Consider the following 120895-nt stretch of genomic DNA (forward strand, 5'->3'; position numbering starts at 1 on the left):
ACCTGTGCTGGTTAGATACTTAACTGGGACACCCAGGCACCACCCCCGCAACAGTTGTGACTACTCTTTAGTTGGCATTTCACTGTTTCAGTTTTATGGTTTGCCTTTGTGGAGTTTTTTTTTTTTTGTTTTTTTTTTAAAGATGTTCACTTGTTTAAATTATTTTCCCTGATTTATAAATGAGGCAAAAACCAAACACTAAATAAAAACCACTTTTGTGACTTATGTCATATTTTATCTAATTTAAATTTAACTTTTTAATCAACAGATAATTTATATAATTTAGGTTAAAACTCTGATCCTTTGACTAAAATCTAACCATTTGATTGGACACCAAGTAAATATCAGAAAACATGACTTTTTGAATGCAAGATGAATGAGACTGCAAACAGGTTACACTAATCTCAATGAAGCACATACACAATTACATTTAATAGACTAGGTGAAGAACCTTCCCCAGTCTACATTAAAATACCTGAAGATGTTGGGGCGCCTGGGTGGCTCAGTCCGTTAAGCGTCTGACTTCGGCTCAGGTCATGTTCTTATAGCCTGTGAGTTTGAGCCCCACGTCAGGCTCTGTGCTGACCGTTCAGAGCCTGGAGCCTGCTTCAGATGCTGTGTCCCCCCGTCTCTCTGCCCCTGCTTGGCTCGTGCTTTCTCTCAAAAATAAACATTAAAAAAAATTAAATACCTGAAGATGTTAACCTTCCTTATCCTAGTGCCCATAGTATTGAATCTAGCAACAAAGTGTAACCATCTTCTACATGGATACATTTTTCCTAACTTTTTTTGTGTATAAATACTCTACCCCCATCAGATCATACAGTAAACCAGGAATGATTTAGATTTTTCTTTATAGTATGCATTTGATGGAAGTAGAAATTGATACAAGTGTTGCTGCAACATATTAATATAGACAAATATTTCTATATTGTCTATATAGAAAAATATAGACAAATCTGGGCCTTAAGTCCTGAGCCCTATTTAGCTGGCTGTGTGACCTTGAGTAAGTCACAAGTTTCAATTTACTCATAGCTCTTGCCTCATAAAGGCAGTATGTGGCTGATATGAAAGCTTTGAGGGGCACCTGGGTGACTCAGCTGGTTAAGCATCCAGCTTTTGATTTCAGCTCAGGTTGTGATCTCACCATTGTGAGATCAAGCCCCACATGGGGCTCTGCACTGGGCATGGAGCGTGCTTGTGATTCTCCCTCCCTTTCTCTGTCTTCTCCCCTACATGCTCTTGCTCTGTCAAAATAAATAAGTAAAAGCTTGAAAAGTAAATAAAACAAGGCTTGTGAGATGGGTCTGGTTTGGCCACCATTTTGCTTCTACGTTTCAGTATTCAGCTAGTGCCTCAATGTTCGTTCAGGTTAACTTTTATGACTATACTTGCATATATCTAGCCAGTCACAAGCAGCTCAACTAAGTTTGAGTCACCCATTAAAGATGGAAAAGTGAAACCAAGCCACTTTGGAAGTACCCACAATCTCAAGTAGGGCCTCACCTGAGGTTAAGTCAGGATTCTAGAAGTAAATTATGAACCATACTACAGGGTATAGAGACCCCAACCTGGCTGGTCCAGAAGTCCTTAATTCTATGACAGAAATGGAGTCCCAACGCTCAGATCTTCTTAAAATGCAGAATATGAGGATATCGTGTTAGGTCTGGAGTGGGTACTGAGACTCTGCATTTGTAGAATGTGTTTAGTGCAGTATTTTGATGCTTTTACTCTAAGGACCAATGGTAAACACATGGACACTGTTTAAAAGTTCAGGATGTATACAAAACAGCCATGTTTGCAAAATTATTTATTTACATCTTAAGCTCACATTAAAACCTTCCTAAGATAGAATGGCTAAGATGAAATGTACAAAGTTGATATCAACACATACACAATTTTATTTCAAAAAGTTATCCTGTGGATGGCTTTTGATGAACTCGTTTTTTTTTTTTCCTCCACAAAACCAGTGTTCCCTTAAATCATGGTGTGAAAGTGTCTTCTCATAATGTTAAATCATTCAAAAAAGCTGAGAAATAAAGAGCTAACTTTTATTATTAAACAGCTATCCATATGCCATGCAGTGTTTTCTGTTTTAGTCTATGAGATGTTCAAATAGGCCCTAACATGATATAGTAAGTTTTAAATATGGAATACTTTGGTTATTAGGTTTTGACTTGGCTTTTGGCCGAACTTGTCTCTCATTCCACTGAGTCATTATAGGTAATCCGTTCAAAACAAGACTTGCTCAATACTCTTACAAACCACTTAGTCGTGCCTGGATTGGGAATACCTTTTAAGATGCTGACAAAAACAACACATTTTTTTTTTTTCTTCACTCAAGAAAAAAACCCACAAAAAATCATTCCTACATGTCAAAGTTGACCATAAAGTAGACTTTTTATTCATTCTTCCAGAAAAAAAAAAAAGTTCATCATAACAATACCTGACCTGGGTATTTGTACATTTTTGAAACACTAGACCTGTAAGACCTCCTTTGATACCCTAAAAACTCATGATTTTGTGATCTATTTATGTAAAATATGCTTGAGATTAAATACATAAGCAATGCATTTGAAGCTCCTGGGAAGGATTCACATTTAAAATAGTTTTTAAAATCTGGGTTTTAAAAGAGTTTTAGAAAAATAAAATACTGTGATCAGTTCTACCCCTCCCTCTCTACTTTTCTCTCCTCACAACTTGAGCTTAAGAGTTCAGGCTCTAAAAAGCATAAGAAAGCAAAAATAGAACAATGTAGGCTTTGTTACACACATTTTCGTCTCAGTTAACATATCACAAAGGCAAACCTGATTTTCTTTCCTTGAAATGAAGATCCCATCTTCTAAAACTAACATAAATAACTGTTCAGAAATACAAAGAAAGTTTAACCACTGCTTTTAATAAACAAGTGGCTAAATGCCTATAAAATAACGTGCTATTATAAATTGCCAGCTAAATTCCCACTCTAGTCTACAAAAATAAACTGCACAAATATGTAAATTTAAGGTAACTATTTCTCATGTTGGTCTTGCAATTTTATAAGTGCAGTAAAGCAAGAAATGAATAAGCACCTAGATATTGACTGAGTCAACTTTCATTTGAGCAGCATTCTGATTTTTGGATAAAGGGGATTCTGAATGTTTTCTAAAACTTTCCAGAAAGTCCTATTTACATTCATTGTACAGCATTTTATATACATGTAAATACACATTAATGAGAAATTAACCTATGCTTTTCATAATGTAAAAAATACAACACGTGATCATATGCTAAAGCCAGTAATTTGAGTAATCTGCTTGTTCAGTTTTGATAGCAATAACCTTGAGTAACTTGAATCATATTACATAAATATACCACAGATGCATAGTTTATTTATGACCTTAGTAGCCTAGGTCTAAACACAGTTTTAAGTGAAAAAGATTCTCTGTTAAAGCCTATGCCATACAAGTAGTTGGGCTTACTAGTAATGTTTGTACTGGGGAAGAAAGATTAAGGAAGGCGTGACAGCAGACATCAAATGTTTTGAAGGATAACTAAAGGGAAGAATTAAAATTAGTTATTTTTCCAGGGGGGTATTCATGACTTTCTGATAAGAGCTGTCCAAACATGAAAAGGTCTGTCTCATGAATGTGAATTCCAGTCCCACAAACGGCCATGCCTTGTCAGAGCTCTGGTAGTGAGGACTCCGGTGCTGGCAGTAGGTTGTCAGGTGGGACTAATAGATGGTTAGGCCACAAAGAGCTCTAAAGTTGCTTGATGCAAATTTTGTTAAAAAATTTTTTTTGTTTATTAGAGCGCGAGTGCTTGCGCGCACAAGTCGGGGAGGGGCAGAGAGAGAGAGGAAGAATCCCAAGCAGGCCCATGCTGTCAGGGCAGAGCCCCACGAGGGGCTCCATCCCATGAACCGTGAGATCATGACCTGAGCCAAAATCAAGAGTTGGATGCTTAACCCACTAGCCACCCAGGTGCCCAAAGATTTTTTTTGTTAACTCTGTATGACCTCTTAGGCGGTTTGCTTCATCTTTTGTTGCTGCCCATAAAGCAGTATGTGATTTTGCTGTTATTTGTCTTGTAAATTGATGGGCTTGGCCTTCCAGGAATGTATCAGAGTGAATTTTTCTCATCTAATTGCTGTCCCACAAAAACAAATAGCTAGTTAAGATGAGCTTTGTTAGTGTCTTACACATAGTAAGTCCTCCACCAATGCCTGACTAGCTGAAGTGGGCTAGAAGCAAAGATTTTACTTGGGGAAAATAAAAGTTACCTATTCTAAAATGTTGGCTGTTCTAGAAAGTTCTGGTCTTGCGACTGAATGGAAAATCCTATTTGGCACTCCTTTACCTCAGAATGCATGCCAGTGCTTATCAGAGTTAAGAAATTCTTATGATCAGATTTGAGGTGTTAGGTTAAAATTTCCATACTTCCTATTCCTCTGTTAAACAAATAATAACTTCAAGTTAGGTTTTTAACGCTAAAATCAATGCTTTTTTTTCCAAAAGAGTAAATTCAGTAAAAATGTAAAACTAAAAATCCTATGGCTCTAAATCTAAGACAAATAAGGTCACATGGCTTATGCATTTCAGATTCTTAAAGAGGCCCTACTGTTTCAGGAAGACCATTTAAAATATTGTTCCCTGAGTTCTTGAAGCAACCCTAAAAGTAAGTTGATGAACTCCAAGACTTTAGAGAGAGAGAAACCCACATGGTTTGCTTAACTCTCTTCTAAGAGTAACTGTTGAAAGTGGTTTGTGTTCAGTGCTTTCCTCATAGCTCAAATGCTATTGTGGCTTTATCCATTTCTTAGAAGATAAGCTCCCCAAATGAAACTTGTCAGAAGGAAAAAAAATGCTTAAAGAAAGTTGGGTTTTTTAAAGCAAGTACAGTTTTAACCTTAGTTAACAGTGTAGTTGAGTAAATCAGTTTTTAGTATCCATAATCCATCAGGAGTGGTAATACTGCCATAGGTGTTAGAAGGTCAAGTACATGGGCTTTGGCTCTTCTGTCCTCCGTGGTTATTGAGCTCAGGGTCTCGCACTAAAGAGCCAAAATTATTGGAAACAGAATGACTTCTCCATATTTAAATGTGTAAGAAGACAGACATTTGGTTTTCAAATAAAGATCAAAACAAACTCATCAGATCTAAAACTTAAAATACCTGGAATTTACACAAACATTTGTACATAATATTGTTTTGTTTTTAAACTTATTCACAACTGGGGGTTTTAAGATTCTTGCATTGTGTTCACATACCCACCTTTTTGGTGGCTATCAGGGTATGTTTTTAAAATTCAAAACTGGGGAATAATTTAAACAGTGAAATATGTGACTATTTGCAGCTCCCATTAGAGTCTCTTTAGAAAAACTAATTACAGTGAATGGAGAGTACAGTTCTGTTGCTGGCAGTTTTAGGTTGAGCTGAACTTTAAACCAGTAAAGGTTTAAAAAAAAAAAAAAAAGGGTTGAGAGAACCTACTGAAATGTTCCATCCATTTCAGTAAAGTGCACAAATGAGTGTATCCTTTGGCTTGGCTATGACCTCAAGGGAGGTGTAGAAGTCAGTGGTGCTGGTGCCAGATTCCTGACTATATTACTGAGGCTGGCAATCTTCTCTTCTAGGAGGTAATTTTTCTTTTCTGCTGTTTTTTGTCGCTGTTCAGTCATTTCCAGAGCTTTCAACAACTGGGCATTTTCAACATACAAATCCTTCACCATCGCATCTGCTTTAGTATTCTTGCACAGCTAGAAACAGAAACCAGAAACATTTTGACTCCATTTCTGTAACTGTCTTAAGTTTAAGGTCTGACATTAGAACAGTTGTTCATAAAGGCAAATGACTTATATTCTTTTATTTAACAATACAGGTTTAACATCAGATGTGGCATCAGGGATACAGGCAGAGCACATCCACTTTTTCCAAGCTGTTTCTTTGCATAAAGTTTGTAGAAGCCACTAATAAAAGAACAGATTGATATTTGAAAGCTCAAAAAATGAAAGCTTTTTTTTTCCCATCTAAGTAAATTAGGTGTTACTGCTTTTTCTTTCTCTAAAAATAGCAAAATACTTTCATAACTTCTGAGGTTTAGGGTGTGAACTTTAACTCTGTTCTTAACAGATGCTTGAGTTTCCTTCCCATTCATAGCTATAACCTACTGATTATTTTAAAATTTGGTTCATGTATTATAATACAGAGGTAAGATCTGGGCAGCTCCTTTTCCTTAACTCTTCCTCTTTTACATAGAACTTGTCAGAAGATAGACTTTAATTTTTATAGTTAAAATATATAGTCAAGGGATGGGAAAACTTGTCAGTGGCCTTGCGATAATTTTATTTTGGTTCCTATTATATATATTCCAACCCTCCCTTCCCTCATTACACCTCATTTTACAGGCAGTTTTAACCAGAGCATCTAAAAGTATAGAGGTTTCAGGGGAAAAAAGAACAACTGAGAGTGGCTAATTTATTAGCATTGCAAAGGGCAATGATAAAGACGATAACACCTGAAGCCTGGAATCTAGATGACGGGCAAGTGTAACATACTAACCTACCCTATTGAGCTGTTCTAAGGAAACATTTCATCCCTTCTTCTCTCCCTTCCTTCCTGCCGTTTACAAAACACTCCTGGCTCTTCATCCTAAGACCCTCTACTGCCCACTCCTCCCTATTTCTCCCGTTTCTTCTCCTGCTCCTCTCAGGACACTATGATCTGTTAATGCCAAAATATTTGTAGATGTCCACACACCATATGTTGTCGTAACTGCATGATGTTCCCGTAGCCTAGAATGCCCTTCTCACACTTCTTCACCTGTTCAAATCTTACTCAGCTGTCAATACTTGAAGAGGCCTTCAGGAAACTTTCTTTAAAGCATGGAGTTAGATCAAGTATTCTTCCCTGTGTTCCCCTCTGCTGAAAATAGAGTGGATCGGATTTTCTTTGTTTAAAATTACCACCTTGCCAAATGCTTAATACCTTGTATGTGAACTACGCTCCCCATTGGCAGGATTTTGTTCACTGTCATATCTCTAGCACTTAGAAAAGGACTTGGCATGTAGTAACTATGTTTTGAATAAGTGAATGATCACAGGGTTGAATAAATGCTTATTGTGGAAGACTTTCTTTTCTTTCCATTTTGTGATTAAGATATTGGGCAAAGAAAAGTTCCTAATTCTCCATTAAGACCTTCTCTTGGTATTATTATTCTTAAGTTTTATGTGTCTAGAAAACCAGGTGGGACAATTTCTGCCCCCACCTCCCCAGGTCTTAATTTCAGTTTCCAAAGTAGCTATAAATCTTTACTATAGAGTGGTCCTTTTTTGCATGTCTCTTCAGTGGTTACACAAATACTTTCTAAACCCAGGCCACACCTGCCACCAGCAGGTCAGGGTCCCTATTCTAATTCAGAGCACAGCCTTTTGGGGTCTGGATATAGCCAGAAGACTTTTTGAAGTCGTCATAGCCATCGCAAACAGCAAAGCTAAAATTCCATTTATTATCTCCCCATTTTTTACCAACATAAATTTTCTAGTTATTTAAATAGAATGTTTACTGTCTTGGGCAAATAAAAAAAAACTACAAAAATTAAATTTGAGCCATGGAACTTCATTAGGAATGCATTATGTCCAGATGAGTCTCTTAGCAAATGTACATTTTCAAAATTGTGGACAAACAGGCCTTAGGAGAGCTCTGGAAAAATAATGTAGAATACAGAATTCATATTTTTGGAGTGGTATGGGGGACAGTGAATCCTAAGTCCTGCTATACGTTTGTAGTAGAATTTGCCTTTATTTGACAACAAAAATTAACACGTTAATGGCAATAAAGGAATGTAAAACTGGAGTTAAAAGTGGAATGTGGGGTGGGTAGGTGGAGAGGACCCGGGAGGCTCACTTGTTCTTTGAGCTGATTCACTTTATCCTGAAGAAGCCTTTTCACCAGTTTCAATTTCTGTTCAACTTCCATCATCCGTTCTTCCATGACAGTTACCAGTTGTTCCTGGTTTCCCTGAAGGGAAGAAAAAAATGTGTTGTCATTTGAAAAATATGCCATACCGAAAAGAAAGCCCTAGTAATTTATTTTTCCCACAAGATGCCTAGAGAAAGGACAGTAAATATGTGCCTTTGTAACGGGAGGGGTGGATTTCTGATGAAATGGGGGCTCTGAACACTGCATGGGTTGCACATGAGAAAAGTAATCCTATCAGAGAATCAAAGATTAAAAAAAAAAATCTTACCTGTGTTACTATCTTCCCCTGAGATAAAGCAAAATTCTTAAAACCCGCATTTTAGTACCTGTGTGCACTTCTTCTAGTAAAATAGTTTTCAATGGTAAATTAAAAATAAGGTTATCAACCTTCCATCTGTGACTTGGGCCTTGGCAACACTGTGGGTCTCTCAAGACCAAAACAAAACTGAGTTTATTCAGGATCACTTAGCATTTCCAGTCAGCTTGCAATTTGTGTGTCCATTTTTCCTGTGTAAAATGGCTGATTACTGTGAGGGTGTTACTGTTCCTTTCTTTATAATAACCGGCTTCTTCCTGCCAGTTATTGTCATCTGTTTCCCAATTTGACTTGCCATTGTGAAGCAAACATCTGGATTGGAGGCTGGGTTTATCATAAAAAAACTTAAGAATCTCCCCACAAACAACTCATAGATAAAACGAGAGGGCAGAAACAGAGCCAGGGCTTCTCCTCTTCTCACACAACAGTGATAGGTTAAGGAGTTATGCGGGTTTTGAAGAGAGTGTGAGTGCAGCCAGCTGCCCTCCCCGCAGGTCACGAAAATGTCCATGTAAGGAATTTCAGGTTTTTAAAGGTTCTTCAAGCATTAAGCAAAACTCAGGTGTTAATGGCTGATGGTATAACCCCTTTTAAAAGCATGGAGAATGACCAAACGTGGACTGGAAGCCAATGTTTGGATAAAGCAACAGCATTTATTCAGATATAAACAACTGAACCATGTGATTAGTTTGAAGACAACTGTAGTAGGTCAAAGTCCAATGCAGGAAGTAAATTTCAAGAAAGAAGCTTTGAGAACATTTAGCTTTAAAAAAAAAAGATAGAATGGCTTTTTAAAGGTCAAACGTAAATGGAAGATGCCTGATTTCTACTTGCTTTAAAAAACAAAACAAAACAAAACATATAACTCAAAGAACATGGAGCATGGCCAAAGAGGAAAGAGGAAAAACAAAGGCAGTCATATATTTAAAATTTATTTTATTGTTTTCATCAAAATTTTTCTTTTTCCTGTCAAAAAAGCATGATACATCTTATACAAAACAGTATAAATAACCCAAATTTTCTTCCAATTCCATATATAAAAGTAGTACCTCTTATTAAAAATAGTTACAGCATATGGAATGAGAAAATATATAGAATACATCCTTTCAAGAATCTCAAGTCCACATTCTTTAAATGGTATAAATAAAATGATTTGTAACAAGCTGAAATTTGTGAATTTGATTCACAAACTGTCATTTCTACGTTAATAAATAAGAGACCTAATACTGCAAAGGCTTAATAATAATAATATAATTTAAAAGAGCACTTGATTCCAAAATGTTTTCCAGCTTATGTCTCTGTGTGTGTGTGTGTGTGTGTGTGTGTGGGAGGGGGGGGAGCGTGTGCATCTGAGTAGCTGCCATGGTAAGAAATGTCATCAATAGCAGCCCAGTTTTCACAGGTGCCCAATCCTTCTGTAGGAATCTGCATGCACTGCTCGCTGCTCCGGTAGCAAGGCCTAGAGAAAGAAGGCAAGTGGTATACTTCACCCCATGTCAAGATCATGTTTGGGGAGGAGTCTAAATTCACACATCTATAATGCAAACAATCTTTAAAAGCACACACATTAACACTACAATGCAAGCAAAGCAACACAGAGGCAGAAGAAATCACATCACTCCACACACAGAGGCGACGTGCAGATTCTAATAATGTTCTGTAATCTTAAAATTAGTGTCAGCTCAGGGGCCAGAAACAGAAGAGCCTGCAGTGGTATTCTAGAGACAACAATAAGCAGTCCACTCTGCCATCTGGCTGGAGAAAAAAGTTTTTTTGTTTTTTTTTTTTTAGTACAAAAACCTCAACAGTCTTTGCAGTGCCTAGGTGGCTCAATTGGTTGGGCGTCTGACTTTGGCTCAGATCATGATCTTGCAATCTGTGAGTTCAAGCCCCACGTCAGGCTCTGTGCTGACAGCTCAGAGCCTGGAGCTTGCTTCAGAGTCTATGTCTCCCTCTGTCTCTGTACCTCCCCTGCTCATACTCTGTCTCTCTCTCTCAAAAATAAACATTAGAAAAAAATTAGGCAAAAACTGTACTAAGGTTTTTTTAATCTTATCCTGAAGTAATTGGAGTAAAAGGATATTTTTTTATTTTTAAACATTGGCAGGTGGGTTGGAAGAACATGTTTTGAAAATAGCGTGAATGAGAAAGCAATGGATACAATGTCTGTTAAAAACTGAGGTCAAGGTTTTATAACTCAATTCTGTAATGAATTACTGAAGTATCTTCGACAGCCCATCTACACAATTTTAATATTTGGAAACTGAAGTGGAATAGAGGAAGCTTCCAAAAACGTGCATTTTTAAAGCACAAAAGACAAAACTAATTGTAACCTTTTGTTTGAAAGGGCAGATGACAGGATATAATGACAAACCATAGATATATACTACGAGAAGAGGAAGACAGAACTGCTCCACTGTGTAATTGTAGTGCTAATTTGACTTTGCAAAGCCACTTTGAGACAATTAGGGAAAAGGAGTTGGGGAAATTCCTTATTAAATGTCCACTGAGAGACAGAAGATGAGCATCCAAACCAGAAAGGATTCATTTAAAATTATACAAACAAAGGAGTAATTTTAATTTTATTGGTTCTGAATAAACAAAATCGACAAGCAAAGCTGGACTATGAATGAAGCACTTAAGAGAACTATTTGAAAATCCAGCTTGTATCAGATTATGTCTGTAAGAAGCTAGGATGATTCTAACTCAAAGGGAAGGGGAAAAAGATGTTGATTTTCTGAAAGAGTTTTTGAAACTAGATGATTTTAAACATAGTTGACATTTTTCCCTTATGTCACTGACTCCACAAAGTCCCCACTTGTGAATTCTATGGAATTCAGCAGGTTGTACCCCTCTGGTACAGGAAAACCTAGGGGCCTGTGTTAGTACTGCGTATCTTAGAGGTGAACTTGAATTCTGTAATATTTCTGGCATCGCACAAATGTCAAGTCAAAAACTGTTAGGTCAGCTGTACACTGTGCTTAAGTGATCCTGATCCTTCGTCATGGATTACGAATGTGCAAAGGAGACCCAGAACACTTCATCACCCAGCTTAGAAGCTGAGAGCTCAAAAGCATCACTGCAAAAAACCAAACCCAAACAACACTGCAGTTCTGTGGGTGTGTAAACACAGGTAAGGTGAGACTCTTCAACAGACACGTTAAGTTCTTAATCTCCACCTCTGAACGGGTAGAACTTCCCAATAAACAGGTCAAATTAGGTGATCTGAGTTTACTATGAGGGAAAACAGAGCCTCGTACCTGCGGCGTGTTGGTTTCGGAGGTCCTGTTTTCAAGTTCCTCCTGCAGGCACTGGTTTATCCTTTCTGCCTGCAGCAGCTGCTGTTGTAGCTGCAGAAACTGCTCCCTGGGCACCGTCGGACAGGCTTGCTGCTGGCGCAGCTGGAGATCCCACGTGGGAGGGGATGGGCTAAGCATCACAGTGGACCTCAGGTGCTGCATCTGGAGGACAGAGGGAGGCGGAGCCCGGTCAGCTGCAGTGCCTTCAAGCACAGAGCTGCCCTTGCAAATGTCAAGCAGAGGGAATGAAGCTGATGAATTCATTAACGGCCTCTCAGACCCACTGATCACTTGAACACAGGACAGTACGTGACTTGAGTAAGAAGTGAGTAACGGGAAGGGTCATTTTCCTTAGGAGATAATATAGTTAAGAAGTAGGATTTCTTAAAAGTTTTTAGACTTAAAAGATGTACTTCCTCACTCATGATGGACCTACATGATATAAGTCATGTGTCTGAATTCTACTTCATTGTTTCTGGCACTAGAACTTTTAATTATGCCTGTTTAAAAAATAGCGGGGCACCTGGGTGGCTCAGTCGGTTAAGCAACTGACTTCAGCTCAGGTCATGATCTCACGGTCCATGAGTTCGAGCCCCACGTCAGGCTCTGTGCTGACAGCTCAGAGCCTGGAGCCTGCTTTGGATTCTGTGTCTCCCTCTCTCTCTGCCCTGCTCATGTTCTCTGTCTCAAAAATAAAAGCATTAAAAAATAAAAATAAAGACACAAGTTGGGGTAAGCAAAGGGGAGAAAGTGGTTCAGCTTTAGGGTTTTGCCACTTTACTTACCATTCATAAAGACTCTTAAAAGCAAATGTTCAATGACTATGTATTTTCCAGGTTAGCAACTGAGTCAAAGAATCTCCTATCCAAAATTATTTTAACCTATTTTATTTTGTCAATGTTCAACTCTTAAATGGCACTGTAAGATAAGCAATTCGGGGACAGAGGGTGATATAGAAATACTTGTTCAAGACCATAAGACAATGATGTGTGTATCACATGCTGAAGTTGGGGAGAGGAAAAGGAAGGAGAATGCACACTGCATGTGGCCAGTGAAGCATGGCACTCTACATCTGTCGATACATTCAGCAGACTGAGGACTCAACAGAAGGCATGCAATGAAGACGACCAAGTACCAAACTCAAGAAGAAGCACCTCAAGGCTTCTGAGAGGAGAAATAGGCCCTCTAAGAGACGACTATAACTAAACATTTACCATGAAACTTCAGAGCCACTATCCATTTCCTTCAAGCTAAAGTTCTGAGGTGGGAGATTACCCGTTTTGAAATATTTCTAGTTACAGATTTAGAAAACCCACCATTTTATTTTCAGGAATAAAGAATAGGGAGAGTTATGATCCCATGATTTTCTATCAGCAGGATGAGTTTCTTCACATATATCTTTACATACTGAGGAAAATCCTGGCCTAAATGTAAACAGACATATGCCACAGTTAAAGCAAACTGAAAATGAATACTGGCTCTTACCTTAAGTATGTATTAACTGTTACAGTCAGTAGAAATGATTACATGAACAGGGAGTCTAATGAGAGGTCTCCATGCTATGAAATTGATTGAAAGAGAATGTTCTACCTTCACACACTATCTCAGGCAGAGAACTGCACCCTTCTCTGCTAGTTCCAACCACAGAGTTCTAGGTACAGGTTAGCCACAGACAAAACAAAAACAAAAGAAAATTACAGGAGTCATAAAGAGAGGAAGAAAAGTATGAGTTACAAAAAGAGAACAGTTAAAACTGGGTATATTATATACCTGAATAGGTGTGCTCAAGTCAGAAAGAACTTACAAAAACACCAACATTTACATTTCTCTGTGTATAAACTTTAAAATATCTTATTTCTCTGATCCTGCAACTGCAATGTGAGTTTGGGAACTTACCACCTTTTCCTCCACCTACCCCACTACAATTATTTAGAAGATTCCAGGTCCAGCATGGGTGGATCTGATGTTAAATACTTGGTTTTACAGTTTATATTCTGCATCTCCAAATGGCAATTTTCTCGTTTGAGTGTTTGAAAACTGTTGGCTACCGGAGGTACCCAGTGGACTTGAGAAGTGCTAATATGGACTGGAACCCCTTTGTTGAATGTTCAAAATGAACTGTTTATAGAACACCGCCTCATGTAGTTCAAAGAGCCCCAGAGTGTGACTCAAATTCTTCTATTTCCTAGTCTAGTGATGTGGGAGCATGCCCTGGAGCATGGATATGTATTGTATTACATCAGCGACTTTTAAACTGGCATAGAAAGATGAGGAGAGATGCCTTCCGTCAAGGGAGTGCCTACATCAGATGAGAAAGCTTTCCTGAAATTCCTTGATCCTAAAAATTCTGAAAAATAATGAAGGGAAATTGCTTATGATGGCTAATCATGTCAAGGGGGGTTAGGAAGAGATGGAGGTTTCTGAGGACGGCTCGAGCAGGTGGGAGAAGAATTGGCCTGTTAGCAGAACATTCGGAGAGGATCTGCCACTGCCTAAGTATATACCCTGTTACTTATCAATTTGGTACTAGAGAGGTGGGGCTTAGCTTCAGATATCTTACTCCTCACAATATATAATTATTTCATCAGAAAGCATGTCTGTATCTAAACATAGCCTGCAGCTTGGGCTTTTGAACACACTTATTATATGCTATTTATAGTTTAATCTCCCTATTAGTGGATAAATCAGAGAACATAAGATTGGCAGAAACCTCAGTGGTCATTTAAATGTCAGTGTGACAAATTTGCCAGTATTTCGCCAGATTTCGTAAAAATCATCCATTTAAAATTACCTTGGCATGTCCAATTTCTTAAAATATTTAAATCTCTCTCATCCTATAATTCTGTTTTTAAGATATTTGTATTCGTAGTAGTTTTTAAGAGCACAAAGACATTTTCTACCCATGCCTCTCTACCTGCGATAAATTTTATAGTACACTACGTGATATTTTCATCTACCCAAAGCAAAATATCTCTGTGAAGTTTTTACTTATTATAGGAGGATTTGTACGGATGTTGTTTTACATCCTGTAATTGTACTTAGTAATCAGAAAGCAATCTGGTAGACTGGATACTCAATGTCCGAGCTGACAAGTTTTACAACTCCATTTTTATATTTAACAGATGTACCTCTCCCGAGGCAGTGCTGAATTACAAATCTGTAATAAACCATGACAGCACCTGAACATTAAACTTCTACATGCTGATATTCGCAAATTCCTAACCCAAGAGGCTGTTAGCAATCCATCTATAAAACACTACGTATGATATGGGAGGTATCGGGAAACCGTTACAATCACAGCAGTGGTGGGGAGCTCTGGGCCAATATCAGAGTCCCCGCCCCCTGAATTTGTTGAGGTATGGGTCCTTGCATTTTAGGATTACCCACATTATTCCTTCCTCTGTGAAGCAGTGTAAATTCCCGTGACTATGTAATGAGCAAAAATGTCTATCAAACTTGGTAAGACAGACCAAAGAATTCAGCTTGGCAGCATACTTTTCCAGTTTTTCTCATAATAGGAATTCATGCTATGCTGCTCTCTCTCAACAAACGGCACATTCGTGGATTAAAATATTCTTCAGACTGAGGCCCTTTGCTTAAAAACTCACCTCCATTAGCTGCTCATCCAGTTTTACTTGTTTCTTTTTCAGGCCTTCATTTTCCAAATGAATTGTTTCTAACTCTCTTTCAAGGGAATTCATCTGACTGACCTGCTAAAAAAAAAGAAAACAAAACAAAAAAACCCAAAAATTTCCTTTACAAACAAACACTTGAGTTGCTCTTTTTTATTTTGACAAATCCATGCTAGTCAGAAATCTCACCCCTTGGAAGAAAGCAAAGATCATTCAGCAAAGGAAAACAGCACTATGATTCAGTGCATCAATTATATTTAGTTTTTGATCATCACTGCTTACATAGAACAGATTCCGTAAGGCACCTGGCTTGCAAACTTTAGTGTCACTCACTGTAAGAAACACACGCAGGACATAAACTCATACCCATAAGTACATATATACGCATCATCAGTTATAAGTGCATATCACTGAAAGAAAATTTCATGAAATATTTATCCTTACCATGAACCATGTACTCTGATATTTTCCAGTATGTTTTATTAATAAAAAAGGTAGAAGTTTTCACTACATCACTTTCATGATCCTCTACGATGGATCGGTGGGGAAAACAGTCTTAAGGCAAAGTTTAAGTCGGGTTTAAAACAGAGTACAAAAAACCTGCTTTATTTAACTCCTTTCTCAATTTTAAAGACTAAATTTGAAGATTTTATGAGTATCCATTTTTGGAATTCTCTATTGCAGGAAGAATCTAATGAGCTACCTGACCCAGGAATTCGGAATATTGCTAAGTAGAAATACAGGACACTTCTATAGAAGGCTGATTTTGGTTTCTATCAAAAAGAGCTGAGGAGAGTAGCAAGAATTTTTAAACAGAAGAGTAATCTTTTCAAGTTAAAACCTATCATTAGACTTTTCTCTCAGTGAGCAGCTGGATGAAACCCTTTATCTTTCTGAAAAATGTACTTGAATGTACCTAAAATTAAATGGCATTTTGGCTTTAGAGCACAAACCAGTCTTCTTACCGCCTATGGTCATAACTTTCACAAACTTAAAATTTTCATAAAATTTTTGTGACAGAAACAAATGATTGTTCATCATTCTTCCCAGATTTTTACACAAACCATAATTTTCAGAAGAGGAAGGTAACAGTGACCACTCTGAGTTTTGGTTGAGAAGAAGGAAGAAAGAAAAACAAGGGACAAGAACTCCCAGGGTAGCACTGGGCTTAGATCTCTTACTTCAGGGAACCAAGTACAGAAAGCAAAAGTTGCTCTAGAGACTTAACCACATGGTAGCCCCCCTCCAACACGGTCCCTACTGATGTCCACCCATGGTGTTCACACCCTTGGTCTGTGTGACCAACCGAAGACAGCAGAAATGATGGTGTGTCCCTTCCAAGGATTAGCTTATAAAAGGCACTACAGCTTTCTATAGTGATCTTTTGGAATTTCTCTCTCTCTCTCTCTCTCTCTCCTCTCACTCACTGCCATGTCCTGAGAAAAGGCCCCGGTGGTGAGGACCTGAGGCCTCTGGTAATCAGCCAGCCAGAAACAGAGCCTCTTCCTGTAATATTACTGAACTTGGACGTGGATCTTCTAGTACCAGTGAAGCCTTCAGATAAATGTAGTCCCAGCTGATAGCTGGACCACAACCTCATGAGAGACCCTGAGCCAGAACCACTCAGCTAAGCTGCTTCTGAATTCCTGGCCCACAGAAAAGGAGACAACAAATGTTTGTTCTTTTAATTTGTTGCACAGCAATAGATAACTAACACAGACCATATGAAGATGTTCCTGATATTCAGGATATATATATTTTACAGTATATCTATTTTGCTAACTTAAAAGGGCTGTGAGGCACTCAGTTGGTTGAGCATCTGACTATGGTTCAGGTTATGATCTCGCGGTTCATGGGTTCTGTGCTGACACACATCGGGCTCTGTGCTGACAGCTCAGAGCCTGGAGCCTGCTTCGGATTCTATGTCTCTCCCTCTGCCCCTTCCCCATGTGTGCTTGGTCTCTGTCTCTCAAAGGTAAATAAATACTAGAAAAAAATTAAAAGGGCTGTAATACTGCTAAAGATGATTAACCATCTTCATTATGAATGCTTAAAGTTAACTGCTCCTTTGCAACCACCATTCAATCATAAAGAACTATAATACTATTTGACCAGATTACAAAAACATACATGTAAGGAAGAACCAAAATATACCATTGTGATCACTTCCTTGGAAGCATGCAGGGAAAGAAACATACACTTAGGGACACATCACAGTAAGGACGTTGACACATATAAACTCTCAAAACTCACCTTCCTATTAGTAGGTGATCGTTCCTTTTGAAACTGTTCACACTCTCTCTTTAAGCTCAACTTCTCTTGCTCTGTAGGCCTCACCGTACCTGATGAGTTTAGATGTTTTTGGTGCTTAGGGGGAAGAAGGTTTGATTCCAGTTGACGGACCTAATAACAACATATGTAAGAGGAAGAAATGTGAAGATAATCATCCAGTGAGGAAGAAAAACAAAAAAAGAACATAAGGAAAGTTTTTATTCAGTACTTGGGTTCTGTTGTATTAAAAACACTTTTTTTCCCAGTCAAGTCTGCCAATTTTTTTTAAATTTTGTTAATGTTTCTTTATATTTGAGAGAGTGAGGGGCGGGGGGCAGAGAGAGGGAGACACAGAATCTCAAGCAGGCTCCAGACTCCGAGCTGTCAGCACAGAGCCCGACATGGGGCTCAAACTCACAAACTGCGAGATCATGACCTGAGCCAAAGTTGGACACTTAACCGACTGAGCCACTCAGGCGCCCCAAGTCTGCCAATTCTTGAAGTCTGCTTTTTTTGGATTGCAAACGATCCTTCTAGGTAAATCTGTTTTTAGTCTGGTTGGGTCTAAAAACCCAACACTGTAAGCACCAGAGAATAGAGGACGTCTGGATCTACCAAATCGCTGGGCGTCCACAGGGTGACATGGCTGTCAGGAAAACATAGTCCTAGGCACTTGCTCTCTGACATAAGCATGGCTTTTAGGAGTCAGTGATGTGACAGTCCCATCAATTTTATATTGGACTGTCCACACCTGAAACCATGTATCCACACCAACAAGTTCCATGAGGACAGCGACCATGTCTGTCTTGTTCAACGCTATAACTTCAGCAATAGCAGAGTTTCTGGCACAGAGTAGGTGTTCTAAATCGCTATCTGTGGCTCTTCAGAGAGTTCTTTCTTAAGAGAAATGTTTAAGCATAGGTTAAGCATAGTTGGTCAACTACTTAGCAAAAGTAAAGACTATATATAAACATCAGTTTAGTGGTTGGAAAAGATCATCTTCAGAGACCATTCTAACCTTAAAAGGCTGAATCTTTAAAAAGGGGTACTTTTTCTCTTACAAGGAGTTAGCCCAATAAGATGGAGTCCAATTTTGCCACTTTTGTACTATCAGTCTTGACAGCTAGTCTCTTTAAATGAAGAATACATAGTTACCATAATTCTCATGAGTCTGTATTGAAAGTCAGGATTAAAATCATTGATTTTAGTATAGAACTGATTACACAAAATGAAACAAAATATTTTATAAACATATCAGGATAAAATTATTTGCAAGTAAATGATAAATTATGCATTCTTAAAGTAAGTCTGCCATAGCAGAATACTCAAATCCATACCCTAGACCCATTTCAGTCCTATTAAACATTCATTTTTATACCACACTATTTTCAAACGTATGTCACCATGTGCCGCTTTTCGTTACCTTGTCCCGTGAGTGCGTGAGTTCCGCTTTGGTGTTCCGCACCACAGTTTGGAGTCTCTCGTTCTCTTGCCAAAGCAGCTGTTGTTCCTCCTTCATCAGATGATCCATCTGGTCCCAAGAAGGCCTTTGCTGCTGGTTATGGAAGGTGGCTATTTCTGGGGCCCAGTTCTTAAGAGCAAATTGAAGAGTTAAGCCTTAAAAACAAGCTGATTTCTGTTTTGAGTATATTTACTCAATGACAATAATTCTTAGGAAGCACCTTTCATTCTTCGTATCTTCTAATGGGGGTGAGTGTATGTTGTGTGTGTGTGTGTATGTGTCTATATACACACATACATACCGTATTTGGGGGGTGTGACTTAAAAAAGGTTTGGAAACTTCTTTGTTTAAAATGATCTTCGGCAAAATAGTCCCATGAAGTCTAACAGCAAAGATGACTGTAGGGCAAGTCAATTCTATATAGAACCCAAGTGTGTAGAGATTGGTGGCCTTAAAAATTGCTTCATACTTATCAAGTTAATGCTTTGAACCCAGATCACTATTCTTTTGGTTAACAGAACACAGAGGGAACTTCAAGATGCACTGCTAACTTGAAAGCTTTCACAAGCTAAACTCTTTCGTTTTTCCCATATGCAGTCATACCCTTTTTTAGAATCCAAAGCACATACTGTCCATGTAATTGAGCCCTGAACTCAGGAATATGCTTTAAGCTACCAAAGTGATTTTTTGGATTCTGGAAAATGCTTTAAAAAAGGTAACAAGTAGGTAAGCCTTTTGTGTTTTAAGCTAAACCATGAAAAAGAAAAAGTTACAATCTCATTTTGAGAAAAATGTCAGCCCAGAAATAATTTTTTAAAATGGAAAGAACTATTGTTCTTTTTAAAAAAAATAAAGAGGAGGATCCTGGCTGGCTCAGTAGGTAGAGTGTGAGACTCTTGGTCTTAGGGTCATGAGTTGAGCCCCATGTTGGGTGTGGAGCCTGCTTAAAAATATATATACGTGTGTGTGTGTGTGTGTGTGTGTGTGTGTGTGTAAAATGTATCACCAAGATATAACTGGATTAAAATAACTGTCCTACTTTTATGGTAGGACAAAATGTTAATATCTCCACAAGGCTGACATCTATAATACCATTTCTAATTTATATAAGCACACAAAATAGCATTTTGATATATTAAAATGAGATACACTTTATATAACATCAAGAGTGTTTTTGTTACCGCAAAATAACTCAGCGTGGTCTCCTGACCTGCGCAACACAAAACGTAACCTTGTCACTATGCTTCCATTTATATGAAGTTCAGAAAAAGGCATCCCTAACCTATGGTGGCAGTGGGTCAAAAAGTGGTTCCCTTGTGGTTATCGACTGGAGGGGAGACATGAGAGCCTGCTGGGTGCTGGCAATGTTCTATATTTTGAAATAGGAGTTGTTTACACAAATATATGCACATACATAGTTATGGAAAATATACACGTGAACAACATAGGTTTGAACTGCACGAATCCACTTACGTGGAGATTTTTTTTTTTGAGACAGTATTGTATTTTCTCTAGCTTTATTATAAGGATACAGTACATAATATGTATAATACCTAAAATATGTGTTAATTGTTTATATTATTGGTAAGGCCTCCAGTAAACAGTAGGCCTAACTATTAGTAATTAAGTTTTGGAGGAGTCAGAAGTTTTAGGTGGATGTCTGACTATACAGGGGGCCGGGGCTCCTAACCCGTTGTCGTTCAGGGATCAACCATATATTTATGTAAATACACACATCCATAAAAATATTCAAGTTACAGACTTAAAATCTGTGCACTTAACTGTATAAAGTTATACCTCAATAAAAAAGAAATTACCTTGTCACCAGCATTCTGAAGTTGTTTATATAAAGACATCACTTCTTGTTTCAAAGCCTCCTTTTCCTGCTGAGTCATTCGTAGGTCAGATTTAATCAGGGACATTTGCAGGTTCACATTCTGTAGGGTGTCTTCTAAACTCTGAACCTGCATCATGAGAAAAATCTTACATTGTGATGCAGATCCTCACGGTCTCACCTACAGCATGTCCAGGAATGAATGAGCTAAGATAAGAGAATTCCAAGGTCCCTTATATTTACTATATCCAGCTCTTTTTAGTAGCCTCGTGGAGACCCCAGTTATTATGTATTATTTACAGGATGTTATATTTAGAGCAATGATGAGCTATGTCCTGGAGCAAGGTGTCGCTAACACAGTCATCTGGTATATGACCAAGTGATATCTTACAGAACCAGTGAGTACCAGCTGGCATGACAAAAGCTAGCTCAATCCCATGAACCATGAGGTCACAACTTGAGCTAAAATCAAGAGTTGGATGCTTAACCGAATGAGCCATCCAGGTGCCCCAGTATCTATTTAGTTAAAAATAATCTAAATTTGTAAAAGCAATGTTGATAGATATCAAAACAGGGCATGAACCTGCCTTAGAAATCCTTTTTCTAAATCAGAAACAAGCAGTCATTTCCACACAGTATTCTTAAGCTTTTATAAGTAATCTCATAATGATGAGGTAATCTCATAATAATGAACTCTGAGGGAACTGTTGTTCAAGTTTCATCACACTATAAGCATATGACAAATATTAATCAAATTGAATCATTATGAACCCTCTTAGGCCCATTCTATCTGGAATATTCTTTCTACTAGGAATTCTGTTGGAATACATAGGAAAATAATTAACTGTACAGGTGAAACAACAGTTGGCCACATACCTTTTCCTGTGAAGCCTCTAGTTGGGACTTTAAGGTTTCACTCTGGTGTTCCCAAGATTTCTGTTCTTGCTTCATAGTAGCAATTCTATGCTCTAAAAGACTTGATTTTGCCAGCTGTTTCAGGAAAAGAAAAGAGATAGCAGGCATGTTTGCAAACATATCTAGCCTCGATTTGTGCATCTCCACAGAGGCTGAAAAGATAAGTGCCATGTGGGAGCAGGGCAAGGTAAAACACAGACATTTTCCTGACTCCCTTTTCTACCTTTAATTTTGAAGAGTCTCTTTTCTTTGGTGGTTTCCATTTTTCTCTCTCATTGCCTCATTGTGGGTGAGAAGTGGTAGGCCGGGAGGCAATTAAAACTCTCAAGAGCGTACCATAATAGGAAAACATGGAATGCCTACTAAGGCAGGTGGGGCGAAAGCAGTGTTGTGGGATTTGCTAGGGAAAATATGATAGAAAAAAAAGCGTGTGTCTATGTAATAGATCTCAGAGTATTATATGCGACAATACTTATTTATATATTAAGTAGCATGGCTATATATTAAAATGAGGCAAACTGTATATTACTATATTTAATAATATCATCACTAAACAAATTTAGCCTCCTGTTAAAATCCTGACCTCAGAAATTCAGAGGGCGCGTAAGGCCTGCTGAAATGCTGGAACGATCAGGCTAAAACGGGACTGCTGAGTGCCACTGGACATAGAGAAATGCTCACTATGGTATACACTGTATGGTGATGGTAAAAAGTCTTCTGTTTCCTACCTTATCCACACAGCTCTTTAGTTCTTCACTGAGAGCCTCCTTTTCTTCCAGCAGTTTTTCATTGTAGCTGAGAACACTAGCAAGTTTTTGCTGGAAGTCACCAAGATCAGGACATCTGTGCAGCTGTAAGAGATCAACAATCCCATCATGTCTCATGGCTGTATTTATAAAGAGGTATTTATAAACAGGGCATTTTCATGGCTGCTGCTACTTCCCTATCTACATAGATATTTCAGAGGACATATAAACTCTAAGGAACTATAATTAAATTTAACAAAATGTTCCCTACTCGATTCTCTCCATTCTCCAACTGACTGCCAAAATGTCTGCTCAGATAGATTCAAGCAGACAGACACTGTTACGTAACGGTCCTAGCTTCCGTTGTACCTCAAGGGAAAATAAGTGACATACTGCCATTCTGTCATCAATTTAACATGTGTACATACATAGCACCATACATTTTCCTCATGCTTTTTTAACTAGAAAAAAATCTTTTTCAGCAATCTCAGTCAAGAGTATAGAATTGGCATGAACCAAGGACTGTGTATCAATACAAAGACAAGTTTAAAGCTAAAACAATCAGCGTTTTTCAGTTTGTTTCATGGGTCCTTCCCTTTGGAAGAGGCCAAAATTGCCTGGCTCAGTAAAATGTTAATGCGGACACATTGGCTTCCTCCTCTCCACTGGAATCAAGGCAAACCAAAGGCTGTTTCCGTTCCATTTCAGTATCAGCCTTACTAGGACTGACATTTTGGGGGGCCTTTCTGTGTACTAGAGGATGGTTAGCAGCATCTCTGGCTTTTAGATGCCCATAGCACCCCTCTCTCCACACACCAGTTGTGAAAAACAAAAATGGCCCTAGATACTGCTAAATGTCCCAGGGTATGGGAGTGATTCCTACCTCCCCAGAGACCGATTGTTTCTTACACGTCTTTACCCTTTCCCATAGTCCATATATTTTTAATTTCCCTCTGTTTCATTTGACTTCCATATGTTCAGTTCTTCATTAAGATTTTATGGCCATCTTTCTACTTTATACCTTAAGTTCTTTGACACATTTAGCTTTAGAATAATATGACAAAATAGACTTTAAGGGTTGAATCTTGTCTTCAACTGAGAACAAATACAGCACACCTTACAAATCTAAAGTCAGAAGGACATAGGACAATGTATTTTAAAGTACCGAAACACTGGTTTACTAAAGGATCTTTCTCCTTGGCTCTCTGCCTTGCTTCCTCATCCCCAGAACCTCACAAAGCCTGGTACCATTTTGGGTGTGCAGGTTGGCATGTGGCTTCTGCTGATGCTACTTGTGTTTCTTTGCTGTGCAACAGATAATTTCTCACTCACAAAGTAATTTTACTTGTATTATGTCCTACAGAGCAGCACATACTTCCTAGGTCCATGCCGTATGGCAGCAACAATGGGCTGATACTATCCTACTGTCGTGATCCAAAAGAGCCCAGATGCCGTGAAACAACTTTCTACCCAAGGCAGACAAAGCTCACCATTTTTCCACTTCACTGTTTATCCCACCACCTCTGTAAAACCTTCACAATAAAAACATGCCAAATGATGTCTTCACCATGCTATCTTACTCCCAGATCCACTCCTTTTCTTCTGATCTCTAGCTTAGCGAAGTCACAAAACATGCATTTCCCATGCTATGGATTTGGAGCCCATCATTATCATCTTAAAGACCGAACAACAGATTTTCAAAAGGTAAAGGAGAAAAGTATGCCCACGGTAATTAGGATGAACTTGGTAATAACAGCATTGGAAAACTTAGGCTCTGTGAGCTTCAACTTTTGAAATGTTTATAAAGGCAGACAGCTTCTGTTATGGCAGAACAGATCTGCTCTGCAGAACAGCATCTGACTTACAGAACTCCTCTCAGGTACCAGTACTAGGCATTAGGAGAGGCACAAACTCCCCGGAAGGCTTATAATCCTGTTAGGAAGTCAAGACTTCTAGGAGTCAACTAGAGATCAACACAAACATAAACTCAGTGCTAGAGACTCAGTATTTCAGCATTCAGAGGACACCTTTGTGCTCACAGGCTGAACAGATACAAAAGAGAGAATCTGATAATCTAAGGATGTCCTAATATCGAAGTAAACCTTAAGTGAAGCAATTTTAAAAAACAGAACTAAATTCTCCTATTTATAAATTAGGATTGCTCAAATCCTGTACTCACTGAAAAGTACAGAATTAAGAATAAAATAGGACAATGCTCAGGATATACCTTTAAGGTGAACCCTCTTTTATACTTAAAATTAAGTCTTTGTTTGAAACTTTGACATAGGCTTCTTAAAACCAAATTCATAAGTGAGACTGCATCCCTGCTAATGTTCTAGAATTTGCTCCTTAGCCCAAGATAGATGCCACATACTTGCCATAAGAAAAAAGAGAAAGAGGTACCTTTTTGTGTGTGTCACACCAGTCTGGATGAGTAGTTATTAAAGTTATGAGCAAGAAAGTCACTTTCATTTTAGACAAACTTATTATTACTTTGTCACCCGGCTAGAGGAAAGCAGAGGGACAAATTTCTTAAACTGAAGCGGCTGTGACTGATTTATAGAATTTTAGTCTACAACATGTCAGTTACACACCTCAAACAGCATGTAGAGGTTTAGGAATAGGAGCCCTTATACGTGGACTTGTACTGCAAACCCTCAGCTTTTACGAAGCAATGAGCTAGTTGACAGGACAGTGTATTAAGGACGTCCGGTGGCTGGCAACGCCAGACCATCAGGTTCACCATGTACTGTGAGCCTCTCCACTGCACCCACTCCCAGCAGCATACAGTCTTACTTGTTTCATTTTCTCCAGTTCATCTTTGAGAAGGAGGTTCTCCTGTTCCACAATATGAGTCTGTATTTTCACTTCAGACAGTTCTGCCTCCAGAGAAGACACTAAAGTGGAGGACTAAGAAGAAAAATTAAAAAATCAAAGAGCGGACATACTCATTTAGCCTAGGGAAACTTACTGGGTTCACAGAAGGCAGCATTAAAAAAACTCTAGCCCCCGATTCAATGACATACTCTTTTATGACCATTATATTCAGTGGAATGAACCAAAACTATTTTTTTTTAAGTTTATTTTTACTTACTTTGAGAGAGAGAGAGAAAGAGAGACAGAGAGACAGAGAGACAGAGAGACAGCATGAGTGGGGTAGGGGCAGAGAGAGAGGGAGAGAGAGAGAATCCCAGGCTGGCTCTGCAGTGTCAGTGCAGAGCCCGACCCAGGGCTCAAACCCATGAACCTTGAGATCACGACCTGAGCTGAAACCAAGAGTTGGGCGCTACCCAGGTGCCCCCCGAAATTATCTCTTGAAAGACTGTCCACCTCAACGTCATGAACATGATTTCTCAGGTAGTTTTTTCAAGTCTCTCCACTGCAAAGTTATTTCTCTTGGGGGAGACAGGTTGAGACGATGATAACTGTGTTTCTCCTTAACCTTGTTTATTAATTTTAGTTTCTATCGGATTTTGTCTACAACAGTTACTACTCTCATGTTTGCCTAATGATAACTTTCTATTTTCTTCTTTCTTTATCAGAATTTATTTATCAGAATTCTGCTTTAAGGGAGAGGTGTTAATTCTCCCCCATTTAGTCAATTTTTAATATCGGTTTGTATCCATACCTATTTATTTTATTCTGTATTTATTTTATCCTTTACTATGATTATTTTGTTGGTCAAACTCTTCCAGCTTTGGCCATGAGGAGCTCTTCAAGTGGGGTTCTGTGTCCTCTCGATATGCGCCCCATCTATTTTATTTTATTTATTTTTAGCACTTTTTTCTTTCATCTTGTATTTTCCCTGCCCTAGCCCTAGAATCAATCATTTTTCCAAGGAGCCCTGGCTTCTTTTAAAAGAAAATGGTATTTAGAAACAAGATCTGGGCACTCCATCCATATACACACATCTATATCTCTGTATCAATCTATCTATCTATCTATCTATCTATCTATCTATCTATCTATATATTAAGAAACCTGAGTTTATACTAATGCCTCAAATTCCAGTCCAACACCAGAGGGTTCAGTTTAGCCTTCCCCCATTTCCTCCTTGCAGCTTCCTTCTCCAACAATGAGAACCTCAGTTCTGTTGCCTATAATCTATTTACTTATTTGCTCAATTCTAATATACACAAAGTGGTTTCAGAATTACTGACTTATCCCCCATGAGAAACACATTCACTGGCTGGAGTATTTTAGTGTTTGTGTACCCTTCTTTTTTTCTTTAGCCCTACAGTATGGAGTCAAAATAATCATTTCCAGTTTACTTAATTCTTTTCTTCCCCATCGTAATTATGTTATCCATTTACAATATAGTTAGGTTCATTTCTTAGTGTTTGTGTTCCAGGTTGGTATTCCTCACCATCTGATTGGTTTCGATTGGATGTTTATCTGGGGGTATGTGAAGAGTATGTAAAACACTGCTATGCTTCTAAGAGTCAGAGCCATGGGAAAAGATCTACTCAGGGAAGTGGCACTCCCTTCCCTCATCTCTTCTACAACCTTCCCATTCTTCTCTTCCATCCCTTTCCCACCCACCTTCTATGGCAATCATCTCTTTAGTTTCTGGTTTATCACTTTTGTATATTTTTCACACAAATGAGTGAGGATATGAGCATGTGTATTTTAGAACATCCCTTTATTTCTTACATGGACAGAGTCATCCTATACTCTTTTGTGCTTCTCTTTTTCACGTAACAGTGTGTCCTGGAAATAATTGCACATTGGTAGACAACTTTCCTTCCTCCCCTTTCTTTTTTCCCTCTCTCTTTCTCTTTTTTTATGGTTACACAGTACTACCCCAAGGTGTGACTGTGCCCACCACGTTTATCCAGGCATTCTCCTATATATGAACGTCTAGATGGTCTCTAATATTTTGCAATTACAAACAATGCTACATTGAGTATATGTGCATATGAGTATTCATGTTGCTGGAGGTGTACCTTTAGGGTAAATCCCTAGAAATGGGCTTGGTGGGACAAATGGTAAGCTCATATGTAATTTTGTTAAGTATTAGCATATTTCCTTCCAGAAGGCTAATATCAGTTTACACTCCTTGCAACATATAAAAGTGCCTGCTTTCCCCAAAGTCTTGCCAACAAAAAGTCATGGGTGAGAAAAGATGCTGTCGGTATTGTTTTTACTTCCATTTTTCTGATTATGATTTTGAGTTTTTTCACGGACTTGAGGGACATTTTTATCTCTTTTTTTATGATTTATTCATTAGCCCTACTTTCTGTGGTATAGGATATATAAATATTTTTCCCCAGTTTGTGAAATGTCTTTTGACTTTGTCTGTAGCATTTTTTTTTTCTTTTTTGGCCACAAATTTTTTGATTTAATCATTTCTTTTTTGGTTTAATCATTTCTTTTTTGGTCTCTGGTTTATGGGTCATAGATAGCTTTTCTCTACACTAACGTTAAAGACAAATTGGCCCATGTTTTCTTCTGGTACAGACGTAGTTTTGTTTGTTATATTTAGGCTCCTAATCCAATTAGAGTTTTTATCTTTATGCACTATATAAGATATAGATATCTAATTTTTTTTTTTTTTTTTTTTTTAGAGAGCACATGGGAGAGGGGCAGAGAGAGAGAGAGAGAGAGAGAGAGAGAGAGAGAGAGAGAATGAATGAATCTTAAGCAGGCTCCACACCCAGCACAGAGCCCAAGGCAGGGCTCGATCTCATGATCCTGAGATCATGATCTGAGCCAAAATCAAGAGTCAGATACTCAACCGACTGAGTCACCCAGGCACCCATAGGGATCTAATTTTATCTGTTCCCAACCATCTACTGAGTTGTCCAGGCACCACTTATTTATGAAATCCATCTTTACCCCAGTGATTTGTTATATAGTAAGTTTCCACTTGTATTTGAGTCTAATTCTAGACTTTCTGTTCCACTTCTCTATTCATTTGCTGATACTCTACTGTTTTAAGACTTTACATCTAAGAAATTGAATGTAAGCATTGCTTTATGCTTTGAGATTTTCTCCCAGAAGTTTGGAGGGTGGCCACATTCCATACCTGCACTTTACATTGTTCCAGTTCTTCCTTCAGATTAGACTTTTCTTGTTTCCATTCCTCCAATGTACTGCGCCCTGGCTCTTGATCCTTCTGGCGTAGCATTTCTGCCAGACGTTGATTAAGTTCTTGCAGTTCTTTCTCATTTTGAGAGTTCTTTTGGCTAAGTTCGGTATTTTCCAAATCCAATTGTTGGTTTTGGGTTTTTAATTCGGAAATCTAAATAAAATGGAAGTAAGTTTTAAAGACTAGTTGCCCTAATTCTACTAAAAAACAGATTTAGAGACTATCTACCCAGGGGAAAAAAACCAAAGTTTTATACATACGTACGTACACAAACACATCCTTAATAATAGAATTTAATATGTTATTCATTATTACAAATTCCACCACTTGGGAAGTGTATGAAGAAGTGATAGACCCTCCATTTGGTCTAGCTCCACAGGGGTTGCCATTGTTCACAGCTGGGTACCTATCCCTCCAGATTGTTTTCTATGTACATACAAAACTCGCATGTATGTGGAGGTTTTCTCCTTTTTATAACAAAAGGAAATTTGAATCATTTCAGATATTTGGGCAGCCTGCTTTTTCCACTTGTAATAGTTCACAGACTTTTATCTTTCCAAGTCAGTGCATTCAGAAACCACCACAAGCTATATTTTTTAGTGGCTCTAGCATATTGTGTCGAGACATTCCATAATGTATTTATCCATTCCCACACTGACATACAAGTTTGTTATCATTCTTTTAATTATGAAGAAACAAACCAATCTTTTGAAAAACTCATTTACACAGGGTACCATTTTGAATTTTGGGTCATTTTCTTAAAAGTGGGGCTACTGGGTTAGGTAGGAGGTATGCACCTACATTACTGGTCTGAATATCCCCAAAATGTCTTCCTCATGGTGCTACCAACTTATAGTCCTATCGAAAATGTATAAGTACCTTCATATCCTTACCCCTTTTTAAAGACTAGATGGTATCTTTCATTTTTGCTAACCTGAAAGATGAAAAAAGAATTTATTTGCACTTCCCTAATAAGGTTAACTATCTTTTTATATGTTGTATTTTCCCCCTTTACTTGACCACTCCTACCAATTATCTGTTTTTTCAACAGGGTTTTGCCCTTTATTTGTGAGAGCACAGAATATATTTTGGATGTTAAGACCCTGTCTGTTTCTAGTACTGAAAATTCTCTTTTCCCAGGATGTCCTTGTCTTTTGGCTGTTTCAGGCAGATTCTTAAATGGCCTTGTCCTGCACAACCCCATGTCATGAGACCACAAATTGGGCACTTGAATGGCACAAGCTATCTGAATCAATTCTAATCCTACGAAAAGATACACTGATACTCTATATCTGTGAAATTCTGTCCTTCCCTTTTTGGTTTCAGTCATGGTGATGAAGGAAGGAGCTAACATCAATTGAAAAGAATGTGAGGGACAGAGTTAGTATTTCATAGATTTGGATTTAGAGCTAGTATTGTCTCCCCATTGCCACTGATTATAAAATTTATATTAAACACTCAGAATCTAGAAATAATATATAATTATATTCACAAAAAAATATAAACCTAGCTTAGAGTCCGCATGGGGTGAGTTTCCATTCTGAAACCCGGGATTCACAACTTTATCATCACTAGCTACATGTGATTCCAGTAGTATGTCCTATAATTTTATAAATTGCAAATTAAAAAAGAAAATTTCAGAATCAAGAACACTGGGAAATACCAAGTATCTCCTCACCTGTTTCTTTAAATTTTCAACCATCTTCTGAACTGCAGCTTTTTCCTGTTTTACAGTTTCTATTTTTTGCCTAAAGGGACAGTGAAAATATAAGAGTTAGGCTTTAAAAGTTGAAGTCAAAACAGTCTTAGTCCTTGCAAAAATGCCCTAAGAAAATTTAAGTATATGTCTTACCACATTTCTTCCTGAGATCCATTTAATTTCCCTAATTTCAGGTTAGAAATGCTATCTTCTTCATTTAAAGTAGTAATTTCACTTCTCAAAATAGAATTTTCTTCTTGAAGCTTCTCAGATTCACATCTGAATCACAGAGATTTAAAAATATCATTATAACAAGGCAGTCATGTGGCATCTTTGGAAAATGCTTTCTAGGAACTTCCAATAAAACAAGTATTCCATGCCAGTTAAAATGAGAAGTCTAAATTAGTAGACTTTTAGTACTGGAAATCAAGCTCTGACATATTGACCCCTTTCTTTTGGGGAGATAAGAATTTCACTAAAAGACATTAGGGAAGTGTGGCTGAAACACTGGAGTGCAGACAGAGACAGGAACCGAGACTACGCCCGCTATGTTTGCTGGTCTTCTCAGTGGCAACCATACTGCTTTGGGCAAAAAACTTCCATTTATCTCGGGCTCAGGTCCTACCTGCTCTATATAGGCATGGGCCATATTGCTAAGCTGTATTAGCTTTAGTTACAGACCTCAGGGCACCTAGGAAAAGGAAATTCACTACATAAATAAAAGAAATATGTACACTCATGTTCACTTTGTGATGTTTTTCAACTCATTATGTTCTGATTTTTAGAACCAAAAATGGTCTGAAGAAGGGGAAAAACTACATCTGGAATTCAATTATTTTGTTTCAGATCATTCAGATAACGTGATGTGATATTTTCCAAGTCTTTGAAAACCAAACTTGCTGGAAGACTATTGCAATCATGTTATATAAAGTCAAGTGAGCAGTGTTTCGCATGAGTTTCGTTTCTGTCTTAAGTACAAGCACATTTATTAGAATCTGATAGCTCTTCAACCAAATGATATGTTCTAAGATAAATTTCCATTGTTTACACAATATCAGCATGTACTTCAAGTGATAGGAGTGAAGAACTGTAAGTCATAAAGCACAGAATTTTTCCTATATTAGTATAAGAGTTCTCATCTACCAAGTGAGTTAATCATAAACAAAAGGCATTCTCACAGAACGTGTTCCATCAAATGCGGGAAACAATTAACATTTAGCAAAACCAAAACTACCAATCCAAATGAAATGCTAGAAAACAGTTAAAGACTTGACACACACTGAGGATGCACATGGTTAAACAGCAAACACACTCCATTAGGACACCCTGAACGAATGACATTTATTTCCTGTAGAGGGGGAGGGGATGCCTCCTAGGCAGGGTTATTCTATCTGTTAATACGACACAGAAGCAGAAGGAAGCCTACGGTACTGCTCTCTTCCTGAGGACTAACAGGTTAGTTTCTCTAGGCACAGCAAGCGGCGGAAGTTAGATTTGGTGAGATGCTCTTGGGATTCCATGAAGTTCAGAAGGTATATACGTTACCTCAGAAGTTCAACTTTCTGTTGCATCTCACTGCACGTGATTTGCAAGTCATGCATCATCGCCTTTAGTTCTTCCTCGTTTTCTCCTTGAGAAGGTCCATCTTTCTGCTTAACTAAAGTAGTGACTCTCTCCCTCAGCTTTCTAGTCAGCTCCTGCAGCTTCTTCTTCTCCAGTTCCAACTCCGCTATGGTGGCCTGACGCTGAAGATGTCCGTCTTGAAGGCCCAGCAGAGTGGTGTCTTCCTCCAGCAGAACTTGGTTCTGTACTCTGGGCTTCTCTCGACGTGTCCGGATTGTTCTGTGAAGCCAGGCAATTTCACTTGCTTTTACTTCTCCCACGAGCTGTGCATTCTGCTGCTCGAGGTACTGGTTTTCTTGATAATGTTCTTCTAGAATATGGTGGACACTTGTCACCGTGGGCACACGCTCTTCCCATGTCTGATGTCGTCCGAGCACCTTCTCATCAGGTTGGACTTCCCGGTTATCTAAATGGGCTTCCCATAAGGAGAAGCAGTCACAGCGCAGCACCGCTCTTTCCTGGAGCCTCTCGATCTTGCCTTGAAGCCTCAAAACCAGAACATGCAGTTCCTCATTTTCTCTCTTGACCTCATCGTAACTCTTCTCCAGGCTAAGGAAGGTTTCAGTCACCTCTTCAACTTTCTTTAGCTCATCCTGCAATTTGAAAACTTCCGAAGTGAGGTCTTTGTTATTTTCTAGGGCTTCGTCATAGCGCATCTCCATCACTCTCAGCTCTTCCTGAAGACAGTCATTTTCTCTGCTGGCATCTTCATATAACAATTTATACTTGGGGGAAGCCTCGGGGATTCTCTCAAGCATCTTCAGTTTCTTTTTTAGCACAGAAACGTCAAAAAGTAGGTCCTGTTTCTTTTCAGAAGCTCGACTGCAGTCTGCACGCAAGATCATTAGCTGTTCCTGAAGCTGACAAATCTGATTCTTCAGGTCCCAGGTCTCGGTCCTGGTCTCTTCACTATTCTCGAGCTCGGAAAAACTCTCTATTGATGCTTCAGACTCCTCTGTCTTGACCTCCTGTCTCTGAGCTGAGCTTGTCCCTGTACTTCCCAGATCCCGGGTCTCATCGTCTTGTAGGTCACTTAGGGCACACCGTGTGGCTACACCTTCTACTTGCTTCGTTTGATTTTGCAGTAAAAATGGCTCTGTCCGTTCCACAGAATTTCCAAAGAATCCAGTAGTTGGCTCGTCTAAACAAGAAGACATCACCGACCCTGGCTCTAATTTCTGTAGCTTCTGTTGCAATCTCGAAATTTCAGTGGCCATTTTCACATTTTCCTTCACTGCTCGCTCATGAGCTCTCTGCAGGCTCAAGAGGACATCTCCATTCTCTTCCAACAACTGCTTTCCTTGCTGGAGCAGGGACATGGCTCCACTTCCTTCTGTGTCCTCCCCTCCTGTTGCCCGGCAGCCACTCTCTCTCCTGGAGAAAGGAGATGCCACCTGCTGCATTTGCTTGATTTTATTCTGCAGCCTGGAGATTTCTGTGCTCATCTGGGCCCTCTCCTGATCTGCCTTCTCACAGGTCACCCTGTGGACACTCTCCATGGCCTGAAGCTTGGCCATCATTTCCTGCCTCTCCCGGTCACGTTCCATTTCCAGCTTCTCAAGCTGCTGGCTGGCCTGCTGCTCTGAGGCGCCCGCCTGGCACGGGACCTGCTCCCTGTCCTTCGGACCTCTGTCACGACCGCTCTTCAGCTCAAGTATCTGGTCGGACAGCAGGCTCTGTTGACTTTCAGACACGTTTCTTAGATCTTCCAGGTCTCTGAGCAGCTGCTCTCTTTCAACGACCATACTACTCAAATGTTCCTTGTACGTTTTCTCCAGCATCTCTCTCTCCTGGGTCAGGACCAGAGACGTTGCTTTCTCTCTTTGCAGAGTCTCTTTGAGCTGCTCCTGGGCTTCGGCGCACTCCTGGGCGAGCTCGTCCTTCTCAAACTCCCACTGGGATCTCTCCTCCAGCTGCTGTTCCACGAGCTCCTGCAGCTCTTGGCGGTAGCGCCCCTCCAGGCTCCGCAGAGCGCTTTCACACCTCTCGGTGACCTTCTGACAATCAGCCTGGGACTGGGCTTCTATCTGAGAGGTTCTTCTATTACACTCAGTTTCCATTTTTTCCCTAAATGTAGTCAACATACAGCATTACTGAAACTGCCACCGCCTCCAGAAGCAAACAAAAAACATTTTCCCGCGCACGGGAGAAGCCGCCAAGCAGACAATTTATATCCTTTCTATAAAAACGGTCTTCACGTATTCCTGTGTAATCGATTTATACAGAGACGGGGTCTCATTTCTGAGGGCTGAGACTGGCAGCCACAATTAAAAGACTTACCTCACTGTGTTTAGAGAAAATCTAGAAACTGCCTTCTTTGGCATCCTCCTGAATGTGTATGTTTATGGATTTTTAACCAAAAACGTACACTGATATTTCACATTCACGACCAAATGCACATTAACCTAACCCCTAACTCGGGAAATGTAAATAATTCCTTCATTTTAATTAGGTATACATTGGAGGGTAGTAGTCACATAAACCACACATATTAATATATTCATTGCTTTTCCTTATTTAATAAAGCAGCAGTAAGGTAATCGGAGCATAAGGCATCAAAGCCCTCAAATATACCTGAGATTTCATGTGGGGAAAGTTACGCACAAAGCTGCACTTCATAATTTGGAGAACACTACCCAGAATTTAGCTCATAAATAGCCTTTCTCAGAACACAGTAATTACTCTCATCTGGAACCTGAAAGGATAATTGAAACAAGAAATACTGTCTGTGGGGGCACCTGGGTGGCTCAGTGGGTTAAGCGTCTGACGGCTCAGGTCTTCATCTCGCAGTTTGTGAGTTTGAGCCCTCTGTCAGGCTCTGTGCTGACCACTCGGAGCCTGGAGCCTGCTTCGGATTCTGTGTTTCTCTCTCTCTCTCTGCCCCTCCCTGCTCACACTCTATCTCTCAAAAATAAATAAACATTAAGAAATACTGTCTTTAAAAAAAAACAAAAAACAAAACCACCGTTTGAATAATCTCAGGGTAGGCTCATGTCTAAACACTGGCAAAACAGGTTGAGAAACTAAAGCATCTAGTCAAAGTCTCCTTAACTGCCTGGACCTTCTGGTGCCCCCAAGGGACAGTATTCTGTTTTCTCCACTTCCCCTATTTTCTTACCTTCCCTCTTGAAGTTCCTTTTGGTGCTTTTCCAAGAGCTCTTTTTGCAACTCCTCCTTCTCAAGAGTGTGCTTCTCCATCAGGCTTTTCAGCTCCTCCTGGTGAAGCTGCTCGAGTTCCTGAGTCAAGCCTCTCACCTTCTCTTCTGTCCAGGCGCCATTCCGAAGGAGTCCTTCCCTCTCCCGGGTAAAGCTGTCCTCTGCCTGCTCCAGGCGAGCCTTGAGTTCCATCTCGTGTTCCAGCCTCAGCTTCTCCCGCAGGTGAGCCTTTTCCTCATCCCACCTCATTTGCAGTTCTTTTTTCTCCTCCTCGTGTCTGCAGAGAGTTGTATGTTGTGCTTCCTTGAGCACCACTGCCTGGCCCCGAAGTTCTGCAGTTTCGTTTTTAAGGTCACTTAGTTGTTTTTCCAAGACGCGGACCTCATTCTCGTACTTTTGCTTCATGCTGTCTTGCTCCTTTTCACAGGCGACCTTGGTTTCATCTAGCTGCTTTTCATAATGGTGCACCTGAAGTCACAAAGCGAAACCACCACAATGTTATCCAACTCAAGGCGGTGGGAAGGTGATGGGGGCGGTAACTACTTTTTTCCCAAGTGACATTCCTCAGCTTTCTCATTTTGACAGCTCGAAAACATGTTAAATAAGCTATGTTTGAGGCAGGCATAGTTTGTTTTCCTTTTTAACTCGGTTGAATTTTATTAGTTTCTGAACAACTCTGATAAAAATGACTAGACTTTCACATAGATAGTGTTGGTCTTCCCAGGCATCCTGTCCAACTGTAAAGGTAGGGGTTTAACATACTTAAATTCAAATATTGATTGAACACCTATCATAGGCACTCGGTGGGCTTTGTGGGGACACAAAGTTGCATACGATATAGTCCTGCCATCAAGGAAAAACAGCTCTAGACATGGTTTTGACAAACACAAACAAGTACGCTACAAGGCAGAATGAAAAATATAAGAGCTATAGAAAATAGACAAATATATTGGTCAAGGGTATTCAGGAATGGGTTCATGCAGGAGGTAGCATTTGATCTAAACTCTGAAGGGTAAGTAGACTTTCAAGAGGTAGAAAGGAATAACACAGCATGTGATGGCATGAACGAAAGAGGACAGTTTGATGAAGAATGGTGAACTACTGGCTTGGCTGGAGGAGAAGGTAACAAAGACCAGAAATCTAAGCTGAAGCACTGTGGTGAAGGGTTTTGGAGTCCAAGATTCAGAAGTTGTACCTAATGCTGTATCAAAGGGCTTTCTTCGGTCTTATTAACATGTTTCTCAACAAGTTAGAAATAATGCATTGGCCTTCAAGTTCCATGCTTGCTAGGGCTGAAGATAATACATTTTGGAGAAACTCTCTCCTAGGAGGAAAAGGCCTCATGCTCAGCCTACAAAACCATCCTGAGCAAAGGGGGGTTTGGTAGCCACCAGACACAAGAGGAAATGTATTAAAAGTGATGCTCTATGGGGCACTTGGGTGGCTCAGTCAGTTAAGCGTCCTTCAGCTCAGGTCATGATCTCATGGTTCGTGAGTTTGACTCTCGCATCGAGCTCTGTGCTGACAGCTCAGAGCTTGGAGCCTGATTCAGATTCACATTCCTGTGTGTGTGTGTCTCTCTCTGCCCCTGCCCCGCTTGTGCTCTCTCTCTCAAAAATAAACATTAAAAAAAATTGTTTTTAAAAGGGATGCTCCATGAAGTAAAAAGAATTAAGTATGTCCTACAAGCCAAAGCTTGCCAGAGCTCAAAAAATGAGAGAACAGAATAAGAAGGACTTACTTTATCTTCAAGCTCCAGTCTTAAGCGACATAAGTCCCTGTGATGTTGTTCTTTCATCTGCTCAATGACCAGCTCTGCCTCGATGCTCATAGTCAATGGATTGCATTCTTCAGAACCAAGCCCTGAAAACACACGGGATCTGGTGACCATCCAGCAGGTTCTTTCAATAACACAACTGGCTTCTGAGGAAGGAACGTCCAGTTAAAGGAATAAATCTCAGCCTCAATTACCACTGATGAGATCTACTAGGAAACCATCGATGCCAAGAGGTTTCTTGCTTTCAAGCATTATGGAAAACAAGAAAAAAATGAAGGTGAACAAGCAATACGGTAAGATTCTTTCATGTACAGACTGTACCAAACCACAGAATTCATCTTTTTGAAGAGTAGGTGGGGTTAGGTATGGAAACTGTGGTTTAAATGTGACCTTCTAAAATGAAAATGCTGGGAAGTGAGGTAGTTTGATTAAACCAATCAGCTTTCTATCCATCCAACAAATACTATGGTGACAAACGAGCAGAGGGGCAAAGTGGCAGAAGATGTCTGGAGGCGTTAACTTCATGGGTCAAGACAGCGAACCCACCCCTCAATGACAGAAACTTGAGTATTACGATATTAATTTCCTATAGTGCAAGTGGAGCCCCATTTTAAATTATCAGCTAAAATTTTAAAAATAGGGCATAGGTTAGGAACCTGGATATAGGCAGTTTGGGAGAAAAATTCTCAAGTCATTCATATGAGTTCACTTCTGCAGCCATCCCTGATGATGACGGGGAAGGACGCTCAAATGTGAAGCATAAATTGGAGACTGAGCTTGTACACAGACAAAACGATCATGTCTAATACTATGTGGGAATCTCTTAAGGCAGGGGATTCAAAAAAATGTCTAGCATCCGAGATGAAGTCTTGCCTTGGGCTTTCTTTCCGTATATTCTTTCTTTTCCAGTTGGCATATCCCCAACTGAGAAGTGATAGTTGGGATATGGACCACCCCAGCACAGCACAGCTTCGCATGCCCATGAGGAGAACCCCCAAAACTATGGAAAAAGTCCAGAGAAGCTTCTGAGATGCATCATACACCATCAGTTGGGTTCCATCCTCACACTACAGTAAGGCTACTGACCACATACTTAGAATCACAGGAAAGGTCTTAAGCCCTCTCCCCATCCCCTCCTAAATCCCTTATTTATTCTAGAATAAACAGGTAAGGAGAGGAATAAACAATCCTTGTAAGAACCTGTACTTGCATAGCAGTGGGGAAAACCGTAACAGAAAAATTTATTATGAGCCCTTTGTGAAATTCAAACTCCACACACTGAGGAAAGAGGCAGAATGCCAGGAGGGAGGAAAAAAGCTGATGAAAAAGTAGCAGCGTTCCCAAACAACTCTGCCTTCCAACTTTCCCACTCAAAGTCTTCCTCAAAGGCACAGGCAACCAACACTTATTTACCTTCTTAGTTGTTTTACAGAGGCAATGCCGATGTTTAACACAGCCAGCGTAAGAAAACCAAATTCTGGTTTCTGGTTGGCCTGTTCTCCGAAATGATCATCATACCAGTGAGGCACTCCTTAAGAAAGGGAGCACTCAGCAATAGCTCAGTGTCTGAATTGTAACACTCCCAAGCCCTGGATTCTCAGACCTGTGGCCAATTTCTTTTGTTTGTTTTTTTAAACAAAGCAAATATCCTTGGGGTTTGATTTTTCCATTCCTTTGTTGATACATATAAAAATCAGAAAGAAATATTCTCATAAATACTTTAAGGATAAATGAAGAAAACAGACCACAAGCAAAATAGCTCAAGAAAATAGTACTGCCCAGGTTATTTTTTAAATTTATGTTGGTTGCCAAAGTTGTGCAATTTTATATTCAACCATGGCCATAAAAGCAAAAACCAAAGGCAGAGCCTCTGAAAAGATGATGTCTGAATGGCTTACCCTGGTCAGGCTCAATGCAACCACTGTTAACCTCAAGTTCTTCTGACACTGAGTTCTTCAAGGGAAGTCTCAACACTTTGCCTTGTGTGCGAAATTCCTCCAGCTCAGACTGGAGTTCATCCACTTGGTCTTGTAATACCTGGAGTTTAGAAACAAACACAAGTCTTTTTTTCCTTTTTTAGTTCGTTTACTTTAAATGTTTATTTTTCAGAGAGAGGGAGTGGAAGAGGGGCAGAGAGGGGGACAGATGATCCGAAGCAGGCTCTGTGCTAACAGCAGAGAGCCTGATGTGGGGCTCAATCCCATAAACCATGAGATCATCACCTGAGCCGAAATCAAGAGTTGGACACTTAACCAACTGAGCCACCCAGGCACTCCATAAAAACCAAAAACCACTACAAGTCTTATACATGACAGCAAAAGCACAATCAACAAAAGAAAAAAGATAAGCTGGACATCACTAAACCAAAACCTTTTTATTTTGAAGGGTATCATGAAAGTAAGAAGACAACCCACAGAATAGGATGATAGCTTTTGCAAATTACATGGTCTGATAAGGGACTTCTAACTAGAGTATACAAGGAACTATTACAACTCAATAATAAAAAGACAATCCATTTAAAAATTAGGCAAAGGATCTGAATAGACCTTCCTGGAAAAGGAGATATGCAGGGGCACCTGGGTGGCTCAGTCAGCTGGTTAAGCATCCAACTCTTGACTTCGGTTCAGGTCATGATCTTGTGGTTCGTGAGTTCAGGCCCTGCATCAGGCTCTGTGCTGACAACACAGAGCCTGCTTGGGATTCTCTCTCTCCCTCTCTCTCTGCCCCTACCCCATTCATGCTCTCTCTCTCAAAATAAATAAGCTTAAAAAAAAAAAAAGGAGATATATTCTGAGAAGCCCTTGAAGAGATACTCAAAATCATTAGTCATCAGGGAAATGCAAATAAAAAACACAGTGAGGTACCACTTCATAACCCCTAGGGATGGGTCGACTCCAGAAGACAGCAAAAACAACTGTTGTCAATGATGTACAGAAATTGGAACTCTCGTACTGGTAGGAAGTAAAAATGGAGCAAACCCCTTGGGACAAGTTTGGCAGTTCCTCCAAAAGTTAAACATGCGGTGATCTTATGACCCAGCAGTTCCACCCCCAGACATATACCAAAGAGAAATGAAAACATTTCCACATAAAAACTTGTGCACAGATGTTCACAGCAGCATTATTCATAACAGTCAGACTAACCCCAATGTTCATCAACTAATGAATGGATAAATAAAATGTGGTATGGCCATAAAATGGAATATAATGTAGCAGTGAAAAGAAAGGAAGTCAGCGGTGCCCGGGTAGCTCAGTTGCTGAAGCATCAGATTTGTGATTTTGGCTCAGGTCATGATCTTGCAATTCATGAGTTCAAGCTCCGCATCGGGCTCTGCACAGACAGTGCAGAGCCTGCTTGGGATCCTGTCTCCCTCTCTCTGCCCCTCCCCTGCTTGCTTTCTATCTCTCTGTCAAAATAAATAAAACTAAAAAACTGAAAAAAGAAACAAACAAACAAACAAACAAACAAACCACTGATACTCGCTACAACATGGATGAACCTTGAAAACACTATGGGAAGTGAAGGAGGTCAGCCACAAAGGACCACATAGTGTAGGATTCCACTTATATGAAGTGTAAAGGATAGGCAAGTCTCCAGAGACAAAAAAGGTGGATTATTAGTTGCCTAGGGGGAGATTACAGCTAAGTGGAGTGGGAGTTTCTTTCTGGGGTGATGAAAACGTTTTAAGATCAACTATGGTAGTGATTGTACAATTTTGTGAATATACTAAAAGACACTGAATTGTACACTCTAAATGGTGAACTACGTGGGTGAATGGTGTATAATCTGTTTAAGAATATAATGGAATGGATTTGGGGAGGTAGAGATGACAGATTTTACTAATGAAATCCTAACTTTTAAGAACTATAAGGAAAACACCTCTACTTGATTAGAGCCAAGAGCCAAAACTTAATTGTAAACGTGGCATTAATGTTTCATCTCTTTTCTCAAAATGCGCACATATATTTACTTCCTGGGAAGGCAGGCTGTGGGCAACCTCATAAGGAAGTGATTGTTTTCCTCATTTTTGCACAAATACAATTTACATCTAAAGTAGTCAGAACTCAGTTATACCTACCTTGTTAAAATCAACAAGTTTTTGTGATTCAAGAAGGGAAAAAAATCCCAAATTCCTAAGTTTAGGAGAGTTAAAAAAAAAAATCAAAGATGCCCATTGTTTATAAAAATGTTTTTTGTCTCTTCTGGTATGAATTTGTAATTATTAGTAGCTAAAGCCCTGAGTGGTTTCTGCCTCATCTGCATTTTGTAAATAAAATAATGTATCCAGGGAAAACACACACACACACACACACACACACACACACACACACACACACACACACGACAAAAGCAATTTACATCAGATTAGGTCTGCAGTGTTTGATTAAGAAAGGCTCACTTCAGGGGTGTGTGGTGTCGGGTGAGCATCCGACTTTAGCTCAGGTCATGATCTCGCGATTCATGAGTTTGAGCCCCACGTCCGACTCTGTGCTGACAGCTCGGAGCCTGGAGCCTGCTTTGGATTCTCTGTCTTCCTCCCTCTCTCTGTGCCCGTCTCTCAAAAATGAATAAATGTTAAAAAAAAAATTTAAGAGGGGCGCCTGGGTGGCTCAGTCGGTTAAGCGGCCGACTTCGGCTCAGGTCATGATCTTGCGGTCCGTGAGTTCGAGCCCCGCGCCGGGCTCTGTGCGGACAGCTCAGAGCCTGGAGCCTATTTCAGATTCTGTGTCTCCCTCTCTCTGACCCTCCCCTGTTCATGCTCTGTCTCTCCCTGTCTCAAAAATAAATAAAACGTTAAAAAAAGAGTTTTTCTAAAAAGAAAAAAAAAATTTAAGAAAGGCTCATTTTAGGGGCACCTGGGTGGCTCAGGTGGTTTAAGTGTCTGACTCTGGCTCAGGTCATGATCTCATGGTTCTTGGATTCAAGTCCCATGTCCAACTCAGAGCCTGGAGCCTGCTTCAGATTCTGTGTCTTCCTCTCTCTCTCAAAAATAAACATTTAAAAAAATGCTCATTTTGGAATAAGCACATGAACATGACCATGTATTTCTCTACCTGGAATAAAACTACTATATTCTCCCCTAAGCACTAGCAATTTCTGACCTAGCTAAAACAGACTTAAATGCAGTTTGCATGATTCCCTAATATACTGGGTACTAAATAATAACCGCTAACGTTTGGGCTAAGTGCTTTCTATGTTCCAGGCTCTGTTCTAAGCACTTTACATATATTCACTCATTAATTCTTCACAACCTACTGAGCAGGTACTCTTATTTTTACCATGTTATAGATGAGGAATTGAGGAACCCACAGATTAAGTAACATGCTTATGGTCACTAGTAAATGGTGAAGTGGGATTTGAACCCAGGCCCTCCTGGACTTAATTTCTCTTTAGTCACTTACCCTGCACTGCTGCTCATATTCGTTTCTCATCTGTGTCAGCCTCTCCTCTTGCAGAAAGAATTCAGCACTGCTAGGATCAAGGTCACCAAACTAGAAAAGGACAAGGACACAGCTTTCATTTGCCCCAAGTGTCCGTCTTGGACCTTTAACCCAACAAAGGCTTCAGTTTCTGGTGTTCACCCAGAGTATGGTCTCTTGAGTATGAAAGGAATGTGACATTTATGCAGAACATTACCAACTGGATGATGGGAGAACATTCTAGAGTGATGTGTTCAACTAAGGCAGGGGTCATTTCTCAGTATATGCAATGTTTCCCTTGTACCCAATCTCTGAAATTAGATCCCTGTAAAACTGACGGCTAACTTTGGCCATCTAAATACTTCCCTAACAGAAATTTACTTGGTGGCATTGCTTCTGCTCTTTTGAGTAAACTACACTTTGGGCTGCATATCAGGAGATCAAATTCAAACAGATTTACCTTTTCTGCTAACACATTTTCCAAATTTCGCTGAAGTCTATTTGTCAGATTCTCATACTCTGCCAACTTCTCTGCATTTTCCAGAAGCTCATTTTCTAGACGACTGTTTTCCTGAAGCAATTTGGGGAAAGTAAATGGGCACAGATTAAAAATTAGCAAACTGTTGTACCATTTTATATGAAGCATAAATTCATGCTCTAGACTGAGAAAATTTGCTCAGCTTGAAAGTTTCAGTAGAATACAGAAGACAAAAGTAAAGATTAAAAAATTGGTATTTATCTTATAACCCAAAAGTTTGCCCCCTTTCTTTGATCCTACAGAACTATGCTAATACGGTAGCTGCTAGCAGACACATGCAGATATTAAGCACTTGAAACATGTATAGTACAAATAGAGATGTACTCTAAGTATGTAAAATACTCAGTAGATTTTGAAAAGTTAGTGCAAAACTATAAAATGGCTCAATAATAATTTTTGTATATGGATTAGGAGTCTAAATAATGTTTTGGAGATACTGGATTAAATAAAATGATCCCAATTAAATTCACCTGTTTCTTTTTATGCAGCCATTTGAAAATTTGAAGTTACATATATGGTTTGCACCGTATTTCTCTCTAATAGCATTGGAATGTAGTATTTAATGACATGGAAAAACATTCTCAACACATTGTTACAATTGGTTGCAGGCTACCTATCAGCAAAAGAGAACTCAGGAAAAAACATAAAAAGGTAGAATAACTAGGGGAGCCTGGGTGGCTCAGTTGGTTGATCGCCCGCCACTCTCGACTTCAGCTCAGGTCATGATCTCATGGTTCATGAGTTGGAGCTCCACGTCGAGCTCTTCACTGACAGTGTGGGGCCTGCTTGGGATTCTCTATCTCCCTCTCTCTGTCTGCCTCTTCCCCATTTATGTCCGCTCTCTCTCTTGAAATAAACTTAAAAAAAAAAACTAAAATTAATATCATTTATTAATGATATAGTTTGTTGATGTTTACTTTACAATCTTATTTTGGCTTAATGATGTAAAAGCTGCACATACAAGTTTTTCATAACTTGTATACTGAAATTATTATAATAACACATGAACAGAAGTCCACAAATGGTGGGTTTTTTTCTGTATATATAAAACTTGTTGGAGAGATTTCCACCCACATTTGTTTAAAAAAATAAAACTACACAGACATGCATTTTGACATATGTTCCATTCCAGTGTGAAAGGCTGATTGGAAGAACATTATTTTCAAAGCGTATTTTGCCAGAAGAATATAAAGCCAGTGTATTTTTAATACATTCTAGTTCACACTCTCATATAGCAATATGGAATGAAAAAGAGTATGCTTGAAGAATTTTTTCCTAAAAAAAAAAAACAAAAAAAAACCCCACACTTTCTCCCAAAATGCCGGTGCTAGAACTCTAAGCTTTCAAAGCATGTCTAAATTTAGATGTCAAAACAGGAGCAATCTCTGTGGTGTATTGGGCCTGTTCTGGTGCTCTGGAAACTAACAAATCAGATTCTGTTACTGACCATAGGGAAAACACAATCTGGACAGTGGGGAGGGAGACAGATGTAGGCACAATTATCTGTGATGCACTATCTTCCGTCAAGAAAAAAGGAAGCATAATGGGAATGAAAGAGTCATGTGGTCTGCAGTGTTGGCAAAAGCAGTGAAGGAGCATAAAAACCCACTGAGAAACTGTGAGATCTGATGGCAGGTGCGGTCGGATTAAGGGCATGGCTCAGGGGGTTGCTGGCAGGACCTGAGGGTGGAAAAGTATAAGGACAAGTGCCCTTCCAAGGGCCTTCAGTGCTACCACGCTGTACTTTTACACAGGGGAACAGCACGTTCTTCACTAAGTTCTTTAGTGTTCTTTAGTAATGTAACTCTAGTGGCCATATAGAGGCTGGATGGATGGAAGAAAAGATGCACATAAGTCAGCTGAAATTCTGAACCTGTTCAGAGCCTGCAGAAATGGAGGAAAGGGATAAATCTGAGAGACGTTTCAGAGCACCAACAGGACTTAGAGACTAATGAGCGGGGATGACTGAGGGTTTTAGCTCCTGTGACACCTCATGGTAATGACACAGATTAAGGAGAAAATTCAGAAAAAGAGGCGATTTGATGGTTAGGGTGGGAGAGTTAGCTCAGTTTTTGATGTGTGGAGTTTCAGGAACAACAGTTAATATACTACGCGTACTTATTTCCTTTTACATGCTGCATGTGCAGCATCTCATTTAGTCCCCATATTAAATAGGCCATGAGGCAGATATTACAATGGTGCCCATTTTGTACATTAGGAAACAGGTCTGGATAACGTGATCGAGGTTTTCCAGTAAGTAGTGGTATCCAGAATGGAAGTAGGCTGCACCGTATCAGAGTCCAGTGAAGAGAAGGATCGTTTCCTCTACTGAGACACGAGAAAAGAGGAGAGGATGTATAAGGCAAAAGACATATTTGGAAGCAAAGAAACAAAGCTGACGACCTGTGTGTGGCAGGAGACCATGCCATCTGCTCAGAATCGGGTGGGGGACAGGGAAGAGAGAAGTCATCAACCAGGTGCCAAAGAGCCCTAATGACTCAGTGCAACTACAAGGGGTGAGAAGAACAAGATCTACTGATTGACACCGAGGGCACACCAGAAGCCTGGACACTCCTGCAATCTAGATCCCAGCAGGGGCTCTGTCACATCTGGGTCATGACCCAGCAGGACAAATATACGGGAATCCTGGGACTGCGCCCTGGGCAGACCTGCCCTCTTTCCAGAGCTGTGGTTTTCCATGTGGCGTTCCCAGCAGGGACACAGACCAGAGAACTAAGAGGATGACTACCTTTAAAGAGAGGGCAAGGCGGTCCCGGATGTAGTTCTCTTCTGTTTTTGCCTTTTCAATTTCCTGCTCAAGTTCCAAGCGCTGCTTGCCCACCTGTTGCAGGATCTGTTCTCTCTCCTTTCGGAGTTCATTCTTTAAGGCTGCTATTCGCTCCTTGTACTCTTCATCCAGTTTCCTGTGAGGAGGAAAGACCAATAAGCTGCCAGTAAGACCCTCAGAGGTCCTTATGCAGACCCACCAAAAATGGAAACACAGAGTCCTAGAGATGGAAAGATCTACTGGGTCCTGCTTTCCTTAAGGCTCGACCACACCTGCGTCCCTCCAGCCAGGTGTGGCTGAGCAGGCAGGCAGGCTGAGCCCCACCACCCTGGCCAGTGTGGTGGGAAAGAGGGCCCTGGCCCCGCCAGTCCCACCTGAGGTTGTACTCATTGCGCCGCTCGATGGCCGCATGGTGATCATCCACCTCTGAAGCCATTAGAGACTTGAGCTTCTCAGCTTTGTCCAGATCTGACCGTAGCTTCTCTTTCTCTCTGACCACTTGATCAACTCGCTCCCTTGAAAGAGAAATAGTCCAAGTTAAAGGGAAACCATCTCTAAGCAACAGGTGGACCCAAAAAAGTTCTCCTCTGGCTTGCTTCAGTACAAAAACAAAACCAAGGCAACCAAAACCCTTCCATAATAAACACTTCCACAGCTTCCTTCAGAAGCCTACATGCAAATCTAAGCGTTAATTTTCACAATAGTGAGATGATAGGAGATTAGCTGCATTTGCATACAGAATGTGTCACAGGCCTCTAAAGGACTTGCTGGGCAAGCAGGAAAGGGAATAGGGCACATGGACCTTCCAAGCAACTCACAGCAAATGCCGGATCTCAGCCTTAAAGCTGGCCAGAGCTGCCTGGTGAATGCCATTCTTGGTGACCAAAAGTTCATTTTCAAGAGCCAGTGTCAATTCTGTCAGGTTGACATTCCCATCAAGGCTGAAATCCAAGGCCTAGAAATCAGAACAAGTTCAAGATAATTACAAGTTCTGTCCTCTAAAGCGGAAGCTGTGAAGGGTATACAAACCCAGAGAAGTGAATGTACAGTCAAGAAGTTGGATGATCACATTTCTTTAGTGACTGCTTGGGAACAACCTTCAATTGAAGTTCTAAGGAAACCATACATGCTTACGTGCACGTTTAACAAAATATTCTCTAGCACTGTAAATAAATACAATAGTATAACTCTGATCTTTACCAGCCAGAGATCAGTTAAGAGCATTGCACTTGTCAATAGTTCTGGTGTTAAAAACATGAGAAGTAGTTAGCAACAGACTCCTGGTAAAAGGGGGTAAGAAAAGTTACTTATTTCTGAGAGCTTGTGAACAGAAAAATCATTAAGGAGAAATCAAATTAAATCAGATCAAATCAGTTTCAAAAGCTCTGGAATTTTTCAACCCTTCCCCAGTCTGTCATTTCTCTCTCATTTTAGCTGCCGCACCTTCAGGATCTCCTGGCTGTTCTCAATGCCCTCTTCCTGCCAGGAGTCGAGTATTTTCTCCACTGATGCATAGCCCATCCCATCATCCAGGCAGGAGAAGACCCGAAAGCCAATGGTACTTGTCATTGCTGATGGGGTTGTGGTACGTCGTCCACTCTCATCAAAGGACTGGAAGAAGAAAGAGACTTGAGCAAGGTCAGGCCTTTCAACCAGACATTGACCCAAACTGGTCCGTCTTGACCACACTGAGCAGAAGCCATGTCTTTCTAACACTATTAAAAAAAAAAAAAGTCACGCAGCCCCTTTGATCTTTCTTTCCCAAGGGAGTCAAGAATGCAAAACTTATCAAAAACAGTTGCTCTGGTAGGGAGATCCTTGACATAGATGAGATGTGTCTTAACACCAGGTTTCTTTGGACCCACAGCTAACATTAAGGGGCATAATTAGTGGCTTCCCACTCTGTAATTTATGGTCATTTTTTAAACCCAACTTTTCCTTCCCAATGGTTTAGTCTTTCTTCTTCTTTTGCTTCTCTCTTTCTCCTTATTCTTCTTCAAACAACAGATTAATTCATTAGAAACTATTCAAGTGGGTTTTAACTTCTGCTCACAAAGAAACCACTTCCTATTTCTCTCTCACCTGCATGGAGAGGTGCCTTTTCAATTGTCTATATGGAGTAGATGCTGATGGTGTGAGGGATTTTCCATTTTTGAATAAGCCATAGAAAAAATCTTCTACGCTCATTGTGCCATCAGGATCAAGATTATGGAAGACTTCCTCAAGCATCTGGAAAAGAGTAACCATTTACTTTAAATATTTCCCTCAAAATAACACAAGGCCCAAAGTACGTTCGTGGCCAATAGAAACTGGCACCACTGTTGACCCCAAGGCTCCAGAAATATAGCATGTCCCTTTATTCTCATTTCACTGAATTTATTTTCCTTTTCAGTAATATGTCTTTCCTCCTCCACAAGCTAAGTATAAACATCCATTTTCATAATCCTAGGCAATTTAGCAATTAACTGTTTTCTTTTTTACTCACACTTGTAAAATGGGTAATCTTTTTTTTTTTAATTAAAAAAATTTTTTTAAACATTTACTTATTTTTGAGAGACACAGAGAGATAGAGGGTAAGCGGGGGAGGGTGCAGAGAGAGAGAGGGAGTCACAGAATCTGAAACAGGTTCCAGGCTCTGAGCTGTGAGCACAGAGCCTGATGCGGGGCTCAAACCCACGAACCGTGAGATCATGACCTGAGCTGAAGTGGGATGCTTAACGGACTGAGCCACCCAGGCGCCCCAAATGGGCAATATTTAATGTTGCTACATATTATTCTTATGGATTAAAAAATATAAAGATATAGCTTTCCAGTACTGTAACAATAGAAATAAGTTTGGACAGTCATTAAACTATTATATTGTGGTGACTCAACACGATATTTTGTTTATATTGAATTTTTGCAATTGGTATGTTGGCACAGCAGAATTTGGTCTGGGACAGACTGCAATGATCTAAGAGTTTGGGTCTGAAACTCATGACTCGGGATTTAGAGCACTACTTGGAACAGGACTGCACGTATTGGGGTTTGTTTTAATGCTTTAGCACAGGAGAAATGAAGGTCGGAAAGGAAAGATTTTGTGTGTGTCCAACAGAAGGGCCCCAAGAGATGTAAAGAGAAGGAATTTTGCCTGGCTGTTTTGTGCCCTTTAACGGTAATCCAGTAGTCCTCATTATGTAATTGGGGAAGGAGAGACTGGACTATAGTCCCTTCGGAGCCTTGCCTACAAGATGGCTTGTTCCCTAGCGCAGTAGAGGAATAGAAAGGATGGATAAAGCGGCAAGAGTCACTGACACCACAAAATAGGGAGGAAAGGCAATGAGCTCTTTTTTCCTGGCAGTTGGATTCCTCTTTCCTTTGGGGGCTCAAGTTTTTCTATACAGACGCCCCTCCATTGTACAGAACAGAAATCGCCTGAGGATCTTGTTAAAATGCAGACTCTGACACAGTTAAATCTGGGGGTGGGGTCTGAGATTCTGAATCTCTAACAAGTTCTCAGGTGATGCCCACAGAGTAAGCAACACATTTAATCTGAAGGCATTAGAGTCTGCAACTGGGTCCATTCTAACAAAGGCCTCTTTGTAACGCATCTTCAAAGTTTCAATATCCATTTTGTAAGTCTGGACTATTGCTAGGATTCATCATCTCATAATTGTTGATTTTATTCTTCATGGAAGTGCCTGAGGCATTTCTTTTATCTCAAATGCTTCTTTCCAATTCACATCCAATAGGAAACATCTGTCTCTATTCTTTTTTTAATACCACTTCCTCTGGCGAGGACTCTGAAACAAGAAACCATTCTAAAGAGTGGAAATCTTTGGAAGAGGAACAGTTTCTAATAGAGAATTATACGGTAAAACCAATGGAAAGGTATCTGGGTGAGATTTTGAGGTCACTAAGATCCCTCAGCAGTTCTGTCTTGTTCTTACCAAACCAAAGAACACTTTCTTAGAGGACTAGGCTCTCGGGATCATCAAACCATAAGTCATAGTAAAATCCAGGTGTGCTGACTGAAGTGAACAATCGTATTTTGGCTCTAACCTTAGCTCCACACTGCTTGGCCTTGTGACCCTGGCCAAACTGATGCACAGCTTCCAGACTGCCTAAAAACCCATCACCTCATTCATTCAAAGTGGAGGAGCAGGTGAGTCCCACCAGTTATTGTACATGGGGGGAGTAGGCGAGTGGTGAATAGAAGGTTGTGGATTCAGAAAAAGGCAGGGTTGGGCTAAATAGAACACAAGTCAAGTGGGCAAGTGGGGCACCTCCGCAGTCTGTGCAGGAGCCAGATCCAGAACCCTGAGGACATTCTTACTCCTCATGACACACCAGCCAGGCAGGTCTCTGGATGGTTGATTTCCCAAGGTATACATTGGGACATAATGCACTAGAATAGGGTAACAAACCCAAATACCTAGAGAGGCCAGGAAGGTGATATTAATGAATGAGGCAGGATGGTTTTGAGACACTACAAAGGAGTGCCGTTTAAAGCAGGGAACTGAACACACGAGTGCGTGTCCTGTCCAGAGGAGCTAGCCAGCCACTTCTCCCGGCTAGCAAAATGGGAGTCAAATCTTTGTTTTTAGAAAAATCTGATTTAAAAAAAGTGTAGCAAGAGTTCAATTTTTAAACATTGGGCATACCAAAAGAACAAACAACAAAAGCAACTCAAAACTTTGGGCCATATTTGGCATGTGCCCTCCCTGCCGTACAGCGGTCCTTGCTTCTGGAAAGCATAGTACGTGAGACAGTGAGTCTAGTTCCCCTTCCTGGTAACGGCAACAAGCAGCAGCGACATCACTTTCTTTATCTAGAAAACGAGGAGATGACTAAATCTAAAATTGCTTTCAGTCATAAAATCCTATGATCCCAAGTTGCTTGTGGATGAGATCATCTTGAACTTTCAGCTCCTCTGTGGTTGAGAGCTAATAGTACAAAGTACTATAGTATTTCATGACTTTTTTTTTTTTTTTTTGGTGGGGGGAAACATTAAGTAAAAGCTATACTCAATGAGCAATCTTTTACTCATCCTTGGATAAGAGGAAAATAACTAAATAAGCTACTTCTTTCCCTGGGTTTTAGAAATTCCACCACAGAAGAAAATGCAATTCCCCGCAAATGGCTACAGTTTATTCCAAGAATTGTTCTTAGATAAATAATCCAAGTTTGTGCAGTATTGTGCAGTATTTCTTGGCAAAACATCCCAAAGTTCTGCATACTGCACTGGGTTTATAATTTAGGAGGATGAATTTAATGTTACGACTCAACAACACTGGAAAATAAATGACCACTGAGCCATTAAAAAGGTAGTCAATGGGGCGCCTGGGTGGCTCAGTCGGTTGAGTGTCCGACTTCAGCTCAGGTCACGATCTCACGGTCTGTGAGTTCGAGCCCCGCGTCGGGCTCTGGGCTGATGGCCCAGAGCATGGAGCCTGCTTCCGATTCTGTGTCTCCCTCTCTCTCTGCTCCTCCCCCGTTCATGCTCTGTCTCTCTCTGTCTCAAAAATAAATAAACGTTAAAAAAAAAAAAATTAAAAAAAAAAAAAAGAAAAAGGTAGTCAATGGGTATATAACAGTCACATATACTACAGAGGAGGAGGAAAAAAATCTCTTCTGCAAATGAGGCTACTTGGTAGCTTTTGATGATAAATCTGTTTTTGGTTTAGGAAAATAATATCATTTATCCCCTGAACAAGCAGGCAGTATGGTTTCAAATAGCATTCTAATCAAAGATTCCCGGGGCGCCTGGGTGGCGCAGTCGGTTAAGCGTCCGACTTCAGCCAGGTCACGATCTCGCGGTCCGTGAGTTCGAGCCCCGCGTCAGGCTCTGGGCTGATGGCTCGGAGCCTGGAGCCTGTTTCCGACTCTGTGTCTCCCTCTCTCTCTGCCCCTCCCCCGTTCATGCTCTGTCTCTCTCTGTCCCAAAAATAAATAAAAAACGTTGAAAAAAAAAAAAATTAAAAAAAAAAAAAAAAAAAAGATTCCCCAAACTACAACTGTAGCCCTAACCTCTGAGCCCCTCCAGTCCTTATTTTCAGCTCTCTGAAAAACATATCTTAGAATTATTTATGTTCTTATATTTCATGGCTTTTCAAGCACCCAGTCCTGCCAGTTCCCATCTTAATTTTTCAGAAAACAAAGCTCAGAACTTTACCAAGCAAGAGTCTTTTGGCGGGGGTGGGGGGTGGGAGGGGGTGGGGTCCTTCAAGATTCTTCTGTATCTTCAAAACCACCAGCCCACCATTTTCCATTTCCTCATGACCAGAATATTGTGATAGCTCCTGGCTGGCTGGTCTCCTAGCCAAAGGCTGTCCGCACACCAATATACCCCATAAAAGCAGCTCAGAGCATCCTCAGGATCTAAGTTTTTCTTGTATGTTACTCAATCTGCTGAAGAATGCAGGGTTGATACTGAGATCTTCTCTCCAAAAACCTAAACTCATCAGTCTGGCCTTTGAAATATTCTCCCAATTCAAATCTTCTGAACTCCCTGCATAATCCTTCCTCCAGGTCCTTCTCACATTGTGTTTTGTGAATGCCACTTCTACAGATATATCTGACATGGTGGCCGCACCAAGCTGGTTAGTGTCTAGTAATAATGTGGGGTAACATGCTTAGCACAGTGAGGGTCACGTACTGTGGGTTCAGTGAGGGTCAGCTATTGTCAGGTTTGGGTTTTTTTCCCACAACCTAACACAAGCTTCTTACGAAAGAATCTTCAAGGCTTATCTCCTATGAAAAGAAGAGAATGGAATCTCTGTAACATGCTGCAGGAAGGCAAGATATGGCTGTTCCTAGCCTGTGACCAGTTCAGATTTCATCATGATTATTATTCCTGAATAAAAATATGATGCAAGGCTTACCTCTCCATCGATATTCTGCAGGCCATACTGCTCACAGATGGAGACCAGCTTCTTTCGGTTCAGGTGACCATCACGGGTGATCCCCAGATCTTCACAAACCTCCTGCAGTTTCTCTTCTATCCAGTCTTGGGGAGCAGAAGACCCACTTTGTGAGGCATTCAAGTCATCTGGGTTCCAAAATCTTAACTGGCCTGAAATAAAAACATATATTGTGCTGTTCCCAAAGGAATTGCAAAGAGAGAGAGCCTGTTCTCAAAGAAAACTGTGCTTTTTGAAAGTAAATATTACAGAAAGAGACTATAAATGCTGATTCCATCTTCATTTGAATCTGTAGTCCAAATGAAATGGAACCACTGGTTCTTAGGCTGCAACAAGAGCAAACAGCCACATTTTTCTATACCACATGAGAAATATCTCCTGTGCAAGCATACCAAGGTTCTAGTCTGTTTTATTCCAACTGAAAACATGCACAGGCTTAAGGCTTGGATGTAACTGGAAGAGAAGGCTAGTTGAGAACCATTCCAAAGAGATTTATCAGCCCTGCCTCAACTATAGCTACCAGACTTTATCTAATCACCACTTTCTTTCTGGTCTAAGCACTAGAACTGCTTTTACTAAGAAGGAAATGATTTCATAATAAATATCATAAAATAATAAAAGTCTCAGGATTAGCCTGTTTACACATTTAAATATTCTGACCTACAAACAAACCAACTTGAAAGAATAAATGGTTGTAAATTACAAGTTGCTAGTTACCTATACATTAAGGATAAATTTTATTTGAAAACGTAAGGATCAAACTCATTTAAAAATCAAAATTTACTTATCCTCTGTTATAAATTCTAATTAAACTTTCCACTTACATACGAGAGTTTTAGAGTCATTACTTAATCATGAGATAATTACTAGGACAGTTTTGTGTGCCTGGAAGAACCTTAGAGGGTTGAGAAGAGCATTTAGTGCTACCGTTACTATTTATTGAACAAATTAAGTTCATTACTGCTGTGTCTTTCCAGGTTAGAGACATAGAGAACACACAGTAATTACACTTAAGTAGAGTACAGCCAGGGTAGGCTGTGAGGTGGGCTCAAATTCTGTCAGCTGAACCACAGTGCCATCTGCTGGCCCCAGCAGTTCAACACTAAATAGGTTAATTTGAACGTTTGCCTAAGAGAGTAATTAACCCATAAGTGAAATTCTACATCTTAGTTGCCATACCTTGTGTGAGGTTAAAATGCTGGGATTTTAAAACTATGAACTTTCTATTGGGAATGGATTTTTTTGTTGTTGCTGTTGTTCTTAACGTTACTTCTTAGCGGGCCTCCAGCATGCAAGGCTGTTTGTTGGGAAGAAGGCTAAGAGATGCAGGAAATGGGGACGTGGAAAGTGCCCTGGGAATGGCAGCCCTTCCTTTCCAGGCAGGCTCCAACACACACACAGTTCCTACCTTCCGCTTCATACTCTTCACTGCGCTGTGTCTTCCAGTGCTAGAGAAGGCAAGAAGAAAAGATTAGTGTGCTTTAGTAAATATTCAGTTTTTCCAGGGAAAACTCTGGGATCATCACCCGAGTAAGTCACATGATTCAGAACCTTTCGGTGGGCCATCCTTAGTCAACCAGCAAATCGAGAAGAGACACCTAAGAAACACCACTTAGCCACCCGCACTATCTCACTAGGGATTTGCCTTTCACATTTGCAAATTCACTTATTCAACAGCTAAACCTGTGACAGCCGATAAAACCAAGCCAAAGCAAATATTCAGAATCCATCAACCAACAAAAATTCATACCATGCATTTATGAATCTGTTCTTCAATGTTTATTGGGTGCTAAGTGTTATGATACAACTTCAGGATACAACTATGAACAGAACAGACACATTTCTTGCCTCAAGAAGTTTAAATACTAATGAAGACATGCAGACAAGAAAACAAAGTATAATATTGTAGTATATTAAGTGTGATGGAGGGGCGCCTGGGTGGCTCAGTCGGTTCAGCATCTGACTTCAGCTCAGGTCACGATCTCATGTCTCCTGGGTTCAAGCCCTGTGTCAGGCTCTGTGCTGACAGCTTGGAGCCTGAAGCCTGCTTCGGATTCTGTGTCTCTTTCTCTCTCTCTGCCCTTCCCCCACTTGGCATTCTGTCTGTCTCTCTCTCAAAAAATAAATAAGCATTTAAAAATTAATAAAAAAAATTAAAATAGGATCCTTCAGACTTAGGAGATCTGGGTAGACTTCCTGAAAGAAGCAACATCTAAACTGAGACCTGAAGGGTGAGCAGGAGACAGCCATGTGAAAAGAAAGGAGCAGCTGCTATTTGCTGAAGCACAGAGGTAAGAATGAGCCTAGCATGTCTGTGACACAGTGAGGGAGGAGACAGAGATGCAACCCCAAACAGGTGGGCTAGAAAGCTCAAGTTAAAGAAAATACATGTTACCAGTAAATTGCATTAGAAGCAGTGAAATTTACCTGAACTGGACCATTTTGCCCCTATTGTGCTATGTTACTACTGGTCTTTTTCAAGTCACATCATACATTTTATAGTGTGTGTACTGCATGAAAGCACCCAGCCAGGACACAATCAGAACCAAACTCTGGACATTTGTCCACCAGCCAAGCGCAGCACAGGTCTGCTTCTGGTCAGTGGCAACAAGTAGGTCGCGGTGGCCCTTGGCCAGCCCGCGAGGTGCCTAATCACTCCTGTTGGGAGGTTTTACAACCATGGCAGGAAACCCTGTTGAGAAAAGGTGTATCCCCCTTTCGAAACCTGGCTGCTGTCTCAGCAGAGATCCAACTTGATGAATGAAACTGCTTTCGATAACAAATACCCAGCCCTTTCTCTGTGATGGTTGAACTGTACAAGATGATCTGATTTCCTGGAATCCTCAATAAACTCAACAGGAAAATAAGCCTGATTAACTCCAGTCTCCAAGAGCTGGCATCCCTACGGCAAAGAGTGTACCACCCTAAATTCTTAGATTGAACGTTGACTTTCAGTATCCCATTCAAGTTGATATGAGTGGAGGTCCTCTTTCAGGCAACCCAAGCATGTCATTTTCCACCCCATACTCACTCATGCTGGTCCTCTCCAATTAATTAAAGGACCATTGTTGTATACCAGAATTTCACAGTTCCATATTTTACTTGGAAAGACACTGAAGAGAGCATCAGAGAGTTTCCCCAGTTTTGTCACACTAAACTAAAACTCCAGACTGACAATGCTGAGGTTGATCGTTCGTGCCATGCAGAAGACCTCAAAAAGCCATAACTCACAATGTACAAGTTCACTACAACTCATTCAGATTACAACTGAAAGTCACTAATATACATGGTAGTTATGGAAACAGAATTAGGGGACAGTGTGATTTTTGCTTGTTCATTTGTGATTACAATTTTAGCAGCCCACAGTTCCTCCTAAAGATGTATTTCAAACCTAGTGGATATATGAGGCATGGTGGGGGTAAGGAAGGAGCGGTGGGGTAAACAGCCCTCTGTAAATTTTCTTACATTATTTCTGGGTGGAGCTCTACTGTTTTCATATAAAATGATTTAAATCAATAAAGCTCCACTAATAAAAGTGTCCTGTCTGTCCCAGCATATTTATTTTCTTACCCACAGAGCAAAGACTTAAATTCTTATACTAATACTACTTTTGCATCTCCAAATTGTGAAAATTCATTCATTATTCTGCATATAATTTGGAAGCACCCTAAAATGGAATCCCTTAAATCTGCTTAAAACAAACAAAATAGGTTTCTATGATCTAAGAACCACTGGCCAAAATAAAACTAAATCACAAGGAGGAAAGGATTTTTAATAGCACAGATGGCCAGAACAAAAACAGGAAGAGTATCAATGGGCCCCACCAATAAAGGAAGCCCCAACTGGGACACACAGATGGAAAAATGCAAAAATTCACTAGAGAATTTGAATGGCAGATTTGAACTGGCAGGAAGAAAGAATCAGCAAATTTGAAGACTAGTCAGTTCACATTATCTAGTCTGAGGATCTAAAAGAGAAACACACCTTCAAAACCCCCTTGGTAACAATTCCTAAAGTCATGAGGTATGTATAGTTACTTAAAAGATTATTGCTTACATTTTCTCACTTCTCCATTCATTTTATTTATTTATTTATTTTTAATGTTTGTTTATTTCTGAGAGAGACAGAGCATGAGCAGGGGAGGGGCAGAGAGAGAGGAAGACAGAATGTGAAGCAGGCTCCAAGCTCTGAGCTGTCAGCACAGAGCCCAACATGGGGTTCAAACTCACAGACCGTGAGATCATGACCTGAGCTGAAGTCAGACACTCAACCAACTGAGCCACCCAGGCACCCCTCCATTCATTTAAAAATAGTGAGCAATTAGTTCAGAGAAGCAAGAGGATTTAACATACTGTTTCAAATATTTCGTGAGTCTATGGGACTGGATGATTATATCGGATTCACTTCTTATTTATTTTGAGAGAGCGAGTGAGAGAGCGAGGGACAGGGAGAGAGGGAAAGAGAAAATACCAAGCAGGTTTCACATTCAGCACAGAGCCCAATGCAGGGCTCCATCTCAAGACCATGAGATCATGACCTGAGCAGAAATCAAGTCAGACACTTAACTGAGTGAGTCACTCAGGTGCCCCCATACCTGATTCAGTTCTCAGGACAGTACTTCCCCAACTGTTCTCCTTCCCTGGTTCTTTCCCCAAACTAATAAGAGTAAGGGGGTTACATCACAGACAAAGAAGCCATACTGCCCCTTAACTACTGAATTTGGCCTGGACAAATTTATTAATTGCTTTTTGCCTCAGTTTCTCCATCTATAAAATGGGAATAAAGTAGTACATATTTCACAGAGTTGGGTAAAATGCTTAAAATTGTGCTTGGCAAACAATAAGCACTGTAAAATCTTATTTTTATTGGACATGTGTTTATGTAGTACATGTTAAATTTATTTTTGAAGATTTTATTTTCATTACCATGTTTAAACTTAAGGCATTAATTTAGGTGGCCTGGGGGGAATTATCAGTTATTCATATAAATTTGTAAGAAAATGCCAAGTCCAGTAGATAGATATGCAAAGAATACAAAGAGACAATTCACATAAAAGGCAACACAAATAAATATGGGGAAAGACTCATTTCAACAGCAAAGAAGTATAAATTAAAACCAGGGAATCCCTTTGTTCCCATTAAATTAGCAGTACTTAAGTCCTATTACCATCAAGGTTATGAATTAAAATAGGCCTGTTTATATGTTCCTGGTAGTAGTGGGAATGGATATTACCCTTTTGGTAAAGAAAATTGCTTCATGTTCCAAAAGCCATGAAAATGTTCGTATTCTTTGACCCAATAATTTCATATGATTTCCACTGACAATAAAATCAAAGGAAAAAAGTTTATGCACGGATAGGTACATTTAGAACTTTTTACAAAAAGTCCTGAAAGTGTAATTCTAGGGGTGTCTGGGTGGCTCAGTCAGTTAAGCATCTGACTTTGGCTCAGGTTATGATCTCACGGTTCGTGGGTTCAAGCTCCACATCAGGCTCTGTGCTGACAGTTCAGAGCCTGGAGCCTGCTTCCGATTCTGTGTCTCCCTCTCTTTCTGTCCCTCCCCTGCTTGTGCTCTGCCTCTCTCTCTCACAAGAATAAATAAAACCATTAAAAAAAATTTAAGTACAATTCTAAAACCATGTAAGACATGGAAAAACACGTGAAATGTTAAATGAAAGACCATGACAAAAATGCCATCTACGCTATGACTACCACGGGCAAAAATATTTATACAATTAGACAAAGAATGGAAGGAAATAGAGATAAGAAAAATAGACGCATTTAGTTGAGGGACTATGGGAAACAGTTATATTTCCTTTGCTATTATAAATGTTTGTGCAATATAAACAGGTGCAACTTCACTATTTCTTTTTAACCCCCTGCCCTCTAATTCTCACTAAATGAATTTCCTGTGACCTGGGGGTGGGGAGAAAGGGAAAGTTCTTTCACAGAACCCACCTGCTCTGTGACCTGAGACAGAAGAGGCCTGGAGTGGTGGGAGTGGGGGGGTAGCAGGTGCTGTTCAGGAGGGTGAAAGCTGCTGATGCCAGTGCCTCCTGAGCTTCTCAGAGTGTGGACAGATCAGGGACACCAGTCTGAGACCCGAATTGGGGACTGAGACCATGACCATCCTTCAGGCAGCTTAACCCAATGGCACCAGGCACAGCACAGCCTTCTAAAACCCCAGGCAGCACTGGCAGCTTAAATGATTTCACACAAACTCTGTGGGCAAGTGGTGGCAGGTAAGGGACAACTTGTTAAAAAATCTCTAGGGGAGGTGTGCCTGGGTGGCTCAGTCAGTTGGGCGTCCAACATCGGCTCAGGTCATAATCTCACAGCTTGCGAGTTTGAGCCCTGTATCAGGCTCTGTGCTGACAGCTCAGAGCCTGGAGCCTGCTTCAGATTCTGTGTCTCCCTCTCTCTCTGCTCCTCCCCTGCTCACTCTCTGTGTGTCTCTCTCTCTTAAAAATAAATAAACATTAAAAACAAAAAACATTTTTTTTTTTTTTAACTCTCTAGGGGTAACAATTTCCCAAGCATTTCTCCCATGGCCCTGTATAAGAAACAGAGATCCAGCTAGGAACAGCCCTGCCTAGAACCAAATGTATATTAAATGGCTACATTTCCATTCCAAGACCACTTCAGTTGGAGATGGAGTTAGCCACCCAGAAACATGTGCTGTGCTTCTCCCCAGTCTCCGCCAAGGGTCTGTTCCTTTAACAAGGGGGAGGTAAGCACACGGAAGCCGAATGTTTGTTGTTAAATTGCAATTTCGTGGGGCGCCTGGGTGGCTCATTTGGTTAGGCAGCCGACTTCGGCTCAGGTCATGATCTCGCGGTCCGTGAGTTCGAGCCCCGCGTCGGGCTCTGTGCTGACAGCTCAGCGCCTGGAGCCTGTTTCGGATTCTGTGTCTCCCTCTCTCTGACCCTCCCCCGTTCATGCTCTGTCTCTGTCCCAAAAATAAATAAACGTTAAAAAAAATCATTAAAAAAAAATTGCAATTTCGAGGGGAGGGGGGGAGATTCAGTTCATTCATAGCTCATGTTCATTCTCACGCCTGGAGCCAGTAGTTCCAATTAAAAAGCAGGGGGAGCAGGAAGGGATGGCAGGTTAGAAGGTTGGAGGGATTAGGTCATTTGCCTACTGGAACACCATCAATAAAGGGAGGCATCATTCTGGAACAAGGTCTTTTAATTGCTGCCAGTTTACCCAGCACAGTGAAAGCCCAGCAGGTGGTCTTTAGACACAGATCAGCCATGAGCACTGGAAGGGAGATAATCTTAAAATCTTTGAAAAAGTGGGCGAAGAAGGGAGGGACAATTGCTGGCATGTGTTCTCAATACTAATTCATGAAAAAGGACTTTGAATTTCTTCCCCTGAAATCTTAGGTCATCTATCACTGGCGCAATGGATGTTAATAAGCGTTTTACGGTCATTCTGTTTGATTCTGGAGGCAAAACGGTAGAGGGCATGAGCACAAGGGTTGAACAGAGAGACTGGGTTTGATCTGGCTCTGTCGCTCAGTGTGACCCCTCGGTTCCTTACTTCATGCCCAAAGTGGGGATGAGCTGCCCAGTGCAGACGTGAAAGCGTATGCCTGGCACTTAGGAAGTGGTAGCTGTCATTATGATTTCAGCCAGAACAAATATGTGGTTAAGGATTTGGGCTCCAGGCGTGCCTGGGTTGAGTGTCTGACTTCGGCTCAGGTCATGAGCCGGTTCTCTGGGTTCGAGCCCCGCATTGGGCTCTGTGGTGACAGCTCAGAGCCTGGAGCCTGCTTCAGATTCTGTGTCTCCCTCTCTCTGCCCCTCCCCTGCCCGCTCTCTCTCTTCCTCAAAAATAAACATTAAAAAAAAAAAAAAGATTTGGGCTCCAGAGCTGGACCCCCAGGGTTCAGTTTCACCTCCACCACCTACCTGCTGTCCAACCTTGGGCACATTACTTAATAGCCAGTGTGCCTCAGTTACCTCTTGGGTAAGTGAATAACAGTACCTGCCTACAAAGGTGTGCTAATATTTGGAATGCATTTCAAACGGTGCCTGCTATAACTCGAGAGCTAAGTATCTGTGAAGTAAATAGATATTACCATTACTATTCCTACTATTTGGGTGTCCAAAACTAGGACAAGGGCAGAGAAAAGAAACAACAGATAGACCAGTGTCAGCTTGAAGAACAAACCCAGAAGAGGCTCTGTAGAAACTACAGCTTTGAACACGTAATTGTGACGAAGCAATCAACTTTTGATTCAGCTTAGGAGCAGGGCCTCCCTAGTCGCCCTCCCCCTGGTCGAGAGTGTCCCCTGGTTGGTCACAGCTGGCAGGGGCTGCCTGTGCTTCCATATGACCATGCCAAGTGTGCTGGCCAACGACCCCATTGAGAGCAGCCGGAGGGGAGAGGGTCAGAGGTTGCCTGGCCCCAAAATGGCTGCTACAGAAGGCAGCCCCCCAGCCCCCTCAGGCGGACAAAGGAAGCCCGCTCTGTAGGCTGTGCATCTCAACGTCACTCTGGCCATTGTGGTCAACTCTCTGGTTGTCCGGTAGCCGGACGAGGGTGCCCCACATGCGTGGGCTACACCAGTGATGCCGCTTTCAGGACTGCTTTCTCTGGAGGGCCACCTGCTTTGCTGGACCGCAGAGCAGATGGCCCGAGCCTCTTGGATCCTGGGCTCCCAGCCCCAAGGCCGGGCCGGCATCTGCAGCCTGCAGGCCTGGCGAGGCCCCTGCCCACAATAGCCCCGTCCCAGCCCCCACCAGCCATCTGCTCCAGCGCAGACCTTGTGCCCTGCAGAATGTATGGCTAATTAAAACGATTATGGGGGCACATACGGGGCTATTCTTTCCCAGCAGAGGTTGCTGAACCAATCTCAGCAGCCTTAAGCAGATGTTTTTTTTTTTCTTTTCCTTTTTTTTTTTTTTTTTTGAAAGGGGAAAGCCTTGCAAGCCCATAAAGAAGAGGAAGGAAATTTGCTGGAATAACAAAGCTCCCCAAACAAATAGAGCTATAGTGTCCATTTCACAAGAGTGGCACAATTAGCTAAGCACAGGAAGTCTCTGGAAAAACACAAACAGAACTCAGTTTAGAAGGGTGTTTATGACCAAAACGTGAGGACTTTGAAAAACACACCATCTATGGCATATTTAACTAACAGTTCTAAATATGTATAAAGCCCTTGCTTGCTCTGGGCTGGGTACTAGAAGCCAAGCAAGCCGAGGAGGGCCCCTGTTTCTGTAGGGACTTGGGTTCGTTTCTGTCATCCTGCCTTTCCAGGCAAAATGGGCAATGGAGACCGCCTGCCAGCCCAACTCTCAGTCTCTCTGCTCTGAACCCATGGACCTTCCTTTATCTTTAAAAGCAACTAAAAGCTGGGGTGCCTGGGTGGCTCAGTCGGTTGAGTGTCTGACTTCAGCTCAGGTCATGATAGCACAGCTCGTGAGTTTGAGCCCCACATCAGGCTTTGTGCAGACAGCCCAGAGCCCAGAGCCTGCTTCAGATTCTGTGTCTCCCTCTCTGTCCCTCCCCTGCTCATGCTGTTCCTCTCTCTCAAAAATAAACATTAAAAAAATTTTTAAAGCAATTAAAACCTACAGGTCAATACCGGGGACAACACGAATTAATGTAGGATTTTTCACTGCACACATGTTTTTATGGGTCCTGCCACGCTGCAAATTTAAGAGTTTGAGCCTTAAGCCTCTTCTCCTACTGAGATGGGGGGTGTTCTTGGCTCATTGGATTTGAAAGTCCCTAAAGGGATTTATTTTTATTTTTTTTTAATCCCTCATTTTTTTTAATGTTTGTTTATTTTTGAAACAGAGAGAGAGAGTGTGAGTAGGGGAGGGGCAGAGAGAGAGACACAGAATCTGAAACAGGCTCCAGGCTCCAAGCTGTCAGCACAGAACCCGATGTGGGGCTCGAACCCACGAACCGCGAGATCATGACCTGAGCTGAAGTCAGACGCTTCACCGACTGAGCCACCCAGGTGCCCCTAAAGGGATTTTTTTAATACATCTGCTCATGGTATCTCCTTCATCAGAGTTGCTCTTGGTGGATAATGAACAGTGTTTTCCATTCGGAAGATACACTTAATGGTACAGATGGAAAATGTTATCATTAAAATTAACTTTGTTCATTTTTAATTTGTTGTCTGTTTTTCTTTCTTGTTAGTAAATAAATACTAGAAATTGTTGACCTGGAAAGTGATGGGGGCGGGGGCTGGATGCCAAGGCAATTCCTTCTGGGATCAAGTCAGGAAGACGTACCAGAACAGCAAAGCCTGCAAGCCTGAGAGCTACAGTCTGTGTTAAAAGAGAGAGATCTTACCAGCTTTGAAGGGACTTCTTTCCATCACTTTCAAGCGATCTACAATTGCATCTTGAATGAGTGTTTCACCTCTGGGAATAGCGAAAGGATCTAACAGACTTAAGAAAACTCAAGGGAAACACTGGAAATTCCATTAATACAAAAAACTATCCTGATGATGTCCTATCGTTTGATGGAAATAAATGGCTTCAGCAATGAAAGTGCTTACTTTGTCAAAGATTAGAACAAAACATCTAACAGGAGGAATGGGAACACAGGTACATTTCGACGACAAAAGCTCTTAGCAGAACTTCTCAGTCATTAAGAAGTTTGCTCCAGAATTCAATATTTGCGCCACACAATATAAATGAATCATTCATGAAGGTTGACTGTGAAGATATGCATAGATGAAAATGAACATAAGGGGACTAGAAGTCAGTTTCCCACTTCTTGAAGAAGTCTGATTTTATGTGGGGTAGTAAAAATCAGTTTGGGGGGTTGTTCTTAGTTCTTAAACTACTGCCACCACTCCTGTCCCACCCACCCCCCACCACCCCCCGCCCCCTGCAGTCCAAACACAAAGACGCGATTTGCTGAGCAAGCCCCATTGTTGAGCAAATGAAGCAAGTGGCTTCAACTTTTCTCTCAGGTCCTCACTCAAACCTCACGGTTTTGGCTTACACTACTATTGTCTGTAGTTGAAAAAATAATGGTTTAAAGCCTCCTACTCTTGATAATAATCTTCCTAGACCCGATTTATTCCCTGTGGAGGAAAACAGTTAACAAGGTGTCCCCTGTTTTCAACGAGGGCAGAAAGCAAAGTAGTCCTGCCCTAATTACATTCATGGAACAACCTTTCCTACAGTAATACAGAATAGAACTGGGCATTAGTTTTGCTCCCCCCCCCACCCCTGCCTTCCACCTATCCTTAGAAGAAACCACAAAATTCAAGGTCAGTTCAGTAGCCATTGTGGGTATGCATATAAGAGAAGGGGAAAAAAATGTACTCTCTGGAAACTAAAACCTCACTTCTGTTTCTTAACCAAAAATAACCACCCAAACGTTCTCATTAATCACACCTTACGCTGGAATCGAGAATGTGCCCTTTCTTAGTCTGGATTAATTCAGAATAGAACGTCCAATTGAATTGCCTTGAGTGAAAATGATCCCATAAAAAAGAAAAAAAATCACCACTTTCCTTTCAATACCACCTGAGATGAGAGGTCAGACTCCCAAGGGAATCCATTTGCCAGATAAACACCCTAAATTGGAAGGTGAAGGCACATTTCAGCCTCGTGGTGGAACCTACCTGGCACCTGTGAAATTAGCACATTCTACGTCAGGGTTTCCAAATGAAATTCTGAAATACACGTTGTAGCAATGAGAACGTGGGGAGATTACAGTGGTCTTTCCCTACGCGATGGCTTTATGGCCTTATGAACTAGACACGGGAGGGGAAGCAAGCTTCATAGCTAGGTTAGATATTTTCTGTTTCAGCAGGAAAGAATCCAATTGCCAGAATTAAAGCTCGGGGCAAGATCAAGAGGATTAATATGTACACAATTTTTATTAGGGCTTTAACATATATGGACTGAAACAAAAGTCGAACACAATCAAAAGCACCTCATAGCAAGGCTTATTCTCCTACATTCTATTCAGAGGATGAGGCCCAGTTAGTAGATCATTCGTTACTCCACTGCCACCAAGCAGGCTCTCACCCAAGGCACCATGTCACAATGGGGTGCCACGAATGGTTATGAGAGGGGTTCCAGGTTCTTGTAACTAATGAAGACTGAAGCTTCACATGGGACTTACATTAAAAATAAATGTAATAGGGGCGCCTGGGTGGCTCAGTTGGTTAAGCGGCTGACTTCGGCTCAGGTCATGATCTCGCAGTTCATGAGTTCGAGCCCCGCGTCGGGCTCTGTGCTGACAGCTCAGAGCCTGGAGCCTGTTTCAGATTCTGTGTCTCCCTCTCTCTGACCCTCCCCCATTCATGCTCTCTCTCTGTCTCAAAAATAAATAAACGTTAAAAAAAAAAAAATTAAAAATAAATAAATAAATAAATGTAATAGCTTGAAAGCAAACTCTGTAACAGTGTCACTCTTACCTGTCTGTATTTCTAGGTTTTGTTGGGTGGGACAGAAGGTTGGAGTTACAGGTAGAGAGTTACCTGAGAATTACCTATCATTTTGGTTGTACATATGGGAGAAGGCCTCCCAAAATAAGAATGCAGAAAAAAATGTAAGTCACGAACCCAGGAGTAGAGGACCAAACTGTCAATCCTTGGCAACTCCCTTATTACAGAATAATCCTAGAGGGAAGTGGGGGGAAGGAGATATTTTTTTTTAATGTTTATTTGAGAGAGTGCACAAGCAGGAAAGGGGAAGAGAGAGAGGGAGAGAGAGAATTTCAAGCAGGCCATGCGCTGTCAGCACAGAGCCCGATGTGGGGCTCGAACCCACAAACCGTGAAATCATGGCTGGAGCCGAAATCAAGAGCCAGACGCTCAACTGACTGAGCCACCCAGGCTCCCTGAGGAGGAATTATTGTTTCATCCCTTCAGATGGCTGTTTGCTCACTTATCCCTACAAGATGAGTTCCTAGAAGGAAGCAAGACTTTTGCAGGTATCTGTGACCCCATTCCATTCCACTGCCCACCCCTCTCCAAGAGCTCAGGTAAATAAAACTGATTGATCCTGGAGCAAAGATTAGTCTCCTTGTTGGGTAGCAACAGCCAGGCTTCTTCTCCATGTAACCTTTGACAACGGGTTAAGGTCCTTTAGTCTTCATCAAAAAATTCTAAACTCACTTTAGGAAAAATCTGGCATGTCTGAGAGGAGAAACCGCATTCAAAGGCCGGCTAGGAATCTCACCTTGCCCTGAGCCAGGATCCAGGAGTCAAAGGAAATTCACAATCAAAACCAAGAAGGCCCATCTGCGGTTCAGCAGCTGACTACTCCTGATGAATTATTCCCATCAGGAGACACCCATCCCTGCTCCCTCCTTCAATGCTGCCCAATGGCACTGAGATGGAGTATGAACCACTGGTAACAAATATACCCAAGAAATAAATTCTTAACACCCAAGGGCAGGAGACAAAAGGGCCTCAGGCAGCCAAAAGAGAAAAAAAGAAGCCAACAGTAAAGAACTTCTGACAGGTTCTGAAATGCTTATAAGTTAATGAATAAACCCCACAGGTCATTAAGAATTTTCTCCTCCCCATCATTCCCATTTGGGAGCCACTCTAGAATAAGGAAGATTACCAGGCATTGGGAAGAGACCAGGGGATTTCTGGTGCGAGCACGTGCTGTCCAGAGTGTGAAGTTCTGTTGGCCAACGGAGTGGCCGTAAATTGCTAAGGCTTCTATGGAACCTGGCCAGGAAACAGGAATACTATCTTGACACAACAGTATATGCCATGAAGGCTGACATCCCGTGGAAACTATGCCACCAGACTGAGTATCTGTGAAGGCAGGGTGCAGTCTACTGCTACACAAAGCTTGGACAGGCCCTCCTTGCTGCCCACAGGAACTTCAAAAATGTCACATGTGAGACTATTGACTTTTTAAAGTGATGAATCAATTTGAATACTGACAACTCAATTCAGCTCAGAAACACTAAAGTTTTAGGCAAAAAAGCATCTGGATGAGCATTCAGTTTGAGTCCACTTTCAGCAATTAAAAAAAGACAGGGTAAAAGGGGGTTATCCAGTGCCCTCATAGGCTTTCAGGGGCCAGATCTAACAGATTCGCAAGGTCGGGTCGGTAGGGGGTCTTCAAGGTAGACAGACATGGAGAGAAAGGACCCTTCTAGGCCTCTATTTGCTGTTCTAGTGAAAGGCAGATGAGCACTAAAGCTTCTATATACAGTATCAAAAGGTCCCACCTAAGAGGTTCCGAAAGAGTAAAGAAAGCTGAATATCGGGGGTGAAATGTGTTCTCCCAACACGCCCTCTCACTAAGACACAGCTGCAAGAATTTGCCTGAACTCGGGCCTCAACGCTTATCCTTATTTATACAGGAGCCTAAAGTCTCACTTTTAAACACTAAATCTCACTGGAAGTCCATAGATAAGATAAAACAAGGATATAAGAGCTCTGCCTAAGAACTTTCTAGGTATCCCAAGATCGTAATTAGAAACTGTGTTATCAGGGGTGCCTGGGTGGCTCAGTCGGTTGGGCGTCCGACTTCCCTCAGGTCACGATCTCGCGGTCCGTGAGTTCGAGCCCCGCATCGGGCTCTGGGCTGATGGCTCAGAGCCTGGAGCCTGCTCCCGATTCTGTGTCTCCCTCTCTCTCTGCCCCTCCCCCGTTCATGCTCTGTCTCTGTCTCAAAAATAAATAAAACGTTAAAAAAAAAAAATTAAAAAAAAAAACAAAAAACTGTGTTATCAAAAAAATAAGTAATCATTTAATTTCTGAGCACCAAATCATAATGCCTTGGGTACTGAAAGCAGTTGGAGAAAGGAGAATTAGACTTAAAAGTGTTTTCCAAATAACAAAAGGACCAAATACCCCCAGAAGTGTTGAGACATATTTTAATTTTTTTTTTTTTTTTTTTTTTTTTTTGGTCCATAGGGAAGTGTCTTAGATACATTCCATACCACTCAGGGTTATGAAACAGATTTTATGTAACAAAATGCCATCCTTCCTGACAGCAAGATAAATATTATGAGCACTGCAATAACTATGCAAATTACTTACATCTCTGAAACTGCATATGCAAAATTTTTGTGCACATGAGTATATGTGTTTTATTGGGGAAAGGGCCCTATCTAAATTCTCACAGGGACATGAGAAAGGGTCAGAAACTGACCGAACTCAAGAAGAGAGGTAGCCTCTGCCCCTGGCTGGCCCCAGGCGCCTCTTCCTTGCTTCTCACTGCCTTTTCTGTCTTCAGCTGTCACCTCTCACCCATGCCACCCTTACACCATTTGGCAAGTTTCTCTCTCTCTCTCTCTTCTCTAGCTTTTCTCCCTCTTTTCTTCTCTCACATGTCTGCCACTGCTCCTTCACCTCTGGTGTGAGGACAGGTATTCCTTTAAAACTATGGTGCAAACTTCTCGGGATCAGTAGACCACCAGTCCTGTGTCTTCTAAATGTACTCTGGCTGGTTTCATTTTTGCTCAGTACCTAGGATCTGTTACCTTTGGGTTTGTGGGCATTCTGGAAGACTGAAAATGCTAGATGTCTGACTGCTGGGGTCATTACTGGAGCAAGCTTCCTGTGGATTTTAATGAGCTGAACACGGGTGTTAGCAATGAATGCCCACGTGCGCGCGCACACACGTGCACACACACCTCCAGGAAACCACCATCTACGGGCTATTTAAGAAGGTTGAGACACTTTGTCTCTTTCCCAGCTTATGTTAATATCTGAAATATTTGCATCCCCAGTCTGAGCTGGGATTTGCAAGAAATATTTAGAGCTTGCTCAGCATGGCGTTTTCAATCATGTTCTATAAATGGCATGCTGGTAAATGAGCCGTAAGGAATGAATAAAGAAAATGTTACTGCTTCTCCTTCATTGGTAGAGTACGGCGATGAGTACAAGGGGAAGAAGGGAGATGAGGGAAGTGGGCACATCTGACTGCTGGAAGGCCAGGCGGGCCTGGGTGCCAGGAAGGAGAACCACGACAGCTGCTGAGACCACAAGAACCGAGTTTGAAAGCTGCTTTATCCCGCCATGATAGATAAGGCGCGGTTTTCAAAATGTCTAAGCGCACTGCTTTTGTTTCCTACCTGCCACAGATGCTGTTTTATAGCTTGCCGGGGGTGGGGGTGGGGGGCAGCTTTTTACATAACTAAAAATGACAGTGCCACGAGGAGAGACATATTCCTAAGAAGTGCTCAAAGTGGCAGACCCCAGAAAATAGGAAAATAACTGAATTTTAAAATATATAAACACAAAGCTTGCACAGAAATGTCAGCTCTCCAGAAGTTGAAACAGAGGTGAAAACATTCAAACAAAAGAAAAATTAGCCGTCTATATCCAAAAGGCCAAGTAGTAAGATTAGCAAGTAGCTGGTAACTGAGAAGAGCCATAAATCCCTCAGTTCTCCTGTTTCCACACCACCGTGGCAGGGGTATCCGTCCGTCACCGCACCTCTGGTCCGGATAGATGTGCCCGTCCAATTCCTTACCTCGTGGCGGTCACTGGCTGGGGTGTGTGAAGGCCGTGCTTCTTCATCTAGTGGCTCAATCTCTGCAAACTCTTCCACGGATTCTTGAAACTCAGGCAAGGACCTTCGTCCGTAACGCTTCCCACCTTTAACATATTTGGGCTGAGCTTCTAGTGAACAGTCTAGGCAGGGAGACAAGAGTTGAGGCCACATTACATGACAGTCTCAGCCCTTAGCTGACACTCACAGCTGTCAGACACAGCCTCTTATACTAGCCCCCAAAATAAACCACCACTGTTTGCCAGTTGTGCGGGGATGTGGGCGTATATGAGGCGCCAGGTCAGACGCAGAGCACAGCTTCTAATTCTGAATGACTGACAGCAGCCGGAGCACATCTCTGCATACAACGGGAGAGATGCAATGCCAGCAGAAGCGTCTGACTTTAGAAGTACAGAATTAAGATCAGGATAAAGCAAGGAGTCATATTTGTTCTTCTGTTTATTAAGCTGGTGTCGTGCAGGGAGGGGGAAAGGGAGAGGGGGAGATCGTACTGACAAAGAGACACGCTAGAGGAAGTCTTGGAAAATAATGATAAAGCGAACACCATATCAGCACTGTTAGTATTCACGCACCCCTCCTGTACCTCAGTGACTCCTTTGTTAACCATCCCACCTTCTGATCCATCAGACAAGCGGGATGACAGAACAAAGAAACTGACACAGTGGATCCTAATAAATGAATGACAGCTCATCGCTTACATGAAACCTGGCATCAAGATCGCATTATAAAATTAAAAGCTGTAGAATAAAATAGTAAAGGCAAAACTGTATACAGAAAAATGGTACATTTTGTTTTTATTCTCTTCATGAGTTTGGTGTTGTACAAAACAAAATGGAATGCGCCTCACAGGAGGGTTATTTCTTGACCTTAAAGAAGGACCTCAGCATTTTGATGTAACATGTCTCAGGTTCAATGTTTCACCATGTTCACGACCACCAATGCTGCCACCGCCATCACCACCACCGCCATCGCCGCCACCGCCATCACCGCCACCCCACACTAACCTTTCTCTACAACGGATGGCTTTAAAGCAATAAAATAAATACTTCACTCAATGCACGTGTCATCTTAGATACAGAGATTTTTTAGCACCTTGCACAGAATTAGGAGCATAAAATATTCTATTAAAATACAAAAGATCAGCAAGGTGTTGATTTCAGTTCTTATCATCCGCAAAAGCACGGTGTCTCTCTGAGAACATAACGTGTATTCTATTTGAACACGACAGTCTTAACAAGATGTGTCTCAACTCACACATGGAGATTTTCGGATGAGGTTATGTACACACATCATCAAAACCAGGGTGGTCAATTAGATAAGAACTGAAAGAACAAAACCCTTCCTTTACCACCACTGAAACCACATGAGGGGTTAAGCCATTACTTCGTAGCCTCCCTGGGAAGGCCGGCGATCCTGTGTGACTAACTCTGCCCTTCCCCGCACCCCCATGCTCTTCCTCTGATATACGCTCAGATTTCACAGATGTGGTCCGAAGCATTCTGAAAATGCTCAGCACAGCTCAGAGTGAAGTATTTATGCTTGCTCTATAATTTCTAGTGATATTTATATCCAGCTTTTAAAAAGTCCCAGCCAAGTCATTGTATTTGGTGGAGCGATTCTCTTACAGGAAGAGTTTAAGCATACACAATTTAGGTTGAAAATCACATGCACATTTGAAGGTACCTTTCATCAGGAGAGAGTGTGTCAGCCTGTGAGTATTCAGGAGCGGCCCAGACACCCGAGCTACTTGTTGGCAGCTGACACCCACAGATGCTAGTCAGATAAAGAGGCAATGTAGAACCATCCTTAATTTATTACACATTCTTAAGTTTTACTGGCAGACAACAAGGTACACCGTTAGTGACGATGGGGGTGGGGGTGGGGGTGGGGGTGGGGGTGGAAAAGATTAAAAGAAAAACTGACAACGTCAGAAAACGGAACATGACATGTTCCCAGTGTGAGAACAGTCGTGGTCTGGGGATGGAAATGGCAAAGGAGCTCTCACTGCGCGCTGCACTTTTACGGAGGAAAAGAGTAGAGGGACGAAGCAGCCATCTTAAAAAACCTACTGTAATTGACTCCAAAACCCGCCTGTGGATGAGATGGTCTCCCAGTTATGTACCACTAAATATCCCATGCCCTGCAGGGATATGAATAAGGAAGAGAACTAGTGGATTGTGGGCCATTAGGGACCCTGGGAGATTTGGGTTTATTTTACTTATTTTTGCATTGCCAAGAGTTTTTAAAGTTTTCTATTTATATTTTATTATAATTGTGAACAAGCTTTTAGTATCTTTAGCAGAATGTAAATATATCACAAAGTCAATTTCTAGTGAAATCTAGTCAAGTATACACTCTTCTTTGGAATAAAGAGATTAGCACAAAGGAAAAATGGAGTGTTAATGTTACCTCACACTGCATTTCCCAAACCTTCTATGTGACCAATAAAGAATTAGACTAACTGAACCAATTACAGTGACTCCTTTGACTTACACACTCACATATTCCTCTCCTTAGAGCATGAGCATCATTGTACTTACATGATAAGAAGTGAAGAAAGACAGCAAAAGTAAGGAGGTCCAGAGAGAACATTCATGGTCAACAGTCATTATTGTGTTAAACATTTGAAAACTATGATTTTCCTTATCAACTCAACCAGGCCTTTAAAAGGCCACAGCAACAGTCCACCAAATGGATTTTAAGACACTCTTACACCCCATAATTAAAGAATGTCCAACCCCATCCTTACGCCGAACAGAGACTTAGAAAACTGCAGCCCTGGGGCAAAGTTGATGCATTTTACGAACACATCCAGATGTAACTTAACACATGTCAGGGTTTCACTGTAGAACAATTTTAGTTATGCCAGATAATATGGGGCATCTGGGTGTCTCAGTCAGTTAAGCTCCCGACTCTTGGTTTCGGCTCAGGTCATGATCTCAGGGTTCCTGAGATGGAGCCCCCCCCCCCCCATCATGCTCTGCCCAGGCAGGACAGTGCCTGCTTGGGGTTCCCTCCACCCCCCTCTCTCTCTGCCCTCCCCCTCTTGCATATTCTCTCTCTCAAAATAAATAAATAAACTTAAAAACAGAAATGCAATTGCTTACATCATATAGCTTTCTTTAACATAAGTGTAAGTGACTGCTCCAATCACGTGCTCCAAGGAGGGCTAGGAAATGCCAGTGATACAAACAATATATAAAGGACTGCCAAACTTGCAGTGTTTTCTTTCTTTGAACATTTATGATTTTACCCAGATGCCAAGCTTCGGAGTCATTTTTGCTTCTTTCAGTTTTCTATTTCTCCTATTTGACAAAAATAAAAATAGGCTTTCAAGGAAAGAGGACAAGCTGAGCCTGCCTAGAGGTGCCTTGGACCCCATCCTCAGAGAATTTATTATGAAACTCACCAGTCATAGTAAAGTGGCTTTGAAGCAGTCCTACCTTAGTTTAGATGATTCAGGTTTTATTCCATAAACCAAACACATAGTTATGAGTAGGGGACAACAGAGAAATCTTGATTCAATCCCCTAAACACTGCTAGAGGAATATGGAAGCAACTGATAGTCTCTACAGAGCAGATGGGGTGGGAAGGGGAATCTCAATGGGAGTTCAAAAGACAAAAGAAATACCGTTCCTTCCAGTCTTAGAAATCAAACAACAACTGGATGGTCAGATATCACATTCTTTACTCCAGATCTCATCTGTCCCAAGAAGAGACACTCCAGACCTGTGATAATGTCCACCTTCCAGAATCAGGGTGAATCACTGTACACATACATGTACGACTTGTGACCAGAAGGGCTTGCACTTATAATAAAATGAAAATTGAAATACAGTGTCAGTGGGAAGGACCACCCAGGGGATAAGCCAGCTGGAGGCAGGGTAAACCTCTGACACTCACCCATTCTCCCCTCTCTCCACTCCCTCCCTGCCTCAACTCCAGCTGAGGAGTACAGAGCACCCTTTCCTGTGGTCTTCAGACTGACTGCAGCCTTCCTGATGTAGGTCTCCACTTGGAAGGCTCAGCTCTCCCCAGGAGCCAAAGGGCAAAACAATGAGGGCCCAAGAGGAAGCGGAAGGGGTGACAGGAAAGCCTAAACACCATGTATTCCATCAATGCTTTCTTTACAAAAACACAAGCTTGGGACCTGGGATGGAGCGCCTTCCTCGGCACTTACACCGAGAAGTTACAGGAGAGTTGCAAAGACACACTCCAATATCAGGTAGATTCTTATAGCTTCTAATTATTGACCACCTGCCGTGGGCAAAGTATCATGTTGTACCTGTTGAGGGATAAGATGGATATTTGATCGCTTTTTGATTTAAACTTCCCTGTTCCCAAAACTGACCGAGGATACTTACAGGATGAAGAAGAGAGCTCTGCCTTTTTGGTGCTGATATTCTTATTTTAAAATTGCTTGAAAACACCCTTGCTTTCTACTTCCCCTCCTGCCCCATTCTGTTAGGCTGGACAATCGTTCCCACAGACACCGGCACCTTCCAAAGTCAAAGGCCCTCAGCACAGAGTAACGCCAGTCTGAGGCCCTCCGTATTACAGTTCTGCTGAGCTCACGGATTCCTGAAACTCATTTAAAAATAAGGAGTCAAAAATGAAGCATGTGCAAATCTCAGGACAAGCACTCCCAAGAAGCTTCCCTGGGAAAGGGCAGTCAGGCAGCTCCCCACTTCCTTGCCTCCTGTGAACACCATTACATGCAGACTGCACAGAGTATGACCCCATACTTGATACTAAGTAAGAGAAAAGGGCAGAGAGAGAATTAAAGGGGAGACCAAGGCCAAGAGAAGGAGAGGGGGAGAGAAAAAGGGAGAGGTAGAGGGAGGGACAGAAGTATGTGCAGATGGGGAAAGAGAGAGGGGGTGGGACAAGATGGGCAGGGATCTAGGGGCCTATGGAGAGACAGAGAGGGGCAGCAGTAGGAACAGATGGGGGAGGGAACTGAGACGTAGAAGCAAAGTATAGTGGGGGTCCAAGGAGGAGGACAGAGGTGAGCTGGAGTGGTGGAAAGAAGACAGGGGTGAAACGGGGGATGTCCCAAGGAGGGAAGGGGAGAAGAGAATCCAAGAGAGAATGAACAACATAAAGACATCAGGAAAGCCCTTAAACATTATCTGCCATTCCTCCTGCCTCCCAAGGTGCTCCCTGCCTCTGTGGGAGGTCATCAGCAAGCAGGGTCACCACCCCACACTTCTGTGCATACACAGCCCTTTCTGGGGCAGCTGCTCACTGGCCACTCGCACAATGCTCCCAGCTACCCCTCCCTCTGCAGTCCCCACACAAGATGCATACATTCATCTAGGCGTTCAGTGAATGCAGTGACCGAATTTTAGGAGCAGTCTCCAGTCAATTCTTACCAATCTGAGTGGAAGTTTCTTGCTGGAACACAGGCACTTCAGGACACAAAGCTAATGGAATGGCTCTGATTAACCTTGCCTGGGAGGAAAGCTCTGAGGCTAAGGTCTGCACCCCACAAGGGTGCCCAGGAATGGTGGATGGGTGTGGCTGGCAACCCCCGGGACTGAGTGGTCTGACTAGATGGTCTGTTCAGCCCTAAAGCAGTTCAAGATCAACAGGAAAAACTCTTTGAGTTGATAATGATGACAGGATTGTTTCCTTAGGCTTCTCCTAGAGATGTCAGCCTGCTGATCCCCATTGGAAGGTCATGCATGCATCTGGAGCCATTTTGGGGAAGAAGGCAGAGATTCACCTTTCACTTAAGTGAATCCTCCCCTTTGTTCCAGGTTCAACTCAAAACTTATCTCTATCAAGTAACTGCTTGGCACAACCTTCACGGAACCTTTGCTTCTACGAATTTAGCACAACCTGTACTGTCGATAGCTCCTGACTTAATAATGGTCATGGTCAAATTTTTCTAAAAGCATTTTACGTGTTAGAATCACCTACCCAGCTGGACTGTAATGCTTCCCAGGGCACAAGAGCTTCATGGAAAGAGCCTGGGCTTTGATTCAAACAGACTTGGACTCAAACCCTCAGTTGTTAAAAAGATGAGGAGTACTTAATGTCATGAAGGCTTAGTCTACTTATCTGGAGGAAGAGAAAACAGGGGCTAGGTGGGACAAGGTCACTCTTTTGTCAGGTGGCTCCTGCCCTGGATGAAGACACACCCCAGTGGGTCCCCCCACCCAGACATCTGTGAGCCAGCAGTGGCTGGGGGGCCGGTGGGCAGGACCAGTGCAGCCCCCAAACCCGCAGCAAACTTTTCCGACCTCATTTTTTTTGTATTGGGTAAGATTAGTGGCACAAGCATAATGATGTTATCGAATCCGTCATCTCAGAAAGTGGAACCACCTCCATTTCATTCTTGCTCTAACTTTCTCTTCCTTGTCACCTCCTTCCCCTTTATCAATGGGCTGATTGAGATGAGAGGGACACACCAATTTGCTATACTTCGTATCATTTTCATGTCCCTGCTTTGGAAATCTTCTCGGACTCTGGTGTGGAAATAAACTTAAAACATTGGTATAACTCCTTAGTAAACTGTTTTGTTCACGTGAGTATTTTGGTTTTTGCACAACACATGCTTTTTTTAATTAAAGAAAATTTTTTTAATTTTTATTTCTTTTTGAGAGAGAGAGAAAGAGCGTGCACAAGTGGGGAAGGGGCAGAGAGAGAGGAAGACAGAATCTGAAGCAGGCTCTAGGTTCTGAGCTGTCAGCACAGAGCCCAACACAGGGCTCAAACCCACAAACCGTGAGATTATGACCTGAGCTGAAGTTGGACGCTTAACCGACTGAGCCACCCAGGTGCCCCAACACATGTATTTTTTTAAAGAATGCCTTCTTACCCTTAGTAAAAACAAAGCACATGCAAAATCATCATAAATACTCTTCGTAAAATCATCACAAGTGTTCTATAGTACACATGAATTGCTATTTGTTCTGTGATTACAGATACAACACGATTTGTCTAACTATACATTATCAAATATTTATGCTTGATATATATTTTTCCACTACTTTATTTTTTCCCACTACTCTAAATGACTATCCTTATAGACACATCTTTGTGCACATACAGAAATATTTCCACAGCATAAAAATCTGAGAGCTGCATTCATTAGCCAAAGGCATTTTTACAGCTTTTGGTGCCCATTGTTTGATATGATTCCAATAAGATCTTATCATTTTGCATGACCACCAGTGGGCCTGAGTGTTTCCAATTCTCTCTTAACTTATGAAATGACTCCACTCCTTTCTTGATGGTGGTGATGGTAGTGGTTTTATTTTAACTTTTGGAAAAATTTTCTGGTCCTCAGCGTTAGCATCTCACAGACACCAGGGAAACAGGGAACTAAATCCTTAGTTATTTGAGTATTTTGTAACAACCAGAGAAAGGACAACCAAGCACAATGGGTGGGCCACTGGTGCCTATATCTCCTAAAAGCAGGGCCCTCAGCCAGACATCAGTGCAGGGCCCAAGGTCTCTAAAGACAGTTGCAAACACATATCTTTAATCGCTGCAAATTAAAGGTCTAGCCCGGGGCCTGGCCAGAAGGCCTGCTTCAGTGCACACTTGCTCAGTGAATGAAAAGTTATCTGTTTATTATATCCATAGCTTCTTCAAAGTGTAAGAAAAATAATGACATTAGGGCAGCTCCTGGAATTAAGAATTTTATTTTTAAAAAAATCACCTGCCCCATAACCATGCATAGTCTTATTTTCTTAACGATTTGGTTTTTCTAGATTCGAGTTTTCCCTTGCCAGTAAACAAAGGGAAGATTTTTACTCTAACCCTATCAGGGAAAGAAAGGGCTTCCTGTATGATGCTAACATCTTCCACTGAACAGAAATCTAATGCACGATGCATCGAACAAGGACAAAATCTCCGGAGAGCAGATCCAGACAGTATGCCGATGCCGTATAGCTTAGAGCCTGTGCCAGCATTTCCATCACAAAAATCCTATAATCCAAAGCCACAGCAAATTGAATAAGTAACTAATAATTAGGTTTTTGCCCCTCTCTTATTCCAGGAAAATAATTTAAAAATTAAATTGTACATGTAGATAGGAAGGGATTATGTCACAGGTGATGTTAATCAGTTAGGAATTTACAAACAATTCCCTATATCCCCAATCCATTTTTCTGTCCTTATCTGAATAGCAGCAGTTTTCACTGTGGTGGTGGTGGTGGTGGTGTACTTAGGGGAAAAAAAAAAGCTTTTTCCTAAGAGTCTTAGAATCATAAATTATCAGAGGAAAAAGATGCTACAAATCATCTAATTTGAAAAATCACGCTAATTTTTAAAAAAAAGAAACTGTACCTCAGAGACGTTATAAATGGCAGATCTCAAGTCTATGGAAATAATGACTTAATTCCATCTCCCCTCAAATTCTAAGATAGCTTCGTTTTTATTTATATATAACTGCCTTTTATTAGAGGAATATGAAGGTATGAAATCCACTGGGCATTTGCCCTTAGCAAGCAGAACCTTGTAATGTCGATTTATGTTAGGTAAAATCTGACAGAAAAGCAAAGCTAGCCTTTTCCATAAATTTAGATGTCATTTAGATATTCAGAGACAACACGACTCCATCTTGGAGCTGAACGGAGTTTAAGTATTTTCCAGTACAACTTCTTTCCCACATGAGGTGACCAAAGACCCCAAAGGTTGTGACATATAAAGCCAACCAATTAGAAAAGCAGAGCCAGTATTTTATCATTGCTGGCTCAGGGGCCTTTCCGCCATATCAAGCTGGATTTTCTATGGGATAGTCTGGTACAGCATCTGGTATAACTTATAAAATCTTAGGTATTATAAAATTTCCACTCATGACCCATTCTGTTTCAAAGGCTGTGCACTGTGGCCCTATTCTTTCGGTCACCTTCCACAGTTTAAGAGTAATCTTTTCTCTCAAAGTCTAGTTGGTCCATCGATTTCAAAAGACAAAACAAAAATAGCACAGGTCTGGCCCTTATCGTAACAAATGTACAAGTACTGAAAAGCCAAATAATGCTGCAGACACAGGCATTTCTGTCACTAATGATCAGGTGAAACTTGTTTTTTTTTTCCTCCCCTTCTTGCTGACTCTGGCCACTTGTCAGAATCTTTTTGGCCATACTGCACTGACTGAGGACTGGGTTTACCCCCAGCTCATCCAACTGGGGGTTAACATGCTTCCTAGATTGGGGGAGTCCCTTGGTGAGCCCCTCAGCATCCTCCTGGGCCACCATCTGTGAGACTTCAGTTAAGCAATGTGCCTCTTTGGGCCTCCAGGTGCTCACGATAAGCTGTCAGTGTTTTCTCCAGCCCTACAATCATACGGTCTATGATTTAGGTGATAGTTATTTTCATAAAGGGGAAGGTGGGGGTGAACTGAGACGGCCTCTTGATACTGCATTTGAGTCCGGAACCTTCTTTCTCTCTCACCAGCTAAGCCAGTCTGCCTGTGGGGGTTGAATCACATTTTAGAGTGGGTGGGAACACGTTTCAGTGCAAAGAACTGTATGATCCCCAAGAACAACTGGAAAGGCCGGAGAGAGAGAGACGGGCAAAAGACAGAAAAAGCAGAGATGTCAGGAACAAAGCAGGGAATGTGGGAGGAAGCGCTGACTCACTGCCTCCTCTGAGATAAAATGCCCTTTAAGGCGCTGGCTCAATCCTAGATTTTATCCCACCAGGCCAAACATTAGGGAGGTCCCGTAAATGCTGGATACGTTGCTATCGATAAGTACTCTGCCACTCCATCACACCGATCTGGGACAGCTTTGTAACGAGGGTTTGCTACAGCCTACCCGAAGCATGTGGCACACAGCAAAACCATCGAGATCCCTTCTGGGCGCTGTCCTGCAAGACCCGTCCAAATTATGGTCTTGACCTGCACGGCAGCGGGGCACACACATAACTCTGAAACCAGCATCTGGAGCTAGCTTCATCAACGTTACTTCCCACCTACTGGCAAACTAGGCCAGCCTTTGTCCGCCTCCTCATCCTATTATCTAGATCCCAGCACCGAACAACTCTAGGCGGTACCCTTCACATCTGGGGTCACCGTAAGTCTGTGCATTTATTATGACAATCTTCTGGCAGGTGACCATGCAGGTTTTGAAGAAAGGGCAGCCAAGAGGTCATGTGGACTAGTGTCAGAGTTGCCCATTCCAAACCGACATAAAAGCACATGACCAGCACCCAGAAGAACCACAAACTTAATGTTTATGTTACCGAGTTTATGTTACGGAGGCTCTTACTAACTAAAATGTGGAGATGTCACCAAAGCTCTATTCTGGGTCCCAAGATCTTGCGCTATTGTTATCAAGATGACAGACAACCTCATGGGGCGCCTGGGTGGCTCAGTCGGTTGGGCATCCGACTTCGGTGCAGGTCATGATCTCACGGTTTGTGAGTTCAAGCCCCGCATCGGGCTCTGTGCTGACAGCTCGGAGCCTGGAGCCTGCTTTGGATTCTGTGTCTCCTTCTCTCTCTGCCCCTCCCCAACTTGTGCTCTGTGTCTCTATGTCTCTCAAAAAATAAATAAATGTTAAAAAAAAAAAAAATGACCAACAACCTCAAATAAATAAAAATACCAATAAAATGTGAGACCTCGTAAGAACAAAAGCCCATGTTCCAGCAGTGGTCATCTACTGAAATTCTATTAGTAGTCTGGAAAATCTCCAGAAGGCAATAACCTCCCCCACAGGCTCACTGTAGGCTTCTAGAGAGCTCTGGCAAGCCTCAGAGTTGATGATAACCTTCCTTGGTGTGGTACTATACGCAGAAAGGGGATGTTCGATCCAGAACCCAAAACACTGCTAAACATAATGGTCACAGATATGACACAAATCTTGAGCATTCCAGAAGGTATGATGGAGAACTAGATCACCAGTGAAGATAAGAAATGAGTTCCCATCTGTGCTTTATCTAAATAGGTCACATTGAATGACTCCTTGTAGTGACAAAATGTTAATGATTTTTCCTCAGTCTCAAAAACTGGACTATATTTCTATGTTATCTTTTTTAAAATCAGGTTTTTAAAAATCTAGGTGTAATTCACATAGAGTAAATTTCCTTTTAGTGCACAATTCTGTGGGTTGGAAAAACTCATAAAATCTGTAACCACCACCATAATCAAGATGTGAGACAATTTCATCACCCCAAAAATCCCCTCATGCTTATTTACAGCAACCCCTACTTCTAGCCTGACAACCAATATTTGATAAAACTGGACTGTACCATAATACAAATATCAGCACTGCTTAGACTTTCCTTTAAATATTTACCATATTTCACCGACCCAAAACAGACAGACTGACAGGCAGGCAGGCAGGCACGCACACACACACACCCTAGATTTGAACACTATGACAGTAGGATATGTCTTACAATCAATGGCATTTTGCTATTTTAACTGGTAAAAACTTTTTCTTTTCAGATATACATAAAATGATGTCTTATAATCTACAGTGCTTTTTAAAAAACTAAGTGAAGTGTAATAGTAAGTTCTTTATTTTTCAACATTCATTCAATACTTACTATGTGTGAAGCCTTCTACTAGACACTGAAAACAGAAAAATGAAAACGTGGTCCTCAAAACTATCACTTGAGATATATATTATCAATTATAATATACGATAATGTCTGTAGCAAAAGGTTATCCACCTACTAAGTAAAATTATCTCTAAATTAGACACTCTTCTTCTTTCAGGCAAAATTCTCCCCCAATTCAGATCCTTCCACGGACACAGGAAATAAGGATGAAGGTAGAACCATTTGGCTTCACTCTGCCCATTCTAGGAATGAGTTATTGCCACGCCATGTGACATATTGCCTAGGAACAATCCAATTATTTCTTCCATAATACACTGTTGTGGTAGGGAAGCCTCATTTCAGTGTTCAACAGCTGCAAGGCTTTTAGGATAATATCAGAAGACAAGTCACTCAAAATAACTCAATCTGCAAGAGGCAGATGCCCCAAATCTTTCATAGACATGCTTCAAAGTCCCCAAATTCTTCCCTGGGCAATTTTTAAAGGGGAGTGTAGAGAAGAAAAGTTAGTGAGTGCCCTTACCTGATTCTTGAAAGTGTTCTTCATTTGACAGAGTTCTAGACAAGATAAGTATTAATGCTTCTTTAAATTGGTCAAAATGCACCTAAAAATAAACAATTAAAAATGAGTTCAAAAGAGTTTCCACAGCCTTAAGGACGCAAATCCATCTTCAAGGTACGAGAACCGTTTGTTAGCATCCTGACAGCCTTGAAGTGAGTCACAAACAGCTTTTGTTCTCTTTTCTTCATTTCTCTGAAGCACTGAAGGGAAAAGTGGGCTGATCATTTCTGACACCCCCCGTGTCGTAAACCCTAACATCAACATCAATATTTATTCAACCCCGAGGGAGAAAGCTAGATAGCAAAACCCTCTTTATACACTCAGAAAAAGATACGTTTTGAACTCAACTCCTTTTATTTTTCTGAACAAGACCACAACAGAAAGATGTTAGGTTAGACATTAGGAAAAACTTCCCAAGTAAATGATCCATTGTAACAATGCCCCAAAGGTGCTTTCATCCCTGAAGACATTCTAGAAGAGGGTGAGCTATCATCTGAGGGTGACTTGAATACAGTCTTGCCTGAGGCAGGTATATAATATTTATCTCCCAAGGCCCCTGTGACTCCATAAACAAATAGAAATCAATAGCAAACACAAAGAATAAAAGAACCTTGGGAAGCTTTGTCTTGAATTCTTAAAAATACAATTACCTTGATAGAAGGATGAAAGAACATGAGTTTTATTTAAGTAAATATTCAGTTAGAATTGGGGAAATACTTTGGTTAAAGGGGTAAAACAGTTTTCTTGATGGCCAAGTGTATTCTTCCATAATTTAAATTTATGTGACCTCACCGTGGGGTAGAAGGGAAAGATGGTATTCCTTCTCACGGTAATTCTAGTTCGATGATGTGGCATCTATTAACACAGAAGCCTATAAATAAATTCAAAGTTGGTAAATTTGTAATTTGTGCCGCTAAGGGTCTCTTTGGACACCGTTACAAAACGTTGTCTAGAAGTTTAAATATGAGTGACAGATAAAAACCACTTGGCGAATTATACTGGGAAAAGTAGCAAACCTCATTAGTTATCTAAACAATGGAGGAAAAAAATCCTATGTCTTATCTATGCAATTTACCATACTGTCCCACAGTAGGTGTGATTTTTCTACCACAACCATTTTGATCACTCCAAATTACTTTCCAAAATCATCTCCCTTTAGATGGTATAGACTAAAAATCAGTATACCCTATGGAGCCAGAGCAGAAATCCGCCAAGGGAGGCAGGACATCTGCTAGAGAGCCAGGGCCGTGCAATCAATGAAAAGGTGAAGACACTGCAGAAATGTAAGCGATACTAATTAGGGTTCACAGCAGACAAATCACTGCAGAGCCTGCAGGAGGAGAAAGGGCCAGGTCCTGCTGCTGTCCCAAAGTCAGAGTACGGGCTTCAGGCACTGTGGCATCCTGGGTCCCGTTCCCAGGGGCAAGGCCATCTTCCCAAGCAGCCAGTTCAAAACCACACAGACCCAAGGGCTCTCCTGCCCATGGACATTGGCCAGGCATTTACTACTTCCTACTGGAACCATTCCTTCCTCACAGGGGGGCGGGGGGCAGGAGGAGGGTTAGGGGTACAGGCTCTGTGCTGGAGCCAGCTGGGTCCAGGTTCTGACCCTGCCTCAGCCACTTACTGCCTGCTGTGAGCTGGCTAAATTACTATACCTCTCTGAGCTTTAGTTTGTTCATGTAGAAAAATGGGGATCTCTAACAACTAAAGTTTAGGACTCATTCAGCAAATATTTATTGAGCAGCTGCTATGGGCCAGGCAATGTCCTAAGCCCTGCTGACAGAGCAGTGAACAAGAGTGACAGAGATCTTGCCGCCTGGAGTGCATGTTCTCAGGAAATGTCACAGGGGGTCCAGGCAGCCATTGTGTGAAAAGCATTGCATGCCTTTTATGTTATTTATAGTAACACCTCCCTCACAGAGGCATTAGGAAATCAAAATGAGAGTTACATAAGGGGTCTAACTTATGTAACTTCCAGGGTAACTTATCAACTGCTAGGTAAGTGGTAGTTAATACTCTAATAGCTATATGGGGTGACTGTTTCCCCTGCTTTACAGAGAAATGGCTACATTTTCAAGCAAAGCAACTGGCCCTGAAAGTGACCGTGACAGCCAAGTGGCAGTGGCGGAGGTGACAGCAGGGATCTTGCCTCCCCGCCAGGATCTGGGCAGTTGCCCAACATCAGAGAAGCCGATCCAATTTGCTGTGCTTAGGGACCTCAGCTTGGGGTTTCTCCTCTCTTAGGACAGTGATGGGAATGACTTGAATGAAACCTTGGCCTCTCCTTGACACAGTTATGAGTTGAACAGAAAAGGGAAGTGCTTGCCTTGAGAACTTCAAGTCCTATCTACTTCACCTCTGGGTCTCTGCTGGGTCTGGGCTTTGAGAGAGGTTATTGGATCTTGTCCCTACATAGTTCAATTCAGGGAGTATTGGCCATGAAGGTCACCATGAGTCTATGTACCTCAATTTCTCACCCTGAGAAGTGACCAAGATACCTACAATCTGGACGTTGATTCTCATCAACTTCCAAGACTTTGTTACACCATATTTAAGGGATAGTTAGCCTCATACAAACAAACCGACCTTTGAGACAGTAAAACCTCATTTATACGGAGATGGCTGATCAGACAATCAAGCGGCAGACAACTGGAAAACAAAGAAGCGATGTCCAAAGCTGAGGAAGGCATGGAAAAGCCCACACACTCTGCTCACAGAAAATGCTACAGAACCAGCTCCGGAGCTATTTATTCTCACTCAACCTGATTTATTATAAGCTTATTTACCTGCTTCCCAGACCACTATAGATTAGAAGCAGCAAATAAGACACAGGAGCGCTCTGAGGTAAAGTACTAAGAGAAGTAACTACTGACACCTTGGGATTGAGTAAAGACGTTAACTATCTTTCCTCAGACAAAAATACAGTTTTTAAACTTAAAAAACCTTGTCTTAAAAACTCTACCAACTGTTAGAGAAGACATGCACTAAAAAACCTAATAGGCTGGGGTTATTTATTTAGTGTTGAGACAAATATCTATGTGCCACAAAACAAAGGCTGAGAGTATTGCTCTTATAATGTAGACAAATAACTGATAGACCAAGAAGATTTTAAATGATCAAGAATAATCTTATGCTGGGGCACCTGGGTGGCTCAGTCGGCTGGGCATCTGACTTCGGCTCAGGTCATGATCTCGCAGTTTGTGGTTTCAAGCCCCACGCTGGGCTCTGTGCTGACAGCTCGGAGCCTGGAGCCTGCTTTGGATTCTGTGCCTCCCTCTCTCTCTGCCCTTCCCCTGCTCATGCTCTGTCTCTCTCTCTCTCTCAAAAATAAACTTAAAAAAAAAAAAAAGAATAATCTTATGCTGTTTAATATCCTCTTTGACAGGGCAAAACTTTAACAAAATGTTTGCAATCCCCAAAGGTTATGTAAGACTGCTACTAAATGGGGTAAGAGATGCTGTTATCAGAAAATTGCATTAATGTGGATCCTGGATAACACTAGATGAGTGGGTGTATTATTGCAGGTTCCTTCTTTCCTGGGCATTTGGTCATTTGGATCTCACAACATCCACATGAGCCAGGTAAGGCAGGCATCTCCCCTTGGAATTGAGGAGGCAGAGCACAAAAAAGGCATGGGCCTTGCTGGTGGCCTCACGTCTTGAAGTTTTGGGGTTGCCTGGTGAACTCAGGACTTCTGACTGGACTCATCAAAGCCTGGCAGCCCTCCTGCCCTAGACCTGCTTCACTCTCTGACCTCTCAGGGAAATCCCTAAACTGCCCCACATCAAATCCCCAACTTTACACAAAGCCAGTGTAAAACAGTACACTGGGGCTCCAGGGGGTGAAAGGTCAGGAGGAGAATCTTGAGTGTGGGAGGGGAGAAGAGGAAAGAAGAGAGGAAAGTTGGTTAGCACTTACAAGATAGAAGCTGGTGAGTGCTGTGAGAGACACAAAGACAAGCTGGAGAGACCATTTTTATGACATTTGGCTTCTCTGAGATATTCACAGGCAGAGCTTAACAGTTTCCAAAACAGACCTACTGAATCAGCCATTTTTTTTTTTTTAAAGAAAAAGGGGCTATAAAAGACTAAACTTGATTAACTCAGAGGTTCTTCATAATCTAACAGTGTCTATCTGATGGACCTCTTCCACACACACACACACCCAGAAATCCAAAAACAAAAACGTGGCAAGCTGATCAAAACAACTGGAGCAGCCTTAAGTCTTAAACCGATCTTATTTTCCCTCCTGCCAGAGCATAGAGACACTGGACCCTCCACTTTAAATAACAGTAAATTCCACATCTTCCAAGAAGACAGTTCTCTAATAGAGGCAGGTGACTGCTATTTTCTGACAATGCTCATGAATACTGATGTGGTGGAAAAGCCCCTTAGGGCACATCCCAGAACCAAAACGTTAATAAATGCCCTCTATTGTAAAGAAATGTGCATCAGCGGGCTCACTAAGTTCAGTAACTGGAATTTGTAAGTACCATTTTTCTCCTCCAAGGGAGCTTTACTATTGCATTACGTTAAAAGTTAGAAATCGTCACAAATATACAATGCAATTAAACCTCACACAGTAACAAGCCTCCAAGCCATGCTTCCCCTGGTTGGCACCCCCTCATTTGAATAATAATTGCTGCCATTCATTTTACAAGCATTCCTATATCTTGTATGCCTCAAAGGACAGTTTGCAGCAATGGGAAAATTACATGACAGACTAAAAACACACATGACATTTACACTAAACTAATGGGAAGACTAGTCAAATCTGATTTTTTTTGTCATGTGCCACCGGCACATAATAGAAATTCACTTCATCATTTTTCCTCTCCAAATTTCATACGAATGCTTTTTTAGAAACATAATTTGCCTTTCCGACAAAAATAAAGTAAGTATCACATAAGAAAAAAATGTTACTTCAAACCGCACACACAAAAAAACGGCAACAGGAAGTAGAATAAGGAACCTAACGTTGCATAAAATCATCTTACACAATCATGGAGATCAAATACATACAGTTTCCACATGTATGCAGTACAAACAGATCCAGGATGAGAAACTCAAGCCAAGTGTTGAACCAAGTGATCTTATTAAACGAGACAAAGGCCCGTGTAACTATCATCACACAGAGGAGGTTCGTATCTAGCAATACACAGGGAAACTGATGAAAGAACACTCAAAACATTAAATGCTAGCTGAATCGGGTAGAGAAATATGGACTCTTCAGAAGGACACAGTGCAGGAAAATGATGTTTACAGCACTATGCAAAAGAGAAATGATACAAAGAGATGTTGTTTCATTAAGAAAGAAATAGTTGTGAAATGTTTTATTCTAGTAAAGCATTCAGATGATTTTGGTCATTTACTATAGATAATGTGGACAGGGGCAATGTGGAGAAGGGCAAGCCCATTGCCCATCGTAAAAGGCAAGTCCACGGGACATCTGGGTGGCTTAGTTGGGTAAGCGTCCAACTCTTGATATTGGCTCAGGTCATCATCTTGCAGTTTGTGGGTTTGAGCCCCACATCTGGGGCTTGGGATTCTGTCTTTCTCTCTGCACCTTCCCCACTCACTCTCTCTCTCTCTCTCAAATAAACTTAAATTTTTTTTTAATAAAAAAAAAAAAGACAAGTCCAAACCTAAAGCAACTGTATGAAGTCATACTCCAAGACTGACCCAAGGGGCCCCACCTACAGATGGAGATGGATGCAACCACTGCCACACAAAAGAAGTTTCTAGCAAATCCATTCTCCACTCCTAGCCATATAGGGCTAGAAAGGGGCAAGAATCAGTACTTGAATCCAGGTCTGACTTCAAAGACTGTGCTCTAATATTATACTGTCTTGATGTGGTAGTAGTGGTGATGAGAGGGGCGTGGAGAATGAGATTCATTCTTGCATATCTGGAATCCAAGGAGGCTGTGAAAACGTGTGTTCAAATTCAGGGATGGGGAAATCTGGGTTCCTATCCTGCTGCTGCTTCCACTGAGTTGCCTGACCTTGGATGGGTCAATGTACTTTTCCAAGTTCTCTAAGGTTTCTTTGTCATACAGGTCAACACCGAAGTCTAAAATCTGTGATGGACACAAAAGAACGGTAAGTCCCCTCTGTCCAGAAAAGACGTTACTCATAAGAGTATCAGTGGAATACTGCAGAAATCGGATCAGCCTTCTGGACCATACTTTCTCCAGAGAAAGAGACAGTCATTACTGAAATAAAGCAGGTAGAAGAGAACAGTCTTTCAGCACTTTTTCCCCACCTCTCGTTGGGAGCCAAAGATCTTCCCATCAGACTAAATACCTCTGAGAGGCTCAAGGTTCACAGCATGTAAAACCAAAGTTAATTTTGCAATAAGTCTGACAACCAAGTATTAATACAGAAGGAAATCTTGCAGCCTCTTAATCAGATTCTCTTCTTGTCCAAAAATGGGAACCACAGACCCCTAGGAGTTCAAGTCAACCTTAACAGAGATGGTTGTAAAAGAAGGGAGTGATGGTCTACACAGGGTCATAAGACAAAATGGGAATCAGAAAATATCCCTCACCATTTCAGGTTAAACTATGGTGGCTAAACAGTAAGATACAGCAAAAGTCCAGACATTTAATAAGAGACGCAATGAGAAATGTTTCCACCATTTCCTCCAATGCATTCAAAAAGCCTCAGATCAATATGAAACAGGAGGATGAACACCAGGTAGTTATAAATAGACACTATTTGATGATCAAGTGTAATTTTGCACACAGAGAACAAGTCCAAATAATCACTGCCAGAAAGTACTTCTGTATTTCTGATTTACTTTTCAAATGGTTAAAATATGTATAAGAGAAGGAAATTTTAAAAAGCTTTTAATGAACTGGAAACAAACAAGTCTACCATATGAAATTAATCATGATATTTATAAAAGACTCCCCCAAGCACTTTAAAATGAAAGATGGGAAATCTGAGTTTAATTATATATTTGTAAAGCTATTAGATCTTAAAACTAAAAATTTCAAAGCACCTTTGATGAACAAAGTCCACACACCTATGGGACTCTTTGGAAGCCACTGGTAAGTTCTGCTACCAGGTGGCCTGTTTTGATTCTAAAGAGTGCCAAAGACATAGAACACTTCAGCATCCAGGTTAATATTAGCAAGTATAGAAGGAAACGCCTCAGAACCTCAGGGGGCTATTTTGTCTCAAAGTTGTTATATTCCATAAGTAAAGGAAAATGCATTTTTAAAACTATATAAATAACACCTTCAATAAAACCAAGGTAAAGTATACTTCTGTCCTGATTACTAATAAAGGAGAAAGGCATATGAGAACATTTCATTTCTAAGAAACAAAAAGACCAGGAAGCACCTGTGACCAATATCAATTGCTAGGATGAAAACTTGGTTCAATTTAAGAGCTAATGCTGCTCTGTTTTCTTCTATGTTTGTAGTATGTATTTGCTCCCAGGACTGTTCACCTGCCAGGCACATTACCCGACCAGACTGTAAGTTCTTCAGTGTCTTCAGGAGTCCCTTGTCTTGGGCTCCTACCCACCTGACAGGTGCTTCACTGATGACAAAGCTATGGATGGAGTTCTTCTGATTATGTAGCAGGAAACACCTTACCAGCAGTGTCCTGCCTTCTTTCAAATCAGTGATCCACAATCCTCAGGCATTGCAAACACTTACATAGTAAGCACTATGCTCAGGGGAATATGGCTTCAAGTTATAAAGCAAGATCAGATAGATGAATTGAAAGGGTTGAATGGCCTAGTAGCAAAATGGCGTGAAAATGGCAAGTCAATTTCAGTTACTTTCCTTAACCACTGTCAAAAGAAACATTAGGCTTAAAAAAGAAAAGCCAAGAATTCATTACAGATGGATTTTAAAATAAAAATAAACAGAAAATATTCATATTGAGGAAAACAATGCATTTTAGCTTATTCCTTTTTCAAGAAAAAAAATGACCAATTCAGCCCAATTCCAATAAAGGTAAACTTGGAAGTTTTGTTTCATTTAAAAATTACACTCATTAACATTTAAAGATACATTTGAACCCTAGGCATGCAGGAAACTGTTGGATACTACTGTATCCAAAAACCAATTTAATGGAAAACCTTAGTCTATGATAAATAAGTTGCACAGACTAGCAGAATGCCTAACATATAGGACACACACAATATATATTTGTTGAATTAATGACTATATTTAGATTTGTCATGCTACTATTTCTTTCTCCTTGTTAAACCAAATTCCTAAGCCTTATACATTTTTCTACAATTACCATCTAAAGAGAAGAAAGATGATTGGCATTGAAAACAACTTACAATTTTACAACTTACAATCCGTACTCAACGTCTCAAGAAGGTGTTAGCCCTTAGAATTCTTCAGCAAATTCTAAGGAATTTTTTCCTTATAACTATAGACTATATAGAATATCTCAACAGCATATGGCCAAGTTTATGTGATCATCTGAGGAGAATAATTCAGTTTCATAAAAAATGCAAATCGAACGGTAGTGCATTAATTCATGCCAACCCTGCTCTCAAGACAGTCACCAGAGACCTCCCACGTGAAATCAATATGCATACATCTATTTAACTTTTATCACTGGCTCACTAAGTAAATATCAGGCTACAGACCACTTAGGTATTCATTATTCACAGGCAAATAGCAAACGTAAAAAGCAGGCTGATAGTGTCAAGTTGTTAACAAATCAATCGATAACTGCTCCCCTGTTCTAGTTTGCTGAACGAGGGCAAAGATGTACAACATCTGGAGCAAACTGTGTAAGTGCTAAGGTACAATCTGTGCACAGCAGAGGGATCTGTATTTATGCTGATGCGGAGACAACCTCTCCAGGAACCCTTAGGTTGTATCTGTTCTTCTCAGGCTTTAATAAGCACTGAAACAGATCCACTCTCGGTGCTATTCCTTATACAACAAAAGGGCTGAGATCCCCAAGGACCACAGTAGTGGGAAACGCTACTCCCTTAGCTCTCCAAGGTGTCCGAGATGGAGACAGAATGAAAACACATTTGAGCGCGTTACATGAATGAGGAACAAATGATTTCATCCTCAAACTTCCCAATTCTATGACTTTTGCAGCAAGATTTTTAGCATTTTTTAGGGACCACATGTTTTCACAGGCAGCTAATCCCTCCCCCAAGAGTGGCCAAGAATGGGTTTCACTTTCGTAAAACAAACAACAACCTCACATTTTTTTTCTTTAAGTGTGAACCCTGATAAACATCATGTTCATAGTGCCAAGCCCCTGGGAATAGCATCCTTTGTACATTAATTTCAGGGTGATCACTACTCCCATCTGTCTCCTGTCACAGACAGTCAATACATCCTACTGTATCTGAGGTCACTTATCCAACTTGTCATCTAAGAGACAGCGAAAATGAAATGAAGAAAAAGAAATTCAGTCACCGGAATAAAGTTGAGCTTCATGACTCCTTCCTCAATTTACACATGATAAAAACCACTGTCTACAAAGCATCATCAATGACAACAGAGCTCAAAAAGCAATGCCCATTTCTTCCTCTCATCCATTCCAAAAATCAGCAGCAAGACTCAACTCAAAGCCATACAAATGATGCTCTTAATTATAATTACAAAAATTGAAGGCAATATGAGGTCAAGACAGATCAAACACCCTTTCCACTAACAGCAGGAGGTATATAAAAAAAAAAAAAAAAAGGCCCCTTCTCACTTCCTACTCATTTCTGTCACTTGATCTGTGGGGACAACATGACTATTTGTTGTCAAATGCAGAAGTTAACATCGGCACACATGCATATCCCTGCTGGAAGCAAGTCCTGCTGGGTTTTAAATGAACCTGCACTGTATTTACTTATCCTCCTGTCTTATTTCCTAGGTGAAAGGTTTAATTAATACTTCACCCCAGAAACACAAGAAATAGCTTTATTGGGAGTAAAAGTCATAACAGCAATCTATTCATCCTGTGAGCGGCAATTTTCTTGCTACGTTTTCTTTCTCTTCGAGGGAAATCTCAGTCCCCTCCCTCTGCCCTAACGATGAATATAGAGTCCCCAAAATGATCCACAACGAACAAGAGTTGGAAAACATGCTCTTATTGCTTCTTTTTCCTCTCTCTCCATCTGGGAAGCTCAGGGCACACCTTTATTCCAGAGCACAAATTCAAGCGGGCCCTTGCCACCCGAGCAAACCACACTGCTGGGTCCCACCCATTACATTTTTTCTGTTTATCAGGTTAACAGCTAGGGGCACACACAGCCAGGATGTTAGAAGCAAGTTGCAACATGCGTGCTCTGCACCCCACCCCCACCCCGGACAGAAGCTGCACCCACTTCCCGCTGTCTGCCTTCTCCCCCAGACCTTACCCTGCCCAAGAGGTTGTCCTGAAGCAGCGTCTCCTGGAGCACTGGGGCCACCTCCTCCAAGCTCAACATGTGGCAAAGGTCGGTGAGTTCCTCCTGTCCCAGGGACCCGGTGCCTGTCGTGTCAAAACTGTCAAACAGCTCCTTGAGTCGGGCCTCATGCTGGTCCTGCTCCACCTCATCCATCCCATAGCCCACGGCGCTCACCTGTGTGCGACAGAGACAAGGGCGGGTGGTGGCAGCCCGGGAGTCCTACCCCTGCCCTCGCCAGCCCCTTGGGAAGGTTCTGTACGTCCTTGGTCCCTGATGCTGGTCCATGAGGACCTCGGTGGAGGCAGGCAGGAGAGGCGATGCTGCACCCTCACCCCTCACCCCACCCCCAGCAAGACCTCAGGTCTCTCCAGGAGCCAGCCCTGGCCGGCCAGGCGCCCACACAGGCACTCACACCAGGGCCACAGCTACACAGGTCACTCAGGGTAACGTTACCAGAATGAGGGAGTCTCCTCTCCTGCCTGGTCCTTGGGCAGGCGGCCAGTCTCAAACTCAAGACTGAAAGCGCTTCTCTATCAGCTCACGAGCCCCTGGACGTACAGAAGGTGAAAGGCCACTTCTGACACTCCGTCCTTTCAAACTAACTGTTAGCACCAATATAGGCTGCAGGGCCCGAGCTGTGAGGCAAGTCTGCGAGCTCCAGACCACCTGCCCAGATGTCGCAAGCCACCGCTGTGGCCACGCTATCTAGTTCCACTTGGCTCAGCCTAGATGCCCCCCCATCACAGTTAGCATGGAGGCTTGCAGCAAGAGGCACTGGATGAATATGTCCGATACAACACAAAACCACCTCCCTGTTTACATGAGACACAATGCCTTTTACACAAGTTCCCCCAAAAGCAGTGCAATTAACTTCACTGGTGCAATTACGTGAGGTGTGACAGGAAGGGTATTCCCTGAAGCTGGCTTTAGTCCCTGGGGGTTTTAGGCAATGCCTAATTGCCTAGAGAAAGGGGAAAACACTATTCCAACCTTTCAGACTATGAGCTTCAGAGGAGCCACAGACCATATGAATCATACAGAGTCTCAGGGAACCTCCATTATCCAGACCACCTCATGTCTGTCTGTCTTCCTTCTTTTCAACCCCCAACCCCAGGCTTCCCATTTCCCCATCTTCCATGGGATCAATAAAAACACAGGCTCATGATTAACTCAGAATCACTTCTGCTAAAAACAGACATCATAAAGTTCTAGGTACCTCATATTTTAAGAGTGAAATATGGGGGTTTCTTTGGTTGTGCAAGAATTCATTTTTAATGTGTTGGGTCTTCCCACGAGAGCCTGAAATGCACATGTCTGAAGCTACCTTCACCATGACGCAACGGAAGCCAAACACAACCTAGACCCCTGAGACAATGACCTCAGCCATCTAAACCAGGCTCTCAGCACCAGCCCCTTGACTATAAAAAGCAGCACTTTCAAAAAATATATTTATCTTGCCCATATATTTTTTTTACTGTGATAAAAAATACATAACGTGAAATCTAACCTAACAAAAATTTATTAACAAAATTTTAAGCGCGCACAACCGTTTTCTTCGCTAAACGTGCACTGTTGTACAGCGGATCTCTAGAATGTTTTCATCCTGCGTGACTTTGTACCCACTGTAGAACAACTTCCCATTGCCCCCTGCCCCAGCCCCCGGCAAGCATCATCCCAGTTTTCAAAGCAGCACCTTTAACTAACAAAAGCCCTGAGTAAGAAAACTCTCTAACTCAAGGGCGATGTGCATATAGCAGATGGACAACACGGGCGACACACAAGTTCAGGTGTTGAACGTGGCCAGAACTGTAAATGAGAGAGGCTTCCATAACACATCAGTGCTGCTCTAGGCTGTGCTGTTTTCTTCCCACAGGCAGCCGTCCAAAACATTACAAGCTAAAATGCAACCATGACCACCTGGAGTTTCAGCACAATGAGGTAGACTCAAGGTGTTTTCAAACAGCTCGGCCATTACTCAAGGCCACTACTCAATTCGTACTGGGGCCGCTCATTAAGGCAAAGCAGCACCATTTAGGTCCAGGCTCCTGGTCTCGGGGTCTTCTTTCTCAGCTTTTCTATTACTAAGGTGCTGTCGGTTCTGGCTGCCTTCCCAGGATTGGTCTGTTGGGTTAACTAATCACCATGCAAATGTTTTCAAAATAAGTTGAGAGTGCGATATAAACATCAGAGCATCAGAAAAGAAACACCAAGGTGTTAAGCGAAGCCACAAAAGTTAGGGATTTAGACAAGACCAATGCCTGGCTAATGAGACTCCGTTAGAGTCTGTCAGTTTGTTGTCGCCTAGGATCTGAGAATCCCCAGGGGCCCTGGGATTTTCAAGGTTGCAGTGACTCTCAGACTCACTCTGAATTTTACAGTCCCCTGGGCTATACATAATCTGACCAACTTCATAAAAGGCAGACAATTCCACTTTTACTTGATTTTGCATATTTAAAAAAACCCTCAAAAGTGAAAGAATTCAAAAATTTCCCCTTTTTATTTTTAAGGCATGGGGATTGGTTCACTGAGACCAATGAAAGGGGACCATAAAACTCATAATGTACTGAGAAGTCCTGATCTCATCCATGGCTTTGGATTCAATAAGCTATCATGCCCTGCTCTTTGGGAAGTCATTGGATTTTTCACTAAATCAAATCTCTTTCATTTCACAGCAGCTTTCCTTATTTATCTCTTTTTTTTCATCTCCTTCCTTCCCAAGACGCTATGCTTTGGAGAACATTCTTTTGACTGGAGGGGGAAAACAGCCTCAACCCTGTGGAACAAATGAGCATACGGAAACATCCAGAAGATGTTACATATGGTGACAAGTTGTCAGTCCTCGTTTGGCACAGAACGCATTTTTTTTTTCTGGTTGATATTATTCCTCAAATGTTCGTGAGTAATTTCATGTGCAAGAATTTTTTTTTTCTCCCTGCTTGGCAGAAATTTCCGTAAGGACAAGGTCCACAACTTATTTCTTTTATATCCTCCCCCAAATGCATAGCACAGTCTGTTCCTCACACCAGACACTGACTCAGTGTAGGGAGATTCCATGAGTGGAACCTTACCCTGAATGAGTGATGAAATGAGCCTATGAAGATTCTGAAATGCCCATTTCTTCCACAAGCACACCTCTCCTTCCCCCATCTGACCCCTTTTGTCAAAGGCATTTTCCGTCTTGGATATCACTAAGCAGAAGCAGAAAGCCAGAACCCACTGCCAACCTGTAGCATCTAGAACTGTCCGGAGTTTGATTAAGGAGTTAGTAATTAAACATGGATTCATAAACTTCGGCTGTAATTTTTTTTTTTTTTTTTTTTTTTTTGAGAGGGGCGGTTATAGGATGTGACTTCGGAAGAGAATCTGTACTAAACCACTGTCCCAAGTCCCCTTGTTTATAGAATGGGAATAATAATACCCATCTGGAAGGGCTGTCCTGAGGGTTGAAGATGGCAAGCAAGTGAGAGGATGACCCCAGAGAAAGTTGATACAAGAGGGGAATTGAGAAAACCACCAAGAAGATACTTGTGACTGACAAAGGCGGGGTGAACTGAAGTCAACCAGCCCTAGATCTGCTTTCAGAGAAGCAAAGCGGGAGCTACGGAATGCCATTGGGAGAGCAAGAAAGCACAGGCCAGGTATTATGTATACAAACACTGTTATATCACTAAATGGTCAATGGTGGCAGGTAAGGCTCAGGGCTTCTTCCATTTTTAAAGGCAGATTATTGATAAATTTAACATCAATCAAAAGCGGAAAGTCTGAAATATTGTTGGGAGTTAAGAAGAAACTTTTATTTTTTTTTAACTCCTGAACATCTACCATAAGTCTGGCCTATGTTGAGTACTTTACATAAATGATCTCATTTAATCCTTCTAATTCTTTAAAGTAGACACCATATTCCCATTTAAGATGCAGAAATTGGGGCTTGGCAAAATTAAGCAACTTCTCCAAGGATACGGTGCTAATATGGGGATGAAGTGGAGATCAGAACTCTGGTCTGACTCTAAATTGTACTCTCTCTCAGTCCTGTGGATGCACACAGAACACATGAATAGGACATCACTGGCAAATCACTTATCTCCACCTTTCTGTGTTAATCAGCTAACCACTAAAGTCCCAGAAACCACCGCAAAAACCTGATGGCCACAAACCCCTCCAAATTGGAGTGGGGAAGGATGGGGTTTCTTCCTCCCTACCTCTCTTAATCCACTTATTGAATAATTACAAGGCACTAGAGAGGTATGGAATGAGCATTCTCTTTTTTCCAAAGCAGTTTTGGGATTTGGGGCAAAGAAGAAATAAAATTTTTTTTTTTTTTTAATTTTTTTTTCAACGTTTTTTTATTTATTTTTGGGACAGAGAGAGACAGAGCATGAACGGGGGAGGGGCAGAGAGAGAAGGAGACACAGAATCGGAAAGAGGCTCCAGGCTCCGAGCTGTCAGCCCAGAGCCTGACGCGGGGCTCGAACTCACGGACCGCGAGATCGTGACCTGGCTGAAGTCGGACGCTTAACCGACTGCGCCACCCAGGCGCCCCTTTTTTCTTTTTTTTTTTAATTTTTTTTTTTTTTTTGAAGAAATAAAATTTTGTATAAAAATGACCATGGAGAGTTCCATATCTTCAACAGTGGGCACAGTACAGAAATTGATAATTGTTAAATTACTTCCTCAAAATGCTTAAGTATGTCTGGTCTGTGCAATCAATGCTTTCCATAGTTAAAGTCTACCTGATACCCACCAGTGACAGAAATCTTACTCAGAGATGAGGAAAGCTGGGCTTTGAGTAATAAACCCTCTTTCAAATTGCCAAGAATAACTCCAGTTTCATAAAGCCTCCCACAGGTCGTGGCCTCTCTTCGCCATCTACTTTCCCAATCAAATTGACAGAAGCCTTTACAATTCCTTTGGAAAAGAACGGTCGGTGCAAGCAATATTTTGGAGTTTTAACTAAGGATGGTTAAATAAGAGGCAAATGCACCGAGCCATTAATCACAACATTTACCACCCAATAACCACCCATAATGAGAACTATTTGGAATAGTTTCCTTCCAAATAACTCCAAACAAGGCTGCCAAAATGTGCAGACCCTGACGGGTATGGCCATTACCGATCTGTGTCCTTGCGCTCCACTTGGCAACCCCGGCTGATGAAATCAGGGCCAACTGGGCCTGGAAAAGACATAGGTGGAGGTCCAGCTGGAATAATGAAGTCCCCAACATAAGGCCAACATGAAGTGGATACATGAACTTATGAACTTTCCAGCATCCAAGGTACACAGAAAGGAGCTTGTAAGAATGGCACCCCAGCCAAAGGGGACGTCTGTTCTGGGCCAGAGGGAGTGAAAAAGGGACAAAGTCTGGCAAGGGAAAACCAAATAATAAATGAGCACAATGCCAGAGCCCCTCGCCCAGGCCTTTTATTTCCCTCCAGATGGTCCAGCAGCTGAACAGCTATGTGGAATGTCTGGAGGCCCCTCCTGGCTCGGCCGCTTTCCTTAGGTATCATAATAGATGCTTTCAGATTTGTGTTCAGACATAGCTGTTGGGGGTCCGCAGACCAGGCAGTGGCCACCAAGTGACTTATTTAGTTACTTTATAACCAAAATGGTGAACATGGACAAATCCTGCTTAGAGAAAGCTTTTCATTCATGCCTTTAAGCTTTCACCATTTGGCAAGTCAGAGTCTCATAATGCCAATGATCAAATTAAAATGTTTCTTCTTCCCTCTTTTCTGCAAACACTTTAATTGCAAAGATCTCCAGCCTTAACATTTTGGACTCATTTCAGTATAAAATGAAATAGTGACAAGAATAAATTGAAGTGCAGGAAAAGCTTAATAGAAAAAGCAACAGTCTTTTTTCATCTACATATCTCTGTATCTGTATTTACATTACATTTGTATAAAATATTTCTGCCAAAAACTATGGCTACTCATCAAAATGACTCCTGTCAGGTAGCCTCCTCTCAGTTCAGAGAGTATCTCACTTCTAGCTGGATACTGCAAGCACAAGAATATCACCCAGAACAAAATCACGGCATAAAGAGAGAACACCAAAGTTTAAATGCCACTGCACAGAAAAAAAAAAAAAAAAAAGTCACATTAAATAAATATGAAAGAAAACAACAACCTCTGTTAATCTACACTATAAAACTGAATTTAACTAAGGACGTCCTACTAGCATTTATTCTACATTAAACATTAAAAAAGGTTTTAGGATTTTAATATTTAGTATATTGATGTGTACCAAACCCAAGCTTTTGTTAAACCTAATGGCTATGTGGATTACCAATCAGGTGGTTAACTCAGGGCAGCTGGAGGAATCAAATCATTAGGCTAGCACCTTGCAGCTTCGGTAACCTGTAATCCGCTAGTAAGTAAAATTACAGAAGCAGAAAACAGAGCTACAGGTTTGTTTATTTATTTATTTTGAGAGAGAGAGAGCAGGATCAGGGGAAAGGCAGAGAGAGAGGGGAAGAGGCTGAGAGAGAATCCCAAGCAGGCTCTCCACTGTCATCTCACAAACCATGAGATCATGACCTGAGCCGAGACCAAGAGTCCAACGCTTCACCGACTGAGCCACCCAGGCACCCCTGGTACTTTCTGAAAAGAGACTGCCTATAACAACGTTCACTTCTCAAGCCGCATGTACCTGAATTAATTCAGAATGCCTGCGGCTATGACTCCAGTTCCCGGAGGAAGAGCTTCCCTTCCCTCATCTATAAACCAGGTTTTCCCACCTTTGTTTTTTATGTGGACATTAGAACACAAACACTTCGTAATTTTTCCACCCAAAAGTTTGAATAAATTATTAACTGCTGATATACATTGCAACAAAGAAGTGTCCTAATTTCAAAAAAAAAAAAGTTGCTTGCTTCTACATTCCCATAATCTTTTTCAAGTTCTATTTTATTCGTAAATAAGATGAGAACATCTTTTTGTAAGCCTCAGTCTCTCCACAAGCCTCTGCCCAACAGATGCAAGCTCAATAGCCAGAATTCAAACCACATAATTTATTGGCTTACAGATGAACTGGCATCTATAAAAACAACCCCCCGCCCCGAGAAAAGGCTTTAGGCAGCTTGAATCCCACTTGAATACTCTGGTTAAACTTGCCAACCCTTTTTCAAGGTAAGACTGATAAAATGCATTTTCGTTACCAACACAAAATGGAAGCATCAAGATTGGTGAAATGTTAGTTTAGAAAGTCATTTGCAGTGACATTTAAAACAATTTATTTTAACAACATTTGACTTGCGATAAGAATATTGCCTATTAAATTAAAGTTGGCTGTTCAGAATTCACTGGTGCCCTGTTCTCCCCCTCTGTGACAGTTAACATCTTTTGATACTAAGGGTCATCACATATCTAAAATGGAAAAAGGACAAGAAGAAAGACACCGGGCTATTCTGAGCAAGTGCCTATTAAAATGACTGATCCGTGACATTTTAATGCGAAGACTGTACCCCTGATGGCTTCCATTCCATTGCCCTCTAAAGCTTTCTCCTGCCGTGGCAATATCTCTGTTGATGTCCAACACATTTGGAACATCTGTAAGTCCTACCCTTTACCTATATGGCGGTTCAGAAGGCTTTCCCCTAAGGAATCACCAGAGAACAGGTGGAAATAAACAAACCTGCAAATAAACTCCCCCCGGGAGGTCATTCTTCCTCCCTAAGAAACAATGACAACAGCTGAAGAGACTACAACAAACTGGTTTTTCAGCCAGCCTGTAATGTTACTTTTACACAGTCTGGAAATTATCACAAACACACGCCCCCGCCCCCAACTCCAGGGCAAGACCTGCCAATATTTCAGGTCATCCACCCCTACGCTAGCCACTAGAGAAGACTCAAGATAAAATTAAGCTGACACAGAAAAAATACATTTCCTTGTAGACTGTCAAGCCTCTGCAAAGCAGCAGGATGAATTTATGTTAACATATTTAAGGCAGCCCAACCGAGAAATCGTCCATGGCCTCAGGAACTTAGCCCACACACCATGATGGACTTTATCAGGATTCTAATCCAAAAAAGCTACCATGTCAGTCACAAAAGACAACTACGCAATCTGTTTTGATTTCAAAAACTCAGAAGTTATATGGCAAGTCCATCTCAGGAATTCCCCTGCCCCTGCTAAGAAGGCATAAGATCCCATTATAGCTAAGTTGTCAAAACAAGGTACGTGGTAGGGTAGCTTTCCAGCTCCTGTTTCACGTGCACCTTAACCTGGGTTTGTCAGGGCAGAGGCTAGGAAAACGTCTCTTCCTATCTCGCTTTCAACTTCACAGAAAGAGCTTTCGGCAGGAAAGTGTTTCCATCAGCCTTGTCCTTTTGTCAGGGACCGGTCTGGTAGTCGAAGAAGCCCAGCCCTTGGAACCCTGGAACGCTGCACTCCACACTTCCATTCCGCTGGTCTGGCGATCAAGGCTTTCAGGCAATAACCCAGTGTCATTTTGTTCTCTCCCCTTCGTTTTTAGCAACTGCACCGGGAAAGTCTTTCTATGTGCCTTTCTCCCGCGCACCTTCTAAAATTCCCCCATTCGGGGCCCCCAACGGCACTCCGCAGCTCCGAGCACCCAAGCTCATCACCTCGGGTTTCCCCCAGACAGGTTCACTTCAGCTTCTCAATCACAAGGCTGCCCGGGTGGTTCAGGCAACCGAACCGCCACCCTTTCGGCGCGCTCCGGGACTCCAGTCCGCTCCTGGGTCCACACACAGTAGCCGCTTTCAGCTCGCGGCTGCGGGCTGAGACCACGGGGGTGGCGGGGGATCCCAGCCTCGAATGAGCGGCCCGAGGGCGGGCGCGCCGCCGCGGTCCCTGCCAAAGCGGTGCTGCAGATGCGTCTCGGAGCCGCCCGCCCGGCGCGCCCCCGGAACCGGCGGACACCCCCATTGTGTCACCAGGCAGCGCGCTCTCTCGGCCCCCGCCGCCCTCGCCTACCTTCTGGCGGCCTCTCCGTCGCGCCCGCACCGCCGGCCGCCCGCCTCCAGCGCTCTGCAAAGCGAAGGGGGACGCTTTGTTAGGGCTCAAGAAGCGGGACAATACTTCGCAGCCGGCGCCGCGGTTCCGGGCGGGCGTCCTTCAAAAGGACGCGGCCGGGGAGCCGCGCGAGCGTCATTTCCATATGTAAGGAGCCGGCTCGTACAAAAGCGCGGCTCTCCGGGGCCGCGGCACGCATCCTCCCCGCCCGCCGGCCCGCCCCCCGGCAGCGCAGCCCGCGCCGCCCGGGCCCGCCCCTCCTCCCGCCCGCGAAGGCGCCCCCTCTCCGCCGCGTTTCCCCCCACCCCGGGAGTGCCCCGCGCGCCCCGACCTCGCACTCCCGAGGGGAAGCCCCAGCCGGTCCCCGTGCGGTGTCCGCCCTGGGCGCTCAGGGCCTCGCCGACGGCGCGGGGGGCAATGCGAGGCCTCCGCGCACCGCCCCCCCCGCCAGGCCGCGGAGCGGGGGTGCCCCGGCAACCGGCTCCTCGCTCACCGCGTCCCGGGGCTCAGGCGCCCGGCGCCGCCGCGGCGACCATGGCCGCGGGCGCACTCGGGGCTCGGAGGCGGCGGCGGCGGCGGCGGCGGCGGCGGCGGGACGGCCGCGCCCAGCGCGCTCGGCTCCCGGCTCGGCCGCGGCCACCCGGAGCTTCGGACGCGGGGGAGGAAGGGCCGGGCCCGCGCGGGGAGGAGGAGCCAGGGCTACGCCGGCCGGGGCGCGGCTCCTCCTCCGCGGCCCGCTGCGCCCGGGCGGCCGAGGGAGGAGCGCCACGCGGTGTCCCGGCCCCCGCGGGGTCCGCCCCCGGCCCCCACCCGGACGGGTACGGGGCCACGGGTTCCGGGGATTGCTCAGGTAGCGGAAACACGGGGGGAGCCCGGTCCAGGGTTGGCTGCTGTGTGACGCTGGGAGGTCGCTTCGGAGATTTGAACTTGGAAAACGCAGGGTTCTAGGGGCGCAGGTGGATCGGCGTTCTCAGGTCGCCGTCAAGCAGGGGCTAGTGCGTCCACCCCTCCATCCCCTGCCCTCTAGCCTCTCCTTGCGAGCGCGCCGCTCACACCCCGCTCCGCCTGAGACACCCAGCCAGCCACCTCTGCGCGTGGAGGAAAGGCCTCCGCCTCCAGACAGCGGCGGGACCTTAAGGTGGAGATTCAGGTGCCTCTCTTGCCCCCAGGCGGTCCTGGATTTCTCTGCCTTTGTGGAAGAGGGCTCCAGGGAGAGCGAAGAGCTCTAAGACTTCACTCCGAACTCTGGAACAAGTGTGATCGTCGTACCAGGTCTAGTCGGGCTTCCGCACCTGCCCACCATGTTCTCAGAGGCTCCCACCCGCATCAGGCCTTCCGCGGGTACATCCAGCCCTCAGTCACTAGCCACACAGGACGGAGATTCCTTGGAGTTGGTTGTTCTCCAGACAGCGATTGTTCACTGTTTACCACCTCCTACCCCTACTCCACAGCTCCCCCAAATGCTCTCCTTTTTCACTCCTCCCGCCCCCATCTCTACACTTCTGATCTGGATGCAAACAGGATCTTAAACCCAAGCCAAGAAGCAGCAGCTGAGGGCAGGTGACATCCACTGTGCTCTCTCTTCCAACAGCAGAGTTCAATGTGTTGGCCTGGAAGAAGAAGCCGCCTGATTTATTATAACCCACAAGTCTGGTTATTTCAGCAAGAAACTGGAGACTGTTCCCTTGCTACTGAAAGAACGAGGGGTAGACAGGAAGGAACCTATCATTCAATGAGAACCCAGTGTGCTGGAAACTTAGCAGAAGTGATCTTACCTAATCCTCGCACCACCTTTAGGAGACAGACCTTATGATGCCCATTTTGCAGATGGGGAAACTGGGCCTCAGAAAAATTAGGGAGCTTGCTCAGGATCTTGCAGCTAGTACTTAACACAGCTGAGCTTCAAAAGCAGATTACACATGTGACAAAATTGCACCAAACTAAATACACAAATGAATATATGTAAAATTTGTGACGTTTGAATAAGGCCCTAGGATCGTATTAATGTCAGTTTCCTGGTTGTGCCATTGTGCTACAGTTATTCAAAATATTACCATTAGGTAGAAGGTCTATAAGGGATTACTCTGTACTATTTCTTAAAACTTAATGTGAATCTATAGTTGTGCCCTAACTAAAAGTTTGTTATTTAAAACATCTGTCTTGGGGCGCCTGGGTGGCTCAGTCACTTCACCTCAGGTCATGATCTCACGGTTCGGTTCGTGGGTTTGAGCCCCACATCAAGCTCTGTGACAGCTCAGAGTCTGGAGCCTGCTTCCGATTCTGCGTCTCCCTCTCTCTCTGCCCTTCCCCTGCTCGTGCTCTGTCTCTCTCAAAGATAAACATAAAAAAAATTAAAACAGTTCTGCCTTATTTTAGAACCAAACTCTCTTCTTTCAATACATACTCCTCCCCCCACCCTTTTTTAATACTCCTGTGCGTGCGCGCGCGCGCACACACACACACACACACACACACTCATGTACTTTGTGCACAGTTGTTCTATCCAGTAATAATTATACAACACACACTGTTAAGTGAATAACTAACTTGTTGCCAGAATACTTACATAGATGTCATCTCATAAATAAGAGAAGAATGTTCATCGGGGAGGAAAACAGCCAACAGTCTTAGAAGGTAAGAATGAAGAGATGTATCTTTGTTTCACCTAATCTCTGCCATGGGAGCCTCATCCTACTGGTTCTCTCTCCAAGCATCCCTTTTACCTGCAAGAATCCTTAAGGTGTGGATTGTTCTTGGGAGCCACGGGTTGTGGGAGGTGGCATTCATTCCCTACAGAGAAAGGTCAGAATTGGTGGGGGTTGTGTGATTTGAGAAACACAAGATACTCTTTCTTAAGAGGAGTGAATGGGGCGGAGTTAATGCTGGGTCTAGAAACTTGAAATCACATTCAACCCCCAGCCTTGCTACAAAGGAGGGGAGAGTGTGAGGCATGAGGACTTGGTGGTGTAGCTTTGCAAGGACAATCCTACCAAGGCAGATAATCTAATACCATGTGCCTGAAATTTAGGCTACACAGGGTGGAAGGTTAATCTTGGTATGTCTAGAGTCACTGCAAAAAAGCAAGGACTTACCTTAGAACCTATCACTTAAGCTTTTCTCTGTTAAAAAAAAATGAAGATAACAGCAGAAATGGTAGCTACATTATATACAATAGGAGGAAAAATGAAAAGAAGCATAAACATTTACCCAGCCTTTACAGACCACATTTCACTTTTATCTGTTGTAATTTATTTGCCTCTGATATTAACTCCCACAAAGAGCCTTGTTCAGGGACTCAGGATCCTTAAAGTATTTGTAGATGATGTTTTCGAGTGGCTTTTCTGCAATGTTTTTCAGTATTGGACTGGCTTTCTCAAGCGGCTGAAAGCTCTAAAAAGTTAACCAAGGAATAATCTAGGGAAGAGAAATTTATTCTGGTTTCTTCTTGAAGTAACTTTGTAATGAATAGTTTAGAGTGAGAACAACAAAAATGAATTTTTTTTTAAAGGAGAGGGGCGCCTGGGTGGTGCAGTCGGTTAAGCGTCCGACTTCAGCCAGGTCACGATCTCGCGGTCTGTGAGTTCGAGCCCCGCGTCAGGCTCTGGGCTGATGGCTCGGAGCCTGGAGCCTGTTTCCGATTCTGTGTCTCCCTCTCTCTCTGCCCCTCCCCCGTTCATGCTCTGTCTCTCTCTGTCCCAAAAATAAATAAAAAACGTTGAAAAAAAAAATTAAAAAAAAAAAAAAAAAAAGGAGAAAGAAAATTCAGGCTTTGTAAATTTCCCAGGATCTACAGAGTTATCTTTTTTTTTTTTTTCCTGGGCAAGGAAAGCAGATAGTTGTAACCAAACTCATTCTACCCTAACCCAAAGTCACAGTTGGATGTAAGTTATTTCTTACAGCACAGTAAATAAACAACAACAACAAAAACAAAACACCTCTTCTGTCATGCTGTAGAACTCCCAGCTGCTTCTACACTTGTTTAATAAATGTTTTTCTTATTTCTCTGACCATGTGAACTAATCAGAACAAACTTCAGGTAAGTTGCAAAGCTGCCTCAGGTGGGGCTCAATGGTTAAAGCAGATTATCAGTTATAGTCCAAGCCAGGGACTGTCTGGATGAAAGGGACATCATATTGTCCCCCAAGAACCCAAGGAAATGGGTGGTGAAAGGAGGAAAGGGGCAATTTGGGTTCCATCCAGATATGTAAGTCAAAGGCTAGGAGAAAGTGTCAGTGGCAAAATGGTGGTGGTTAAGAACCCAGGAAGATGCCAAGGAAGTAGACAGAAGGCAAACTGATTTACACTCTTGCCCCTGAAGAACCCTCACTTGAAATTATGATTCTCCATTTTCCTTCATGAAATATATGAAAGAAGAGGATACATGGATTCAGCACAATTTATTATTATTATTATTAGAATTATTATTATTATTTTAAAGTAAGCACTAAGTACATAGTCTGTGCCTACTACTGTCCTGGAAATCATGAGATATTCAAAAGAACCATCAACTTTGGCTCTTGCCCTTGAATGTATTATTCTCCTTCGGGGAAGTAAAAACATGCACAGGAGAGAGTAAGGGAATAATGTGAGGTAGCACAGGATTCTAATCTAATCCAATTGGGAGGATATGCATATATAGCATGACAGGGAAGAGAGGGATGAGTCCCCTAAAACATGGCTTCTGTCAGGTCATTCAGCCCATGGGCTTCCGTGTCGGGTCCTAGATATCCTTCCTGGTAGGCAAGCATCCACTTGATCCCTGCAGATGAATGGATGCTCAGTGTCTCCAGACAACCTACCCTCCTTCTACTCAACTCTTAGGTGCTCCCCTGTGAATCTCCTCTGTGCTGCTCTTTCTGCCCAGCTCATCAGTCCTAAGGAATATTTGATACCCTGTCTCTGTCTACTGTCTTCTAGTTGACCCAATGGGTAATGCACAGCAGGAAGTGATTATTGGACATGTGCTTTCTGGAGCTCATGAATTGAGCATTTAGGTGCTTTCCAAACACTTGGTTGGTGCTCACATGGAGAAGAGATGTTGCCTGTGTGCGTGGCAGGGGAGGAGGTCTGCTCTTCACTTTGGCAAGGATCGATTTTCATTATCTGGAATCTGGAAATGTTCTACTGTTCTAAAAACTATAAGTGCCCGAAGATTGACACTCCAGCTTCACTCAAAGTAAAAGAAAATGAAATTCTAGTTTAAGAAATATTGGTGTTCTTTCCCCTCACAATCTCGTGAACACTTAGCCAACATGACACGACATTTTTACCTTTTTAAAAAAAAGACTTTTGAGTGGAAAATGATGTAATATTTTTTCCCAAGCAAGACTCCTTTAAGTTTTCTAGACTTTGATGTGCATCCAGAAGACATTGGAATCCAGAAACCTATATTTTATTTTTTTTAATTTTTTTTTAATGTTTATTTATTTTTGAGACAGAGAGAGACAGAGCATGAATGGGGGAGGGGCAGAGAGAGAGGGAGACACAGAATCGGAAGCAGGCTCCAGGCTCCGAGCCATCAGTCCAGAGCCCGACGCAGGGCTCGAACTCACGGACCGCGAGATCGTGACCTGAGCCGAAGTCGGACGCTTAACCGACCAAGCCACCCAGGCGCCCCTCAAGATATTTTTAAAAATCACCACCCTCCAAAACCTTGGGACACCCCCCCCCAATAGTATCTTAAAAATAAAATTTCAGAAGACAATAGTCTAAAATATACGATTTTAATACATAGCAACGACAGCCCTGCAGGCCATTTGTTAATGCGTGCTCCCACAGCCTACCTGTTTTGTGCTCGGCTGTATCTGGGTCTGCAGGACACCCAGCAGAGAGAGGGCTAGGGGCCCAGAAGGCCTGTCCTCTGGGGATTGTGCAAGTGGTTCTTCTCCATCATCTATCCTTCATCTCACCCGCATCAGCTCCTGCCAGCATCCCAAAGACCAGGATGTTGCTTTCCATGATTAATCTCAAAGACCTTGAAGTAACTGAGTGACCGTTTGTCTTCAATCTGCACATTTTGCAGTGCTTTCTATTCTGAACCAGGCCAAAGCTGCTTGGGAGGAAAATGACCATTTCAGAAACAGAAAATGAGACCAATAGTAAGAGAGCATGGCTTCCAATAATGAGGACATTTGGGAGTAAACTGAATAATGAGGGCATTTTTGGATTGATGAGAAAGAAATTAAATATGCTATTACCAAAAAAAAAAAAACCCACATAAATCTTTGATTTGTATTTTGTTTTCAATTGGGAGAAAATGGGTATGGGATGTAAATTAGAGCTCTTTCCACCAAAGTATGGAGGTGTAAGTGATGATAGATTTTATGGTAGTGAGCTCTGTGAGTCATATTTCAATCTACAAAAAAAAAAAATGCCATCTTAGAGGCTGGGGTTTTGGGGGCTACTGTGGAGATGCCCAGATACCACACCCAGACTTTAATAAAAAATAAAAATATATTTTTTCTGATTCTTGATTATTGGTAGGCTGTGTGATGAGCAACATCATCGGCCTATCTCTGGGTCCCTAAACTATAAATAAGATAAAAGAAAACAAGATCAGCAGAGAGAAAAATTAGGGCCTATTTTATGTGTGTCTGTTCAGAGGTCAAAGTCAAGAACAGGCAAATTCTGTGTGTGTGTGTGTGTGTGTGTGTGTGTGTGAGAGAGAGAGAGAGAGAGAGAGAGAGAGAGAGAGAGAGGCGGGGGGGGAATAGGTAGGTGGGTGTGCTGGAGAGCTTCTGTTTGTCCCTCTGGATGCCCTCTCTGCCCTTCTCCACCTGCCCCATGACCTAAGAGGTCAGCTTAGATGTACTGCATGAAGGGGCCCTTTTGCACCTGGCTTCCCATTAGGTTCAGCTCATGGGGTCACTGGCAAAAGATTGGAGGAATGAAGGGGCATGAGATTGGGGTATTTATTTGGCCAGCTTGCCCCCTATAGGGTCTCTATAGGCTGGTTGCATCCCTTAAGACCACAGCTTCTGACACAGCCCTCTCCACACAACTCTTGTCACCAGTTCTCCAGATATCAGTGGGGCTTGGTAACAGCACCCCCTGTTACCAGTTTCCAGGCAGGCCCTATCCTTGTTTCTCTGCACCCAGCCCACCCCTTTGTAATTAGTCTCCTTATTAACTATTCTCCAAATACCTAATTTGAGTTCATCCACTATTTCCTTCTGAGCTTTTGATTGATAAAATAGATATGCATACATTCCTTGCTCCAGAAACAGTGACTCTTCTATCTATCAGCACGAAATAACTTTTTTTTTTTTTTATATCAGCATGAAATGAAATTTTCCACTGCACAGAATTTTAAGTCATTTCCCCAGAAGCAGACCCTGGGATGAGGATTTGTGTGCAAGAATGTTGTTAAAGAGATACTCCTTCATTCTGTAAGGGAGCGTGGTGGAGAAGAGAAGAAGGAGGGGAGGGAGGAGCAAGACAGGGAAAGCAGAAGAGAAGGACCCAGCCGAGGGTTCACTTTCAGGCAAAGCCCCAACCTCATCCGGATCTGGAGAGGAGCTCTGGAGCATAAACCACATTCCAGAATGTGCCCTGACTTGACTCAGGGGAGCTAGGCTTTCGATCTCCTGCACCAGTAAGTCAGGGACCCAAGAGCATCCAGGCAGAGCACCATCAATTTATAGTTCATATATATTCCCTGTAATTTGAAAATAGGGAGGGGAGACATGCTGATTATTAATTGGTTTAATAATGGAGTTATTAGTAGAGAGGAATGAGAACCACCTCCAGATACCAAAAAAGCTCACCGCAGATGCTAAGGGGACACATCCTTTGAAAAACACCACGTGGAATCATTTGCTTTCAATGGACTCAGTTAATATACTTTAATATTAGTAAAAATCAAGACACGGCTTAATCTTCTTAAAAATCAGAGGCATCTTTGTGGGAATCTTAACTACCAGATGCAGGTAGTAAGTAGTTCTATGGTATGTGTGCGTGTGGCTGGAGGGATGGGGGGGGGGTGTATCAACACTTGCCATTTCCCTCTGAAGTTCCTAACACTTGGAAATTTGTCATAGCATCTTTTCTCATCTGCAGTTCAAACAGTTTTTTCCAGCAGGAATTCAGCTGAAGTTGAAATCACCATCTGGCATCTCATATTGAACCCGGTTCTTTGCGTGCCAAGAACTTCTTCTTTTGGCAATGACGTTGACTGTGATCTTTCGAAAATGTTTCCTGGGTTGGCAGTCTTGACTGAACAGAGCAAGAAGCCTGTCTTGGAATTTAGGAAGAGATATGCTGAGCAAATCGTGGCCCTGGGAAGAAAAGCGCAAGGTGAAAAGTTGAGCCTTAGGTTGTGAAACCCCAGAAGCCCTCTCTATCTTTTATTATTGAGCTAAAACCAGCTCAGGTGGAAAAAAAAATCTCAGCAATATGATCAGTAGCAGCACAAATGTTGCACAAGACCTACAAAAGGAGTATTCAATTTGAAGCAATAAATGCTATTTAAGACTTTCCAGGTGGGAGGTAACATCCTCTCTGCTGTAGGGAAATAGGACAACTAAGAAGGAGTCTCTTCTCCCAAGGAATTCACTATCTTGGGGCTGGAGATGCATGGGTAGAAACAAGATAGACGATAGTGAGAAGGATAGCTGACGTGGTCTGCCTCTTCTCAAATGCCTGGGGACCCCTTTTTACCATTCCTGTTCTCCTCCATCAGCTCTGACATACTTTTGCTTCCAATGGCTTGCACCTATGGCTCTCCTGGAGTGGCTGCCCTTGAGTACTGTGTACATAGTCAGAGAGTGGGATGTGCTTGGGAGCTGAGTTGCTTACCAGTGACTGTTCGGTGTAGGGATAAAAAGGCTCAGGCGCCTGGCCTTACAGCAGGACACAAACTAATGTCCAGGCTTTCCCTACCGAATGAGGTGGAGAACTCCCTCTGGGACTCTGTCTAAAGCCACTCTTGCTCAGTCCCTTTCTCTTGTCCGTCTCCTTCTCTCCTTCATTTGCCAATCTTTTCAGGGAACATTTCCTTAATAAAACACTTCACTGCAAATCCTCCTCTCAGGATCTGCTTCCGGGAGCCTGACCTAAGTAAGACAGGCACTCCATAAGAACAGAAACAAAATGCTAAGACAGCAAAGAAGGACTGACTAATTCTGCCTGGAGATCAAGGACCTTTCCATAAAAGGAGGGTATTTGAGCCAGGACTTGAAGGGTAATTTGGATTTTGCCAGGCAGACAGAACTGAGAAGTGTCACAATAAACCTGAGGAAAGTACATATATGTGCAGCACTAAGGAAGGGAATGGTGGAGACTGATAGGACATGGGACTGCTAAGGAGTTAAGTGAAGATGGGTCTTGAATGTTATTAAGGAGTTTGGACTTTAAAAAAATTGGCCATAGTGAGTGATTGTAGGTTTATGAGCAGAGAAGAAACATGATACATCCTTTCAGAAAATAATTGAATGGAGGGGCGTGTGGGTGGCTCAGTCGGTTAAGCATCTGATTCTTGATTTCAGCTCAGGTCATGATTTCACAGGCATGGGATGGAGCCCCATGTTGGGCTCCACCCTGAGTGTGGGTCTTTCTTGGAATTTTCTCTCTCCCTTTTTCTCTGATCCTACCCCCCTCCCAGACAAAGATGGATAAATAAACCTTTAAAAATTAAAAAATTTTAAAGAAAAAAATTGGATGGAAATATAAAGAATGGGTTGGTGGGGTAAGAGATAAACAATGGAAGCCAGTTGGGAGGGGTGATTGTCACAGCAATATTCTGGGTGAGGATGATGAGGGACTGACTTAGGGCATGAGAATGAAAAGGGAAGGATGGATCTAGAGGTTGAATGAATGGACTTATCAACTATCTGGATGTAAGTGGGAAAACAGTCATCAAAAGTGACTAAATATCGGGGCGCCTGGGTGGCGCAGTCGGTTAAGCGTCCGACTTCAGCCAGGTCACGATCTCGCGGTCCGTGAGTTCGAGCCCCGCGTCAGGCTCTGGGCTGATGGCTCGGAGCCTGGAGCCTGTTTCCGATTCTGTGTCTCCCTCTCTCTGCCCCTCCCCCGTTCATGCTCTGTCTCTCTCTGTCCCAAAAATAAATAAAAAACGTTGAAAAAAAAAATTAAAAAAAAAAAAAAAAAAAAAAAAAAAAAAAAGTGACTAAATATTGGTTTCGATCAAAGAGTGAATGATGGCGCCATCAACCAAGAGACAGAACCTAGGAGGAGAGAAAGACAGATGGGGGAGAGAAATCAGTGAGTTCATTTTTAGATATGTTGAAATTGGATGAGACATCTGAAAAAATAATCCCTAATAACTCAAAGAAATTTGAATGAAATATGAAAATTCATCTGGGAATAAAGAACAAAGAAAAAAAGGGATATTAGGAACAACTGGAATATTCAGAGACTCATGAAGTTCCAGTTCAAGGTTAGACCAAAGAAACACTTTTTAATATTAGCTCTCTAGATAGGAATCAAAACAACAAAATCAACCATAGAAACCTGGACACCTTTTAAGAATAAGAACACTTAACATTCACTGGTCACAACAGTGTAATGACTCAGTTTCGCCAGGATTTTATTTTGCTGATTAAAACTAGAGTGGGGTGGATATGGCTTAAAGATTAGATCTGATGTATTACATCTGTGTGACTGTTCGGAGCAATCTATGAAAGCAGAGCCCTATGATGCTGGCACTGAAATACAAGCAGAAAAATAGCGCTTTCAGTGTTTGTGACCTATTATCTGTCTACCACAACATGTTGCTGGAGGAGGGACTCCTTAAGAAACAGTTCCATCAACTGACAGTGGCTATTTCCTTAATTATTGCTGTTCGTTTGTTTATGGGCTTGAGCTGATTTAAAAAGAAATAAATCAATATGTCCGTGAATTGTACTGACATTGCAAGCAGCACAATTAGAAGAAAAAGCACAAGTCCAAATTCTTAAAAAGTGTTTCAGTTTGAGGAACAATCTATATGAGTATAAAGTTGTTTCAAAAGCCAAATGAATTATAGGGCAACATAGAGGCTTCCTGACTCTGTAACAATGTTACATTTAGAGTCTTCTCTTTGAGAACCCTTGATACTTAGAGAAACTAACACATCCTTCTATCTTAGGTAAGATGTTAAAGATTTTAGAAACCAAGTTACCCATAGAAATGATACAGAAAGAGAAGGTAGAAAATCCAAAGAACAAGAGAAAGAGGACATTAATTGTATTTATTCATTCATTCTCTCTTCCTCCCTCCTTCCCTCTTTTCCTTCCTCCCTTGGTTCCTCCAGTCCTCCCTCCCCCACTTCCAGAAACACGTGAGGACCTACTATGTGTCAGGAAGTGTACTAGGAGTTAGAGACACCATACTGAGCAAGGGAGACATACATGATCTCTACCTTTGGGGATTTTAAGTCTATCCTACTTGATTTCAGATTCTGCATGTAAATAAAAGATGGTATCTCCTGTCCTTCACTCCTGTTCTCTCTCACCTTCATATTGTATATTAAAGCATATTAGGTTCACCCATTTTGGGGTTAGATGTGCTACCCATAACCCAACTAGGCTACCTTCATTTGGAATTCAACTCTCTCATTTAACAGTTGCGTACATTTGGTCAAATGACTTAACCTTTTGACCCTTCAACTCTTCATGTATTAAGCGTAGATAACAGCACAATAGCACATGCCTCTTGGGACAGTTGTATTACAAGGAGATCAATTCATTTAGAACTTAGAATGGGCAGTGGACAATCAATTGATGTTATCCATTATTATTTTTAGCCTGCACAGGAATAAATAGATGAAACAGGTCACATCTTTTAAAGAGCTTATAGTCTTGCCGTTGGAGACAGGTACACAGATAAAGGCAATAAAGTGTGGTGGGTGAACAATGAAGGAAGAGTGTTTAGGCTGCAGTTGGTCACAAAGAAAGAGAGTGGTGAATTCTTTTGGTCAACTCTTTTCAGATGGATGTAATATCAATCCAAAGTAGTTTCTTATTTCCCTGACCCTTAGGTAAATGATCCTTCCCTATTAGATGCCTGTTTTGCTTGCTTTATTTGCCCATAGTTATTCAACTGTGAATAATTATGTGAGCACAAATGCAGGCTTTCCATGAAGGGAATTGTGGTCCCTCTTTATTTACACTCTGAATAAAGGAGCTTCCCAGAATTGGTAAAACTGGGTTACACTCTCCTGATTTCTTGTGTTCAGTGGCATATTTCTTAGAGAAATCAGAGTTGTTTTTGCAAAGGGAAAATTGGTCTTGTCTTATCCCAGGAAGCAGTCTTATCCCTCTTGCCCATGACTGGCTAAGTCATTTTCATGTGATTCAATTCTGGCCAATAGGACCCGAGGTAAGTTGGAGGTTCTGGGAAAGATACTCTCAATTCTATGAGACTAATGAAAGCAGACACTACTATTCTTCCCTGGATGTTGTTTGTCTGCATGTGATGGCTGATGCTGCTGTAGCCATCTTGTGACCATGAAGACAGATACTGCTGGTACCCTAAGGATGGAAAAGTAAAAAGATGGTGATGAAGTGGGTCCCTGAAGACATCCTTGAGCTGCTGGATTTACCAACGTGAGCCTTGATCCATCTCCAAATGTCTTGTTGTGTGAGAAAATAACCCCTTAATTATTTAAGCTGCTTTTACATGGGTTTTCTGTTAACTTTCAGTTAACTCCTTGTGGTAACTTGCCCCCAAGTATTTGGGGGCACTTCCCTGTGGGAAAATTATACACATCCTCCCTTTTAAGCCCAGGCATGGCCATATGACTTGCCTTGACAAAAGGAATATGAGATAATAGTTAGATGAGTTAAAGAAGAAATGATGGATCATTTCCAGGTAGAAGCTTCAAGAGCCAACATATATTTTGTCACGCCCCTTCACTCTTGCTCCTATGATCGGGGAGGCATGTTAAGATGTAGCCCCTGCCAATCTGGTTCCTCAATCACTGCAACAAGTTAGACCTTACCCCTTCTATGGGGGACTGTAGCATGAACAAGAAGTAACCTTCATATGAAGCTGCTGAAATTTGTTGTTACCACAGGCGACTCTAGTTTATTTCACCTGGGAAGCATCCTACAAACTGTAGGGAAATGCCAAAGTAAAGGCAGAACCTCAACGTGAGGAGTTCCTGCAAAACACAGGCTCCCCTCTGTCGACCGTACACCCTTCCTGTTCAGAGAGATGAGCCTCAGAACAGTAAGTAATTTAATCCAGAGAATGCTTGAAAAATGTCTTCACTTCAAATGCATTATTCAGAGTAAATGAATCACAACTTATTAAGTGTCTCTTCTGTAGCTCTGAGTTCACCTCATCACTTTGCCCCCCCACCAAGCTTTCCTGGAATGACCTCACCATGCACTCTCCTGACCACATCCACCTTCACGCCTTCCCAGGGGGCTTGGTAGTGGCTCAACAATCACATAGCTGAATTTTCGATGCACAAATACGGAACGAGGGTGACGCCTCTGTGGGCGGGACCGGAGGATGATGAGGGTGACAGCTAACACTTAACTAGCACCGGTTCTACACCAGGTACCATTCTAAGCTCAATTTAGTAACTCCCTTAATCCTCACCTTACGAGGCAGTATTCTTACCATCTCTTCTTTACAGATGAAGAACCAGAGGCCCAGAGGGAGAGAGAGAGAGGTTAAGCGTCCTGTCCAAAGTCACACAACTAAAACGTGGTGACACTCAGATTCAATTTCAGGCAATCTGGCTCGAGTTGTATTCTGTGATGCTTAACCAAGCCCTCGGCACGGCCGTTCTTGGAGAAACAAGAGGTTAAGAAGTCCAGGTGGGCTTCGCCTGACTGAAAACCCAGCTGGGTGATGTCTCACAATTTGCAAAGCACATCCAGGTCCTGGTTTTCCCAACTGTAACACGGCAATGCTTAGGGTTGCACCCTGTGTGAAGGAAGCGAGGCCCGGTGAAGACCCCAACATTGAGCCGGGCCTTGGTAATGTTATAGCGGCTGCTGTGGCTTGTAGGACAGGCCCCACAGGGGCAGAAGTCTGGGGCACAGGAAAAGTCCTGCACAAATATGAAATGACCTTTCGGGGATTTCTCTAGACGTCTGGGGTGGAAGGGCCTAGGAAAGGCTGTCTGGAGAGTCATTTTCTGGGAATCTACAGACAGAAAAGCAGCTGAAGTGAACTTGGCTCATTGGAAGGAAGGCTAGATAAGCCTTTCGGACTGGCTGATTTAAGAGGGTTGAGATGTATTTTCGCGAGGCCTGCAAGGTATGCATGAATATGCATATGGGTGAGGAGCTGGGGGCCAGGAGCTTGGCCCTAAAATTGTTTCAGAAAAGCTTTGGAGATGTAGCTCAAGAGGGAGAACTTAGTTTGGGAAAATGCAGTTAACTAACAGCAAGTCCTTTAGGTTGGTATCTCTAAAATCTGTTTCGAATTTGAACACGTGTCACCATCCCCATTATGGCCACTGCCAGCGCCCTACTTGGGGCCACCGCTGTGACTCTCCTAGACTTCTGCATCAGTCCGGCTGGTCTCCCTGCCTCCATTCTTGCCCCTGTCCCATCAGCCTGCCTCGCAGGAGACAGAGTGATCTTTAAAAGATCTTTAAAAGAAGGCAGGCAGTGCCTATGGCTGCTTCTCACTCTTAGAATAAACTCCAAACCTTTACTATGAAAGCTGTCTCTGCCTAACACCTGGCTCTCATCTCTCACCACTCTCCGCTGCCACCCTCCCCCCCATCCTCCCCCCAGTCCAGCCCCCCTGGCCACACTTCTGTTATATGAACACACCCAACTCCTTCCTGCATTTTCCGCCCCCAACTGTCCGCATAGCTGACTCCTTCCCCTCCAGTGATCCAAACATCACTGTCTCCAAATTCTCAACCACCCTGTTCCCTGCCCCTCACCCTCTCTGGGCACCCTCTACACCATTAGCAGACTTCCTTCCTTCACAGCACTCACTGCTATGTGAAATGGCCTTGTTCATCCATTTGCTTATTTACAGGGCTCTTGCTAGAATCCCCTTTTAGCCTGACTGGGCCTTCTTCACCTCGGTTGTGGCTATATCCCCAGTGCCCAGATAAGTTCCCAGTGCACAGAGGCTATGCAAACTAAGAAATAAGTAATTTACATTTAATTTCCATCAGTAATACATTTCAAACAATTTACTTATATGCCCCAGTGGAAAAAAGAAGGAGAAAAAATTAATTTTATTTACATTTAATTGAATATTGATGTATTCTTTGGATGATGGCAATGAAATAGTGATATTTGAACACAATTTTGTGAGGTTAATCTACTCCTAGAAAATCTGAAATTACATACAGTTCAGGATAAATTAGTTTTACGTAGGAAATTAAAAACCCAGGAGCCAGGACTGATAGGTTCCTACATTTAAATATCATGAAAATATAAAATTTAAATACTATGAAACTATAAAATACAAGCTACAATGTTTCCATAATAAAGAGCTTATAGTTAGTAAGGGCAAGCGATACAATGTCAAAATCCAGCTAGCCATATGTTCTTTACTAATTTCTCTGAATAATATAATGGCACTGTATGTTTATTTGGAGTCCGTTGAAATATTAACATTATCCCTGTCTGGGTATTAATTACATTTGCCTCTTTGCCTTATTTCGGGATTAGATTCAGCATTTTTATATTTAAGGATTCTGAAAGGAAAGCTCTCTGGGCTATAATCACCTTCAATCCCCATATGACTAAATTTGGTCATATTTGCTGATTGTATAGACAGCCCTTTCTGAGAAGTAAATATTAATGCTGACTGGTTTTGAAAAAAGAACCCTTGGGGCACCTCTTCTTCTTTCCATTTTTAGACACCTCTGTTAGCTGCTTTAACACTCGAGTAGAAGTGTTTTTAAAGGAGCCTGTGAAGATTTGGAAAAGATTTTATTTTTAATACCCCAGATTGCATTCTCTGCATTTGGTTGGTTTTGTTACATGTGTTCCATCTGTCTTGGAGATATGGGAAACTCAGTCGGGAAAAAATGGAAAGGGCAAAATTGTTTCCCTAGCTCCATAAAATATCTAAAAATTACTTCACATGTAAGATCTGGTGCCTGGATTCCTTCACTTCTAACTTCTACACTGCCCAGGGGTAGTCTTCCCTCCAAAGCAGGAAGAGGAGAAATTGTTTAGTTACTCCCTTGTTGGAAAGTGTGCAAGGTAGACAGCCTTTGAGAAAGGCTTCACCTTGAAAGATTTCTGCAAGACTTTATCATTTCAGGTGAATTTAATTAACACACAGATTGGTTCTTTTATTATGAATATCCTTAAAGTAAAATCCGCTTCCTTGCTGGCTACAGTTGATCTGGGATTTCTGGTATCTTTTTTTTAATGGTTCAGGCTAAGTACTGGATGGAAAAACAAATCTGAAAAACCAAACAAAACATTTCTTTGCCTATCCCCAGCTGCACCTGACAGTGAAAGAAGTTGAAATCTTACTCCTCGCTGGACATTACATCCAATTTCAAGCTTCTATTATCTTTTTTGAAAGCCACTGCAGAATACCTCGTAACGTTTTTTGTTTTCTCTGAAAATCAGCTGGTTATGTTTGTAATTGGAGCACTTCATGGACAGGGTGTCTGGGAGATATAAGTGCTTTCATTCCACCCTACCATTGTTTAGCATTATTTTTATGCATTTACTGAGGGTCTTGGAGCCTCAGAGAGTGAATTTCTGGAGACTACAGCTCTTTTATGATGTGTGTAGCACTGAATAAAATATGGATTCTTCAGGATCATCTTAAAAGGGACTTTAATCTGGAGCTATGAAGTAACATTTCCTTGGTGTGTGTTTATCTGCAAATGAACAGAATCAAACATTCAACAAACAAAACAGCCCCAACTTTATGAGCCTACTGAATTGAGATGGTGTCAGTGTCCTAGTTTGTTAATTTGGGGAGGATCATGGTTTTAGCATTATTATAAATAAAGTCTATTAAATCAAACATGGACTCTTGGAGATGGTGATATTTAAATATCGTGTGATATTTCAATATTTTGCAGTTAGAACTCTGAGAACATAATAAATGACATTACATATCTAGCACAAAAATACCATGTGATATTTAAAGCTGGCTTTACAGTTTATAAATCATGGCTCACGCTGATAAATGTATACATTAGTGCCTAATGCACATAATATCAAATTTTCTCATATCCTATGACTCATCTGAGAGCTCTGTTCACTTGTCATCAAGATCCCCTCTCTTGTTACAAGACCTTGTCATCACCTAGAACTTCTTCACTTCTGACATCTTGAACTTTGAAATTCCACTGACCTCAACCCTATATCCTTCCTCTCTTACACCCCCATCCCACCCATCTTCAGTCTTACCAAGGTGTCTGGCCTTCACTCTCCCCAGAAAATGGCCCCCAGCCCTCTTGGTCTTAAGGACATTCTCCTCATCTGACACAATCTCCTTACTCCTTTGACTTAATGGCACAGCCAGTCAACAAATCCTCAACTTTGGATCCATTCATCTGTTTTCTTCGGCCCATGAGTATTGCCGGAGAAAATCACATACCACGCTAATACACATTCTGAATTTCAAACCTCAACTAGGCATTCAAGACCATCTAAAATTCAAGACCAATTATATGGTTCCCCGTAAAATCAAACTGACCTGGATAACACAAACCACAGATACTTAGAACAGAGCTGTATTGAATAATACATATAATAATACATATAATAATATGTATGTATTATACATATATATAATAGATATATGTGTATACATACATATGTGTATACATATACATATATATAATACATATAATAATATATACTCAAAATATATAATAAAGTTCATTTTCTCCCCTGGATTTCATATGGGCCAAACTTTCCCCATTTTGGGGGTGTGTATTTCCTCTTATTTTCACTTTCTTTTGCAGTTTTCCAATAGATTATTTATTAAAGAGTTTAGAAGAATATTAAAGAATTTAAGATAAACAGAAGATATTTACTACATAGCTATTGCATGCTGAGCTCTGCTCCAGGTACAGGGATACAGCGGTGAGCCAAATAAACAGCTTTGCTCTCAGAGAGTCTGTATTTTAGTAGCAAGGGACAGAAAATAGACAAATAAGTAAAATATATACTGTCAGAAAGTTACAGGTGGGACGGCAGCGTCCTGGGGAGGCAGTGGAAACTGTGGGCTACGCTGTGGAGAGACTACTTCCTGTACTAGGTGCGAGGGTGAGCCAGACTGCCTGGGTTCCAATCCCCCGTCCCGCGCTAACTACCTGCGTGACCCCGGGCAAGTGGCCTAGCCTCTCTATGACTCAGTTTCCCTATCTGTAAAAATGAAGATTTTCTTAGTACCAACATCTTAGGGTCGTTAAGAGGATTAAATGACTGAAGACACAAGTAACATTTCCCCTGGTAGGCACTACACGATCGTCAACTTTGTAGCTGTCTCAACCATTGCTACAACCCCTCACCTTCATGGCCTGTGCCCTCTAGGCAGGGACAGAATCACCCTGAAGGGAAAGCTCCTTGCTTGCAGAAGTCACTCGCTTCTGGGGCCCTGGGAGAGGCCTCAGCAATGTGCTTGCAAAAGTAAGATACATATATTTTGAAAGTAAGACATCTTAATTGCACTGTTTAAGATGCCGCTGTGTTAGGTAGCATCGAGGGGGCTGTGGGCACTTGGGGATTCAGCTAAGAGGAAGTTAGGTGGGAGACACATTTGGTCTGAGTTTAGTGGGGAAACATCTATGTGTTTTGGTCACTTCTACATCAGTTTCAGTGAGAGCTTATCGTCCTGGTGTGGAGGCAGCTCCCAGGCTTCCTTCCACCCACTGTGCCATAGGTGCGAGGCAGGACATGGTAGAGGGAATGTGTCCCGTGCAGGCTGACAAAGGAGGTGGGGGGGGGGGGGGGAGAGGGGGAAACAGGGTGCAAAATGTATAGAGCCAGAAGTTGGTCTGTGGAAGTTGGTGTAATCCTCTGATATATAAAACCGTAAGTAGAGAATCCACTTCTCAGGACACAGTCAAAACAGAAGTCCTTTCCTGTCAGGCACACACTAGATAAGGCAACATTAATAATTACCAGCGCATTTTGATGGACTGAATGTTGGTGCCCCCACCACTTATACACTGAAGCCCTAACACTCACTGTGATAGTAACTGGAGATGGGACTTGGGGGAGGTAATCCAGGTTAGATGAGGTCGTGAGGATGGGGTCCTTACGATGGAGTTAGTGGCCTTAAAAGAAGAGACCAGAGGGGCGCCTGCGTGGCTCAGTCGGTTGAGCGTCCGACTTCGGCTCAGGTCATGATCTCGCGATTTGTGAGTTCGAGCCCCACGTCGGACTCTGTGCTGACAGCTCAGAGCCTGGAGCCTGCTTCGGATTCTGTCTGCTTCTCTCTCTGCCCCTTCCCCCCTCATGCTCTGTCTCTCTGTCTCTCAAAAATGAATAAATGTTAAAAAAAAAAAAAAAGAAGAAGAGACCAGAGAACTTGCTCTTTTTCTCTTTGCCATGTGAGCACAGAGAGAGAAGGTGGCCATCTGAAAGACAGGACGAGGGCTCTCACTAGAGCCCGACCATACCGGCACCTGACTTCAGGTTTCCCGGCTCTAAAACTGTGAGACATAAAATGTAAAATGTCTGTTGTTTAAGGCACCCAGTCTATGGTATTTTGTTCTAGCAGCCCAAGCTAAGACATACATTACACTTTCTTTTCTTTTTTTAATTGGAATCACATCAGAGAGAAGTGTAATTCCTGCATTTGCAGAACAGAAGCCCTCGGCAGAACTACAAACAGCAAGTGGTCTGTGTGTAAAGTCGCAAGCTTTACGCATCCCATCCATCAACGTTAAAAAAACAAATAGCCACGAACCACATCAGAAGAAATGCTGAGTTCTTCCTCTACTCTCCCTTTAGAAAATATTACAAAATTATTTTCATTTTAGAGATCGATCAGAGTTTATAGCCAAATATTATATATATATAGCCAAATATTATATATATAGCAAAATACAATATTATAATATATATATATAGCCAAATATAATATTATAGAGGCATGCCGGTCAATGAATATAGATCATACTATTTTCTGAATTTTATAGTATTTGTGGCATGTATCTGGGTTTAAAAATTTATAATGTGTGTGACTTCTTTTCTCATTCTAAATAATATCCACTTTGTCCCTAATTTTGGTTTTATAAATTTTGTGTTCTTTTTATTAAATAGGCCCTCCTCCCAAACTACATGTATTTCAGGCCCATAAGCCCTGATCCACTTCTACCAGGAGGAAAGAGGAAGGAGGGAATGCCTTGGCTTTTTTTCCCACCTCATCCAGACTGAGCTGTACATTCTGTTATACTTCATGTCTTCTGTCCTACAAGAGGAACACATGGCCCTACTCATTCCCTCTGCTTACAGCCTGATGGCCCCTGGCCTCCTACCCTACTCACCCACCTCTTCCGGTAGCTCTTTACCTCCACTGATGTCCCCACCCTTGGATGGCCATGTCCTTGCTCTCCACTGGCTCTTCCCTGTCACACCACAAGCGTGCTCACAAGTGTCGTTGATTCTGGCCACCCACTTCCTGCCCAC

At 42.1% G+C, this 120895-nt stretch overlaps 1 protein-coding gene and 2 long non-coding RNA genes across 13 annotated transcripts in view; 1 reads left to right on the top strand and 2 right to left on the bottom strand.

Annotated features, from left to right (window-relative positions):
* Positions 1-1793: 1793 nt before the first annotated feature.
* On the bottom strand, positions 1794-100985 carry NIN (ninein). Of its 11 annotated transcripts, none has more exons than XM_053889391.1 (32): positions 100846-100985; positions 100314-100367; positions 91341-91544; positions 80950-81031; positions 70590-70679; positions 68868-69028; positions 53838-53877; positions 52391-52581; positions 47610-47756; positions 46971-47138; positions 46346-46482; positions 45902-46042; positions 45489-45663; positions 42662-42772; positions 42184-42273; positions 38680-38818; positions 36746-36867; positions 34967-35472; positions 31771-33915; positions 30379-30504; positions 30205-30274; positions 28464-28679; positions 25232-25345; positions 22418-22540; positions 21651-21764; positions 20758-20904; positions 18902-19069; positions 17461-17610; positions 15184-15288; positions 11537-11737; positions 7886-7999; positions 1794-5739 (listed from the first exon to the last, which is right to left on the bottom strand). In XM_053889391.1, the coding sequence occupies exons 3-32, from the start codon at positions 91521-91523 to the stop codon at positions 5530-5532; spliced, it is 6486 nt and encodes a 2161-aa protein (XP_053745366.1). In that variant the 5' UTR covers positions 91524-91544; positions 100314-100367; positions 100846-100985; the 3' UTR covers positions 1794-5529. The 11 variants fall into 11 exon arrangements, with proteins under 11 accessions (XP_053745366.1, XP_053745365.1, XP_019307388.2 ...); XM_053889390.1 differs by having other exon boundaries at positions 15184-15285; positions 100846-100899; XM_019451843.2 differs by lacking the exon at positions 100846-100985 and adding an exon at positions 96481-96541 and having other exon boundaries at positions 100314-100332.
* Positions 22484-24001, top strand: LOC109268494 (uncharacterized). The gene is made up of 2 exons (XR_002080682.1): positions 22484-22591; positions 23799-24001. It is a non-coding gene; the product is annotated as an uncharacterized LOC109268494 (long non-coding RNA).
* Positions 100986-108165: 7180 nt separating the features above from the next.
* LOC109268490 (uncharacterized) overlaps positions 108166-120895 on the bottom strand; it is a 17401-nt gene continuing 4671 nt past the window's right edge. The window contains exons 4-6 of the long non-coding RNA XR_008417190.1: positions 120630-120677; positions 118294-118376; positions 108166-108628 (exon numbers count right to left, since the gene is read on the bottom strand). This is a non-coding gene — a long non-coding RNA (uncharacterized LOC109268490). The remainder of the gene's footprint in view (positions 108629-118293; positions 118377-120629; positions 120678-120895) is intronic.

This window comes from Panthera pardus, unplaced genomic scaffold (genome assembly GCF_024362965.1).
Source record: "Panthera pardus isolate Hobbes unplaced genomic scaffold, ASM2436296v1 HiC_scaffold_24, whole genome shotgun sequence".
In the NCBI taxonomy this organism is placed as follows: Eukaryota; Metazoa; Chordata; class Mammalia; order Carnivora; family Felidae; genus Panthera; species Panthera pardus.

Excerpts from the sequence above, each read along its gene's own strand:
- NIN (XM_053889391.1), bottom strand. The coding sequence starts at position 91,523 with ATGGATGAGGTGGAGCAGGACCAGCATGAGGCCCGACTCAAGGAGCTG. Across the intron at positions 46,043-46,345 it reads GCTGAGATCCGGCATTTGCT|GGAGCGAGTTGATCAAGTGG; the intron begins GTGAGTTGCTTG and ends TTCTCTTTCAAG. Across the intron at positions 30,275-30,378 it reads GGATCTCAGGAAGAAATGTG|GCAAAAAATAGAAACTGTAA; the intron begins GTAAGACATATA and ends CTGTCCCTTTAG.